The sequence below is a fragment of the Microtus oregoni genome, unplaced genomic scaffold (assembly GCF_018167655.1).
Source record: "Microtus oregoni isolate MIOR12 unplaced genomic scaffold, Mior012 000012F_ref0000307, whole genome shotgun sequence".
Lineage (NCBI taxonomy): Eukaryota > Metazoa > Chordata > Mammalia > Rodentia > Cricetidae > Microtus > Microtus oregoni.
Window position 1 is genome coordinate 8,293,401 of NW_024543071.1, and position 143,677 is coordinate 8,437,077.

Here is a 143,677-nt window from a genome sequence, read left to right on the forward strand (position 1 = left end):
ATTCATTCCACTTGTAAACTTTGAGCTTTCTGGTTGGGTTATTGAGTTTTTCAGCTACGTCTTCATTTTAGTCTGAGTCCTCTTCAGTATTTCTATCTCCTTATTGAATTCCATTTTTAAGTTCTTGATTGTCTCTGCCATTTCCATCAGCCCTAGAAGAAATCCAAGTAGATGATGCTGACAGTCACTATAGTCAATGAGGAGCTTGGATGATTGGTAAACACACACTTCCAGTCCACATTCCCAGTGGGCTGGACTTTACCAGTGTAAGAATTGCGTGGCTAAAAGGTAACCCGTCTAATTCAACACTCATTTTAAAGGTGTTACTGTTTAAGATGTTTGCTTTGGGAATAAAGAGTGGACGTTTGACCTCTGGTTCTGACACCTCATTAGAGATTTTCTCAATGTTTTTTTTAAATATTTATTTATTCATTATGTATACAATATTCTGTCTGTGTATATGCCTGCAGGCCAGAAGAGGGCACAAGATCCCATTACAGATGGTTGTGAGCCACCATGTGGTTGCTGGGAATTGAACTCAGGACCTTTGGAAGAGCAGGCAATGCTCTTAACCTCTGAGCCATCTCTCCAGCCCCGAGATTTTCTCAATGTTAAGAGCCAACACAGAGGCCTCTCACACGTTTCTCACGAGACATTGCCCTTCCGAAGGTGAGGAGGCCTGCTCTGCAAAGACACAGCCCATGCTTCCAGAGGTGGAAAACAAGACCACACTAAGTTGGATACTTTTGACTTCTTCACTTTTACAGGACCACAGAGATGGTAGAAGGAAGTATGTTTCATCAACTGGATTTAGAGACAGGGAAATTGAAATAAGACTCAACTTCACGGGTAGGCTTCAGAGTTGCCTACCATCGTGGCATGATTTGAGGTGTGTCATGGACCTTTTTATTCCTGAAGGCCTCTAAAATAAGCATCTGCTGACATTGGGGTGCTTCTTGAATGGATGTAGTTTAGCTACTGACATTGGGGTGCTTCCTGAATGGATGTAGTTCAGCTAGATGGTGGAGCTTCACTACACAGAACAGCTGCAAAGCTAAAAATCTTTTAGGGCTGAGTTTACTTCAACAAATAGTTACTCAGGACCCTACTAGTGAATGTATCATCAAGGGTGACTTTGGTTCCAAGTAATAACTCCAATTCCGACAGTATTAAAACCATAAAAGGTTTATTTATTTTTTATTTACTTATTTACGTATTTATTTTTATTTACTTTATATATACTTATTAAATTAAAATTTCTAGGAATCCAACTCAAGCCCTTATGTAGGTGTTTTGTTGCCAGCCACTTAGACCTGAAATAACCACACAGAAACTATATTAATTGAAATAATTTTTGGCCAATGACTCTAGCAAGCTCTTACTAGACTGAGACAGACAGAGATGGCAGAGAGAGAGAGAGAGAGAGAGAGAGAGAGAGAGAGAGAGATTTTAGGGGTTGCGTTTTTGTTAATGAGTAGGCTTATACCAAATATTTGAAAATGCAACAAGGGAATGGTGTCTCAAGAAAAGAGGAGAGGGGAATTTGTGTTTTGGATCTATTGTATTTGAAATGCCTGAATGTATGGACAATGCTCTTGAGGAGAAAGAGGGAAGGAACCAGGCCTCAGAAATCCAGATGGGCTGGGGATACAGATGTGGACATTGCAAAGTGGTGGAGGTGAGTGGGTACAAGGTAAAGCCTAGGGTGGTGTGTGCTGAGTGAGAAAAGGTCCCCATACCTACAAAGACGGGAGGAACAAGAGGAGACTCGGGACCCCAAAAGTGTTCCAGGAAGGCTTCATGAGAATACCAGTCCTTGAAAGAGGTCTCAGAAGTGAGATGGGCCCTTAGTGGGTTCAGTGTTGTTTGGCATCTAAGGGTTGAGGGTCACCAACATCAGTGGACCTACAGATAAGGGGATCATGTGACTGAAGCAGAACCTGGAGGTGAAGGAGAGAAGAGAGGAGAAGTCGGGAAAGAGGAAGGGTCCTGCTTGTCTCCTGGAAGGGCCTTACAGTGCCTTTCTCACAGGACATTTTACCTCAGAAGGCTTCTCTTTTTGGCTTTGTGTGCGTGCGTGTGCGTGCATGTGTGTGTGTGTGCGTGTGTGTGTATGTGTATGTGTGTGTGTGTGTGTGTGTGTGTGTGTGTGTGTGCGTGTGTGTGTGTGTGTGCGTGCATGTGTGTGTGTGTGTGCGTGTGGAGGGGCAGTTGTGGGGTCTACTTTACATGCTAGATGCAGCATATGGACCCCGGACACTTCCTCCTCCTCTACAGGAAGGCTGAAGTCATGTCAAGGTGTCATCTCTGCTCAGGCATCCAGCTAACTTCCTGCTTTTCCTGTCCACTCTAACCCAGCCTAGGGACGTCTTCCCTGAGCAGACGGACATCCGGTGTGATAGAGGCTATCTTTCTTTATCTCTCTCCCTTACCTTACCCTAAAGAAAGGAGCCAGAGTCTCTCCAAAGTCCATACAGGCACCTCCCAGATTACCTAATGTATAGACAGATCACGGAGCGTAATGCCCAGACCCCTCAATCTCTAGTTTACTGCTAACTTTATCTCCCAACGTGACTGTCATCTGAGATTCGCTATTAGACCTGGGGTTTGAGAAGACCTGATGACCATTCTTTCAGAGTTCTCTTAGCCTTTTACCACCAGGTCTTCTTGCCTCAAGGTGACCACAGCTCCCTTTGTCTGTTGCTCGTAGTGCCCCAGTTGACACTGCCCTCCCTCAACTCCTGACTCATGGAGACAGCCTAGACCTCTGTGCAGGCACTAGGGGATGAGCTTCCATGATAGGGCACGGGTCAAAGGTGTTCCCAGCTCAGCTTCTTCTCTTTCACCTCCTGCTAGTCTGCCATAATTTCAGGGGAAATTTCTGCAACTGTGCTTGTCGGGCTGGGCTACTGGAAAGCAGACTCACGACCCTCAGGGAATGCCACACTCAATGCCTATAATTAGCCCCCCCCCCCCCAGGCATGGCTGCGTCCTCTGGCTTGTGGCATTTATCGCCTTTCCAGACCCTGCCTGGGACCCACTGTGGAATCTTGAGCCACCACTGAGCTGCAGAAGATTGTAGGTAATGGCTGAGAGGCCTCGAATATGTAACCAGCACTAATGTCCACCCTCAGCTGGGTCCTAGGTGCTGGCTTCTGTCACAATAAAGCTATTAGCTTCTTCCTGGAATCCATATTCTACCTCCTTGAGAGTGGAACATCTGCTTCTTAGGGTTCCAAACGCCCCAGGCTGTGTTTTCAACTTCTGTTAGTTTGAACCAGAAACTGTTGTTAATAGGAATTCACTGTGATGACTCTCCTCTGTGCTCAGCACTGAACTTGAAGGACCACACAAGTAGACTTTCCCTGTCTTTAATTCTTTTCTTATGCTAATGGCTCACATCCAAAGACAAGACTCCCACAAGTCAAACAAAACCAATCAACCACTGTATTCATTTCTGGAAGAAACCTAATCAAAGCAGTGATTTAATCAGTGTAGCCTAAAGTTGTGCTGTCCAATGTGGTAGCTGCTAGCCACAGGCAGCCATTTTTAGCCATGTTTGTCATAGCAGGTGTCGAAGTCATGTGTGGCTCCGTGGTTACTGTGTTGGACAGGGTAAAATGAACAGTCACTCTGGGGAAAGTCTCATGGAACAGCCTGGGGTAGCAATGCCACCTACTGAGCACAGGTATGGCTCCATCCTGGTCAAATTAAAGAGGAAGGGAAAGGTTCTTGGGTGGGCAGGGCTGTGCTTGGGGGTTGGAATGGGCCAGGTATGTGGGATCCATCGCCCAGAGGACAGGGTCAGTCAGAGTGCAGAGTTGCTTCAGAGTGGCTGTGAAGGCCATCGGTCTAGGGGTGACAGGCTTAGAGAGTGAATCTCGACCCCTCCTTACCCTTAACCTCCCCCCACTCCATTACTTGCTCGTGCTAACCAACCAGGGAAAAAAGGGTTCTAACCGTGATCTCAAGGCAGCAGGGGTGCCATGTGGTTACTCTATGGCGAACATTGCTGGAATCTATGGGGAAAGGAATCTGGAACACAACCAATGACCCCAACCTCAGCCCCTCCCCCATTTGGACTTCTATCCTTCTGTGTACCTGGTGGATGACAAAATCCTGCAAGTCAGACCCTCCTGAGTTTTCTGCTGGCTCTTACTTCCTACTGTGAAATGCCTGCAAGTGGGTAACTGAATTTCCTCAAATAGTAGCTTGCTCATCAGCAAAACAGATGATCATAACATTGTTCCCCAGAGGTAGTCACAAGGGTCCAGGGAACAACATTTACAAAGGGCTTGGGTACAGATCCTGGCAAAAAGAAGGCAGTGGCTTTATGATATCATTTCATCTAATGTTTACGGAGTCTTTGCTGCTGTTGTCTCTGCTTCCTTCTTCACTTAAAATATTTTTCTGGGGCTGGAGAGATGGCTCAGTGGTTAAGAGCAGTGTCTGCTCTTCCAGAGGTCCTGAGTTCAATTCCCAGCAACCACATGGTGGCTCCAAACCATCTGTAATGAGATCTGGCGCCCTCCTCTGGCGTATGGGTTTTAATGGAAGCAGAAAGTTGTATACATAATAAATAAATAAATCTTTAAAAATTATATTTTTCTGCAGTTGAATTCTTCAAACATTTAAGGATTTATGTTTTTTGTATCATATAAGGAATAAGGAAAATTCCTCTTTTTGCCATGCTTCCCAAGTGCTAAGATTATAGACGTATGTTGCCATTGTTATAATTAAAATTATGTTGGCCTGCCCAGTTACCTGTGTGCCCTGTCCCTTTAATAGACAAGCTCTGCCCACTCCCAATCTCCCAGCCCCCTCCTGCTGAGGCAAACTGGTCTCTGCTCCCTCCCTTTTTCTTCTCTCTCTCTCTCTCTCTCTCTCTCTCTCTCTCGTCCTTCTGAAGAGGCAGCTTTCTGTCTTTCTCCCCCTTTTCCTTCTTTTCTTTCCTCTTCCCTGCCCCTCTGTCCCTTTATTTCTCCTCCCCCCCAACCCTGTTCTCCTAATACTCTCCCAATACCCATTAAATAATCTCTCTGGCCGGGCGGTGGTGGCACACGCCTTTAATCCCAGCACTCGGGAGGCAGAGGCAGGCGGATCTCTGTGAGTTCGAGGCCAGCCTGGTCTACAGAGCTAGTTCCAGGACAGGCTCCAAAGCCACAGAAAAACCCTGTCTCCAAAAACAAAAACAAACAAACAAACAAAAAAAAAGATAAATAATTTCTCTGTACCGTATCCAGCTCTCTCTGCACAGCATATCTCTCTGTCCCTTACCCGCCACAGTCTTCCAACTGCCGTGGGATCCCCCAGAGTCACTCACATTGTAAATCATAACAACCATACCTGGGTTACTGGTAATGAGAATCAAATCCAGGACTTTCTGCATGAGAAGGCACACATCCTACCAACTGAGCTATATTCCAAGCCCAGATCCAACAATCCTTTCAACTGGGCCCAGTAGTGGAGACTGTGATCCCAGCTAGTTGGGAGGTCAAGGCAGGGAGATTCTAAGTTCAAGGCAGCATGGGCAACTTGGTGAGATCCTATCTTGAAAATAAAAATGAAAATAAATCCTCATCTGAGGATGTCGTGCAATGGTAGAATTCTTGTTTGGTATTCATAAGACCTGATGTTCAATTAATCCCTAGTATTTCAAACAAGAAAAAAAAAAAAGAAAAGAAAAACCCCGGAAATATAGAGGAGAAGAAAAAAAAGAAAGAACAGGAGTCAGTCTATGATCTCCTCTTGTATTTTCTTCTAAAAGCGTCTTAAAGAATTTCCCCTCTGAAATATAGCTACAGGAAATGGCACAGGTTGTGAGTTTTTTACCCAGTTGACACATTCTTGTAACAAGGCCAGATCAAGAAAGAATGCCATTAGAAGTCAGGGGCCCTCATGCATTGGTAAGATTAATAAAAATGACCGGCTGGGCGGTGGTGGCGCACGCCTTTAATCCCAGCACTCGGGAGGCAGAAGCAGGCAGATCTTTATGCGTTCAAGGCCAGCCTGGTCTACAAGAGCTAGTTCCAGGACAGGCACCAAAGCTACAGAGAAACCCTGTCTCAAAAAACCAAAAAAAAAAAAAAAAAAAAAAAAAAAGACCATCCTACCAAAACCAATCTACAGATTCGATGCAAAATCCCCCATCAAAATTCTAACACAATTCCTCACAGATTTTGAAAGACCAGTGATGTGGGAGTGTCATATATCAACCTGTTGATTTCATTGATTAAGCAATAAAGAAACTGCTAGGCCCATTTGATAGGCCCACCCTTAGGTGGGTGGAGTAAACAGAACAGAATGCTGGGAGAAAGAAGCTGAGTCAGGGAGTCGCCATGGTTCTCCCACTCCAGACAGATGCAGGTTAAGATCATTCCTGATAAGCCAGCTCGTGGGCTACATACATTATTAGAAATGGGCTAGTCCAGGTGCGAGAGTTAGCCGAGAAAAGGCTAGATATAATGGGCCAAGCAGTGTTTAAAAGAATACAGTTTCCGTGTAATTATTTCGGGTAAAGCTAGCAGTGGGGGCGGCCGGGTGCCGGGGATGCAGCCCGCCGCCCTTGTTTCAACAGCACAGTTTTCAGCTTCATGTAGAAACAAAACACTCAGGACAGCCAAAACATTCCTGAACGAAAAAGAAACTGCTGGAGACATCGCCATCCTTGATCTCAAAATTGTATGAGAGCTATCGGAATAGAAACAGGATGGTACTGGCACAAAAACAGACATGTTGATCAATGGAATAGAATTGAAGGCCCAGAAATAGTCCACTCAGCCATGGACACTCAAATTTTGATAAAGAAGCCAGAAATAGTCACTGGGAAAAAAGACAGCATCTTTAACAAATGCTGCTGGCCAAATTGGATGGCCCCATGTAGAAGAATGCAAACAGTTGCATACTTATTACCCAGCCCAAAACTCCAAAGACCTCAACATAAAACCAGGTACACTGAACCTGACAGGAGAGAAAGTGGGGAATAGCCTTGAATGCATTGGCACTGGAAAAGACTTTCTGAGCAGAACACTGATAACACAGGCATCATGAAACCGAAAAGCTTCCGTATGGCAAAGGATGCCACAAGCAGGACAAAACAACAGTCTACAGAATGGGAAAAGATTTTTACAAGCTCTGCGTCCAATAGAGGGCTAATATCCAAAGCACATAGAATAAAACTGGACATAAAGGAAACAAATAACCCTATTAAAAATGGGGCACAGATCTAATCATGAATTCTCAAAAGAGGAAAGTCAAATGTCCAAGAAACCTTAAGTAAATGTTTAATGTCCTTAGTCACTGGGGAAATGCAACTTGAAACTACTTTGAGATTTCATCTCACACTCATCGGAATGGCCAAGATCAATAAAACAAAGGGCAGTTCTTGCTGGCAAGGATGTGGAAGAAGGGGAACACTCATCCATTTGCTGGGCAAAGCTGTACAGCTATTGTAGAAAACAGTGTGGTTGTTCCTCAGGAAGATAGGCATTGATATAACCTAAAACCTAGCTATGCTACTCTTGAGAATATATCCAAAAAATGCTTCATCTTACTACAGAGACACTTGGCCAACCATGTTCATTGCTGCTCTATTCATAATAATCACAAACTGGAAACAACCTAGATATCCACCCATGAATGAATGGACAGAGAAAGCATGGTACATTTGCACAATGAAGTATTACTTGTGGAGGTCCAAAAATGTGAGCCTTGTCTGGAGGTCAGAGAGTTTCAGCTTGCTCAAAGTTGTTAACAAGTGTGGCTACACACCCTGACCTAGGGTGTGGTTACTTGGCGTTTTGGATATTGAGATGGCCCATAGAGGTGTATCCTGTCCACCCTGACCAAAGGTCAGAGAATTTAAGCATACATCTGCTCCTTCTTTTGAATTAGGAGGTTTGACCTAGAGAGTGACTCTCTTTGGGATACTTTGTCTAGGTGGGTTCATTGCCTAAACAACAGAATGCTTTTCTCATGAATTAATGGCTTGATGTCTCAAAGTATTGAAGCAAGTAACTGTTCTAGTTGTCCTTTGTATCACGCTAAAGCAGTCTTTTGCTTCTCCCCCACCTTGCTGTATTTGGGGTATAGAAGTATATGGAAAATTAGACACAGGACAAACTCAGTACTCAGAATTCAGTATGCAGGCGAGACTGAGCTGCCCTCCTGGTACTATTCTGTGTCGCTGTGATTCTTTCTTGTCTCCGTTCCTCCTACCTAGCATTTCTAACCCTCACACCCCTGAATGATCATTAGCTAGGAACAAAGAGGTTAAGTAGGACTTCTGGGGACAGAGAGCTCTGGGAAGAAGAAAGGAGGAGTCGCCAGCAGATGTAGAGAAAGAACAGACATGCAGGAAGAGAGGTAAAAGCCACGAGTCATGTGGCAACATGCAGGTGAATGGAGATGGATTAACTTATAAGAACTAGAGGAACAAGTCTAAGCTATAAACAGCCTTCATAATTACTAGTAAGACTGCATTGCTGGGCAGTGATGATGCACACCTGTAATCCTAATACTCCAGAGGCAGAGGCAGGTGGATCTCTGTGAGTTCGAGGCCAGTCTGGTCTACAGAGCAAACTCCAGGACAGGTTCTAAAGCTACAGAGAAATCCTGTCTCACAAAACAAAAAACAAAACAAAACAAAAAGTTGGAAAGACTCCATGTCATCTTTTGTGAGTTGGTGGCCCAAAGAAAAATCTGCCTGCATATGGTGCCCAACGCCCAACCACATATATCTACATAAGGCCCGAGAAAGCTAAAATAAAAAAGCTCAAAACACAGTGTCAAACGTGACTTTCTGGCACGGTTTCCTGGTGAGCGAGGTCTCTTGGGTAGGCCTGGTGTTAAGAGACGACTGTGGGCTGGAGCCAGCTGCCAGCACCATGCATTAAGATGAGCCGCTGGTGACTGACATAGCAACTTAAGATTTGTCTCATGTGATCAGAGAATATTGCAGATGCTCAATAAAGACAGATCCAGACTGGGAAAAGCCTCTAAACAGGATATAGTGTCTTTAAAACATGTACGTAGGCTTATAAAAGAAAAGAAAATAGGTATAGACAGTCATAGAAAAATAGTTCAAACATAATATAAAGCCTTTAAAAAAATAAAATAATATAAAAAGGATAAGCTTCAAGAAGATGAAAAGGACCCCTGGGAACCATACTAGTCCCTGTGAATTCAGAACAAGGAATAGAGGGATGTGGCCCACCGACCTTTCTGTGTAAGAACGTACAGGCATGGTATGTTGGCACAAAAGGCAATGTCACTGGGATGGCAGGGACATTTCACCTGAATGCTAAAGAAGTGAAGTCACACAAGGGTTGGGATGGAAGTGCCACTGTGGGTTCATTACGAGGAGAGTGTGCACAAATGAAGGTGAGGCTAGAGCCTAGAGAGGGCGCATGGTTGGGCGGGAGGTGGGACAGAGCCTTGTCCTGCACAGCAGTGTAAGGTGGGCCATGGTTTAAATGGGTATTTCCCAAAGGTCTCTGTGTAAGAGCTCGGTTCCTGGGTTGTCAAAATGGGTATGTGTATACCTCTGTGTGTGTGTGTGTGTGTGTGTGTGTGTGTGTGTGTGTGTGCGCGCGCGCGCGCGCGCACGCACACACGTGCATGCTGTGGGCCTTTCAGACGTGGTATTTACAAGACCGAGACCTTCAACATTCCATCATGGATTAGGGAGGAGCTCATAAGGCCCCATGAAGTGCTGCTTCCACGGAACCCCAAATCCATGAGGTCACCCAATTTTGTACTTGAGCCCCTGGAACTAGAGCCAAAATAAAGCTCTTTTTATTTCCTGAGTGTCCTCTAGCAGGTTTGTTGTTACGGTGGTAGAAAGCTGACTGAAATAAGGTTTTAGGCACCAAAATTCTGTCTCCAGATTTACTTAACTGTATATATTTCAAATAAATGACCAAAAATTATTATTATTGTTGTTGTTGTTATTATTATATTATTGTTAGTATGTAATTCTGGGGGCTCGATGTGTGGTCGTTAGCTCCGTGGTGCATGTGCCATGGTACGTGTGTGGAGGTCAGAGGACAATGTTGTAGGATCAGCTTTTCCCTTGTAGGTTTTTCTGGGTTCTAAGGATAAAATTTAAATTTCCAGGCTTTTGAGGTAAGTACCTTTCCCACTGAGCTATCTTGCTGTCTCACATGATTTAAAAAAATTATTTTATATGTATGGGTATTGCCTAGATGTGTGTCTGCACAGCACATGCATGCCTGGTTCCCGTAGAGGCCAGAAGAGAAGGTCAGATCTGGAACTGGAGCTACAAAGCTTGTGAGCTGCCGTGTGGGTGCTGGAACTCAAAACTGGGTCCCCTGGAAGAGCAACAGGTGCTCTTAGCCATGAAACCATCTCCCCAGCGCCACCCCCAATGATGTCTTGCTATAACTGAGCAGATAACACACCTGTTGTTTCACCTAGTCACCCTTTATGTCTAAAGCAAGTCGGCTGGTGACACACACCTTTAATCCCGGCACTCAGGCAGAGGCAGGCGGAATTTGTTTCTGTACCCCGATAAGCCTCTCTGCTGACACAACAATGCAAATCAGATTGAATCAAACTGAATTAGAAAAAGCTAAGTTTTAATGGACACAACGCTCTCGGATGATTTTCCAGCTCCCCCCATCCCCGAGGAAATGGGAAAAGAATACTAGAAAACCATGTGTCTGTTTTCTGGGGGGCAGTTTAAGTACCCTGTGGGAGTGGTCTTGCGCATCTCTGGGAGAAGGATCAGGTGGACTTTCTGTTATACATCAGGGTTTGGAGAGAGGTGGGGGAGGGGTCTTGGAATGGAGCTCCTACCCAAATAGATTTCTGTGGTCTACAGAGCGAGTTCCAGGATAGACTACAAAGCTACGGAGAAAACCTATCTTGAAAAAAGAAAAAAACCCAAAAAACAAAAACGAACAAAGAAACAAACAAACACCAAATCAAATCGATTCATTCAGAAAATTTATAGTAGGCAGTTCATTGTATGTATCGTCCTTGTGGTTGGGGAGGCTTTGGGGGTGTGACCTTGCTAGAGGAAGTAAGTCACTGGGGGTGGGCTTTGGGGTTTCAGAACCTCACATCAATCCCAGGGTGCTCTCCCTGGGTGTGGTTGAAGGTGTGAGTTCTCAGCCGTCCTGCTGCCGTGCCTAGTGCCGCCCCACTTCCTGGCTGCACCAGAAGGCCCAAACGAACGCTTCCTTCCGTAACCTACCTTGGTCATGGTATTTTATCACAGCAATAGAAATGTCCCGAAGACAGTCCCCAGGCTGCAAATTGCATCTTTGATTTACTCATCCCAGAGACCTGCTTTGCAATACCTTTGACATACATTTCCCTATTTTCCTTCCTACCTGCTCCCCACCCTGCCCCCACAACTGCCATTTTATTGCTTCTATGCATCTTTTTCTTCCAGATTCTGGACATTAAGGAGTATGTAGTATTTTTCTTTCATGTCTGGTCATGTCCTCTGAGTTCATCTATGTCACAGCAAATGGAAAAATGCCCTTTAAAAAGACTGAATGATATTATACTATGTGTGTACATAGTGCCACAATTTCTTTTTCCATTTATCTGTCAGTATTTCCTTAACTTATATTGAAAGTTTAAGACCAGTTTCAGTTGCCGGGTGGATGAGAAACCATTTCTTACATGTGTATGTGTGCGTGTGCATATGCACATTCATGTGTGCGTATACCTGTGTCTGTGCATGTTCACATGTGGGTGTGCCTGTGTGCGCACTTGTGTGCACATTCACGTGAAGGTGCACTTGTTTGTCCACATGTGTGTGCATGTTCACATGTGGGTGCGCCGTGTGTGCACATGTGTGCACATTCACGTGAAGGTGCACTTGTTTGTCCACATGTGTGTGTAGTTCACATGTGTGTGTGTGCACATTCACGTGAAGGTGCACTTGTTTGTCCACATGTGTGTGCAGTTCACATGTGTGTGCACCTGTGTGTGGCGGCGGGAACTGATGTGGAGAGTCTTTCTTGCTCACTCTCCATCTTATTTATTGAGTCCGTGGCTTTCATTTGGACCCAGAATGCATCCCTATGACTAGTCTAGCTTGCTCTAGGGCTCCCTCATCTCTCTCTCTCTCTATAGCACTGGGATTATAGGTCCGTCACCATGAGCACCCGTGGGTTCTGGGCATTTGAACTCTGGTTCTCAGGCTTTGGTAGCAAATGTGTTATCCACGGAATCATCTGCCCAGTCCCAAGGAAAATCTTCCCCACATTACTTTACAGCCACGTGTTTTCTATTCCACTTAACTTCAAAGGCAGGAGCGATGACCTGGCTAGGCCGAGGTCACACACAACAGCCGCTGCGTTTGTTTTGCTCTCTGTTTAGGCTGGGAGTTCCTCCCTGGCGAGAAGCCGCTGGAGCCTCTCTGTGACAGAGCTGGGTGAAGCCTGGGACAGGTTGTTTTCACAGCTGTCCTGCGCTCCAAGCCCAGAGCTGTGGGTCCTGTGCCTCACATACGCAGCTTCCTGGTGAAGAGAAAGAGTGTAGAGTGTAGGTCTCGCTTTGCTCTCCCACGTGTTGTGTGTTCCGATCTCATGCGCCCCCCGTCTCACCCAGGGGCCTCTGAAGCTGGTTGGAATAGTGAGCCCACACTGCAGGAAAGGTGACTGCTTACTGCTTAGGGTAATAGCAGGGCCTCCCGCCCCGGGGTGAGGGGCACATCTACTCTGCTGTGTGCAGGTGTGCCTTGCTTTCTACAATGAGGGCATTGACAGAGCCTCAGACTGATGGGACCACACACTGATCAGGGCCATCACCTCATGTCATGGGAGAGCAAACTGCTTGCCTCATAAGTTCAGTGAAATAGATGGTCTCCAAAGACTCTTCCTGCTGTGACAGCATTTGATTTACAGAGATGTAAAGACTTGAGATTTTTAAAATGCCTTGTGGGAACAGAGTTCTTTCTGTAGCTAGTACAAAGCGATTTTCTTTCTTTTTCTTTTTTCTTTTTTTCTTTTGGTTTTTCAAGACAGGGTTTCTCTGTAGTTTTGGATCCTGTCCTGGAACTAGGTCTTGTAGGCCAGGCTGGTCTCGAACTCATGCGCCTCCACCGAATTCTTTCCCTTGCTTCCCAGAGAGAGTAAACGAAGTTACCAAAGCATCCACAGACAGTAAGAAGCTGTTCCCGCATTCTGGTGCTCTGAACTCTTCTCAGTGCGTGTGACCCCCACCGAAGGCCGAGCGTTGGTCACTTCCTAGGACCAAAAGAAAGCTGAAGATGGGCAGCTTCCCTTTCGCACTCCCAGCCAGCAGCAGTCTGGTGCGCGCACTGCCCACAGCACTCTGCCCACGGCACTCTGCCGGCGGCGCTCCACAGGATCCGGCATTCTCAGGGGCTGTGGGCTAGCGTGGCCTAGGTCACCCGCTAGCGATGGTGAGAGCTGATGCGCTTACTGCACAGCAGAGCACGTTCTGGAAACACGGCCAGCTTCTCGCAGGAGAGGAGGCGAAGGGTTTCTGTTCAAAGAATGCACACTGTTCCCAGACCTTCCCTTGAGGGAACTTGGGCAACACGTTGTCTTTATTCTCTGCCTAAGTCTTGCTCTGTCTGCTGCTCGGTCTGGGAATGTAGGCCGAAAGGAGACCCCTCCCCCACTGTTTCTCTGACAGGCCTGCAACCCAGGCAGAGATCTGTTGCCCATGGTGTTTGTCCAAATCTTTCTTCTTTCTGTCTCCCTTTCTCTTGCTTTCCTCCCTTCTCTCGGTCTCCCCCTCTCTCCCTAAGCTCTGTATGGTAGAGTACTGCAGTCGACACGTGTCCCAGTCATCTGGGATAACTGTCCTGAGTTCAGATCCTTTCAGGCAACGGTGGGCATAGAGGACAATGCACGATCCATCGGGCAAACACTGGATTGAACTGCTCGTCTCTAGCTGACTTTTCCTTCTGAAACAGAATCTCACAAAGCCCAGATCAGCCTCAAGCTCACTGTGCAGCCAGGGATGACCTTGACCTCACGACTGTTCTGCCTCCAACCTCTAAGGATAGAGCTGCAGAAATGCACCATCTTGTCTGGGCGCTGCCAAATTTGAGCACTAGCCGTAGGCTTGATGTCAGTGGATGTGTGTATGAAATCTCTGTTCTATGAATTGGCAAGCTATATTAGCCAAATTTCCATTTCTATGACGAAATACACAAAGCTGTGTTTTTCAATAAAGAATAAGAGTTTTATTTTTCTTAGAGTCCCAGAGGCTGGAGGACATGGTGACCTCTTCTCAGCTATCGTGAAGGCCTGTGGGTGATGGGTCACATCAACAGGAAGGTGTGCAAGATTTGACTGTGCAGTGAGACAGGAAGCAAGAAAGTACAGACAGGCAGGCTCCCTCTTATAGAAACTGGCTGTTATAAGAACTCCCCAGGGTCCTGGAGAGTCATCAGCCCTATGAACACAGGTATATCCATTGAGTTATCAAATTTCTAAAGGTCACACAACCTCTTAACACTTAAAGAATAGCACTCAATCTCTGAGCACCTTTGGGGAATAAATTATACTCAAACCATAGCAGCAACTATTTAAGCAAAGTCCTTTTAAAGAATGAGTTTTAAATTATGTGTATGTATCTGTGTATATGTTCCTGTGGCTGCAGCTCCAGAGGTGGCCAGAAGAGGGCAATGGTTTTCCTGGAGCTGATTTTACAGACCATGGTTTGTGGCCATGTGGGTGCTGGGAATTGAACTCAGGTCCTCTGCAAGAGAGGTGAGTGTTCCTAAATACGGAGCTAACTCTCTATCCCCCAAGCAAAATCTTAAAATGCATTAGATACAACAATTGGCTAGAATCAGCTTCCAGCTTTCCTTTTGGGTTTTAGAATATGTTACGCCCAGATATTTATGAACTTTGTTGTGTGTGGGTATGTACACTACCTTTGCTCTGGAGATTATAACTGCTCCTGTGTTTGCTGAGTCGAGCTGTCTGGGACTTCAGTGTGGACTGATAAGATCAGGTTTCAGTCTTATTCTATAATAAATAGCTGCGTAGCCTTGCTCACACGAGTCTCTTGGTTTGATTTAAGAATCTTCATCTATGGAAGGAAATTGTTGGCGAATGAATCCTTAGGACTTCTACTTCTAAAATTCCGCATCCTTGGCTTGAGTTTAGCTCTATTTTTTTGTATTTAACATGCCCAGACTAGGTGCTTAGAATTGCAGGCTTACTCTGCACTGTGGAAACATAATTGGTTGTAAATTGTCCCTGGAGGCCTTTTTTCTCCGATAGATTTCCTAGAAGAAGAGGCTAAATAAGGGTCATCCTAAAATTAGACGCCACTATGATTTCCCAATGTCAAATGCCACGAGGAATTTCATCTGAACCCCGGAAGGCTGGAATCCATATTGACAAAGCTTGACAAGAGCTGCAATGATGCTGAGGACACTGGACCCTGGGCCATTGCACTGGGAATGCAAAGCGGAGCCGTCACTTTAAAAAAATGCTTGTCAGTTCCTCAAAATATTAAGCACGGCACTACAGCACAACCCCTACAGCACAACCCAACAAGTCTATCCCTAGTGAGATATGTGGTTTTCGGATGTGTTATGCCCAAATGTTTATAGCAGCATTATTCATGGTTCCCCCAAAGTAGAAAATCCCTAAGGTTTGTTTGAATGAATAGATAAATGTAAACGGAGACTGCACTTTCGTTTCCCCGGCCGCCCAGACCCCAGTAATCACACAAAACTATATTAATTACAACATTGTTTGTCTAGCGGATCAGGTGGATTCCCAGCTAGCTCTTACATCTTAAATTAACCCATCTCTATTATTTTACATTTTACCACAAGGCTTGTGGTTTACTACCTCGCATCTTGCTTCTTGGGTGGCTACATGGCGTCTGCCTAACTGTGTCTTCTTTCTCCCTGCATTCAGTTTAGTTTTCCTGCCTAGCTATATTCTGCCATAGGCCAAAGTAGCTTCTTTATTAACCAATGGTAACAAAACATATTCACAGTTTACAGAGGGAAATCCCCCATCAGATAAAATGTAGCGTGGTGTGGTGGTGTACATCTGTAATCCCAGCATGTGGGAGGCTGAGGCAGGATTGTGAGTTTGAGGTTAGTCTGAGGTGTACAGTGATTCTGAGGCTAGCTTCAGCTGCACAGCAAGATTCTGTCTTCAAAAACACGATCAAATGAGGACGGCTGAGGTGACTTGGTGGGTAAAAACACTTGCTGCACACTCTTGAAGACCAATTTCCATACCCAGCACCCACCACAGGAGAATAAAATTGACTCTAAAAGTTGTCCTCTGCCTTTCATACACGAGCTCTGCCATGTGCACACCAGTGCATGCACAGAGCACACACAACTGATGTGTGCTGTGAATACCATTGGTTAATGAAGAAACTGCTTTGGGCCTAGAGCAGAGCTATAGGGGAACAGAGCTAGGTGGGGAAAACTAAGCTGAATTCTGGGAGGAAGGAGGCAGAGTCAGGGAGAAGCCATGTAGCCCTGCTGGAGCCAGACACTGGAACCTTAGCCAGTAAGAGTGATGGAACAAGACATTCAACATCCTCCTCTGGCTTCCATGTATATGTATGGGTGTACCCTGCCATGTATCATGTGGCGATACACAGATTAATAGAAATGGGTTAAATTAATATGTAAGAGTTAGCCAATAAGAAGCTAGAGCTAATGGGCCAAGCAGTGATTTAATTAATACAGTTTCTGTGTGATTATTTCAGGGTTAAGCAGCAAGGAATCAACAAATGGTCCCCCTCCTTATTGTATATGATAAAACGAAACCTCACAAAAAAAGTGGCATTCTTATTTAATGGAGTATTCTACAATAAAAGAAGTTCTGGCCCATGCTACACCATTCATTGATCCTGAGAACACTGTGCCAAGTGAAAGAAGCTGGCCAGAGCGGCATATGATGTGATTCTGTTCATGATGTGGTCAAGGTAGCAACAAAGAAAGAGAACACAGTACGGGAGGGCACTCAAGGCAATGAGTTATGCTACCAATACGACGTTTCTTTTCATGCTGATAAAATAGCCAAAGTGGGCTGTGGTGATGAGTGTGCAGCTCTGCACACCCACAAACCCCTACTGAAGTGCAATCTTTTAGTGAACACATTGTAAGGCATCTGAACTATATCCTATATTTAAGAGAAGCAAGAGAGAAATAAAAAGATAAAGGCTAGTGAGAAACAGGAATAGGAATGGTACTCATAAGGAACCTGGGCAGAGGTTCAGGGATGAGAGTGTTTGATGTTCAAATTCCCAGCACCCAAATACAGAACTGGGCATCACTGTAACCCAATGCTGTGAGCAGCAGAGACAGGAGATCGTGTGGGTTTGTAGCTGTCAGTTTAGATCTAGGTTCAGGGAGACTCTGTCTCTAGGGGATAAGGGGGAGAGTGATGGGACAAGACGCTCAACATGTATGTGTATGGGTGTTTCCTGCCATGTGCTCACCCTCACATGCTCACATACCACACACACTCACAACCATTTCAATAACATATATTTAGGGGTACCTAGCTTATTTCAAGAGGGACTTTTGTCAGGCAAACTGTGACCAGGACAAGTGATGGTTAATAATGAGAAATAGTGGTTTTCATCCTTGGATGTGGGCCTAAGCACTAAACTCTTTTATTTTTTTTTTCTGAGTATTTCAATGTAGTTCTGACGCCCAGGCAACCCGTTGGTCTGTTTTCTCAGCTTCATTTGTTTGTTTGGCTGGTTTGAGTTAGTAATGAGAATGCATATGGCCGGGGACACTCATGACATCAGTACTAGCAGAACAGCCAAAATTCTGCCAAGTTCCAGTGTCTTGCCCTAGGACTTGAAAAACCAAAATTGCAAAATAGCAGGAGTGGAGGACTTGCTAGCTGTTGTGAAGTGGGGAGGAAGTTTGTTCGGGTGCCAAAGGTGACAACATTCTGGCAAGGAGCTGTTTACTTCAATTGCAAGGATGATTTCAGTGGGGTTGAAACCCAGGCCACGCTTTGTTAGGTTCTCTGGGAAGAGGGGTCACAAATCAGATGTTGGACAGGTAAAGAATGGGAGATGGAGGGTTGCCGGCCTCATCCTTGGGGGGAGGGGCTGCTCCCTGGGAGCTGCCTGGTACTGAACAGAAGGAAGGGCAAAGTCTCCAAAGCAGCATGAGTTTTCAGAGGAAACCCAACATAACAATGCTTACATACGGAAGGCTTCCTTTTAAAGCGCTGCCATTTAATCAGAATTTCAAGATTTATTAATTTTATTTTATGTATGTGTGCTCCGTGTGTGTGCAGGTATCTGTGAGGCCTGAAGGGGGGCATTAGATTCCCCGGAACTGGTGTCATAGGTAGCTGTGCAGGAGCCATCTCAGGTGGGTGCTAGGAGCCAAATCTAGGTTTTCTGCAAGGATAGCAAGTGCTCTTAACCACTGAGTCATCTTTGGCTCCTCTAATCTGAATTTGAAGTGCAATGACCTACAGCAATTTATGGGAGCTAATTATTTGCAAATCACACACTTGATAAGAGACTTGCATCTAGAATATATGAAGAGTGCTTGTAATTCAACAATACTGACGACAATAACAACTATAAAGAAACCGAATTTAAAATTGGAAAAGGGTCTGAACAGACACATCACCCTGCAGAGACACGCAAATGTCATTAGTGTCAGGAAAAGAGAAACACAGTGAGACGCGACTTCACACTCACTAGGATGACTAGAAAAGAAAGACAATGCGTGTGCTGAGGACAGGGACAGGAGCCCTCACGGCGATGCTGGCAACATGAGATGACTTAGTCTTCTTGAAAACAGAGTAGCAGTTTTGCAAAGGGATAAATGAAACGGCATGTGATTAACACTTTACCTCCTAGCTGTCTACTCAAAACAATCAAAACATATGTGTAAATAAGAAGCCCTAAATGAATTTCAGTACCAGCCTTGCTCATTGTAGTAGTTCCTTTTCTATTGCTGTGTTAAAGCACCACGACCAAAGCAACTGAGAGAAGAAAGAGTTTATTTGGGGTAAGGGTATCAGATGGATTGGAGTCCATCGTAGTAGGGAAGTGCAGCCATGGTGGCTGGAGCAGGAAGCTGAGAGCTCACATCTTAAACTGCAAGCAGGAAGCAGAGGAGAGGGGAAGCACTGGAAATGGTGTGAGGCTTTGAGATCCTAAAGCTTGCTCCCCCACCCCCACCCAGTGACATTTTCTCTGGCAAGGCCACACCTCCCTTACCTATCTAAACAGCTCCACCAACTGGGTGCTGAAGCATTCAAACACCTGAGCTTATGGGGAAGCATGCTCATCCAAACCACTACATTTGTGTACCCTGAAGTGGGAACACCACAGACGTCCATTCAGTGAAAGATAATCCCTATTAAATGGGATGTTATTTAGTGCATTTGGGAATAAGAAGGAATCAAGTACTGGTCCATGCTGCAGCGTGGATAAATTTTAAAATGCCATTTTAGGGTGTTCCCAGGCACCTGAAAGTCCAGCTTCATGGGATCTGATGCCCTCTTCTGGCTTTCAAGGGCACTTGCACTCATATGTACATACCCCGCCACAGACTCACAACACAAGCAATTAAAAATAAAAACCTAGCTGTACCTGGTGGCGCACACCTTTAATCCCAGCACCCAGGAGGCAGAGGCAGAGGCAGAGGCAGGCGGAGGTCTGAGTTTGAGGCCAGCCTGGTCAATAGAGTGAGTTCCAAGATAGTTAGAGCTACATAGAGAAACCCTGTCATGAAAAACCAAACAACAGGGGGCTGGAGAGATGGCTCAGCGGTTAAGAGCATTGCCTGCTCTTCCAAAGGTCCTGAGTTCAATTCCCAGCAACCACATGGTGGCTCACAACCATCTGTAATGAGGTCTGGTGCCCTCTTCTGGCCTGTAGGAATACACGTAGACAAAATATTGTATACATAATAAATAAATAAATATTAAAAAAACCAAACAACAAACAAAATCCCAAAACAAAACAAAAAAACCAAACAACAACAACAAAACCCAGACAAAACAAAACAAAACCCCAAAGTCTTAAAAATAACATATTAAATGAAAAGGGCCAGTCAAAAACTCTATCAAATATTATTTATCTACAGCTCCTAGATAAGACAAATTTACTCAGATAGATTAGCAGTTCCTTAGGGTGTGAAAGATGCGAGTATAGAGTGGAGAGTGAGTACAAAGGGTATGGATTTCTTTCTGAGATGAAGAAAATTGCCTAAAATTGATGGTGGTGATGGCTGTGAATATCCCAGACCCACCAAGCTGCACACTGTAAACAGGCTAACTGCATGGTATGTGACTATTTCCTCAGTGGAACGGTTACAAAAGAATCCAGTGATGGCCACACATAGCCTTTCTCCCAACTCCAGATTCTCTGCACAGAAGATCTAGAAGGGTTCCAGGAACAGACAGCTTAGGGAATCGGGGAAGAGAAGGGCTATTCCTGCTTCAAAGCTCGCCTTCCGTTTAGCGGCAGAACCAGGGCTGGAGATCATCTCCCGACCTCTGCTCTTGCCGTACTAACTGTGCACAGCCATGTGTTTAAGGGTAACCAGGAAGGGACTGTGAGAATTCAGCATCATGAACAGATGGACATGCTCGATTCCCTCTCTTTTTGGCAAAGGCTTTCCTCCCTCCACTCGAAGGACTCTTGAGGAGAGGATAAAATATTGTAAAGAAGGATACCCCTTAAAGGGAAGAGACGGGCAACATACCTCCCCCAGCCTTATCCCCCCAGCAGCATAGGAGGGTCTGCGTGCTCCAGAAAACACTTACTCTGTATGTTTGGGATTCAATCACACTTAGCTCATCAAAATGCTGTTTTCACAACAGCCATTTGATGTCCAAGAAACCCTGTGGGCCTCATAAGGTTTAAGAGATTTTTTTTATTTGAACCAGAGAATTGAACTTTGCCAAGAGCAAATGGAACTCAGATATCAAAAGGTCCGAGTTCAGCTTTCACGGAAGACCAAGGGTGAGCGGATTGCGCACTGAGCCAAGTGTGCTCCCCCACCCTTAATTTACAGTGCATTGTGTTGGCAGACTCTACCATTCTGAAAGTTGGCTTTCTTCTCCCATTCCTCTCTAGGGTGTAACCATAAGCCTATCTTTTAGTTCAGTTTCCAACAAAAGAGAGCATATTATATCAATTTGTGAGGGCCTTGCTCATCCCGTCCTATGACTATCAATTTCACTAGGGCACATAGAAACATTTGGAAAAGTTGAAAAGCTTCTCAGCAGCTGTACTTTCATTTCATCTACTGCAAGGATTTCATTTTCAGAGTGAGAGTTTATTGAAGGAATTTTGCTGTAGCCCCCATCAGCATGCAGTAAGGATACCGACCTCTTAGCAACTCCTGGAGAATCACTAATGGAATGCTTAAGTTTGAAAGATGCAAACCTCTCCCACTTTGCCTTCCAAAGAGAAAGGTAGATGAGGAGGAGTTCTTCTATTTTCTTCTCTCTTCTTCTTCTTCTTCTTCTTCTTCTTCTTCTTCTTCTTCTTCTTCTATTTTCTTCTCTCTTCTTCTTTTTTTGGCATCACTGGAGATTGAACACAGGATCACCAATGAGATAAATTCCCAACCTTTTACTTTCCAAAAGAAAAAAAAAGAAAATAAAAAAAGTCTATGTACGTGTGAGCATGTGCATTTGCCACTGGGTGTGCGCAGGGGTCAGAGAAACAGTTAAGAAGGGGTCATTTTTTTCCTTCCATCAGGTTGGGCCTTGGGATCAAACACAAGCATCTGGCTTTAAAGTAGATTTCTTCACTCCATAAACTCTCTCTCTAGCCAGATATAAGGGGAAGAAAGAGGAAACAAAAGAGACAAAAAAACAACAAAACAAACAAAAAAGGAAGAAAACAGGGAAAACAGAAACTGCTTCAGTGCTGTCCCCCCAAGACAAGCTCCAAGATGCTATCGATCACTCTGCGTTGATTCTGAAAAAGCATTAACACTATAGCAGCTTGAACCTAAATCTACAGCTATGTATTGTAAAAATGGGACACCATGTTTTGTAATCTTTTTTAATTTGTTAGTTCGCCATTATTAATAAAGTTGAAACCACTCATGCATAAAATCCAACTGTGCAAGTGATTATTTAAATGATTCAGTAAGGAGTCTTAATTAAAAGTGACAGAAAACCCATGTCAAAATGACTTAAGATCAAAAGAAAATTTTTTGGCTGACATCTGAAAGGTGAATTGGGAGACGTGGTCCAAGGCCCAGCAAGAAGCAGGGCTCAGGTGCTGTTATGAAGTCTGTTTCTCTCCTCTGTCCTTGCTTCCTTCTGCTGCCTTTGTACCTTTGGAAGGTGGCTTGCAGAGCCAGCAGCTCAGGAGTATAGCCTCTGCTGTTGCCTGGCAGAGGAGAGCATGTTCCCATTCCAGCCTTATCATGCAAACCTTACTAGATTGCTCTGGGCCCTTAGCAATCTCTGCGCCTATTATTGTGGGTTCTGGGTCTGGGTTACACATGTTCCCTGGGATTCAGTGTCTCACCTGGACCACACAGACTGAAAACAAGAGGGAGGCAGGGGTGACAGATGGGCCCCAAGAATGGCATGGTTACAGAGTGAATGCTGGGCTGCCAAAACAGCATACAAAACACATACTAGGATTTTTAGAACTTGCGTTATGTTAGTTTTCTAGAACTTTTACAACAGACTACCATAAACGGGTGGCTCAACACCCAGAAACTTATTGTCTCAAAGTTTTGGAATCTGGACGTGTAAGATCAAGGTATCACCAGGTGGTGGTGCACACCTTTAATCCTGCACTTGGGGCAAAGAGGCAGGTGGATATCTGTGAGTTCAAGGCCAGCCAAAGGGAGTCTACAGAGGAAGTTCCCGGACAGCCAAGGCTACATTGAGAAACTCTGTGTTGAAAAACAAAAACAAACACAAACAAACAAGCCAAAAAGATCAAGGTATCTATGGGGTCACTGAATTTTTTCTTAGGGAAGAATCTGGTCGCACGTCTCTCTTGGTTCTGTGCAGCTCCTGGCAATCTCTGTGCTTGGCTTTCAGTGCGTGAATCTGACTCCCCCTCTTCATTCACACGGCATTCTTCCCGCAGGAACCATGTGTCCAGATTCCTTTTTTAATCAGTCCTATCAGAGTAGGAACCTGTCTGTTCTGAAAGGATTCATTTTAATTAATTACAGGCCCAAAGAAGAACAGAAGAACTGGAAATAATCTATGATTTCTTTTGGGGTGGGGGTGGGCACAATTCAGTTGGCAATGTTTCCACGCCCTTATTGTTTCTGCTTGCATTTAAGGCCCATCTGATCTTTACTCAAATGCTACAACCAGTGGCTTCCCTCTTTCCACTGAGTACATTAGCAGTTTCGATGAGGTCACCTCAAGGCCCCCCCTTACCTAGAAACTGTTGGTTTTGTGTGTGGGAGCTAAGAACATCCTACTGCCAGAAAGTACACTGTGATTTTCATCATGTATGAGCTCAAGGGCTTTAGGCAATGAACTTGACCGATGAAAACCTTCGTCTTTGAAAACAGTAAAAGGAACACAGAGAGTCCTCCTGGTTCAGAGGGTTGCGTGGGCCAGACAGATAGCGATCAGTTCGTGGTCACGTCGCGTGTCTACCTACAAAGACGTAAGGTCTACAGACCCAAGCCATGCTTAACCCTTCCTGCTCTCATCCTCTGGCAATTATTCTCAGAGTCTTCTTCCTGGGATTTCCCTGGAGAACTTCAAGATCACGAAGGTGGCTTTGCTGTCTTACAAACAAGAATTCAAGTCTAGTTCAGGGAATAGTGCTTCTTTCTCTTGCCCAGAAAGCCAATGGCGTAAATTCTGAGCCAGCTCCTTTCTCCTTGGCAATAAGACTATGAAACTGCTCACCGCCTTGGGGTTTCACTTACAACCCCTACCGGTACCTCTGGTTTTCTTTCTAGCTATTATTTTGGGTGTGGGCAGGAGCCAGTCACTTTGTTTACAATCTTTTCTGGCTTGTCCAGGCGCTCTCTCAGCCTGGACTGGAACCTTCAGTACTGGAGGAGAGCAGAACTTATTCGACACAGATGTATTAGGACTTGGGGGTACTGATCAGCTTTGAAAAAAATGTGGCAAATTTCATTTAGCACCAAGTGTTGTTATAAGCACTAGATATGTAACAACTAAGAAGAGAGCCACTGTCCCTGATCCTGAGAAGTGTGCAATCCGGGCACATTCATTTCTGCAGAAAACATGAGAATTTACTCAATGCCAGCTATTGCTCATTTTTAAAGAACAGAAACAGCTCCTGCGTTGATGGATATGGCATGTGTGTAGGGTGGGGAGAAAGGGGCAGAATATACTTTTAAAAGATAAAGTCATGTGAGCTGGGCGGTGGTGGCACACACCTTTAATCCCAGCCCTCGGAGACAGAGGCAGGTAGATCTCTGTGAGTTTGAGACCAGCCTGGTCTACACGAGCTAGTTCCAGGATAGGCTCCAAAGCTACAGAGCCACCCTGTCTCGAAAAACCAAAAAAAAAAAAAAAAAAAAAAAAGAAAAAGAAAAAAGTCATGGGAACAATGGTGAAAGCTGTGGGAAAAATAGCAGGCGTTGGGAGACGATGTGTCAGAGGACTTTACAGCTTTCCATAGGTTTCATTGAGGAGGTGACGCTTGGAGGAAGAGATCCTGATTGTGCTCAGCCCTTCCAGGGATGGCGAAGGCCAGCAGTGAGACAGGTGTGAGCTGTGATTTCATCCTGAATGGAATGGGGGAATGTCTTAGTTTCTTGCTGCTGCGAGAAAAATATTCTAGAAAGGAATTTGAGGGATAGTGGGTTTATTTGGCTTTCCGTTCCAGGTTATAGTTCATCGTGGCAGGGACATCACAGTGGACAGAAGCAAGAGAGCACGGGTGCCATTACATCCATAGTCAAGAGCAGAGAGCTGTTTCCACCCATTTATAGTGTCTGGGATCCCTTGCCTAGAGAGTGGTTCTGCCCACAATTAAGATGGGTCTTCACTTATTAATTAGCACATTAATTAACAACTCAAAACAATTCTCATAGATAGGCTTAGAGGTGTTTCTCCCAGGAAATTCTAGTTGACTACAGTAAACACAGCAAGGAACCTCGGGATAGGATCGTTCTGGCTGCTGTGTGGTGTCATACAGGTGCGCTGGAAGTGACATCATCAGATAGGGGACAGGAAGAGATGATGAAAAGTGGGTGGGTTCGGGATCTAATTTTGAAGCCAGGACCAAGCGGATTTTGGGCAAATGGGACATAGGCTGGGTAGAAGGCAGACATCACTTCAAGATTTTAGCCCTTTGAGGGCATGCAATAGCTACTGATTGAGATGAAAAAGCTCTTTGGAGAATGCTTTTGTATATGGGGTTAGGGGCTAGGTTTGAACGCTTTAACCTTGAAGGGCTCAGTAGTTATCCAAGTGAAGTGAGCAGCAGGACTTTAAGTTGTCTGAAAAAAATCATTTGGGTGACATCTCTAGGATCTCAGCAAGTTATATCCTGATCCAGTGTCTTCAGGACCCCGCTCGTCTTAGCTGACCTGAGGGCTGGAACACACCCGGGAAGCACTGCAGCCTCATTAGCGGGAAAACTCTTCTCCTTCCTCTTAGGGGAAGGATTGCAACTCGCCGGAGAACGGCGCCCTCTTCCCAACTGGTTGCCCAGGGCACCACCCTCTCTAAGCAACAGCCTGCCTGCAGGGGTTCTGACTTCTGAAATGTGGCCACGCCTCTTCCCGCAAATGGGTGGAGCCTACAGCTGGGCGGGGTCCTGCGTGAGCACGCCACAGAGGGGGCGTGGCTTTTCCGGTGCGCGCGCCTGGCCGCCGGTGATCAGCTGGTCTGCGCTCCCCTGACGTGGGCTGGGGCACGTCACCGCCGAATGGCAGCCTCCAGAAAGGCACCGCGAGTAAGGTGAGGGGACTGTGCCGGCTGGCCGGGCGCGCGAGCTGCACACCCGGGAGGGTAGGGAAGAGAGGGCGAGGAGCGGCGGGCCCGCGGCCGTCGGGGGATGGCCGAGACTGGCAGGAGCTTTCCGAACTGGAGCCGGGGATCGATCCGTGCAGCCCGGCTGGACTCAGCTCGCTTCCGGCGGGCCGCGGGCACGTCCGGGGGCCGGAGTCCGTCCCGGGACCAGTGTGCAGGAGGAACTGCCTCGCCCGGCCCGGGTCGCGATCTTCACCAACCCCGACGGGGGAAAGGCCGTGCTGTTGCAGGAAGTTGGTCCCTCTTGAATCTAAGCCGGGTACCCAGAGGTGGTTCTGTCCCTGTTCATATCTTTCCTCCCCAGCAGCAATCTAAAGTTACAATCCTGACCATTCTGATGTCTGCATTTTTACCTCTCGATTTAATCCCATCACAGAGACAGGCAGCCGTGGGGCCCTCCCCACACAAATGTTCTCTGGGGCTATATCAGGAAATAGATTAGCATAACCTTCCGTAAAATCCCACCAGGAACCTGCTCTGGGTTCTCCTTGGACATAGGAAGTGCGAAGATGTTCCTCAGCCTCCTCATGTTGAACATGTTGCAGTTTATACTCCCCCAGACCAGGCACACTTAGCTATTAAAAGTGGGAAATGCTAAGTACACAAAGGCCAGAATGAAAACTGTGGCGATCCACATAGGGTTACCCATCCTCTCAGACCAGCCGAGGCTAGACTGAACTCACGAGACCCCGCAGCCTGACTTATTCGTGGAATCCTGACCATATTATGCTTGTTTTTTTGTGAGTGGACAGATCTCAATCCTACCTTGAGTTGGACCTGGTCTTGTGGCAGTATGCTAAGTGTGACCAGAAGTTCACATGTGTCCTGTGGGTAACTGTCAACATGGATAGACCTTCTGGAAGTTTTCTGCTGGAAATAACGTCAGGCAGGTGGATAATGATGTGATTCCAGAGGCTGAGAGGAGCCACTGAGGACCAGACCATAGTCTTTGCTCGATCCATAGAGAGACAGTGTTGGGGGGGGGGGGAGTGGCCTTTGAACCTCATTTGGCATACTGAGAGAAGGAGGCCTTTTGTTCCAGGGTGCTTTCCTAAAGTGGTAGCATTCCAGTGCCATCCAGTGTACAAACGAGGACTCCTTTCAGTTTAGAAGGTAAAACTGAACTCGTAGAAGGAGGTGAATAGAGCTGGGCTGGTGTTAGTGAAGCTAAGGTCAGAAGAGCCGACACTGGCGTCACACTTAGCCAGAAGAGCCGACACTGGCGTCACACTTAGCCAGAAGAGCCGACACTGGCGTCACACTTAGCCAGAAGAGCCAACACTGGCGTCACACTTAGCCAGAAGAGCCGACACTGGCGTCACACTTAGCCAGAAGAGCCGATACTGGTGTCACACTTAGCCAGAAGAGCCGACACTGGTGTCACACTTAGCCAGAAGAGCCGACACTGGTGTCACACTTAGCCAGAAGAGCCGACACTGGTGTCACACTTAGCCAGAAGAGCCGATACTGGCGTCACACTTAGCCAGAAGAGCCGACACTGGCGTCACACTTAGCCAGAAGAGCCGACACTGGCGTCACACTTAGCCAGAAGAGCCGACACTGGCGTCACACTTAGCCAGAAGAGCCGACACTGGTGTCACACTTAGCCAGAAGAGCCGACACTGGTGTCACACTTAGCCAGAAGAGCCGATACTGGCGTCACACTTAGCCGACACTGGCGTCACACTTAGCCAGAAGAGCCGACACTGGTGTCACACTTAGCCAGAAGAGCCGATATTGGCGTCACACTTAGCCAACACTGGCGTCACACTTAGCCAGAAGAGCCGACACTGGCGTCACACTTGTCTTCCCCTTTTCACTTCCAGCTCCAGTTTGCCCAGCTCTTGCCTGGGCAGACTTTTTCCTTATTGCAGGCGATGAGGCTTATAGGCTGACCATCACACAGAGATGTCTAGGCTGACTGTCACGTAGAAGCAGTCTTATTTCGGCATGGTTGGAGCGGGACTCTTAGGTCTTATCCTTCCCGGATTCACTTGATTTTCACTGTTATCTGAACGAGCCGTCATGACCAGAGAACTGTACTGACCAAGCCTGCATCCAGGATATGGCGCATTAGTGAACTATTCCAAACGTTGGACCGGAATGGAGAAGGCGGTCCTCAAATCAGGAGGGTGGGCTGTGTGTGGCGGAGGACAGCGTTGTCCCGTTTGTTTCATTTCACTGGGTAAACTGAGCACTTGGTTATCTGGCCTCAGCGCCAGCTTTAGAACTGTGTGATTCTTCCCACAGACTGGGAATGGAGTTTGGATGCACCCTTAGAACTCTGTTGTGAGTTCTTTTTAGTAAGAGAGGGAGAAAGGGAGGCAAATGTATGGTTTTAAGTGGTCCTGGCCATAACCACCGTCTACGAAGGTGCAGCCGGGAGAGCTCTGCACACTGTTTCCCATGGAGGTCCTTTTTAGCTCGTGATCTGTAGAAGGTGTGGGCTTCACGAGTTCTTAGCCGGGTAGAACACCAAGGAAGGAGGCGTTGAGAGCCTGGACTCTTTTTTTTTTTAAAATTATTTATTTATTTATTAAAGATTTCTGTCTCTTCCCTGCCACTGCCTCCCATTTCCCTCCCCCTCCCCCAACCAAGTCCCCCTCCCTCGTCAGCCCAAAGAGCAATCAGGGTTCTCTGACCTGTGGGAAGTCCAAGGACCACCCACCTCCATCCAGGTCTAGTAAGGTGAGCATTCAAACTGCCTAGGCTCCCACAAAGCCAGTATGTGCAGTAGGATCAAAAACCCATTGCCATTGTTCTTGAGTTCTCAGTAGTCCTCATTGTCCGCTATGTTCAGTGAGTCCGGTTTTATCCCAGGCTTTTTCAGACCCAGGCCAGCTGGCCTTGGTGAGTTCCCGATAGAACATCCCCATTGTCTCAGTGTGTGGGTGCACCCCTCGTGGTCCTGAGTTCCTTGCTCGTGCTCTCTCTCCTTCTGAGAGCCTGGACTCTTGATTCTGTACCACTGTGACCGAATAGTTGGACAGCTTTAATAATCACTGAGTTGTGTAACTGCCACTGATGTTTGGGACACTTTTACCCCCAAATAAATTTTTTTAGGTTTACTTTTTTTTTTTTTTTAAATTTTGTGTATGTGTGTGCATGCATGAGTTTTCTGTGCACCGCATGTGTGCAGGAGCCCTTGGAGGCCAGGAGAAGGCGCCAGATCCCCTGGAACTGAATAACAGTTGTGAGCTGCCATGTGGGTGCAGAGAATCCATTCCAGGTCCTCTGCAAAGAGCAGTCAGTGGCTCCCACTCTAATCATGTCCTCAGGACTCAGTCCTCATTTCCCCCCAACTTGCCATTCCCTTCAGCCCTTGGCAACTAAAAGCTCACTTTGTCTTTGTAGGTTGCCCATTCTCTCATTCATACAAATAGAGTCATACGTTTATTTATTTATTTATTTTTGGGTACCTGTGACAGCTTTTCCCTTAGCATAATTTTGTCCTCATTTTTTTTTTTTCAACAGCACTGGGGGTTGAATCCAGTGTCTTACGTATACTGCATGCAGGATAAGTGCTCTACCCCTGAGCTATACATATAGTTTTGTGAACAAGTTTTTATGACGCTGTGTTTTCAGTTTGCTTGAGTATATGCCTACCAGTGGAATTGCATGGGTTGGATATTTAATTTTAATTCTTTACTTTTTTTTCTGAGACAGTTTTATTTATTTATTTATTTATTTATTTATTTTTCTGTATAGCTCTGGCTGTTCTGGAACTCACTCTGTAGTCCAGGCTGGCCTTGAACTCACAGAGACCCATCCGCCTCTCCTTCCTTAATGCTGGGATCAAAGGCATGTGCCACCATTATCCGGTTCATATTTAATTTTAAAAGGAGCTAGCAAATTGTTTCCAAAGCCACGGCACCAGTTTACATGTCCACTAGCGATGCCTGGTGGGTCCAATTTTCTATATCCACACCCATACTTGTTCTTGTTGGTGTTTTTTAGTGGTCCGTCCTTTGATACCATCCTGGTACTCAGGACACGCAGACAGGTGGATCCTGGGAATTTGATATCAGCCCGGTCTATGCAGTGAGTTCCAGGCCAATCAGCTACCTAGGGAAACCCTGCCTCAGGCAAAGTATATATATATATATATATATTTTTTTTTTTTTTTGGTTTTTTCGAGGCAGGGTTTCTCTGTGGCTTTGGAGCCTGTCCTGGAACTAGCTCTTGTAGACCAGGCTGGCCTCGAACTCACAGAGATCCGCCTGTCTCTGCCTCCCGAGTGCTGGGATTAAAGGCGTGCGCCACCATCGCCCGGCTAGGCAAAGTATATTTTATGTGTGTGTGCATGTGTGCAAAGTATATTTTGGTGTGTGTGTGCGTGTGTGTGTGTGTGTGTGTGTGTGTGAGAGAGAGAGAGAGTGAGTGTGTATATGTGCAGGAGCTGGCAGAGACCAAAAGAGGCTGTTGAACCCTCTGGAACTGGAATTACAGGCAGTTGTGAGCCACTGTGTGGGTGCTGGGATTGAACCTCGGTCCTCTGCAAGAGTAGTAAGCACTCTGCACTTTGTGGGTGAGAAGTGATATCCTGTGGCCTCTTTTTCCCTTCTTTCTCCAGTGCTAGGGCTGAAACCAGGCCCTCAAGCATGCTGGGAGAGTCACTTACTTTTCCTGAGTTACAGCCCCACCCATCATTGTTCTTCAGACTTTTGGTGCTGAATGATGTTGAGCATCTTTTCTTCTCCCTCTGCCCTCGATTTTTGAGGTTGAGTTGCACACTCAAGTCTAGGCTGGCCTCAAATTCATGGTGGTCCTCTCCCTCACTCCTGAGTGTTGGGACCTCCTGTGTGATCCACCACATTCAGTAGTGTTGAACATTGTGTGTATCTTTGACCATTTGAAGAAAAGTCTGTTCATATTCTTTGACTTTTCAAATTATGACTATTTTTTTATTGGTGAGTTGAGATAATTGGGGCCCTTTTGTCTAATCTCGGTCCCTTGTATTCCTATATTTTAGGATATGCTTATGAGCTTATGCGTAGAAGCCAGCTGAGATTTTGATAGAGAATGTTCAATCTTATATTAACGTTTTTTTTTTTTTTTCTTTTTGAGACAGGGATTCTGCGTATAGCCCTGACTGTCCTGGGACTTGCTGTGTAGACAAGGCTGGCCTCTAGCTCACGGAGATTGACTGGGCTCTGCCTCTGAGCGTATCACTACACCCAGCGAGTATTATCTTAATGATAAGTAAGTCTTCAAATCCATAAATCTATATATTCAGATTTTATTTAACTCATGTCACCAATCTTTTGTATGTTTTACACTATACATTGTACACTTCATTTGCTAAGTGCATTAAATATTTTATTGTTCTTGATGCTATTGAGCATGGATTTTTCTTTATCATGTTGAGAGCAAGGGTATGGAAGTATAATTAATTTTTACGTAGTATGTCTTTAGTTACTCATAGTATGAGTTTAGTTACTCTTTTTTTTTTGTGAATTCATTAGGATTTTCTATTCAAAGCAGTGGCATTGCAAATAGAATTTTGCTTGTTTTCTGATCTGGAGACATTTGTTTCACTTTCTTGCCTAATTGCTTGGGCCAGAATCACAAATGCGCATAGAGAGCAGTAATTTCTAGTTGTTAGGTTGGGAAATTTTCACTTATTTGTCTGTGTGTGTGTATATATGGAGGTCAGAGAACAACTTGGGGAGCCATGCCTGTCCTTCCACTGAGTGAGCTGTGGAGAGCTAGCTGTGGGCTCCTTGACCTGCCGAGCCAGCTTGTCTCCAGCTCATGGAATTTCTTTCTAGTTTCATTGGGCGTTGCAGTTGTCTTGAGATGTTGATTTTGCTCTTTATTCTATTGATCTGGTGTCTTCCATTACATTTCCTATGTTGACCAACCTTATATTTCTGGAATGAAACCTGTGTTTGCTCTTTTCTGGCGTTTTGTTGGGCCATACATTCTAACACCTATGAGATCTCTGGCATGGTTTACTTTGGACAGCAAATTCAAGGCCTCATTCTGTCCCAGTAGAGGCTTCATGGCCTTTGTATTTGCTAGACTCCCTTTCTGGCATGTTCTTCCTCTATAATTGCATGTGGCTAGCTTTGCCACTTTTTCTTTTTAAACTCGTCCTTGTCTAAAATGGCGAGTGTTATCAGAAAGACCTCCTGAGCGGTCTTACATGGACGCGGCCTTCCTCCTACCTCTGGGAGGCCATTTCTCCCTTGCCTGACTTTCCTTTTCCCGCTTTGCAAAACAGCGTCTGTTGCTTTCTCTCCCCTGTCAGTCTCCCTTGCCCCACCTCACAAGTCAGATGATTCATCCCCGCAGGGTCTACACCAACATCTAGGTACTGGAAGCTTCTCAGCCAATGCCCGAGCAAACGTGATAGAGAATTCTTAGGTGCCATAGATTTAGAGGGACTTAAAGCTTGCCTGGGATGCTGGCGGGCAAAGTATCAGATTCAGATGGAGGTGTTTATGCCTGAGATCCAGGGTCCCCAGGGAGGATTTGCCTAAGAAGTTAATGTAAAAATTGGCAAACTGTGGCAGAAGTGCTTGTACGAACCAGGACCGAGTTTTTCATAGACAGTTTCTGGTCAAGAAAAGTTTACATCCCCTCCTTTTTTTTGAGATAGGTGTTCACTTTGTAGGCCTGGGTATACTTGAACTCTCCCTCATGCTGCTTCAGCCTCCTAAGGAGAGCTGGGATCACAGGATCAGCTGGGTACCACATGCCTGGCTGAAGATAAATTTCAGTTCCTTCAGACAGATGCTCACATATTCCAGGCTGACCTTGAACTAAGTAGTGTAGGGTAACTTTGAAGTTCCAGTTTTGAGCATGTTCTTCCGTGCCTGGTTTGTGCAATGCTGGGGACTGAGATCATGACTTCTTGCATGCTTGGCAAGGATTCTGCCAACTCAGCTGCATCCCCAGCCCATGAAGGTAAACTCCCCGTGGGGCACCAACAGGGAGGGAGAAGCAGCACAGCCAGCAAAGGAACAAGAGTCGCTTTCCAAGGTGGGAAATGAAGTAAATGCCTGAAATGATCACAGAAAAGGGGAATGGAGCTAAGTAGAACCTTGTCCAAGTGAGAAATCGTCATTGAGGGCCTAGTTATGGGAAAGAAATCTTCGTCTAGTATGGGATTAGATGGAATTGAAGAGAATGCACAAATTGGTGGTGAGCTGAGGAGGTCAGGCTGCAGTGGGTGTTTGACATTAGCAATCTGACATGCCCCATGGGGAAGTGCTCCCTGCTCTGGGGTGCACAGAGCGGAGGATGGTTTATCTGATACTGGTGTGCCATCACTGATACCAGGGTAAGAGTTGTGACTCACGCGGGAAGACTGCTCAACCTAGCTGACGCCGCCTTTGACTGAGCCTTGCCACGTTTCCTGGGGCCAAAGTCTGCAGCATTCTGCTTTTTCTCTTTAAGGGCGAATCACCAGGATTTCCAGCAGAGAAATTTAAGAATAATTGAACCTAACGAGGTGACACCCTCAGGAGACAAGAGTGTGGAAAGAGGTAACAACAATTTTGCTTATAAATTAGATGGAATATCACAAGAGTGCCTGTCCCAGCCTCAGGTTGACTGGGAAGAGAGGTCAAGGGATTTGTCACTGAGTGAGGCTAAGATGAGGGTCTAGAAATTGAAAATCACGGTGCCCTCTGGCTTTCTGGGTGATCAGTTACTGTTTCTATATACTTACCACTTAAATTATCGTACTGTATTTGTTTATTGTTTATATGTAAGAGTGTGAATGCCATGGCACATGTATGGGGGTCAAGCGACAACTTAGTGGAGTTGATTTTTCTCCTTCTACTATGTGGATCCTGGGACTGGAACTCGTCAGGCTTGGTGGCAAGCACCCACCCACTGGGCCATCTTGCTGGCCCCAATTTTTTTTTTTTTTTAAACTTGGTAAACCAGAAAATGATGGTGATAGATGGGGGAGCGTGCTTTTGAAATGTCTTTTGCTTTTTCTAGTATCAACCTTTATCTCTAATACAGTCCCTATTGATGATCTTAGAAATCAGCTTTTAACATTTTGTCAGATTCTAAGATGAGAAAATATATTACTGTGCTGTATAAATTGAGTATGCAATTAGGAAAAGTGTTTTTTTTCTTTGAAAATTTCCAAGGTTAGCCCTTTTCTCTTAGAACTTGTTAGTTCCTCATCCAGTGGTTGCTAGGAAGCTGAATTCTGACAAGGAGTTTCTCGCCGAACCCATCTAGGGCAGGCCTCGCTCTGCTGTGGCCGCCCGAGCAGCATTGCAGTGTGCCCTCCACCCTGAAGTGGCTGTGGGAATCGTGTGGTTTTACATCTAAAAATACAGATTGTCCAGCTCCTTTTGAGCTCTATTAGGAAGAAGAGAGGAAAGAAGACGACAAGAAAGGAGGACATACGGGGCTCAAATGATCAAATTTCCAACTGTATGAGGGTAGCTCCTGGGAGCTAAGGAGGTAGATGCCAGCTGGAGATCAGCCCAGGTATGGGTTCTACTACTCAGAGGCTCATTTAGTCCTCCAGTAAGTCCCCTAGCAATGTTGGTAATGGAGCATGAACTAGAGAATCGCGCAGACCTTGGATTCTGGCTCTGGATGGTTCAGCTGACTTGGGCAACTCCTTAACTGCTTCTCACCCTGTTTCTTTAAATGTGAATAATGGAATCTTCCTTGGAGGAATGGTTGTGAGAAATAAGCATTAGCGCATACAAAGCCCTCAGCTGTCTCAGCCATGCAGGCAGAAACACAGACTGCTGTTTCTAGATGTTTGTAGGAACATCTGGGCATGTTCTAGGATGCTGAAGTTGGAGGGTGTCAGGCGTGTGTGTGTGTGTGTGTGTGTGTGTGTGTGTCCCATTGTTCCAGCAGGATGGGTGGGAGTCGCAGTCGGAGCCCAGGTTCAGGTTCATGTGTTTGGTGAGCTCCTTCATGCGGCCCTTTCACATTTGTTCTTGTGTTCTGTGTTCGCCACCCCCTGAGGGAAATGTACTGTGCCTTCAGTGTGAGCAGGGAAAGCTTTTGTGATAAAGGCTTCAGGTCTAAGAACTGATTTCATATGCAGGAGACTTTTCAGTGAGTCATTCTCTTTAAGGCATGATTTAAAAATACCTGGCAGTGTAGGCTAATGTTACATCATGGCCTGGTCTGTTGCTCTTGGCTTTCCACTTCCCTGCACACTGCTCAGCTCTTGGCAGCTGCTAACATTTCTAAAAATTAAAAGGATGTGGAGTGAGATGCTATAATATGGCATCTTCACGTTCTTAGCTTTTTCTGAGAAGATCATAGACACAACATTGTGATATTCAGCCGTCTAAATGTGCATAGTTATGCACGGATGCAGAAATGATCTGGCGTCTGCTTTAGAGAAAATCAGGATACATACCCGTTACACGATTCAGCCCATTGCATTTCTTCTTAATTTATTCTGCATTAGACTCTAATACTTGCAGATTTTCATAATGCTTCTAGAATAACTGGTTTCATCAGAACTATCCTTTGAGGCTTTCCAGTCATGAGTGTCACGTCCTTGCTGCCTGTCCTGCTGCTTCACCTTAGTGGCGGGGGTACACGTTGTGCCAATCTTGTCCTTGAGCGTCACCTCTTCAGCCATCAGTCACTTCCATAGGCTGTTGTTTTACATGGCTAAGGCTATCCAGCCATTTTCCTGGTGTCCTTATCCCAGTCTAAGTAGTCTTTGACTGAGTTGACTGATGTTGTGGTCTCTACCTTTCCTGCCTTCACCTTATCTCTTGGTTGTACTGTTGGGAGTTTTTTCCATCATGTTCAAAGACGCAGATGACAAAGAAGTGGCTGCATTTGGCCCAAAACAGCCACCGGTGTTATGAGGCTGAAGGATAAGAAGGCAGAAAGAAGGGGAATGTTGAGAATAGGGCTGAGGTCAGGGTGGGTGGAAGGAAATTCACCTTTGTAATAAACTGTGATGCTTATGGTTCTAAGAAGGCCTGATGTGACGGTCAAAGAGAGAGACTGCACTGGTGAGGCAGGAAATAGTGTCGAAGTCCAGGGTGTGGCGCTGAGGAGGTGGAAGCCGAAGGTGACTTTGACCACACCCACTTGGTCTTGATGTTTGCTGCTGTCCAAGAGGCTCGTAGTAGCCAGTGCTGCTCCATCTGGTGCTGTGCTGTAAACTCCCAGGTGGGGCCAACAAAAGCCTTACACTGGAATGTGCCCGAATTAGCTAAACTCTGCAAGAAAGTTAATGGTCTCGAAAGAAAGTGCGGTGGACTCTTTCAGGGTTTGCTTTTCAAAGTTTCATATGCCCAGGCTGCACTGCAGGCCAGTGAAATCCCAAGTTCCCAAGGTAGTTCTAGTGTACAGCCAAGGGTGAGTCAGTGCTTCAGAAGAAGTCTTTTTGTTGGCCTGGTGTGAAAATGTTAACATAGGCCGGGGATGGGAGGGTCCGGGAGTTGGGGAATGGTGGTGGGTAGGTGTAGGCCAGGGGTGGAGGGGTGGAGGGGTGGGTGGGGATGGTGCCTGCCTGCAGTCCCAACTGTCAGAAAGCTGCACTGGGTGGTGCTCTGGAGTTCAACGAGTTGGACTAGCATAGGCAACAGAGAGAGACACTCCTCCCCTGACCACATGGGATGGGGTTTAGTTTGCTCCAGAATATAGTTTAGAAGCATAATAATCTGTTCTGAGACTCAGGAAAGTGTCACAGCCAAGTTTTCAGATATTCTGAATCCACGGTGGGTTTTACTGTGGCTCCAGGAGAGGTGCTAGCACAGGGAGTTTGACTTCTAGGGAGTGGAGCAATGCTGGGGATTGAACCTAGTGCTCCATGGTGCTATGCAGTGCCTAATACTGAGCGACTCTCCTAGTTCTAGACAAATCCATAGCAGTTCAGATGCTTCCTGTGGGTGTCTGCGGTACTGGGCATCGAATCCAGAGCCTAGCGCATTCTAGGCATGCTTGCCCACCACTGCACTGTGCCCCCACCTCGAGCTGCACCCCCCTGAGCCACACCCCCTGAGCGCATCTAGAGCCTTCTTTTTTTTTTTTTTTTTTTTCGAGACAGGGTTTCTCTGTGGCTTTGGGGCCTGTCCTGGAACTAGCTCTGTAGACCAGGCTGGTCTCGAACTCACAGAGATCCTCCTGCCTCTGCCTCCCGAGTGCTGGGATTAAAGGCGTGCGCCACCACCGCTAGAGCCTTCTTTTTATGTTGAAGCTGTGTATCATATCACTAATTTACCCAGACTGGCCAAGAGCTCGTGGTCCTTTTTTGCCTTATTCTCCTTTAGACTTACAGGTCTGGGCCTCCAGCCTTGGCTTCAGACCAGATATTCTGATCACTCTTTCTCTGAGATGAGCTGATATCGGCTAAGCAGATTTGAGAACAGGAAGGGAAGGCCCTTGGAAGACAGTGTTTGGAAGCAGCTGTAACGTAAGGAGCAAGGACATGAGTGACGAGTAGGACAGTCTCCGGCAAGTCTTCTGTGTGTCTGCTCTGAGACTCCTCTGAGTTGGAAGTGCAGCTGGAAAAGGTGTCCTTGTGCAGATGATGAACTGCTCAGTTTCTCAGTGACTCATACAACTGGTGTAAGCTTGTAGGGAAGTCTGTTGAGAGCGCCGTAAGAACTGAAGTGTGAGAACCCAAGGTGCTGGTGGGGATGAAGAGAAAGACACACAGGGACAAGATAGAGTGTAATCAGATGTTTCTCTCCCACCCACCTGTTCCCTAATATACAGAGGCCGGATGCTTAATATTACTTATAAATGCTCCACTAATAGCTCAGGCTTGTTACTAGCTAACTCTTATATTTGAAGTTAACCCATATTCCTCATTTACGCACTGCCACGTGGTGGTACCTTTATTAGCGTGACACATTTATCTCCTGCTCCCTCTGTGTCTGGCTGGTGACTCCTGACTCTGGCCTTCTCCTTCCCAGCATTCCCAGTTTGACCCTCCTGCCTAATCTTTTTCTGTTCAGCTATTGGCCAGTCAGCTCCTTTATCAAACTAATCACAATGACAAATCTTCGGCATGTACAAGGGATTAGTTCACAGAATCAGAGTGTGGGTAGGCTGCAGCAATCATGTCGGTCCTTGAAAAGCCCCCAATAAAGCGGCCTCATTGGAACACCCCCCTTGTCGATAAATAGATCTTTCATTACTTGCTTAAAATGAGTTGCAAAATCCCAAGCACCAACAATGTCTAATGCTGTCAAGGATATGGAGCAACAGGAAATCTTGTTCATTGCTGGTGAACCATGGCCAAGCCACTTTGGAACGCAGTCTGACAGTTATTTACATGCTGATAAATGCCTGTCGTGTAACTGAACTGTCACATCCCTTGGTATTTACCCACATAAGCTGAAGTAGTATATCCACACAAGAGCCCTGCACATGATTGTTTAGGCAGCTTCATTACCAAACTTGGAAGCCACCTAGATGTCTTTCAACAGGTGAATGACAGCTAGTTACTAGAATATCACTCAAAACTAAAGGGTTGAGATAGCACCCCTTAAAAAAAGATATGGGGGTACTTCTTCATCTTGCTATGTGTGAGAGGCCAATTGGCTACCTACCATATAACTCTGGCTGAATAATATTCTGAGAAAGTCTAAACTGGAGATGGTGAGAAAGATCAGAGATTGCCAGGGCCTGGGGGAGAGCGAGGGATGGGTAGGTTGAGCACAGATGTTTGGCGGGGGGGAGGGGGTCAGTGAAAATACTGTGTGTACAGACATGGTGGGACTTGCCTGCAATCGCAGCTCTCGGGATTGAGGGAGGAGGGTTGTGAATGCGAGCCAGCCTGAGTTACATAGTGAATGCTGGATCAGCCTGAGATCCAGAGAGATCCTGTCCCCAAAGCCAAGCGCTGGTGCTCTAGTTCTCTTATCAGTTGCTGGGGAAACTCTGCACCAAACACAACTTGGGGAAAAAAGGATTCATTTCTGTTTACACTTCCAGGTCACAATCAGTCATCCAGGGAAGTCAGGGGGGACTGAAGCGGGAACTTGGAGGAGCACTGCTTACTGTCTTGCTCCTATTAGCACTTGCTCAGCCAGCCAGCTTACACACATGCACGTGCATGCACACACAAACACACAAACAAATGTAATTTAGAAATTAAAAGGACGATTTTGAACTGGGTATGGTGGTACTTGTTGTTCCCAGCACTCAGAAGGCTGAGCAGAGTTGTAAGTTCCAGGCCATTCATTAAGTGTATGAGACCTTGTCTTCAATAGCAGCAGCAGCAGCAACTCCAAGAAACGAATCCTCTCTCATTCCACTTTGACTTTTATCATTCTAGGCATGTTTTACGCTAGTAATGCATGGGCTGAGGACCGTGCTCAACCACAACTCTGCTGGCTTTTTGTGACGTCATTGGTTAGGTTGCCATAGGACTCTGACTAACTTAAGGCTTATCTAGTGGATGATGTCAGCATCTGTCGAGTAAAGATCTTTTTGAAGAACCTACTAAGCAGGGCCTGGAGAGATGGTTTAGCAGTTAAGAGCTCGGGCTGCTCTTTCAGAGGACCTATGTTTGATTCCCAGTATGCACATGGTCTCTTACAGCTGACTTAAGTCCCATTCCAGGGGTTCTGCCACCTTCTTTTGACTTCCAAGAGCACCAGGCATGTTTATGGTACACATACATACATGTAGGCAAAACATTCATATACATAAATAAATCTAAAAAATTGACAGTTTTATACATTTATAAAATGAATTTTGGTTATTATTACCACCATTACCCCCCCCCTTTCGCACTGAAACCTTTCTTCTCATTAAGTCACCTCCTACTTTGTACTTATGTGTGGTCTACTTAGCTTAATTAGGAGTTGATTGCACAAGTATGGTTGAGTTACTTATCGAAGCATAGGCAGCTATCAGTGGCTGCATCATTGAAGAAAACTACAGCCCCTCCTGGAAACTGGCGGTCCCCCCTCGGAGACGGGTGGGGCCTTGTTGGGGACGAACTGCTGGCAGGCCCAGCCCTGAGCGGCTCTTATGTGGATAACCACAGCCACAGCGAGTGTCTGAGTGTGACAGTGACGTCGGCTGTCACGCTGCTCTCCATCCTCTGGCTCTTATGTGCTTTAGGTTTCCTATTGTACGATGCTCTCTGAGCTTCGGAGTGGGTGACACAGTTGTCCCATTTAGAGCTGAGCACTTGCCATCATGGTTCTTGGCACTTTGGCATCTCGCAGAGCAAGCTATGAGGAGCCTACCAGTAAGCATCATCCTCCATGGCCTCTGCACCAGCTCCCACTTCCAGGTTCCTGCCCTGACTTCCTTCAGTGATGGACTGTGATGTGAAACTCTAAGCTGAAATAAACCTCTACCCCAGGTTGCTTTTGGTAACGGTATTTTATCACAACAATGGAAACCTCTAAATTAAGTCTCCAAATTAAGACACTTCAAAGCAAAAACTCTTAGCACGTGTACATTTTAAAATACAGTTTTAAAGTAGGCCTAGATATCTTCCAATATACATTGCATATGTACACCTGTGTATGTAACAATTTCCTAGGTCTACATAGTTCGTCGCGGTTGCTTAGTGTTCTATGCATTATTGTTTATCTAACCAATAATTACTGTTTCTTCCACAGCTATAAACAAAGGTTGACACCTATACTTTGATATACCTGTTAATTATCTTCTTGGAATAATGTCCTAGAAGTGCAAGATAATCAGGAAATGTGTCTTAGTGGCACACTTTTTCTTGCCACCTAATGGCTGTTTAGAAGTAATATTTAATAACTATAAACATAAGTGTCTCTGGCTGCTTCAGTCTTGGTCTGATGGTGGAGTCGTCAGTTTGACGATGAAGTCGCGGGAGGATGGGATGTGGGAGGTACCCTCATTTAGCTTGCTTTGAACTACTAGTCAGTTCAGTTGCGGGGGCACAGACTGGTTTTGGAACAAATTCTCTTGTTTCAGTCCACAGGATGGCTCCAAAGGTGACATCAGAGCTGCTGCGGCAGCTGCGACAAGCTATGAGGAACGCCGAGTATGTGGCAGAACCAATCCAGGCCTATATCATCCCGTCAGGAGATGCCCACCAGGTACCAAGTGGAGATGGCTGAAGAAAGGGCCAATTGACCCTTGCCTTTTCATCTTCCCTCGGCTCTATCATGTTTATAGAATTCTAGTTGTGAGCCATAGTAAGTGTGTCATCTGGGGCCTGACATAGGACCTGACACACACCTGATTAAGTCTCACTGAATACACTGACCCTTGCTTCCTTGTTCTCAGGGAATTTAGCTCTTTCAGTAAATTGTGAAGAAATCAGCGGGCAAATTAAGGCTATCCATTCAGGATCTTTCCGTTGCTGATGTCTTCTGTCTACTGCTTCTGCTGTGCTCTGACCCCATCAGAATTGTCTCTTGCCTCCCCGTGTCTAAGGAGATGGTCCTGCTAGCTTCTGGCATTGCTAGAAGATAGGTAGAAAGCCGTCCTGAGCTCCATCCTAGTGGTAATGAGTGAAGTCTGGGTCTAACTCGATGTAGGCAAGCCAGCAGGTGTGATGTCCACCCTGTGACGTGTGACTTAAAGGCTACAAAGATGGGAGGTTGGTCCCCTGCCGTCACCGTGGTTTTGGTTTTAATGAGAGAAGAATCGGTGTACAAAGTGCTTTAGTTTCCCAGTGAAGCCTCTGTGCGTTTGTTTTTTCCAGCCTCTGCTTGTGTGCAAGGCAACTACTTCAGTGGTTGTGCTACATGCCAAGAGGAGAATTGTTCTCTGCCTTGAGAATCAGTTAGCTGGGTGGTGGAGGCACAAACCTTTAATCCCCACACTTGAGGCAGAGGCAGAGGCGGAGGCGGAGGCAGAGGCGGAGGCAGAGGGGCAGAGGGGCAGAGGGGCAGAGGGGCAGAGGGGCAGAGGGGCAGAGGGGCAGAGGGGCAGAGGGGCAGAGGCGCAGAGGGGCAGAGGGGCAGAGGCGCAGAGGGGCAGAGGCAGAGACAGTCAGCCTGGTCTACAGAGTGATTCCAGGACAGCCAGGCTACACGGAGAAAGCCAAAGGAAAAGAATCATTTTAGTAGTGGGGTCAAGATGTCTATGTATGGGGCAGGGGCGGTGCCTCAGTGGTTAGGAACAGTAGCCGATCTTCTGGCAGAGTTAAGCTCCATCCCAGCTCCATACTAGGTGGCTCCTAACTGCCTGTAACTCTAGCTCTAGGTTATCTATTGCCTCTGCAGGTACCCATGCATGTGTGCATAATTACCCACAGACACAGACACATACACACACACACACAGACACACACGCACAGACACACACACACACACGCACACACAGACACACACACACAGACACACACACACACATACACACACACACACACGCACACACAGACACACACACACACGCACACACAGACACAGACACACACACACGCACACACAGACACACACACATGCACACGCACACACAGACACACACACGCGCGCGCATGTCTCTCGTAAGACCGAGAGTGGGTAACTCCTGTGAGGAAAGCTAGATGAGGCTGTGGCCGCGGGATGAGGAGAGGAGGATCGTGGGGGATCTATGAGATGAAGGGTACATACAGTGTGGGTTGTGGAAATAGGGAGGAGAAGGGTCCAGGCAGGAGGGCTACTAGGAGCACGTCCAGGGAGGCAGACAGCTTCCCTGGTGAAGTTTTAGGGAAGTAAAAACCAAGCATCCGTGTGCGTTAAGGCTCGGTTGAGGATTCCTCACGTGCAAGTGGCAGAAGCTGTTCTGAGACACCACGGACACTGAAGTGCTTTGTGAGAGTTTACACTAGTGGTTCTTGACGTGCGGGTCACAACCCCTTTGCTCTACATCGTTGTTCTGGGCCAACGGCAGGCTATGGAGTAGGGAGTATAAACTGCTAGTCCCTCATTTCCTTATCCCTCACTTCCAAGACTGAGCTGCAGCCTTCATCCCAGGTCAGAGTCCCAAGTGAGAGCGCCAATGCTGTGACTCCTTGGTCCCCCTCTCCCCGTCGTGTGATTGCTGTGACTCCTTTGGTCTTTCTCTCCTTGTCATGTGATTGCTGTGACTCCCTTGGTTCCCCTCTCCCCGTCATGTGATTGCTGTGACTCCCTTGGTCCCCCTCTCCCCGTCATGTGATTGCTGTGACTCCTTGGTCCCCCCTCCTCGTCATGTGGAACAAGCAGTGATGGGGTCTACCGTGAGGGAGCGGGTGGCAAGCGAGGCTGTGGTTGTAAGCTGCTGAGACCCAGCACATACAGGGGTGCGCGCTCTTTAGACGTGCTCTCCACACGTGTTCTGAGACCCAGCACATACGGAGGTGCGCGCTCTTTAGACGTGCTCTCCACACGTGTTCTGAGGCGTGTGTCAGATGTGCCACAGACGCGTGTTATGCGATCTAAACTGATCACACAGAATCTACAGCACACTCACTTAGAATGCATGCTGTCGTGTTAGCAACACGCACATGTTGCTTACATAGCAGATTGCTACAAGTTTTTCATCAAACTCTGTCCATCAGAGGACCTCTCGGTTCTGTTTCCCTTCTTCCCTGCTCCTATACTCCACCGTTATTCTTCAGGCTCTAGGAGTCTGATTGCTTCAGATGCTTCCTGCCCGTGTTCTTGCCATTTGTGACTAGACTGCTTTCCCTAAGTCCTCAGGGCCCCACTGAATATGGCAGGAGGTGACCAGTGATAAGGGCTTTCCTTCTCCCCTCTTGCTCTCATCCCCTTCTTTCCTTTTCCATTTGCTCTCCTCCCCTTTTCTCTCTTCCTAGCACTTCTACTTTATTTGTGACCCATTACCTCCAAGGGTGGCCTAGTGCAGAAAGATTTGAGCCTCAGTACGCCTCCAGTTAAAAGTCGAAGGGCCTGGCTCAGGCTGTGTGTGCAGCCGTGTGCCTGTCTGGGCCTGGCTCAGGCTGTGTGTGCAGCCGTGTGCCTGTCTGGGCCTGGCTCAGGCTGTGTGTGCAGCCGTGTGCCTGTCTGGGCCTGGCTCAGGCTGTGCGTGCAGCCATGTGCCTGTCTGGGCCTGGCTCAGGCTGTGTGTTCAGCCGTGTGTCTGTCTGGGTTTCTGTTTCTTTAGCCCAGTGTTAGACTATACTCTGTTCTATCTGTAGAGAGCACTCTTGCAGCTAAGCCAACCCAAGTTTTTCTTGCTGTTTTCAGTCCTGGGTGGGTGCTGTTCACAAGAAACTATCACAAAGCTGGTCTTTCCCAAAACCCATTGAATTTTAGATGCCTTTGCCTCTGACTTTAGATGTAGCCTAATATGCCCTCCGGGAATGGTAGTAAAACTGCCCAGAGGACAGGCTGGTGCAGGTTTACTCAGCCTTCAGCTTTTACTGGAATGTCATTATTGAGGGCTGAGGCTCAAATCCCAGGAAAACACATCACATAGTGGCAACTCAAAACAATAAGTCAGGTCAGTGACAATTACTCAGTGCTAGTCACTAATTGAGGAAGTTGCTGTCTAGAATTCATAAACTTAAATACTTATATTCCTTTTTTTCTCTTTTTATTGAGTCAGGTCTCATTGTACAGCCTTAACTGGTCTGGAACTCACTATGTAGCCCAGGCTAGCCTTGATTGGGTCTCGAACCCACGACCCTGAGATTAAGAGTCTCATGCTCTACCGACTGAGCTAGCCTTTTCATTATTTTTCAGTGTGTGTGTGTGTGTGTGTGTGTGTGTGTGTGTGTTTGTATGTGTGTGATGTATGGTACAAGAGTGCAGGTACCCACAAAGGCCAGAGGTGTCGGACCCCGCCCCTGGAGCTCAAGTTACAAGTAGTTATGGTTGTGATCTGCCCAACGTGGATGCTGGGATTGAACTCAGGTCCTTTGCAAGGAGCAGCAAGCACTTTCAACTGCTGAGCTGTCTGCCTAGTCCCTGGCCTTGAACTCTGATCCTCAACTCTTGGCTTAGCCTCTGGACTGCTGGGATCATAGGGTGCGGTGCTATGCCAGCTGTTTCCCTGGCTCTTGCTGTCCTCCCACCCCTCTGCCGCTGCCATTTTCCCTTTGCACTGGCTGTTTTTCTGTTGCTGTAGCTTAGCTACCTGTCAGGAATTTGTAGGGGAGGCTGAGCTGTCTGCCGTTTCTGCCTGCCTGCCCAGGGACTGATACTGGACAAATGCAGAGGTAGGTGACTCCCATGTGGGCCTGAGGGACTATCTGTTCAAGTGCTTGGATGTCAGATTTGCCACTGAACCAATCACTAGTGTTAGACTTGGGTCAGCTGAAGAAAAGGGACCTTTCTTGCCTGCAGAAAGGGGACTGTGACATGTGAGTCACAGGGCCATTGTCAGTAAATGCTTAAAGCAGGTTTGTTCTTCAGGTTTCGTTGTGTGAACCGCTTATGTTTTGGTCATCAGCATTGTAGAAGCTAACGAGAGTCCCCTTGAGTAAAGAAATAGACGAGCCGCAATTAGAGATGGGAAATCAAATAAAATCCCATATGTCGTGGGGAAGGGTTTAGCCAGCACCACCCAGGAGAAATTTGTGAGGTGTGTGTAATTTTAACTCTGTAGACACACTGTAAGGTAATGAAATATTAATAAATTATTTATTCCGGTGTATTGGAAGAATTAACATTTTCATATATCAGTATAAAGAGTATAGATTACTTTTTATAGGAACCATTCAAATATGGTAGTTTATAAAACACCTCAATTTGAATACATAGTTTTGAGTATTTGGTCTGTACTTACCTTTCTTTAAATTTATAGTTGACAAAGTAGACTCACAGATCCAAGTTGTTCTAAGCATATCTAAAGGTTTTCTAATAATTGAATCTAACAATTGAATATCTGTTTAAAAATTCATTGCAATTTGCCTGATAGTGGTACATTTAATCCAAGCACTCGGGAGGCAGAGACAGGCGGATCTTTGTGAGTTTGAGGCCAGCCTGGTCTACAGAGTGAGTTCCAGGACAGCCAAGACCATGAAGAGAAACTGTCTCAGAAAAAAAAAAAATGACATTGCAATTGATAAAAGCGAAATAAAATTAAATACTTAAATTTTTAGTCAAATTTTTTAAGTGCTTAGTAGCCACATGACGCTGGAAGCTGCTGCCATTCGCGGCATAAGCTTGTGTAAGTATGGAACACATTCCGGGTGTGAGAGACCTTTAAGACTAGGATGCAGGAAGGCGTCCTTGAAGAAGAACATTTGATTGGACTGTGGGCAGTTAGAATTTGGATGCAAGGAGAGAGGTAGAGAGGGAAAAGAGTGAGAGAGACAGAGACATTCACCATGGGCACATTTAGGTCAGTCATTCATTCCTGTTCATAACTTTGATTCCCATAGTCAGGAGTGTTACCTTTTTTTTTTGAGATTCTCGTATAGCCCAGGCTGGTCTCAAACTGGGTGTTGCAGTGGAGGGTAGCTTTGAGTGCTTGATGCTGTTGCCTGCAAGGGTTACAGTGTGCCACCATGTCTGGCTGTTAGCGCTCAGGAAGAATTTATCTATCTATCTATCTATCTATCTATTTATTTATTTTTAGGAAGAATTTTGGAACTAGAAAGTAACATGACCAGTAGGGGAGTTATTGAGTATGGGTTAGAGGAGGAAGACCCAGGTAGAATCCCAGAGTCCGGGTAGAGAGCACAGAGATTGGGAGGAGAAACAACAGGGTATGCTTTAAGGGTGAGCAGGAGGCGGGTGGCAGAGAGAATTTGCAGGTGTTGGGCTCCATGGGTGATGAAGATGGTGGCAGCAGAGCCAGGCTCCTCGCTTCAGTTCCTGCGAGAGGCTGTACACTTGGGGTCACTCCACTGAATGGGGCTCTGGGTCCTTGCCAGGACTTTGAGGACAGGAAGGGAGGACTGTGACTTGTTCAGCGGCCTCCTCAGCAATAGAGAGCCTTTGTTCTCTATGGCTCTTGATCCTGATTGTTTCACTTCAGCCTGATTCAAGGTTGATGGAATCTCCTAGGGTGGAGACGGGAGGGCCTTCGAACTCTGAAGGGCCATCTTGAATTCTGTCCTTTGTGTACTTTGTGTACTCCCCCATCAGAGATGAAGTAGATAACACCAATGATTGTTCAAGGATTTGGCACTATGGTGGCCAGCCTCTGTCCTATGTCGGCGTAGGGGTTCTCTGTAGTCCTGGAACAAGGCCCAGGAGACCTTTCACAGTGGTAATCTGGATGCTCTCATGCACTGTCTCAGGCAGACGCTGGGATTCCCGGGCGTCCCCTGCTTCAAGCCAGGGCAGTCTCTGAATGGGGCCAGGGCTTTCTTTCAGAAATCCCAATTCCTTATCCTTTTCATCTGAAAGGTCCTGAGTTCTGCTTTTTGGTGTGGCTTGGTCAGAAGGCCATGTTTTGCCAGGGCGAATCTGCTAATGTGAGTGTTTGGCCATGTGTGGTTCTCCTGGAAGACACGAATCAGATTTTCCTAAACTCTGTATTTTTTCCATCCCTCCTGAAATCAGCCTCCTGTTTTGTTCTGTTTCTTAATTTAATCCTGGGACAGAGTAGTGATTTTCCCCACTAGTTTATTTGAGCCCATGCCTGTGGTGGTTAGCGCATCATGTAGCTTCAGGGGCCTGGTGCCGCTACGTTCTGTAGTAGAGAGTTCCTGGTTGATGAGGGACTTGACTGGGCTCCTTCCTCTGAGGAAGAGTGTGGAGAGAGCATATCTTTAGCTCTTGACCCAGCCATCCCTTCCTATCATGTGACAGTAGCAGGGGCACCTGGGAGATGAAGTTCTAGAACCCATCTACACTGCGGCTGGAGTGCTAGTCTCTAGGCAGCTCTACATCTTCCTCATGTTCACTTTGTTCCATTTAGGAGAGAAGGCCAATGGCAGGGCATTGAGTACTTCAGTGTTTGGGTGTAGGGAGCTTATGTCTCTGTTCTCAACAACGTGTGGTTTTTTCTGTGTATAGACATCCAGACACTCAGTTTCACTTCTCTTGAGAATTTCATGTTGTCTGAGGCATGTTCCAGATACGATGCTTATAGGAAGGCCTGCAGGGTGGGGCTGGGGGAGATGCTTCAATGTGGGCTCCAGTAACTTTAGTCTTGATGTCTTGGCATTTGGGCATTAGTTGTCCTTGCCCTGGTGTTGTAGGAGCTGCGGTGGGCTGCGTTCCGCCCAGCTCCGCACGGCTAGCTTTACTCGAAATAATTACACAGAAACTGTATTCTTTTGAACATTGCCTGGCCCATTAGTTCCAGCCTCTTATTGGCTAACTCTCACATCTCGATTAACCCATTTTTAATAATCTGTATAGCCCCACGAGGTATGGCTTACCAGGAAAGATCTTAACCTCTGTCTGTGTCGGGTGGGAGAATCATGGCGACTGACTGACTCGTTCTTTCTCCCAGCATTCTGTCTGTCTACTCCGCCTACCTAATTTTCTGTGCTATTAAAGGGCCAAGGCAGTTTCTTTCTTTCTTTTTTTTTTTTTTGGTTTTTCGAGACAGGGTTTCTCTGTGGTTTTGGAGCCTGTCCTGGAACTAGCTCTTGTAGACCAGGCTGGTCTCGAACTCACAGAGATCCGCCTGCCTCTGCCTCCCAAGTGCTGGGATTAAAGGCGTGTGCCACCACCGCCCGGTGGCAGTTTCTTTATTAACCAATGAAAGCAACACAAAACAGAAGACTCTCTTGGTCAAAGGCTTGAGTTGTCGTTTGTGTGGTTATTGAAGATGGAGGTCTCTGGGGCATATCTGTAGTCCTTGTTCCTTCTGAGTTTATGACCCATTTGTACTGTACATATTATACGTAGTTCAGAATTGGAGAGGGCTTTTGAGTCAGGCTGGAGTTCAAATCTTTCCTCCCCCATCTGTAATCGCAATTCCTCTGGTGGAAGGGAGCAATTGGCTTCTGTGAGCTTCAGTTTGCTTTTTCCCTCTGTAGCTGGGGGAGGTGGTTCCTTCTGGACCTGCCGTGGTATTTGGAGGAAATTAATACAGTCATTGGCAGCAAATAGGGATTGAGCCAAATTCTCAGCCAGTGTTCTCTATCTCCATCCTTCAGGATCCGCAGATGGGGGAGATTGCTGCAAGCTGGAGTCGGGAAGGAAGCGCTGTGTCAGAGGCTTCTGGAGCTGGGTTTTGAGAGATGACTAAGGTTCTGTCTGTGGTTTGTAGGTGTGCTTTGTTTATGTTGTTGGAGTTAGTCGCCAGCGTCTAGAAATTGGGGGGTTCTCATGAACTCTCGTGGTTCTAGCTTCCCCGAATACTGAAGGCGGGCGTTGTGTGGCCTGCAGCCCAGTGTGGTGGCAACGTGAGTGAGCAGCTGCTCTGTGTAGAAGATACCCATCCTGCCTACCTGCTGGCCTCCTGCGGTGCTATAAGCACATGGATTGGAAGCCTCAGCTGTGAGAAGTCCCTCCAGCCCTCTTCCTGTTTCCTGCCCCTGCTAGGACACATCAAAAGCACAGATGCATTCCCTCAGCGCTCCGGAGGGCTCCAGGTCTCCAGTGAACTGCAGGGCTGTTACTTCTGGAGGCTTCAGGAGGACCCACTTCCTTGGTTTTTAGCTCCTCTGGTGACCTTTGTTTCCTGGCTCACGGTCTCGTCCTCCTTGTTGTAGAGCTGGCTAAGGTTCCCTGGGCAGAGGGAGAAAGCTCCTCCGTTCATTCTGCACTGTTGGTTGGGGACCCACTGCATGGTACCTGTTCTGTGCGCAGGGACAGCTGTGAGCACTCTGGTCTTGAGGGGCAGTCTGGGGGAGGCACGAAGGACCAGTGCAGCATAAGTATAGAGTTTCCCTGAGAAGAAGCTGCTTCTGCGCAGAGCGTTCAGAGTGACCGGGTGGCTGTGTTGTTTCGTGGTTCAGGCAGTCTCGCTGTGGAGATGACATTCAGCCCAAATGCACTGATGAGAAGGCACTGGCTGGGGTGGTTAGGGAGCCCAGGGGACAGCAGGGCTTGGTCAGGTGGTAACCTGGGGACTGGACTAGGATTTGCATTTGATCTTAAACATGGCAGGCAGCCATTAGAGAATTTGAAGGAGAATGGTAATAAGGTGTGTTAATATTAAAAATGTACATGTGCTTGAAACGCTCAGAGTGTTTGAAGTGTGGGTTTTGGGGCAGTGGTCAGGTGGAAATGATGAGGCTTGGGCCTGAGTCCTGTTATGAGAAATGCAGAGCAGTGGGAAATTCCGGAGGAAAAGCCAGCGGCTGTGTCTGCTTCTGTGCGTCTTTTCCTTAGCCTGTTCTGGGAAGAATGTGCCTGGGCTCTGCCAGCTTCATGACGGGGAAGAGCACACGCCAGGACTCTGCTCTCTGGCCTCCTAAGCCTTCATTGTGAGGTAATGCTGCTGCCAGCCCCGCTAGCCGTGTCCTTCTGGCTTGTTGACCACTTAGGTCATGTCTGGGTCCCAGACGAGACATCTGCTGGAGAAATCTGCCCCCCACCTTTCTGGTGGGGACTGGATGGGACTTGTGGTCTCCTGCGCACTCCCTCACCCCCAGGCTTGCCCACAGAGTAATGGGGTCACATTGGATCCCTATGTCTCTGAGCGAGATCTAGAGTCATTAGCATTGTCAGGGCCAGGGAGGGCTCCATCCAGGGAGCTATGATGTCAGCGGAGAGCATCCTTGCTGAGAGGATGAGTTATTTGTTAGTTTTGTTGCCCTGGTTCCTCAGATGCTTCCTAAGATGGGCTAGCAGTTCTTCTGTGCACATGCGTAGGTTCCAGGGGCTGCTGAGGCTAACCCGGTATTCTGTCTGTCCTTCCCAGTGGGCCTAGGAAAGATGTTGTTTTTGTCCTCTCCGGTGCCACTTTCTCCGTAACTGTTTTTTACAGGCTTTTTTTAATTAATTTTTTTTTTTAAATTAAGATGCCACTGCTATCCTTGGACTTGCTCTGTAGTCCAGGCAGGCCTTGAACTTAAGATCTTCCTGCCTCGACCTCCTGAGATCTGATGGAGGCCTGTGTCACGAGGCCGGGTGCTCCCATGCCTCTCTTCTAACAGCCTTTTACCCCGCAGTCACGGGGTTAATGAATAAGGATTCTGCCATGTCTTCTGTCTCTGCAGGTCTAGTGATGGTCTTTATGCTTTGTCGGCTGTGTGTACTCTTTTGAGTTTGATAGGGGAATGACACACTTCAGAGATGAGGAGTTGGGTGAGACACAGAGCTTGGACCTGGGCTGGGCCGGGTGTGGTCTGTGGCTCCTGCTTCCCGTCTCACAGCAGGTCCTTTGAGCAGCTCCCTGAGTCCCAGAAAATGTGACAGCAGCTTTGGTGAGAGGGCAGACAGCAGGAGAGGAACAGGGTAATTTCTCTGAAGTTGTCCTGACTGTCCCCAAAGACTCTGGGCTCTGGCCAGAGGCCCCGTTCTCTATCCTAAAGTCCTTCCCTCCCTCTGGGGTCTGCCATTCATGTAAGCCTGACTGTTTCTTGACTCATAATTCTCCTGCCTCAGCCTCTTCAGTCTGACATTGCAAGCTAGCATGCCCAACATTGTTTACCGTGCTAAGTCCTTCAGCATGGGAAAAATCAGCTGCTGGTGGAAGGAGACTCAGTTCTGGACACAAGCGGAGCTGATCTTGGATCCTGGTCTACTCACTACCAGCCAGCCAGAGGGCAAGCTACTGACAGATTGTCGTTTTGAACCTTAGTATATTAGTTGTCTTGCTGCCAAAAATACCTGACAAAAGCTACTTACGGAAGGAAGGGCTTGATACACTCCTTCATGGCAGGAAAGATGTGGCCATAGGAACACAGTTTATAGAGAGATACAGCTGCTTAAGGAAGGACTTGAGAATACACTCTACCGTGGCAGGAAGGGCGTGGCCACTGGAGCATGAGGCGGCTGCTCACATTGCATCTGCAGCTGGAGGCAGAGAGAGATGAATGTGGATGTTGAGCACACTTGCCCCTTTTTATTCAGCCTGGGACTCCAGTCTATGGAATGGTGCGGCCAACAGTTCGGGTGGGTGGGTCAGTCTACCGTAATTAGCCTACCCTTAGTCCTCCCTCACACACATGCCCAGGTTTGTCTGCTAGGTGGTTCTAGAGCCTATCAGGTGACAGGATCAGCCATCATGCTCTGTTTTCTTGCTTGTCTTTGCTCTGGTCCTAGAGAGTCCTGAGGATGAGAGATACTGTGTGGTAGAAGGTAGCCTAGCATAGGCTTCAAAGTTGAGGTTCTGGGGCTGACTGCCCAGGTTCAAATCCTGCCTCTGTTATTTACTTTGTGCCAGTTACATGAACACTGCTTCTCTGGCTGCCACATGGTGGTTTCTCACACCCCGGGACCTTCCATCCCCTTTCCTCACAGAGGCAGGGGGATTCTCAGCAGAGGGGCCTGGTTTTTCTGGAGCCCCTTGGATCAGAGGAAGTGCTTCCTCTGATTGCCTGACAGGAAGGGGCAGGCCTGTGTGGGAGACTGATACCACCGCAGAGGGGACACAGACAGGATGTTCAAGGAGTGACTTATTAAAACAGAAATGCAGCTCCACTTTCCAGAAAAATAACAGATGCCCAAATGTCAGAGGCAAGGGAGGGAGAAAGCGATCATTGTTTGTAAGATCTTATTGAGGGAAGCAGTTTTGAGCCAGTTCTCTGTACTTGCTTTGTTCCTCAAAGGGCGCTGTGCAGTCAAAGGCTACAACTCTGTAGCCTTCAGTCCGTCTCTCACAGTGTGTGCGTTAACTTTTATTGTTTTGGGTTTTGAGACAGGAGTTTGCTGTGTAACCCAGGCTGGCATCAAACTTGAGATCCTTTTGCATCAGTGTTGGCATTACAAGTATGCGCCACCATGCCTGGCTAGTTTTGAAAAGATGCTTGGTTTGGGTTTCTATGTGTACCTTTGGTTCTACAAGCAGTAGTACCGAGAACCCTCCCACTTTGTGATACCCACAAGCTTTAGCACACGGCATGAGCAGCCAAGGTCCATCTTTCACCTTTTTTTTTTCCAGAGTGAGTACATTGCGCCCTGTGACTGCCGGAGGGCTTTTGTCTCTGGATTCGATGGCTCTGCAGGTGAGTTCCTGAATTTTCTGTTTTTACTTTGTCTTTTTTTTGCTTTTGTTCCCCTCCCAAAGTAACTGAATTGTGTTTCAGCCTATGCTATAGAACCAAAAATAAGATAGGAATTGGACATTCCCCAACTGAGCCAGTGCAGGATGGCATAGGTTCCAATTTCCCTGCTCTTCAGTGTCACCTTTTAGTGACCGTCTGTTCTTTTCTGTGTCTTTGCCTTTCAAACAAAGCAAAACAACCTTCTACTATAAGGAGCGGTTTTGAACTTTGTACTGCTTCTGACAATACACACAGAAAAGAGTATTAATTAAACTGAGCATGGCTGCCTAGGTAGTGCCCCAAACATGAACTGCGAGCTTCTAGCTTCCTGGCCCTGTGAAGTTCTTTGAGTAAGTCCTCCACTGCTGAGTCTCCGTGTTCAGCGGCGTTAGATCGCAGTGGATAATGTCGAGCTCCCTTGGTGTTAGGCCTTAACTTTCCCAAAGCTGTTTCACTCTTGACTTTTTGGGTGATTTCCCCTTTGGGCTCCTATCCCTTAAACTAGATGAGGTGGGAGCCCCTCTCAACTTGTGGTTCACCTCTGCTTCCTTTGGCTTAAGTGCTTGTGTTGGTTGGCACATCTGGGTTGGTTTTGGCCGTCACCTCTGCTGAAAGCTCCCAGGGCTGCCAGGTCTGTGGGAACTGAGGGTGAAGAGGTGGAAGGCATGGACTTTCTGCTGCTGCCTGCTGAGTCACCGTGGACATGTACGGTCCGGGTTGCTGCTTCTGGGGGAAGTGCAGCAGCTCTCTGAGGGTTTCCATTGGAGCAGAACCTTTCCCACCCAGTCTTGTTGGTTATGAGATTGGCTGCATGGTCCTCTATTCCAGCCTTGACTCAGGCCACAGTGTGCAGAGACCAGCATCCTGGTAGTCCCGGCCTCATGACTGCTCCCACAGAGCCTGACCCGCATTCGCCATGGCATCATTGTCTTACCTGGATGTTGCCTTGGGGTCTAGGACTCCTCTGCCCCAGTGAGAGCAGGTGTTCCTCGCTTTCCTGGCTGTCTACCGCCATGTTCTGTACAGATTCTCAGCGGTCAGAGCTGGTCTTTCTTGCTGCTTTTCTCTAGGCACCGCCATTATCACAGAAGAGCATGCGGCCATGTGGACCGACGGGCGCTACTTTCTCCAAGCGGCCAAGCAGATGGACAACAACTGGACTCTTATGAAGATGGGTAGGTAGACGCATAGACTGACTAACCTGCCTTTTGTGATTGGCCCGGTCTGGGCAGGGGTGGAGTGCTTCCGGCATCTAGGATCTTAATGTTTTTTTTCTGACATTTCCAATCCTTTGAAAAGCCAAGGAAAACCAAAAAGTGGTGTGCCTCTGTGTGCATGGGTGTGTGCCTCTGTGTGCATGTGTGCGTGTGCCTCTGTGTGCATGTGTGCATGTGCCTCTGTGTGCATGTGTGCGTGTGCCTCTGTGTGCATGGGTGTGTGCCTCTGTGTGCATGGGTGTGTGCCTCTGTGTGCATGTGTGCATGTGCCTCTGTGTGCATGTGTGCGTGTGCCTCTGTGTACATGTGCCTCTGTGTGCATGGGTGTGTGCCTCTGTGTGCGTGTGCCTCTGTGTGCATGGGTGTGTGCCTCTGTGTGCATGTGTGCGTGTGCCTCTGTGTGCATGTGTGCGTGTGCCTCTGTGTGCATGTGTGCATGTGCCTCTGTGTGCATGTGTGCGTGTGCCTCTGTGTGCATGTGTGCGTGTGCCTCTGTGTGCATGTGTACATGTGCCTCTGTGTGCATGGGTGTGTGCCTCTGTGTGCATGTGTGCATGTGCCTCTGTGTGCATGGGTGTGTGCCTCTGTGTGCGTGTGCCTCTGTGTGCATGGGTGTGTGCCTCTGTGTGCATGGGTGTGTGCCTCTGTGTGCATGTGTGCATGTGCCTCTGTGTGCATGGGTGCATGTGCCTCTGTGTGCATGGGTGCATGTGCCTCTGTGTGCATGTGTGCATGTGCCTCTGTGTGCATGTGTGTGTGCCTCTGTGTGCATGTGCCTCTGTGTGCATGGGTGTGTGCCTCTGTGTGCATGTGTGCATGTGCCTCTGTGTGCATGTGTGCATGTGCCTCTGTGTGCATGTGCCTCTGTGTGCATGGGTGTGTGCCTCTGTGTGCATGTGTGCATGTGCCTCTGTGTGCATGTGTGCATGTGCCTCTGTGTGCATGTGTGTGTGCCTCTGTGTGCATGTGCCTCTGTGTGCATGGGTGTGTGCCTCTGTGTGCATGTGTGTGTGCCTCTGTGTGCGTGTGTACATGTGCCTCTGTGTGCATGTGCCTCTGTGTGCATGGGTGTGTGCCTCTGTGTGCGTGTGTACATGTGCCTCTGTGTACATGTGCCTCTGTGTGCATGTGTGTGCCTCTGTGTGCATGTGTGCGTGTGCCTCTGTGTGCATGTGTGCATGTGCCTCTGTGTGCATGGGTGTGTGCCTCTGTGTGCATGGGTGTGTGCCTCTGTGTGCATGTGTGCATGTGCCTCTGTGTGCATGGGTGCATGTGCCTCTGTGTGCATGGGTGCATGTGCCTCTGTGTGCATGTGTGCATGTGCCTCTGTGTGCATGTGTGCATGTGCCTCTGTGTGCATGTGCCTCTGTGTGCATGGGTGTGTGCCTCTGTGTGCATGTGTGCATGTGCCTCTGTGTGCATGTGTGCATGTGCCTCTGTGTGCATGTGTGTGTGCCTCTGTGTGCATGTGCCTCTGTGTGCATGGGTGTGTAGTAATATGGGGGCAGCGGCGGGTCTGCGTCCCCAACACCCCAGCCGCGTGCTAGCTTATGCCCGAAATAACAACACACAAACTGTATTCATTTAATCACTGCTTGGCCCTTCTGCCCTAGCCCTTACTGGCTAATTCTGATATCCCGATCAACCCATCTCTAATAATCTGTGAGAACCGGTCTTACCGGGAAGATTCTAGCCTAGTCCATCCTGGGTCGGAGCTTCATAGCGTGCGTCTGCCCAGGAGCCAGGAGCATGGCATCTCTCTCAGGTGTCTGCTCCCCAGAGGAGAGCTGTGGAGACTCTGACCTCACTTCCTCTTCCTCCCAGCGTTCTGATCTGTTTACTCCACCTACCTATGTCCTAACCAATAAAATGGGCCAGGGCAGTTCCTTTATTAGCCAATGACCTTCCTCCATCATGGGTGTGTGCCTCTGTGTGCATGTGTGTGTGCCTCTGTGTGCGTGTGTACATGTGCCTCTGTGTGCATGTGCCTCTGTGTGCATGGGTGTGTGCCTCTGTGTGCGTGTGTACATGTGCCTCTGTGTACATGTGCCTCTGTGTGCATGTGTGTGCCTCTGTGTGCATGTGTGCGTGTGCCTCTGTGTGCATGTGTGCGTGTGCCTCTGTGTGCATGGGTGTGTGCCTCTGTGTGCATGTGTGTGTGCCTCTGTGTGCGTGTGTACATGTGCCTCTGTGTGCATGTGCCTCTGTGTGCATGGGTGTGTGCCTCTGTGTGCGTGTGTACATGTGCCTCTGTGTACATGTGCCTCTGTGTGCATGTGTGTGTGCCTCTGTGTGCATGTGTGCGTGTGCCTCTGTGTGCATGGGTGTGTGCCTCTGTGTGCATGTGCCTCTGTGTGCATGTGTGTGTGCCTCTGTGTGCGTGTGTACATGTGCCTCTGTGTACATGTGCCTCTGTGTGCATGGGTGTGTGCCTCTGTGTGCATGGGTGTGTGCCTCTGTGTACATGTGCCTCTGTGTGCATGGGTGTGTGCCTCTGTGTGCATGGGTGTGTGCCTCTGTGTGCATGTGCCTCTGTGTGCATGTGTGTGTGCCTCTGTGTGCGTGTGTACATGTGCCTCTGTGTGCATGTGTGCATGTGCCTCTGTGTGCATGTGTGCGTGTGCCTCTGTGTGCATGTGTACATGTGCTTCTGTGTGCATGTGTGCGTGTTCCTCTGTGTGCATGGGTGTGTGCCTCTGTGTGCGTGTGTACATGTGCCTCTGTGTACATGTGCCTCTGTGTGCATGTGCCTCTGTGTGCATGTGTACATGTGCCTCTGTGTGCATGTGTGCGTGTGCCTCTGTGTGCATGGGTGTGTGCCTCTGTGTGCGTGTGTGCGTGTGCCTCTGTGTGCGTGTGTGCATGTGCCTCTGTGTGCATGTGTGCGTGTGCCTCTGTGTACATGTGCCTCTGTGTGCATGGGTGTGTGCCTCTGTGTGCATGTGCCTCTGTGTGCATGTGCCTCTGTGTGCATGGGTGTGTGCCTCTGTGTGCGTGTGTACATGTGCCTCTGTGTGCATGTGTGCGTGTGCCTCTGTGTGCATGTGTGCGTGTGCCTCTGTGTGCATGTGTGCATGTGCCTCTGTGTGCATGTGTGCGTGTGCCTCTGTGTGCATGGGTGTGTGCCTCTGTGTGCGTGTGTGCATGTGCCTCTGTGTACATGTGCCTCTGTGTGCATGTGCCTCTGTGTGCATGTGTACATGTGCCTCTGTGTGCATGTGTGCGTGTGCCTCTGTGTGCATGGGTGTGTGCCTCTGTGTGCGTGTGTGCGTGTGCCTCTGTGTGCGTGTGTGCATGTGCCTCTGTGTGCATGTGTGCGTGTGCCTCTGTGTGCATGTGTGCGTGTGCCTCTGTGTACATGTGCCTCTGTGTGCATGGGTGTGTGCCTCTGTGTGCATGTGCCTCTGTGTGCATGTGCCTCTGTGTGCATGGGTGTGTGCCTCTGTGTGCACGTGCCTCTGTGTGCATTGGTGTACATGTGCCTCTGTGTGCATGTGTGCGTGTGCCTCTGTGTGCATGTGCCTCTGTGTGCATGGGTGTGTGCCTCTGTGTGCATGTGCCTCTGTGTGCATGTGCCTCTGTGTGCACACTAGTGCATGCTCACTGTTGAGGGATCCCAGGTTCATTTTGCTGACAGCAAACTGACTCTGGGCTCCCTGAGCTCCGGCTGTAAGGTGTGGTAGCACTGAGGGGTCAGAGCAGCAGAAGAGCGAGTCCTGTCTGCCTGTTAAAGTGGTACTATATCAGCTGCATGGCACAGAGGGATCCTTATCCCTCCTGGGCGCTCAAAAAACTGTATCCCCAGATATTGTTTGATTACAGAAACACTGGCTTATTGAAATAATTCTGTTTCTTTCTGGAATGGTTTAGTTCCTTATCACAGTGTTGTAGAAGTGAGAGGCCGTCCACTGTTGTGCTTGGGAGTTCCAGGGCTGCAGCGGGCTCCTGTGTGCCCATCCCTCTTAGGATCTTCCCTCAGAAAGATTTCTTTGTGGCCAAGACTTAGGCTCGGTCCTTTCATCAGAGGCTGTCTGTGGGCAGGGGCTTTGCTCTTTGGTCTTGGCCTTGGAGGTGAAGAGAGGCACTTAGCAGTTCTGTCCTCCTAGGTTTGAAGGACACACCAACTCAGGAGGACTGGCTGGTGAGTGTGCTTCCAGAAGGATCCAGGGTTGGTGTAGACCCACTCATTATTCCCACAGGTGAGTGATCTGGTTCTAGACTTCTCTGTGTCCTCCTTTTTGCATTGAATCTGGGGCATTTGGGGCTCAATATGACTTGTTGTTACAACCGAGACTCAGCTGGCAGACGTTTCTGGGACAGAGGCAGGGGAGGCCAGGGTGGCAAAGTTCTTCATTTTGCGTGCCTGGCACTCAGGAATGTCTTCCAGAAGGGCCTGGCCAAGGCCCTGCTGTTTGCCTTAGAAGAGACAGGTGCTTGTTTCATGGCTGGCTATGTGTTTTTCTTCAGATTACTGGAAGAAGATGGCCAAGGTACTTCGAAGTGCTGGTCACCACCTAGTACCTGTGAAGGAGAACCTTGTGGACAAAATCTGGACAGACCGGCCAGAGCGCCCTTGCAAGCCCCTGCTCACACTGGGCCTGGATTATACAGGTCAGAGCTATAACTGTGACCCTGAGACCCTGGCTTGCCAACCCATCTTGTCAAAGGTCATATTAAGACCCTGTCATCATGGAGTTGGTAGGCCACATGTATGTAGTCATGTCTCTCGCACGGGCCTTTAGCGTGAGCACAGTATTGTGCCTCACCCGGTGGAGAGGGCCATTGACAAGGCTGGGGCTTTGCTGCCTGCCGCATGTGCACCTGCTTGTCTGGTTAGCCTGCCTTTGCAGTGCTCCTCTGGGCGTCTTTGTAGGACCCGGGAGGTGACTGAAGCTTTTCCATGGCTGCCCACTGCCACTCTTCTGGGTCTGGTACCGGGAGCAGCATCTAGTGACGCCAGCTGCTTTTCCTCCATGCTGGCGTTCGCAGGGTGGCCTTGCGGCCTCACTATCTGTACCTATGCTGTGAAGCTTAGATGTGCTTGTTTCCTTGGCCAGTGGCAGTGGGGAGCCGTGTAGTCTGTGAACCTGTTTAGGGGAAGGGAGTGTGGATTGGTTGGGACATGAAGGACAGAGGGAGAAGGCTGGAGGTGGGGCTGCAGGGGAGGGAGCCCTGCAGTAGAAACAGGGAGGTGGACGGGGGACATCTGGAATGTAGGCAGATTGCCAGAGGGGTCCTGGGAAGAAAGTATCACTGCTCAGACACCGGGCCAAGTTTTAAACAGCATTCCTGGGCTAATCTTCAAAGCAGCCGTTGGTTCTGGGCAGGCCCAGGCTTGCTTTCCTGCGGGACACCCTCACTGGGTGTGGTTTATTGGGGAGGATGGGTACAGTGAGTGACCCACGGTCAGCTTAATATTTTCCATCAGCACGGTTAAAATTGTTTATTAACTGAAACAGAGCCTCTGACCTATTACTGTAGGAGAAGAGATCTCAGATATGCTGCCAAAGTTTCTGTTTTGCAAACAATTGCGTGCCTGCTATGGGCAGGACACTGCTAGGTACCACACAGGTGTGTCCATGCTCTTCATAGGGAGCTAGTGAGGAGCCAAGTTAGAGATGCTACCATGCTGACGTCCTCTGGTGCCACATTGCATTCTGGGGGCAGCAGGAAGGCCTTGGCTGTGCCTAACTGGGCCAGTATAATTTGGAAGTTATATCCACAGTGAGTTAGGTTGCAGGAGGCTCTTTGGTCATAGCACCAAGTCTCAGGGCTGAAGAAATGTAAAGTGAGTTCCACAGGCAAGATCTCAGTGCCGGAGAGATTTGTATGTATTCCTATAGCTCAGTAGACCAGCATTGAAAAGTAGAGCACTTAATTGTTGATCTACCTGCATGCATCACCTTGTAGCTCCTAAGTCCAAAGAGAGTAAGGCCTGGGTCTTTTCAGAGCCATAACTGCATTGAGCAGCAGGACCCCCGGTAGATACCTTTGCTTGGCAAGTGTAGGTGCTTCACAGATGCCGTGGGACACACACTGTACCGGGGAGGCAGTCAGGGCTCACGATAGGCAAGGCGCTTTGCAGAGGCATTTATTTCTCTTCTGTGGATTCAATCTCGGCTGCCTGCTGTGCAGGTCGCATGCTCCTCCGTCTTCACGGGATCCTAGCTGGAGCCACAGCGTATTTGTTTCTTGCAGGCATCTCCTGGAAGGAGAAGGTTGCAGACCTTCGGTTGAAAATGGCCGAGAGGAACATCGTGTGGTTTGTGGTCACTGCCCTAGATGAGATTGCGTGTGAGTTCTCTGGTTTCAGTGCTTGGGAGTTACCTGATCTCGTCCCTGGGCCTCTGGGAATCTGTGTGCTTTCTGAATGGTGAGGAAATTTGTAAGAGACCGTGTCTCCAAACGAGAGAGCAGATGCCAGTTAGCCAGTGGAGAATGCATCACCGTGAGGTGGGCAGGGGATCACAGACGCCACAACCAGCAGTCCACAGCCAGGGGCTGTGGTGAATCCAGGTGTGTGCCTACCTCTGGCCCATCTCTTAGGATTGTGGTCTCTGAGGAAGAATTTCTTCTGAATGTTTCCTGTGTTGTTCTTTCTTTATGCTTAGGTAGTTTCCTAATGTATTCAGAGAAAGAAACTTCTAGTAAAGTTTTTACCTCAGAAAACTCAAGAACTGAAAATTCTTCTCAAGGCCCTTTCCCTTAGTCTTCAGAGCTTCCCCCCTCCTGTCCCGGGTAATTGTTCAGAATCTGAAGGAATCTGATGGAAATGCTCCCTCCTGTCTCATTTTGACTGGATTTGATTCAGGGAAGCTTGGAAGAGGCCCCTGTGTGTCTTCCCACTGGAGGAAGAAAGCCCACTCCACATGCCCTGCCTCTTCAGTCTGTCAGACTTTGTCAGATGTCAGTGATTGCTGTCTCTAATTAACCCAGCACCAGAGGAAATGCACGCACACACACACACACACACACACACACACACACACGGTTTCTCCCCTTCAATTTTAGAAAAACACATCCCATTATGGAAACCTGCAAACTACAGAGGGTAGAAGAAAGCCAAAATCACTCATGATCCTGTTACCTAGTGACAACCATTGTTGATGTTTCTGTGTGTCTGTCATTCAGCCTGGTGTTCTAAATGTGTCAGTATGCTAGGAACAAATATAATCGTAATTTAAGCTTTAAAAATTCCATCAAATGGTTATACGACAGTCTGCCTAACAGTTTCCATATGGAGGGCCTTTGGGCTATTTCCAGTTTCTCTGTAATTTATTACGATCCTTCCATCACGATCGTGGCTCATACGTTATGTCTTAGTTTTTGATCATTTCGCCTTGTATTTCTGGTTACTTTTTAGGGATAGTCTTGTGAGTTTAAGGGTGACTGTGTGGGAGGACTTTCGACCCATCCATCCTCTCACACCTCAGCAGCTCCAAGTACCTTCATTTAAAAAGGAGCTGGTAAGCCCAGTTTGGTGGTGCGCTTGGGAGGTAGAGGCAAGTGAACCTCTGTGAGATTGAGGCCAGCCTGGTCTACATAGCAAGTTCCACGTCAGCCAGGGCTGTACAGAGAGACCTTGTCTCCAAAAACTAAAAAAACAAAAAGGAGTCAGTATGAGAGGTAAATAGATGCCTTTCTACTTTGCTTTGAGAAATGGTTTTTTTATTTTTTATTTTATTTTATTTTTTGAGAAAGGGTTTCTCTGTAGCTTTGGAGCGTTTTCTGGAACTAGCTCTTGTAGACTAGATTGGCCTCGAACTCACAGAGATCCACCTGCCTGTGCCTCCCAAGTGCTGGGATTAAAGGTGTGCACCACCATCGCCCGGCTGAGAAATGATTATTTTAAAATGGAGGTAGCAACATTTTGTACTTGGCCCTTTTTGCTCTCTTATCTTCCTGAGAGCAAGCATTAGAGCTGTCAGCCAGGACCAGAGCTGTACTGTGTACTTGTCTATCAGGCTTCTCAAATGTGCTGTGACCTCATCAGACTCTGGCCCCTGGCTCAAGGCAGGTCCTCCACCCAGCCTGGGAACAGCTCGCTGTAGCTAAGCTACAGGCTTGTGACTCACTGCTTTTCCTCTGCCTCTAATGAGAAGCTCTACATCCCTGGGTCCTCTGCTCAGTGGAGCACCCCCTTCCCTCCCATTTCAGTTTTCTGTTCTAGGTCATTTGCCTTGGAATAGAGAGAATGCTTGTATCCTGGTTTTATTTTGGGAGGGGGGAGTTGCCAGAGTTTGTATGCAGCAGAGCTGAGCTTGGCAGGTCCCAACAACTCGGTTAGCTATTTCGGTGCTTTGGGAGAACACTGCTCATGGTTTTTGATCCTACTTTCTCCTCTGTCTTGCAATGTGGCCAACTAGAGAACAGTTCTGGTGCCATCAGGTGGCAGGCTCCAGCAGTTGCAGCCCAGTCTTGTTGAGAGATGTGGGATCCTTTGATAGCTACATTCTAAGCAGAAACTCTTCCTTTCCCCAAAAGCTACCTGCTAAGCTTGACCTGGGAGCTAGACAGCTGACCCAAACCATTCTTAAGAAAATGCTTTCCTTTTTAGGGCTGTTCAATCTCCGAGGGTCAGATGTGGAGCACAATCCAGTCTTTTTCTCCTATGCGATTGTAGGACTAGAGACCATCATGTAAGTGTCTGACTCCCACCTGACCATCCTCCCCAGGCTCCGCTTTCTGTTCGTCACCCCACTGTCATGGCAGTGCGATTCCTTTCTCTGGAGCTCCCTTCACCCTGGCCTGCCTTAACAGGTGTTTGTTTTTATCCTGCCTTCCCTCTGAACCTCCAAATGTCTTGGAATCCACAAAGTATTTATAGTGAAGGAGACTGAGAAGTGAGTAGATGAGGCTGCAGAACAAAGCCGCATGAGGCTCTTTGAGAGGTTCCTGTTGCACAATCTCCCCAGGCCATGTTTGATCTCAGGTTTTCTGGAAGGCAGAGGGAGCTGTGTAGACTCAGCTGTGCAGTTCTTGACCCCAGTTATTCTGAGTCAGCGAGGATACGGGAAACCCTTGTGCTTTACTCTGTTGACTTGTCAGTCTATCTCTTCAGAGCACTGCTTGTAGGCTTCCTGGCATTGCTTTTCTACTGTATGGGGTTCTAGTTCTTCTCTCTTGTGCTGAAGCACTGGCCCAAAGTTACTTGGGAGGAAAGGATTTACTGCCTTCTACTTGGATGCCACAGCCCATCATTGAGGGGAGTCAGGGCAGGGACTCAGGAAGGAGCTTGAGGTAGGCTCTTGCTTAGCTGGCTTTCTTACACTGCACAGGACCACTGCCCAGGGAGTGGTGCCTCCTGCAGAGGGCTGGGCCCCCAGAGACTTGCCACCGGCAATCGGCAGTCCTTGTGTACAGTAGTCCCTCAGGTTAGATGCATGTCTCAGATAGTGGTAGGCTGTGTCAGGTGAGAGCTAAAACAGCTAGGGCAGGACCAGGCATGCTGGCCCACATCTTTAATTCCAGTTCTTGGGAGGCAGAGGCTCTGAGTTTGAGGTCATCGTTGTTTACATATTCCCAGGACTGCCCAGGCTACAAAGTGAGACCCTGTCCCAAAAAACCCACCCACCAACCAACTAACCAGCCAGCAACAATAGCAACCAACAACCACAAAACCGTACTTACCTATTTTCTTTTTTACTTAATTGTTTAAAATAGTGGGCTTCATTAAAACATTCTTACACATGTATCATTGTACCTTGCTCAGATTTGGGCATCCCATTTATTGGATGCAAACTGTGTTAGGGGCTGGTGTGAGTGGCAGGGTCCTGGGTTATAGTTGAGAAGGTGAGCTCTCCTTTTCTTGAAGGACTCAGGTGCATAAATGGGACCGGCCCTTTAGGAGCCGATAGAAATGCATATGAAGAACCCAGCTTAGACGTGTAAGAGGGGATGGTTGGCAAAAATGATATTGAACTGAAAATGAAGGGTAGGTGAGCTGTCTTGGTGAATGTTGGGGTGAGGAGGATTGGACAATAAGAGGGACACAGAGGGAGCGGTATTGAGAGGCCGTGGCAAGGAGCAGTGTGTGGGGACATGGAGTCGTTCAGCTGGTCCCTGTGTAAAGTAAGGCCAGAAGATGAGCAGGAAGCACAGGAAAGGAAGTTACTCAGTGACCTGATGAGAAGGGACCTCACAGTCATGAAGCTAAATTGGAAAACAGGGTAGCTGTAGAATAGGATGGAATCTGGAGGCTGAGAGGTGGTGGCGGCCCATTTCTGGGTGGTGATGGGCAAGGCTGCAGACAGCTGTGCAGATGTGATGCGGAGGCTGGAGGTCTCAGGACGTTAACGCAGGTGGAGAGTGCGGAGAAGGGACATCAAAGCTGTGGACCAGCTGCTGGCCTAGAGAGCTGGATGGATGATGACAGCATTTACAGGGACAGGAAAGGCAGATGGGATAGCAGGGTTTGGGGAGGCAGCGGAGAAAGAGGAGAAGCTGTTTGGTGTTGAGTACAGAGATGTGAGCCTAGTGTCTGTTCACCTTCTCATGTGTGGCCCTTGTCTGTGGTCTGCCCCTGGCCCCGGCAGGCTGTTCATTGATGGGGACCGCATCGATGCGCCTGCTGTGAAGCATCACCTGCTCCTTGACGTGGGCCTGGAGGCCGAATATAAAATCCAGGTGCTTCCTTACAAGTCCATCCTGAGTGAGCTCAGGACCCTGTGTTCTGATCTCTCCCCACGGGAGAAAGTGTGGCTCAGTGACAAAGCCAGCTATGCTGTCAGCGACGCCATCCCCAAGGTAAGTGGCCTTGTTCAGGCCCGGCTCAACATGGTGGCCCCTTTGTGGTTCTGATGTCATACACAGCTGGAGCCCAGAGCTGGAGCCTAGAGTGGAGTGTGCAAGGCCCTTTAAACTCGTCCAGGGTGTGGCGTGAAAGGTGATCTTAGGTACTTAGGCACACATTGGTACTTAGGCTTACTTAAATATAGCTGTGTTCTCAGCAGTAACTGTAACCGTGGAAAAGCTCTAAGTAGTGCAGACGATGCTATCATGAAAATTCTTTCACATAAAGTACAGAACGAGTGAGGTGTGCAGGTGGTAAGTGGCCAGGGTGAAGGCAGCATAGGAACCTGAATTTTGGGGTACACTTCCCAGCACACACCTCTTTTCTTTCCCTATGTTTTAGATACAGATTCAAGGCCCAGAGAGGCTGGGGAGTGGAGGATTTGTCTTAAGAACAACACATGGTCTTGGCAGCCCTGCCCTTCACTGAGCCCCTGCTGGGGACCGATCAGGACCTGTTGTTTCACTTTGTTTAGAATCTGGAGCAGGACTGGCACCCACACCCCTTCAACTGCTCGTTCTCCTGTTGGGCCCTGGACCCTTGATAGATAAGAGGGCTTGGGCAAGCTCAGCTGTGGGCTCTCTTGGCAGATCTGTCATCAGGAGGCCTGCCACTGTGCCACGGTGTCTCTGTCCTGCCACTCACCTCCTCAGAGCTGAACGTCCGTTTCCTGAGGTGTGCGTGAGGACGGTGGTATGGGCAGAATGTGCAAGCTGAGAGTAGGCATAGTGATGAGCGGGAGAGCAGGAGTCCTTTTGCAGATGCCCTCTCCACCCCCAAAACAACATGGGTCCTTTCCCCAGCTCTGAGAGGACGGTGAGCTCCAGCCAGAGCTACGAGGCTTGGACAGCAGTCCTCTGCTGTGACAGGCTGGCAGCCGCAAAGAGCCCGGAGTGGAGGAAGATGCCCCATTTGATGTATTTAACTTATTTTGGGTGAGCTCAAGCTGTGTTGAGCATGCTCAGGGCATCAACCAAAGTGGCAGGCCTCCAGGATCCAGAGGACAGCTGCCGGGTCCCGAGTGGAGCTCTTCAGATGATTTGCCTCCAAGTGTGTGCTGTTCTGGCTGTTGAGCAGACTGTTTCTCATCTTCCTGTGCTGTGCCCTAGGATCGTCGCTGCTGTATGCCTTATACACCCATTTGCATTGCCAAAGCTGTGAAGAACCCCACTGAGTTGGAAGGCATGAGGCGGGCTCATGTGAGTAGAGCAGCTGGTCCAGGAAATAGGATGGGGTGGTCAGAAGGGTCCTGCTCCCTCCTCATCTGTGAGGCCCCCGGCCTGGCACAGGTTCAGAATCTCTCTGAACCTCTGTCCTTCTGGTCTTCCAGAGTCAGTGGGAGAATGAAATAAACTATTATGTTGGGCATGCAGGCCTGTAATGAGGATTATGAATTTGGCGCCAGTATCAGGTGTACGGTGGACTCTGTCTCAAAAAACAAAAACAATAAAATTGGATGTGTTAACTTTTTATGAAGTGTAATACATAATGCAAAGGAAGGAGGATGAAGAGATGGTTCAGTGGCTAAGAGCACTGACTGCTCTTTTGGAGGGCCTAGGATTGATTCCTACATGTCATCCCCATAACTGTCAGTAATTGCATTTCCAGGGGTTCCGACACTCTCTTTTCGACTCTGGGCACTAGGCACACATGGTGCATAGCCATACATGAAGCAAAAAATCTATAAATGTTAAACACACAATGCATACACGCGCGCGCACACACACACACACACACACACACTGTGAGGAGTCCTTGATGATAGTATGGGTAGTGAGGCTGTGGTGTATTGAGAAAGGAACAGTTTATGTGAAGCCAGGTCAAGGAAGCGAGATCTGAGGTTGGTGGAGGCTGGCCACAGCTCATCGCTCCTGGCCCATGCAGGGTGAAATTCACTGGTTAGAGGAGCTGCCTGTGTGCTCAGGTATGGCCACATCTGACTGTGCCTCAGTTTTTCTCTCCCAGTAGTGGGAAAGGCTTCCTGTAGAGGGCTTCTGGGAACCTGAGTGCCTCTGGATTGTTTGGCTCTGGGACGCAGTCCTGGGAGGGTGGCCACAGGACTGGGCTCTGAGTCTGATCACTGACTCTCTGTTGTTCACGCAGATTAAGGATGCCGTTGCCCTCTGTGAACTCTTCAACTGGCTGGAGAAAGAGGTTGGTTTTTGTCCTTGTTGAACACGTGGTTCTAGAACACTCCTAGATATCAACACTCCTTGATAACAACCGTTACCTCCCTTGGCTCTTGTGGCTGAAGGCTTTAGTTGGCTTTAGTGTTCTCCTCGGCACTGTGTTCTGTAACTTTGTGCATGCACATGTTGACAAATTCTGTGAAAAAGAAAGAATTCCACCACTGTGGTGTTGTAGAGAGCAGCTCCTTTGTGTAGAGAGTGATAATTAAGTGGAATTTCACTGGGAGGAAAAGTGGCCTTTCCTGAATTACAGGCCATCTACTTATACTGGGCGTAAGCTGTCTTAGTGTGTACATTTTGAACTTTAAGCCATGAAACTTTTTATATTAAGTTGACTCCTGCCATTAATTTCTTGCCCAACCATTCATGGAGCTGAGAAAAGGTTGGTTTCTTAGCGCTGTTGCTAAACAGCACCATGCTCCAGTGAATGACAAGAGCCAGTAGACCTGCAACAGGGACTGTACTGAGTTCTAGTGTGACTGTTTTCCTCTGTACGGCCCCTAGTCATCAGCAGGGACTCTACTGAGTTCTAGTGTGACCGTTTTCCTCTGTACGGCCCCTAGTCATCAACAGGGACTCTACTGAGTTCTTCCATGCTGCCAGCTAGTCTTCTTTGGAAATCCTTTTTTTGTTTTTCTTGTAGTATACAGATAGATTTTTGTGTTTTGTATATTTTCCTCTTAGAACCATGTAGTGTGAGCATCGTTTGTGTGCTTTGCTGTCTTAAGAAAAACTCCACGTGGCGCCTGCTTGGATCCAGTGCTAGATTGTTTTACTTATGTATTCTTCTTGGTTTTATTGTTATAACCTATAGTATCTTTGCATTTATCCTTTTTCTTCCTCTGGGATAATTGGCTTTAGGATAGTTGCTTAGTAGGTGATGCTTTTGAGATTTTAAATTTAGATGTATGGCATTTTGGGAGATTTGGGGATATAATGCTGTGACAAAATAGTTCAGGGGGAAGTTAACTAGGAACCCTTCTTTAGATAGCTTTCTCAAGAGCCTGCCAATGTTTTCTCCTTATTAGAGAGGAGACACAGTATATCCTGAAGTGTGGGCCTTTGGGGCGTGGGAATTGAGGAAAAGCCAAGCATCGAATGTATGCTCTTCCCATGACTGAAGCACGGGCTCCCTCAGTGATGAGTCATAAGCACGCTTTCTTGTAGGTTCCCAAAGGTGGTGTAACTGAGATCTCAGCTGCTGACAAAGCCGAGGAATTTCGAAGGTGAGTATTTGTGGAGAAGACCCGTGGACCATGTGCTGGACGAGCACCGTGAAAGCCTTGAGTGACCCTGCTCTGTGTCTGCTCCAGGCAACAGGCTGACTTTGTGGACCTGAGCTTCCCAACCATCTCCAGTACGGGACCCAACGGCGCCATCATTCACTATGCGTAAGGCATGCAGACGGGCAGGAGCACAGGCCTGGCTTTGTACAGCAGCCTGAGCAGGGGAAGCTCGTGCCCACCGCGTTTCTGGAGGCTGAAGGAGGGGAGATAAGATCCCAGAGGCCATGTTTCCCGAGTCCTCAAGCCTCTGCCTTTTCTTGTTTCCTCTTACTTGTTTGCTGTTATTGTTAACAGTTTCTGAGATAGGTTCTCACCCTATAGCTCAGGCTGGTCTAGAACTTTTCTGGTAACAGCAGGCTTCTTGATGTTCTTGTCTATCCTCTGTGAGCACCACAGTCAACGTCCAAGTGCACTGCTAACTGTGGGGCCAGCCTGTTGTGGGTCGTGAGATGCTGGGGAGCAGAGCCATCTTTCCCTGACTCTGGCCTTGAAGCCAACATCCCAGGCTTGTTTTCTCTCTCTCTCTCTCTCTCTCTCTCTCTCTCTCTCTCTTTCTTTCTTTCTTTTGCCTTTCCTCTCTAGCATATGATCTGTGAGAGTCCATGGACCCACAGAGCTGAGCCTCCCTGAACTCTTGAGACAGGGGCATTGCTGTACTCCAGATCTGGGCCCTGCTGGTGATGTAGGAAATGTAGTTAGGTGTGGACATCAGCTTACCCAGCTCAGTGCTTTCGCTCTGTGTAGGGCATTTGGCACCCGTTCTCCTCTGTCTTCATATGCAGTAAAGGAAGGGCTCTCAGTCTGGCTCTGGGCTCTAGCTGGGTTAGACTCTTCTCCCTTTTAAATGATTGTTTTAGAGCTGTTAGTCTTGGGATAGAGTTCAAAGCTGTGTGTGGGAGTATGGGAGATCCTCGCAGATGTGACGACCACTCTCTCACCGAACGCTCCAGCTCCATATACCAAAGGGATTTCACTTTGACTGAAATGATGAATTTCATGGTAGATTTTTTCCCCCATATGATTAGAGCAATACAAATTTCAAAACCATTTGCTCCTATTCCAGTGTTTCTTCATTGCAGGCTGTTAAATGTCTGCCTAGAGACTGGGCTGGTGTCTGCTTATCTTGTTATTGCTGGAAAGGGATTGGTGCTGCCTGCAGAGTGGGAGCCCAGAATGCTGTCTTCTCTTTGGACGTTTCCCAGCACAGTGGTCCTGTCTGGATCACTTTTCACAAAGAACCTCCTGATCTTTGAAGAGTGTAGAAGTTTCCCCACCCTCTTCTTTCCCCTCAGGGGAAGGTAGGGTCTCTTAGCAAAGAGATTCCTGGGCAGGGTATGGAGTCCTAAGAGTAAGTAGTGAGCCCCTCATGGACCTTGGCTCTTGCTTCCCATCCCTGGAACCCAAGCTTAAACTCATTGCTTCCTCTGTCAGGTTTTGTATGTTGTCTGTTTGTTTGTTGTTTGAGGTAGGGCCTCACTGTAGCTCAGGCTTGTCTTAATTTATAGTCCTCCTGCCTCATCCTTCTTAGGATTGCAGTCACATGGGTTCTATTGATTGTTCTTTTAAAGTCATCTCTCACTTACTGTTCTAGACATAAATACAACTGTTTCTTCTTCTGTTCCTCTTTAAACACCAAAAAAAAAAAGAGAGAGAGAGAGAAAAAAAAAGAAAAAGAAAGAAAGAGTAGCTTACAATGTTCATACCCTCTCAGATTTACCAAGTGATTAGGTTTTTGGAATAACTAATTTTTTGATTATTAGGCCTGTTCCTGAGACAAACAGGACCCTGTCCCTGGATGAGGTGTATCTCATTGACTCGGGTGCTCAATACAAGTAAGTAAACCAAGGCTGCTGTCAAACTTGAGACTCAGTTCCTCAGTTCAAGGCCAGATTTTGAGGAGGTGGACAAGGTGTGCTCTAACCTAGCGCACCCAGCTGCTCCCCCATCCCTTGCTGGTCACGATGGATGGCTTCTGTTGTGTTTATTTGTTTTGTGACCTCTCATTGAGAAAGCCCAGTTGTGGCCGTTTCTATGAAGGATGATTATACTATGCAGTCCTTGGCTAAAACTTGGTAGATTATGAAATCAGCACATGGACTAACATGAGCCTTGGGAGCGATTGTGGAGTTTTCTGCTCCACTCCAGAGAGCGGCCTGCCAGCTCCTGCTCGGAGTAGTCTTGGAAGGGCCTGAGGAAGGAAGGCTAATTCTGAATGTAAGACTGTGAAAAGGGGACCTGCCCCTCCAACTCTAAACTTGTCTGGCCACCTTTACAGCCATCCTCTTCAGCATTTTTTCTTTTTCCCAGAAGAAAGCTGAGCTTTGCTCGCCTCTCATTGCTGAAACCCGAGAGAGAGCAGCCAGAGTAGACACTGCACTGTGTGCTTAGAAAGGCCTTTCCCCACCGCAGCTGCAAGCCAGTTCTGGGGGACTGCGACTGGTCTTGGGACATGTTCGGATCCTTTGGTCATAGCAGAAATTCCTTTTTTGAATTTTATGAGAAGATTCTGGAAATTATGTTTTTGGTGTGATTAATGTGAGCTAGTGTGTGCTAAGAGATGCCTCTGGGCAGTTTTAGGGTCTCGGTTCAATAATCCCTTCATTCTCCAGTAGCAGGAAATGGATTTTGGCTTTCTTGCTTCAAGCGTCTGTATACTTGGTCTCTTCTCTCTTTGTCATAACCCGGTGATGGCTGTCTCATGGAGTGCCTCACTGTATGACCAAGAATAGTGTCTGTCAGGGTCCATTTGCTTCCTACTCTAGCAAGCCAATTTTGCCTTCACACTTTGTCTTATTTTTTATAACAATTTTATTGAGATGTAATTCACCCACTCAAAGTATAGCCTCAGCTTTTTATGTATCTGTAAGGTTGTTCAGCCATTGCGCAGACAACCCGTGTATGAGTGTTTGTACAGGCACACCTTTCCAGTCCTCCTGGGGTATGTCTAGGAGTCGGGCTGTGATTCAGATGGTGCCTGCTTAACCTTTCAGGCTAAGCGGTTTTTCAAGGTGGGTTTTTCCTGTGCTGTTCTTGCCAGTGCTGTATGTATGGTTTCTCCATGTGCCCATCTGTTTCACGGTTGAGAAAAGCTTGCTTTGACTGAAAAAACTTTCTTTTTCCTTCTACTTTTGAAAGGGACGGAACCACAGATGTGACCCGGACCATGCACTTTGGGACCCCTACGGCCTATGAGAAGGTGATGTGAAGGAGAAGCTCCAGGCCTCCACCTTCCTAAAAACACATCGCATTTATCAAATGGACTGCATAAATAAATGAAAATTATAAGTGGGTAGTGAAGCGCTCATATTTGTGGAGTCAGGCTTATTGGCTTTATGAGATCTGTGTAATTAATTATTGGCAGGTAAGACATTTGGAGGGAATTTAAAAGCATGCTGCTAAGGTCAAAGCAGTCAAGTACAGCTTCAGACAGCTCTGGCCTTCTCTTCTGGGGAGGGGTATCAGCAAAGTCAGGATTCTGAAAGCCACCTCTTATTTTCTCAAGGTCAGCATTCCTGTTTACAGCTCCCCTCTCAAGGGCTTTGTGGAACGGTGGGGTGGACACTGTTCCATTTCTGCTTTGACCGGTTAGGAAGGCAGCATAGAACTGAGGTGGAGAGATCCCTGCCAGGGCTCTGGACCCTGCTTGGACCTGCTGTGTCAGATGCTTCAGGGGAAGGCCAGGTCTTTCTCCTGCTGCTTTAAGTTTGATTTTATGATTTTTCTGGCAGATTGGTCTGAGACTGGGCCATTAAGGTGGTGTTTTTGTTTTTGAAATTACTTTGATGGTCTTTGTAGTATTGCTAGACACTAGCAGGCAAGGGGTTCTGAAGTGCTGGAGGACTTGCAGGGTTTCAACCTGTCTCCTGTAGCTACCTTCTGGGGTTTCAGTTTTTTTTTTCCTCTTTGGTAGGAATGCTTCACATATGTCCTCAAAGGTCACATAGCTGTGAGCGCAGCCGTTTTCCCCACGGGAACCAAAGGTAGGTGGTTTGTTCTCTGACACAGCAGGTGTAGGACTCACACATCTAAATTTGGGTGGAGAGAAATGTATCCTTCATTTTGTTTTGTTAGTGCAGTTCTGGCCCAGCTAGGATATGCAGGATACTACATGGAGTGAGCGCCCCCGCCCCTCGTCCCCAAGAGCCAGGCTTATGGTGATTCCCATGTCACTTCTGACCAGTAACAGAAGCGGTTGACACCTGGGGGCAAGCCGGGCACAGAGGCCTCAGGGTTGGCGTGGGGAGCTGCCTGTCTGTCTTCAGCTTGGGGCCAACGCCTCCTTTGATGGCCCTTGTTGGATTTATGTTGCTAAGATCCTGACTTGAGGTGTATTCTGCTCTAGTTACTGGTGGGTGGGGCCTTGGACTGCAGTTGCAGGACTCAGACCTAGACTCTGGCGGGTGGGCATGCACTTTTCTACCTCCCTTAGACTTGTTCTTCTCACTGTTCATGCCTGCCATGCTTGTAGTCTGGGAAGACTCTCGTGTCTGTAATTCTGACACCCTGAGCTGCCAGAAAGGATTGGCCACGTCACCATTGCAGCCTTAACTTGTAAGAAGGTGTCCATCCCCCAAGCTGCTGGTGCAAATGATCCTCTGGGTTTGGACTGAGCTCTGACTGGCTTGTCAGTATTTTCTGTTGTTAGGAAGTTCTTCCTTGTGCTGAGCTTAAACCTGAACTCTTCAGTAACTTTTGGTTTCTGTTTCACCTTCTTGAAGTCAAACATAGTACATCTAATCTCTAAAGTGCTTTGCGAATATCAGGTGACCCTTTGTCTTCCAGGTCACCTGCTAGACTCCTTTGCCCGGTCAGCTCTGTGGGACTCTGGCCTGGATTACCTGCATGGGACAGGACATGGTGTTGGGTCATTTTTGAACGTTCACGAGGGTCCTTGTGGCATTAGTTATAAAACATTCTCTGATGAGCCCTTGGAAGCCGGCATGATTGTCACTGATGGTAGGTGCCCCTCATGCACAGGGCATATGCATGATTGTCACTGATGGTAGGTGCCCCTTGTGCAGAGGGCTCATGCATGATTGTCACTGATGGTAGGTGCCCCTCGTGCACAGGGCATATGCTTTTCAGTTATTTTAAAGAAAATTGGTAATAGGTTCCCCTTAGCCCCCCACCCCAGATCATCTTGAATTGATACAGTCTTTTTCAATTATCAGAGTAATTTGGGTTCATTTTAGAAAGATTGAGGTCTGGATAAGATTTTAAGAAGTATGGTCTTTATAGGTATAGACATTTTGTTTGCCTTCAAGGTCATACTGGATCTGCCCTATTCTGATATCTCCTATTTCCCAGTGTTTGTAAAGCGAACTCAGGGCTGCATCACTGTGTCCTGTGGATACACAGTGTGTGTCTTGTAGCAGATCCCCATTATTGTGCTCTGTCTGTGGTCACGGTTCAGGACTTGAGAACCCATCTTCTTGTACCTAAATGCCTGTAGGATGGGGCTAAGCGGGAGAAGATGGATGGGATGGGCCCTTCCCCCTCTCTCCTTCAGTGTGCTGGGCTGGGTCCTTGCGTCTCCTGTGGACTGCCTCTCACTGAGTTGTTTGTTCTAGAGCCAGGGTATTATGAAGATGGGGCTTTCGGGATCCGCATTGAGAATGTTGTTCTTGTGGTTCCCGTGAAGACCAAGGTGGGTGTTTATTTATTTGCTTAAAGATTTCCTGCTCTTATTGTGGGGAGATGAATATTTTTGTCTTTGGAACCAAAAATGTACCATAATTGGTCCAAAATGGAGTTTCCTTTCACCCAGACCAGGGGATTTACTGGAAGCTTCTCTCCTCTGTAAAACCTGAAGGGGACAGAGGCTGTAGCTCAGCAGCAGAGCCCTGGTTAGGCACAAATGAGGTCCTAAGTCCACAGCACTGTCAAAGAATAATAATAAAAAATCATATGAATGGGTGTGGGTAGAGGCCCCTGCCACCAAGCCTGGCAACCTGAGTTTGATCCCTGGGACCCACATGGTGGGGAGTTGTCTTCTTATTCACACAGACACAGAATTGGAAAAAAAAAAGCTTATAAATGGACAACATAGGTCACACGGCTAGCTTGTTTGGATGGTTTATATCCCAGTAGAATCTCAAGAACCCAAACCAGAGATTTCCCAAGTCCAGACACTGTCATGTCCTGTCCCTGCCTTCTCCATCAAAACATACAGTAGCTTTTTGGGCCTGCTGAGCAGGAGCGCTCAGTACTGCTGTTTGAAACTCAGAGATGCACCCACGGGCGGGTGGCAAGTGGTGTTATCTGCACTGCGTGTCTTGTGTGAAGGTGGTGCCCTGGTGTTCAGTGTCAGCTCCCACGAACACATTTCTCTGAGGGGCGCTGGGCTCGGTGGGGGAAGCCCAGCCATTCACTGCGCTAAGGGGAGTGTAACCTGCTGTCTCCTCTCTTGTCCTGCAGTATAATTTCAATATCCGAGGAAGCCTGACCTTTGAACCTCTAACTTTGGTTCCCATCCAGACCAAAATGATAGATGTGGATTCTCTTACTGATAAAGAGGTAATGGGGCATTTTGGGGTGCAAGTTTGGGGGAAATGTTAGTAGGAGAAGTGGAGACTGTCCCCTGCTCCGTTTTCCATGGTACCATTTAGAGGTCAAGTACGTGTCAAGTCCCGCCGCTGGGCTAGTAGCTGGTGTGTGCTGGGCTCTTAGCAGCGGTAGTCCCGTTCCATGGACTGTGGGGCCCTAGTGCTCATGGGTAGGCACAGTGGGCTGTTGCCGTTCACGAGAAACAGCTCTACTCGTCCTGCTTAGGTGCACTGAGGCAGGGTACCAGCTACTTTTGTGTCCTCAAGAAAAGACAGAAACAGCTTTTGGAAAAGGTTTGCTTTGGCTCAGTTTCAGGAGATTTCAGGTCATCCTGTGGGGAGGGCACAGAGGAATGGTCCATGAGTGTGAGGAGCGTCATGACGACGGGAATGCCTAGCAGAGGTTTCATTGTCACAGGGGACCAGGAGGCCGTGAGAAAGACTAGATCCAGGGACCAGCCCGTAATGACCTGCTCCTGTCAGTGGACCCCATCTTCTAAAGGGTCCATAGCCTCTGAGAGTAACACCACATACTGGGGAACAGTCACAGCAGGAGCCTGGAAGGGTAGAAACAATTAGCCAGACAGAGACAAACAGGTTTTCATCCAGGAAGTTGGAGAGCAGGACATAAACTCCATGGCAAGGTGGAAGTCCCAGTGAAAATCAGGTGACAGATGGGGACATGAGTCAGGAAAAGCATGAAAAGTTGCTGGAGGAATACAACGGTTGGTTCCTGAGAGAAGCCACCGGCCCCTCCCCAGGGCACTGGTGCCCTTCTGGACGGACGCAGGGCAGCTCTTCAGTGGGGTCTGCTTGGGCATCCTCGGCACTGAAGAGGAGGGAGCCTGAGGGCTGAGGTGCTCGCTCTCCAGGGAGGCTGTAGAGTGGGGCTCACCCAGCTAGAAACCTGTTTTTCATTTAACATGTGCATTACTGAGGAAGTTCATCCGCTTCCTGTTTAGCTTAACTTTCCTGTGGGCTTGGGCTCCTCTCTCTGATCACGGTGCCTGTGGTTCAGCCAGCACTTGTGTTTACAGAACACTGAAGGGGCCTGGCGATCCTGATTTATTCAGACTGTAGCTAGATTTAGAACAGGATGCTCAGCTAAACAGCAGCCTGTCGTCCTGTGCTCTTAGTGGGAAGAGCCCATCTGCAGATCAGGAGCCCTAGCTCCCCAGTGATGCGGTGGGAGCAAGGGAGCATGAGCATGCAGTGGCCTGAGAGCTGCCTGCTTAGAAGCTTTGTGTCCTGTAGGGACCGTGGCTCTTGTAGCATCCTTTGGCTATGTTTCCGCGGCCTTATTAAGGGACTCTTGAAGCCCAAGGCTTTAGTTTATGACCAGGTACGTAGGTTGCACAGTTGCCCTGACCACGTGTGACCAGTATTTGTCCCAGGTGATGCTCCACTTTATCCAGGGAAGTAGTGGATGAGGAAAAGTTAAGCAAGGCTGTTTTTTCCGAAAGAGTTTTACTAATAAGACTCACAACCCACTTCTGGTCACTGGGATCTACCATGTCCAGTGACTATTTATATACCTTGCTTGGCCAAATCGCTGTGGACAATAATTATTGAGGACAGCTACCCTTTCTTTGGATCATAAGCACGTTTCTGTGGATATAGCCAACAGTGTTTGTCATAGCAGGCAGAGGACTGTCTCACTATTTTAGCAAAAGCCCCTTTCTTATATAGCACCTCACAGGCTAGGACACCATTTTTCTGAAGAAATGGTAATAGCTCAAAGCAAGGTTTGTCCTTTGTGCTTTTAAAATACCTGCTCATTGTACTTCGGTATCAGCCTGCCCTCGACTGTCCTTTCGAGGTTCTTCGGAGTAGGTCTACCTTTTTTCACCAGATGGCAGCAGAGGACCATAATCTGATGTGAATTTGGTCACCTGCAGATGGCAGGGCCATGGGGTATTGCCCAGGTCTTGTTGAGTCAGTTTGCATTGTCTTTTTGTCTCTCTCGTCCCTCAACCAAAAGGGCTCTGGAGTGTCCCTTTTTCCCTAAGGTTATAGCAGGTCAGCCCTTCACTACTGAGCTGATCCACTGCCGGCAGCCTATAGCTCTTTGACTCTGCTGCAAACGCAGACACCCTCACTACTACTTCCCCAGCTTGTGGCAGGGCTGGTTTGCTTCTCTCAGTGGACATTATGGCCCTGGCTCTTGAGAGCCTGTTGACAACAGTACCCTATCTGTTCCCTTTGGTTTATATGTCCACCTTGGTCTCTTAGGCAGGTTTTGGTACCTGCTTCAGCCTATTCCTGGAAGCCAGCTCCTTTGTTGTAATAACACAGCCTCCCTGAACATCATGTTTCTTAGTTGCTGCAGCCAGACCAAAGGCAGTGTTAGCCTCACGAGCCTTGGTCCAGTTAGGTGTATGGTCCACTCTGTCCTGTGGACATTGTCCACACTTCCTTTATTTCCTTTTCCTTTTCCCACCAGTCCCAGCAGAGGGGGTTTCACCCTTTGTGCCTGCCACGGACCTTCTGATACAGGTCCGGAGGTAGCAGTTTCCCGGCACCAAGTTCTGTCAGCATCTACTCTTTAATCCTTTAAAAAAAAAAAGAGTTTGGCTATGGTGGCATATTGTACAGGGGCTGAAAGTAAAGTAAAATGTGTTTCCAGCTCCGCTCTGAAGAACCATCGTCCTTGACCACCAAAGGCTTTGTATCCTCTAGACACTGCAGACCAGAGCCACCTGGGCTTAGCTGATGCTCACTTGTTTAGCATTGGAGGGTGTAGGATAGGAAGCTGAGGAGCATCTGGTCTCAGCAGGCATCTTTACAGTTGTCTGTCAGTACCCTGAGGTAGGTCAGGGTTAAGTCCACATGGCTTGGTAAGGAGCTTCTAGCTCAGTGACGCGATCCCATCCCTTGTGAGCATCTGTGGACATGGCTTCTAGCTCAGTGACGCGATCCCATCCCTTGTGAGCATCTGTGGACATGGCTTCTAGCTCAGTGATGCGATCCTATCCCTTGTGAGCGTCTGTGGACATGGCTTCCAGGTGTCCTGACAAGGGGAAGCCCCAGTTATGCATCGCTCTGCCAAGCCCAGTACCTTGGCTTGCTGCCAGGTTATTTTTGGTTCCCTCACAGTCATAGCTAGTTCAAGCTGGCACACTACACTCTTGAGGGATCATTTCACCAGAAGCAATGCAGCCCATCTGTTCCCGGGGAAGCAGATGGACATGGGGAATTTAGGAGCAAAAGGACAAGGTTTTGTGTCTCTCCTCTCAGCTGTGACCATAGCACCTTGGCCTGTTGGCCTGTGTAGCTTCTTAGTGACAGTATGGTGTCCTTCTTCTTCCCCGCAGTGTGACTGGCTCAACAGTTACCACCAGACCTGCAGGGATGTGATCGGGAAGGAGCTGCAGATGCAGGGCCGCCAGGAAGCTCTCGAGTGGCTCCTCAGAGAGACAGAGCCTATCTCCAAGCAGCACTGAGACTGCCCTGCAGTTGTGTCGAGGATGCTCTGGGGGAAGGAGGAAACACGGCAGACCCCGACCTCTTTCTCCTTACCTCTTCCTCCCGACTCCCCTTTTTACTTTTAGACACTAAGAAGAACTGAAACTCTTCTTACCCACTTTGATATTTTCTTGCAAACAGTCTTTTATGAATTTTTAATTGTTGAGATTGAGCCAAGAATAAAATTGCTACACCAGAAGGAGGGGCCCTACAAAGCTGAAGACTTGACAAGGGGGAGGCACCCGAACCCCCGGCCAGTGATGGTGAACACTGATGAGTGCTCCATGATGGTCTCGCTCCAGGTGCTAGTACTTCAGTCATGGTCACCTTGATGTTCTTGAGACCCTCTTCCGGTCAGTGAATAAAAACATCTGATCTCTGCTTGGTTTTGTCCGTCTTTCCCCAAGGTGCTTCTCCCAGTAAGTCAGGCAAGCTGATTTCCACAGCTGCTGGTCAAGATAAACTCACAGACCCCCACTCCACAAAAACACCAAAATGAAAATCAAACAAGCAAAAGATCAATAAGTCAAAAAATGCCCAAACAAGGAACAAGACACTGAAATTCTGTAGAATGCCATTGGATGCCATTGAGTTCACTTTTGTGGGTCTGTGATTTAGGCCTTGGGCAATCTGCAGAACGCCATTGAGTTCACTTTGTGTTGGCCAGTGACTCAGGGCATGGGGCCTGCCCTGAGCTGTGGATACTGTACTCAGGGAGACTTTGGTGGAGAAAGTGGATTTTCCCTTTCCAAGTGGGTATCAATGGCAGATAGCTTCATGGTTAGGGGTGGGATCTCATGTCCACTTTCTGTTTTGGTGCCAAGACTTCATCTGGCTTGACCTTGTGCAAGCCCTCTGCATGCTGCTCTAGTATCCGAGTTCATATGTACAATAGACTGATAATTTATCACAGTCTTCTCACATAGAAAAAATGAAGTCAAGCCATTGTAGACCATTGTTGGAGTAACACCAACTTTTACTGTTGCCCATGCTCTTCGCCGACTCCTTTGGTTTCTTACGTGGCAATCCTGTTTCTGTCTTGTGGCTCATTTTATCTGAAGGACCCCTTAAGCATTTCTTGCCAGGTAGGTGTAGTCTCTTTAAACCTGCGACTCCCTTAATTTCTCCCCTACTTCTCAGGAACAGCTTTGCTTGATAGACGTTTCATGGTTGACTCATTTTTTTGTTTAGCATCTAGGATATGGTGGCCTGCAGCCTTCCCGCTTTGAAAGTTTCTCATGAGAAATGGACAGCTAATCTTAGGAAGGTTCCTCATAGCTGATAGTTCAGCTTTCCACCAATTTCAGGTATTTTTGGAAGATTAGCTTTGGGAAGTTACTAATAATGTGTCATAGTGAGAGTCTCTTAGTTAATCTTACTGAACTTAGTAATTGACTTAGACTGTAATAATGACCTTAGATTTATATTTATGTATTTTGTCAATACAAATAGACACCACTTCTTCAGATATCCCCTCCACTTCTGTTGTCTGGGATGGAGCAGTGTGTCTGTTGGTCTGTTCTAGGGTGTCCTGTAGGTTTCTCTTTGTGTCCCGCAGACTCATAATTCCCACAGTTCCGTTATTTTGCTTTCTGCTTACTCAGATACACCTTTGAGTCCTACCCATCAAGTTTCATTTGGCTACCGTAATTTTCAGCTGTGGAATTTTTTTAGGTTGCTGTTTACATTTTGTCCACTCATGCTCTTGACCTTCCATGCACTCCCCTCAGCTCTCCTGGTGTCTTAAGGCGCTTAGTTTAAAGGCGTCTTGTAGGTCTGCCACCAGGCATTTTGTTCAGGTTTGTTAGTGCATGCAGTGTTTCCCCCCCCTTTGAAAATATCCCACTTTCTGTTCTCTTTGTGTCCTGTGACCTTTTTATTTATAAGTTAAGACTCTTCCTTGGGGCAGCCTTTTTTTTGTTATTGCTGATTACTGTTTACCTTTGTAGCAGGCTTTAGGCCAAGGACCAGCTTGGAACAAACTTACCAGTCTGTTCTGAAGGAACCTGAGCTTTTCCTGAGCATATGAATTTGCTTTCATATTTTCCCCATAGTGCTGCTGTTTTCCAATCTGCTTTTGACACAAATGTATTTCTGTCATTTCAAAATTTCTTACATGTATATCATGTGTTTTGATATTTACACTGTGATATTCCCTGCAAGGTCTCCCAGATTCAACCCCCCTCCCAGGGTTTTAGTTTTTAGTGGATGGTTCCCAAAGGGAAAAAGAAAAACAAAGAAAAAACATTAATGGATCTCCAAATATCATAGAAATTACTTTGAAGGAGGCCGTCTTTCAACTCTTCAGGGACATGTGGCACAGCTGTCCACCTCTGCACTTTTTTCAGAGGCAGCAATTATTACCCATCAGAGCACACCTTCATCTAATCCAAAGTCTATTTGCACACTGAAGCTCCCCCAGGCTCTGCAGTTTGCTTTAGGAACATATATGCACAGCTCTCTGCCAATGGGGAGAGACATCGGTGCATGAGACAGGTCGGGCCGGTAACCGCTGCAGGGCGAAAGGCTGAAATTGGCCAAAATTAACCTCAGTTTACTGTCAAGCCCTCTGCAGGTTCCAAGCTTTCAGTTGACTTCGTAGTTCCCAAGTGGTCATGTCAGGTCCTGCCAGTGTAGGTGTTGTGTAGGTGAGTTGACTCCAACTTTGCCACTGTCCCACAACTTTCGGGACTAAACCGTACCTTTCATCCGAATGGCTTTGACAGGTGAACAAATGTAAGCATACTTGCTGGTCATCAAAGCTTGGCTGACAGTGTCCGTTATTTTTGCCAACTCGGGGAGTGGAAAATAAAAGAACTAATTGATATTACCATTAGAAGCAAGGTGGTACTGAGGACAAGTTTTACTGGAAGCGTGAGCCCAGATCCACAGAGTACTGACAGGCTTGCCAGCATGGCCTGCTTTCTTTTAGAGTTTCAGATTCCAGCCTGCCATGTGGTGGGAACAAGATCTGCTCCTCTGGATATTTTTGTAACAGGATCAGAAAAGCATAGAAGTGGTGCTTGCCAACGAACAGCAGGATACATTTTGATCCCCCGAAGAGTTCTTGACTGTCTCCCTCATACCTGATCATATTTCTAATATGTACCGTAAAGTGAGGCTTAGAGGAAAAGTCTTTTCCCGAAGGATGGAATGGATTAGGCGTGTTTCTCATCCGTCATCCCTCCGGAAGGCAGAAGGCATCCCCTTAGGACTCTGTCTGTCGTCTCCTGATATCCCCGAAAGCTTCCTTGTCTGTAGAAATGGGAACTGTGAATCACAGCTGATTCGGTTTAAACAGACCATAGCTCAAGTGTGACGGCAGCTCCGCCGTTCCCTCGTCAGCCTCTTCAGCCTGCCGCTTCCCAAGGCTGCCTCGGAGCAGTTGGGCTTAATTGGCTCCAGCCAAGCCGACAGGTGCCAGGGCCTGAAGCCTCCGCCGGGCTGTACTGGCTTAGCATTACGCCTCTGAGACCTAAACTAGGTGAGACAGCTCCATAAAAACAGGACCAGATCCGGCTCGAAATGTGCCAGGGCTCGAGGGAAGAGATGAGAGGAAACGGCAGAACCGAAGATCAGTTTAAATAGTGATAGACGCAGAGTGGGAAAACGGCCTTGCTGCGACACTAGAACTCCAGGGGACCCAGCCCCAGTTCTGTTCTGCCTGCTCTGTCCCCTGGATCCAGGAATGGTGCAGATGCACGGCCTCTGCATCGGACACCCCAGGGGGCTGGCTTCCGGGTGCTTTTCAGTCTCTGGTGCTTCAGTGATGCTGGCTCCTGGGAGACAGCCCGCCCCCTCCCCAAGATCTCTAGACTAGGAGGTCGGCTAGTATCTAACTGCCAAGTAACAACCTTCAGTTGTTTCTTGTCCCGCCAACTCTGGATTGTGTTAGTGATTTGGAGGCAGACCCACGACTACTGACCAGCTACGGTGGTTTCTGGGTGGCTGGGAGTTTATCCTGCTGATGACCTAGAGGCTCAGCATAAAGTATCTTGTGTTTCTCAGTGTTCCAAGCACTTCCTTTCTGGGGAGATTAGTAGTGGTTCTGGAGGGCCTCAAGAGAGGAGGTAGTATGTGGCAATTTTCATTCTCTGTGTGTACATGTTCATGCGTATGTGCATGTGTATTATGTGGAGGTCAGAGGTCAGTGTTTTCCACAGCGGTCTTTGAGACAGAGTCTCACTAAGCCTGGAACTAACTTACTGGTTTAGTTAGACTGGTGGCCAGCCAGCCCAAGAGACCCCTGTTCCAGCTTCCTGGCATAGGGATATAGGCATTTGCTGCCATGCCTGTGGTTCTCAGAAATCCAAACTCAGGTCCTCATGCTGGTAATGACAAACTCTTCACCAGTTGAGCTTCCTGCTTTTTCAAGCCCATGCTCTGGCCACTAACTAGTCAGAATACAGATTAAGAACTTCAAGGAGTTCAAGGCCAGCCTGGTCAATAGAGTGAGTTCCAGGACAGCCAGGGCTATATAGAGAGATTGTGTCAAAACCAACTAATAAACAAAACAAAACCACAAAACAAAGACAAGCAACCCCCAAAGTCTGAAAGAGAGAAGTTCACAGGATCCAGAGTTAAAAACGCAGCTTCTGACTTTTGCCATCGTTTTGTCTCCCTCAATCACTCTATAGAACAGAGAAGCTGGGAAAGCAAATGCAGGGGTGAGAGCTACAACAAACAGAGGTGACAGGCTCAACAGGACCAGGACAGCTGTGCTCTCCACTTCTGTGGTGAAGGAGGTGGCCACGTGCTCAACAAGCCTGTGAACAGATCAGGAACACAGTCTTCAAGAGCTGTTTGGAGAGGTGTGATCAAGGAAAGGAACAGTTGTACATTTCGGTGATGAGTGTGGGTTTTGTGGAAGAGAGGCAGGAGCCCCAGCAGACAGAATTCTGGCAATGGGCAGGGCAAAGCCCTGCAGCAAGAAGAAACTGCTGAGGATATACCCAAACAGGAGAAACTGCGGAGGATAGACCCAAACAGGAGATAATCCTGAGGATAGACCCAAACAGGAGAAACTGCGGAGGATAGACCCAGACGAGAGCAACTGCTGAGGATAGACCCAAGCAGGAAATAATCCTGAGGATAGGCCCAAACAGGAGATAATCCTGAGGATAGACCCAAATAGGAGACAGTGCTGAAGATAGACCCAAACAGGAGTGCAGGCAGAGGCTGCTTGTTTGTTTCCTGGCCACTCAGACTCCTGAAATAATCACACAGAAATTTGTATTAATTGCAGTACTGTTTGGTCAGTAGCTTAAGCATATTGCTAGCTAGCTCTTACATTTAGAATCAACCCATTTACATTATTTTATATTTTGCCACAAGGCTCATGGCCTACCAGCAAGGTTCCATCTGCAGCTCGTCTTTCCCTTTTGGTGGCTCCATGGTGTCTCTTTGACTTTGCCTACTCTCTCTCTATATCTCTTCCAGTCTGGCCTTATTCTGTTAAGTCATTGGCCGAAATCAGCTTCTCTGTTAATCAATAAAAACAACACATATACAGAAGGACTTTCCATATTACAAGAGCAACTGCTGAGGAAAGATCCAAAGAGGAGTCAATCCTGAGGATAGACCCAAACAGGATCAGAACAGGCAGAGATGAAGGAGATTTGTCCAGCTGGGGTCAGAGCCCAGGGAGCTCCCAAAGTTTTTTTACCCTATTACTTTTAAATATTTATTATCTTTGCTCCTTTAATATATGACTGTCTGTACTCTTTTATATTACTTTTACTGTCTCTTTAAAGACTTCGTTTTATTTTTAAAAACTATTTACTTCTTTTTATGAGTGTCTATATTCTTTCTCTCTCCCGAGCCTATGTACACACTGTGTCTTGTTTCGAGGTCTTTTATGCCTGAATCTGTCCTATTGTATATCTGAAATCCATTTTTGACAAGGAGCAGTTTTAAAATGGTAAACAGTGTAGTCATGATGGCCATGGATGCTGGCTATGCCTCTCTTGGTCCTTAAACATGGCAGAGGCATGTTCACCACCACCTCTGGGACTGCCAGGTAGGAGCCGTGCTCACCACCTCAGCTCTGGGAAGCAATTGGCCCAGGCCACCATCAAATAGCTTGCCCACAAACCCTATTCAAGCAGGACCTCCCAAAAGAGCCAGAGCCATGGGTGCTGTCAGCATAAACCAGGAAGCACTTTCTTAAAGAAGCTGTGCAGTTTTTCCTGCTAATGCTGAGTCAGGAAGCCTTTCTTAAAAGAGCTGCGCCTCTGCTCGCCTCTAGCAATCAGAGCCCACCTGAGACAATGCTGCCACCAAGAAGCCATGCTTAATTCTGTTCTTTTGTGTCTAGAATTCCTTCCCAAACTCTCTCAACTTTTATGTAGATGTAGTTGCCCGACATTGGGTGCCATTTGTCGATGGAAATTGCACATCAGCTTCCTGGCTGCCCAGACCCGAATAGTCACACAAAACCTATAATAATTACAACTCTGTGTGGCCTATTAGCCCAAGCTTCTTATTAACTAAATATTAAATATAAATTAACCCATTTCTATTAATCTATGTATCACCACAAGACTGGATTACTGGTAAGACTCCTGTGTCTGTCTCTTTCGGCAGCTGCATGGTATCTCTTTGATTCTGCCTACTCTCTTTCTCTCTCTCTCTCTATATATATCTGTTCAGATTTCCTACCTGGCTTTATTCTGCCCTGCCATAGGCCAAAACAGCTTCCTTATTAACAAATGACAAAAAAACATATTCATTGCATACAGAGGGAGTCCCACGTCACACAAATATTTGACAACATTCAAGCAAACATCCCTGAGATTTCAGAATAAAAGTCTGAAATGACACTTTGAAAGGGCAAAAGATACTAGGTTACTTGCTTGAGGGTCTCTCAACTTAGAATGTTCTGTGTTTTAATCATTACAGGGGACTCTAAAGAGTTTTTTGTTTGTTTGTGTTTAGCAAATAAAGGCTGTATGAGGGCCAGATTGAAGGCTGAGACCAATACCATATCAGCTCCTGCTGGGCTTTAGATCAAGGGCTCTTGCACTAGGGCATGCTACCTACCCAACCTGTGCTCTGTAATAGATGGTGAACCACGAGCTTCCTCTTTGCCTGGAGGGCCCTCCATACTTCATCCTTCTACTTGCCTTCTTGAGAACCTAGCTCGAATTCCACATGTCTCTCTGCCGGGGTCCCCATGCCAATTTTCTACAGCATTCAAACACTGTAAGAAATTTCCCTTCGAAAGTTTAGCTTTCCGCATGTCTCTCCCACTAGACTTATGGCTTTCTCACAATCAATACAATCTGTGGCCACAACTAGGAGCATAATCACTAAACATTTTTATTTATTGACATAATGGGTGAAGATCTTTCAAATAGGCTTGCAGATGACAGGCTATGGATGTGGAATAGGCATCTTCCCACTGCTTTCAAAGTCTGGCAATATCTATTATCTCTGACCTCCAGTTCTGCCATTTATAAAATAGAAGCAGTAATGATGTCTTTGATAGCTTATTTTTATGGATGAAGCGAAACAATGTCTACAAATCTTAGCCTACTTTAGGACATGCAGTGCTGCCCAATAAAGCTAAGTATCATGAGAGACACCTGTGTTTTCAGTCAAGAAGGAGAGGAATATATTCTGTGTTGACTTCTCTTACTATTGTTCTTTATCCCTTCCTCTTCATTCCTATATCACTATTTTAAAAACCAAATGTATTTGGGGGCTGGAGAGATGTCTCGGTGGTAGAGAGGGCTTGCCCCTCTTGCAGAGGACCTGAGTTTGGTTCTCAGCACCCATGTTGGTGGTTCACAACTACCTGTGGCTCCAGTGTTGGGGGGATGAGCACCCTCTTCTGGTCTCTGCGAGCACTCGCACTCATGGGCTCATACTTCCAGGTGCAGTATATAGAGATAAAAATATACCTCAAAGGAATCAAATGTGTTTTAGAACAGTCTTAGATTTACTGTAAAACAGTTCAGAGAGATTAATTTTCATCATAACGAACAAATGTTGATGCATTATTAATAACCAGAGACCATTCTTCCTTCAAATTTTCTTGTACTTTTTTTCTGGTCTGAAGATTAGACCAGTAATTGCTGTTGTTCTATTTATTTTATGTTGCTCTTATCTCTGGTCATAGTTCATTGAGGGAAGCCAAGGCAGGAACTTGGAGGTGGGAACTAAAGCAGAAGATCACTTCTTACTGGTCTACTCTTCCCGACTTGCTCAGCTTGCTTTCTTCTATACCCAGGTTCTTCTATGTCCAGGACCACCTGCACAGGGACAGCACCACCCATACTGGTCAAGCAAGGAAACATCACCCAGGCTGCCCACAGGGCAATCTGATGCAGCAGTGCCTTGAGTTCCCGCTCTTCCCATGTGACGCCATCTCATATAGGGGTGACAAAAATCAGCACCCAGCTGTCATGTCCCTGTAGGGTGTGACATCTTCTCTCGTTGTTTTGACGATATTGACAGTTCTGAAGAATACAGACCAGCTATTCTGTGGACCGTACCTATGTTGAGATTTTAATATGATTGACCTGTGGTTCTGTATTTTCCACAAAGATTAAGTACCCATTTTACAATATCAGATCAAAGGGACACACCAGCAAGGCAGCCTGTCACTGTTGGTGTGGACCTTGGCCATCGGACTGAGGAGGGTTTGCTCATTTCTTCACTGTACAGTTAATTCCCTCCTCGGTATTATATTCTTTTGAAATAAGTCACTACGTGTAGACCAGACTTGAATGCAGAGTTACAACTAGCCTTCTTGAAGAGTGAGTATCTACAGAACTTGTTTGAAAATATTCCACATGGGAGATCTCTCTCCCCCGTCTCTCTTTTGGTTTTTCAAAACAGGATTTCTCTGTATAGCCTTGTCTGTCCTGGCACTAGCTCTTAATAGACCAGGATGGCCTTGAATTCACATAGACCAGTCTGCATCTGCCTCCAAGTCCTGGGTTTAAAGGTGTGTGCCACCACCTCTTGGCCTTACCTCTTTTCTTACATTTTTTTTTTCATTTCCACATAGACCTGTTGATAGTTTGTATTTTGGAGGGTAATTTACATTACTTTATTTTATTTCTCAAATTGTTCCATCTTTGGTTATCCTCTTTCCATTGCTTTCTGTGTCCCTTGCCTCATTCCTGGTATTACACCATGCTTTCAGATTTACTTGTATAGTCTATTTCCTGATTAATCATTGAGTCAGCCATTTTCTAAGGAGTTTCTAAGGAGAGTTGTCAACTCTCCCAGCACTTAGTCCCAGTATATTTTTTCTTAAACTCAAAAGAGAAGGCTTTGTTTTTTCCCTTACTAGAGAAAATTTGATCTCAGTTTTTTTGTTCTAGAAGTAACAAAAAACAAGAGAGAATTACAGTGGTTAGGAACACATATTCCAGGGCAGACCTCACTGTATCTGAGCCCTGTCGTGTTGTTGGGCGGCACAAACCTTTGGGTCCCTGTTCCCTATACAGACTGGTGGTCCCACCTCCTGTTTGATTGTGAGGGCCCAAGGAGAAAGCACCTGTAGATCACGTTGCTGCATAGTAAAGTTTTGTGTCACCCCGTCTTTCAGCCCAACCTGAGACATTTACAAAAATCTCACCGCAGCATTGCTGAGATGCAATTCACGTACTGTGCCATCCACCTATTGACCAATACAGTAGTGCTTGCTTGGCGTCTTCAGATGTCAAAGGTTTTCACCCGGCATCATCACGACTGTAAAATACGTTCTGATTATTGACATGCGAAACAAACATAGAAACTCTCATAATGGAGCATCCGACTATGCCCTTCTGGGTGCTGTGACCTGGTGTTAAGTTCTGTAGTGAATCTCGTTGGGAAGAGGTGAGATGTGTGTGTGGGGATCAAGGCGTCTGGCTCTTACCACCGTCATGCTCCCTGATCCCAGGTGGGGTGGTGGAGGAAGCACTTTTCTCAACAAGAGAAGAAGAAGAGAAAAAGCAGGGAAAACCAAAGGGAATAGACAGGGTTTTCCCACAACAGCCGGTAGACCGCCAGGGCTCAGGATACCATCCCAAGAGACAGGCACCGGGAATTTCCAGGACATCCCATAGCATCCCAGGCCCACCTTCCTGTTTTGCCAGCAGGTGGCAGTGTGGTTCTTTGCAGCGAGCAGAGACCACTAGCCTGCCTGGAAAGAGGTGAATTACAGATACTCGGTGGGACCCCGGGAAGACCCCAGGAAATCTCTGACACTGGGCTGCCACATGGCTGCCACTCAGTGTCCCTCGAGAGCTCACTGTGCGCGGCCCGTGACTGTAGGCGGGTTAATAAGCTGGACGGAAGTGCCGGCTCAGAAGGGCCTTTCAGCGAGTGTGATGGAACCGAGCCGCGCACCTCGTTGGGCCTCTCTCATTGTGTGTGAGCTGTAGCACAGGGCTTATGATGTAAATGGTCACTGGGAGGCATGTGCAGAACTTCTCTAGTGTGTCCTGGTTGGGTCTTGGTGCTCTACCACACTGACATTCACTGCACGTGGCTTACTTAGAATTGCCACAGTAACAGGTGCGTCCGTTTAGCTGGGAGGACAGACTGACCACCTCTGACTCTGTATACAATAGTCACCATGATGGAAAGTCAGGGTAGCATTGCTCCCTGTCCTTTTTATTGTCACCACCAACAATATCACCTTTCTCTTTTCCTCTGAGACTCCTTTGTCCCTTTCTGTCTGAACTGGGACACCGGGGCTGGACTCTATTCCCTACAATGGGAAGAGGGCTGAGGGCTCTTTTCTGTTGTGCTCTCTCCTCTTTACATAAAGATGCACAGTACCCTTGGAAGCCAGAAGAGGGCGCTGGGTCACTTGGAGAGGGAGGTACAGGCATCTGTGAGCTGCCAGATAGGTGTGCTGGGACTGAACTCGGCTTCTAGAAGAGCAGCAAGGGCTCTTAGCCCCTGGCCGTCTCTCCAGTGCAGCTAGGGAGCTGCAGAATCATTTTCTGTGTTTTCCTGGTGTGCTTTTTGCTCTGTAGTCTTGGGTAGTCCGGCTAGTTTAGTGTGCTTGTGTTCAGAACCAACAAGGTCACAATCCTTTGCTGGAAACTCAGCAACCCTACGGGTGGTCTGTGTTCTATGGTCAATCACCGGCTTTTTTTTTTTTTTTTGCTTTTTTCGAGACAGGGTTTCTCTGTGGTTTTGGAGCCTGTCCTGGAACTAGCTCTTGTAGACCAGGCTGGTCTCGAACTCACAGAGATCCGCCTGCCTCTGCCTCCCGAGTGCACCGGCATTAACCTTAGTCTTGTTGTCATGACATTCCGGGTCTGTCTGCTTCCCCTATTCCCACCTCTTTAGTCCCCAAATGAGTTTCCTGAGCTGTCTGTCTGTCTTTAGAACTGTTTCCAACCAGGCCCGGGGGTAAATGGGGGTTTCTCTGTCCCTCTCCATCCCGCAGGTACTTCTGAATAATCACTCAGAGACTTAATATTAATTACAAGATACTTGGCCTATAGTTCAAACTTATTACTAACTAGCTCTTACATTTGAGTTAACCCATTTCTATTGATCTATGTCTTGTCATGTGGCCATGACTTTACCGGTCTGTTGGCATCTTGCTTCTTGAGCCGTTGGCTTACATCTCTCCCTACTCTGCCCCTCCGCTTCTGAGTTCTCATTTTGATTGTTCTACCTAACCTTATCCTGTATGGTTATTGGTCAAACAGCTTTTATTGTTAACCAATGAGAGGAATACATATTCACAGCGTACAGAAAGATCATCCCAGGACCATGTCCATCCTTTGTCAGGTTGAATGCTGAGTCAATTCTGAGTTGTTTCTGCCACCCTGGTTCTCCTGATATGGTGTCCATTCTAAGAAACAGCCTGGACATCCAAATTCTTTTTCCTGTGTGACATCGGCCTTGGTCTCCTGCTCAGTACTCCTCAGATGACTGTGGGATTCTGTGGCAGAGGTACCAAGCTTGTGGGTGTTAAGCTGGCTCACCTTCCATGTGGCCTTGGCCTCCTCCCCTGTGCTCTCTACAAAAGTGCGCATACAAAAAGCAGAACCTTAGCAGTCATTTACCTTGCTGAATACCTCCCACGAATCCAGGTCCTTTAAAACACACTCCAGTTTCATCTGATCATTTTAAAACTCCGATGAGGTGAGTGTTAATCACCATCCAATTTCACACAGCGAGAAGTTAGAGGCGAGAGGAAAGACATGACGTGTTCAAGGTTGCACAGCCAGGAAACGATGGAGCCAGGAATTTCAGCTGGCAGTCTGACTCTGGGGACTGGGCTGGAATCCAAGAGGCAGTATATACCCCTCACCCCACATCATGGGTGACAGTCTCACGCAGGCAACTGCCATTTTCAAACTTGGCTGCAAGGCCTGGCAAGCAGAGGTGGCACTCTGGGTGATACTGTTATGAAGGAAATTGGATTTGCCACGGCTGGGTCAAGGGAGAGCAGGTGTTGATATTCTAGTTGTCCCTCGACAGGTCGATGGCAAAGAGTGAGCACAGTGGACTGACAAAGTCCATATGAATAACCCACCTGCGGTATAAGTACAGATTTAGATCATACACACACACATACACACACACACACACACACACACACACACACACACACACACACGACCTAATGCTAATTGGCAGAAATGCTTCTCACCGCCTTGCAAAACATGGCTCATTAATGAAAATGTAAAGTTCCCAGTGACTTTAAAATTGAAGAGCTAAGACATGATATCTTATGAGGCGACTCAAAGGCAAGTTATTTATGTTGTTGGATGACTCTTGTGCCTGTTAAGTGGAAGGCAGAAAGGTGGCAGTAACTCCTTCTGAGTTACTGGGTGCACACTGTTATCTGATCTGGGTGCTTAGTTCTTCACAGAGGAGGCTCTGAGCCCCTGAGAGGGGAATGTGTTGTGGGTTAATCTCTTGTACACTGTAAAGATGTGTCTCTGTCTAAGGTGTCTTCTGATTGGTTTAATAAAGAGCTGAATGGCCAATAGCTGTGCAGAAGAGAATAGGCAGGATTTCTGGAGAGAGAGAGAAACTCTGAGAAGAAGAGAGGCAGGGAGACGCAAGTGAGACATAGAGCAAGTCTGACATAAAGAATGGGAAAGAGGTAAAAGTCACGTGGCAGGATGCAGATTAATGGAAGCAGGGTAATTTAAGTTATAAGGCCAAGCTTTCATAATCAATAAGTCTCCATGTCATTATTAAGGGAGCTGGAGGTCCCAAAAGAAAGTCTTATGAGAAAGCTTGCTTAGGGATGTCCTCTTTCTAAGTCAACATAAGACAGTGGCCAACCTGGAGATAGATCTCACGTCCATGGCTTAGCTCAGGCGCTCCTAGTCTTTGGGTAGACACATAGCTGGAGACTGTTCTAGTAAAGGATTCTCTCCTGGATGCCGTGGGAGAGGGGAGTTCGGGAAGTCACTTGGAAAATTTGGAATGGTTGCTGCTGACACCGTCACCAGCGTGCGGCTCCCCATTCTCTTTCCTCTTCCCATCTGTGAATCCTCTTATGAGTGCTGAGTTTTCACTGTTTCTTTAGGAGGAGAGACTTCTTCCCTTCTTCAAGGAAGGCTCTCCATCCCCTTGCCTTCTTGAGGCTTCCCAACCCTCCTTGTTCTATGAATTACTCTGACATTTGCATCTTTAATCTTTCCTTCCAGGAGAGTCCTTTTTTGAAAAATATTTATTTATTTATTTATTTATTTATTTATTTATTTATTCCGAGACAGGGTTTCTCTGTAGCTTTGGAGCCTGTCCTGTTTGTGTCACTACAAATATGCTTTACATCTTTTCCTTTTGGAAAAAAATAATCCCTTCTCTGGTCCTAGTGAGTGAGTCAGCAGTTATTTGCGAAGCGCCTACACTGGGGTTGGATGGTGTGCAAGATGCTACCTTGTTCAAGTTTAGCAGATCTTGCCCCTCTGAGGTGACTGTTGACATGGACAAGCTTTTCCATGACACTGAGTCCATCTTCATCTTCCCCAACCCTTCTCACTTTCTACCCCATTCACTACCACCTAGCTCTTGTCACCATTACTATTTTATACCACCTTAGGATTTATTTATTTACTTTCAGTAGAATGAAATGGTCCCACCTCCCACCAGCTCTTCTAGCACAGCAGTTCTCAATCTGCGGGTTGCAAACCCCCTGGGGGCTGAAGAACCCTTTCACAGGTGTCACATATCAGATATCCCGAATGCCAGATATTCACATTTTGATTCATAAGAGTAGCAAAATTACACTCATGAAGTAGCAACAAAAATAATTTTATGGTTGCAGTCACCATAGCATGAGGAACTGATGTGGGAGTGTCATTTATCAATCTGTTAATTTCATTGGTTAAGCAATAAAGAAACTGCTAGGCCCACCCTTAGGTGGGTGGAGTAAACAGAACAGAATGCTGGGAAAAAGAAGCTGAGTCGAGGAGTCGCCATGATTCTCCCACTCCAGGCAGACGCAGGTTAAGATCATTCCTGGTAAGCCAGCTCGTGGGCTACACAGATTATAAGAAATGGGCTAGTCCAGGTGCGAGAGTTAGCCGAGAAAAGGCTAGATATAATGGGCCAAGCGGTGTTTAAATGAATACAGTTTGTGTGTTGTTATTTCGGGGCATAAGCTAGCCATGTGGGCAGCCGGGTGCTGGGGATGCAGCCCCGCCGCTCCTATTTCAACAAGGAACTATATTAATGGGTCACATTTAATTGAGGGCTTGCTTATAGTTTCAGAGACTTAATCCATTTTCAGGATTGTGCAAGAGAAGTAGCAGAGAGCTATATCCTGATGAGCAAGCAGAGAGAGAGAGAGAGAGAGAGAGAGAGAGAGAGAGAGAGAGAGAGAGCGAGCCTATGCCTGGCAGAGTTTTGAAACCTCAAAGCCCACCCCCAGTGATACACTTCTTCCAACAAGACTAAATCTCCCAATTCTTCTAATCCTTTCAAATAGTGCCGTTCCCTCATGACTAAGCATTCAAATAGATGAGCCTATTGGGGGGCCATTCTTATTCAACCTCCACAGTTAGTAATAACCTTATAGCCTTCCATTTCATCTTTTTTTTTTTTGTCAGGGTTTCTCTGTAGCTTTGGAGCCTCCTGAAACTAGCTCTTGCAGACCTGGCTGGCCTCAAACTCATAGAGATCTTCCTGCCTCTGCCTCTAGAGTGCTGTGCTGATTTGGATTTTAAGCTTTTTGCTCATCCAGGCAGCCATTCACAGGGTCTCTTCTTTTTCTCATGTGTGCTGATTCCCGTGTTGGATTTATTGGTTAACTGATCAGACTCTGATAGCAGAGATTTGAGTTCAAATCCTTATCTATAGATAAACTCAAGCTCTCTTTCTTTATCTGGAATCCAAGGAACAACACTGCAGCTTTCTGCTAGGGCTGCTTCAGGGTGCCGAGGAAGACTTCAACTGTTTGACTAGGCTCTAGGGGCAGCGAGAGTACTCAGTAAACAGGGTGGTCCCCACTCCTACACCCTTCAGAAGCCCCCTTCTTGATCTTGACCTAAGAGATTTCCACAGATTTGATCTTGTTTTTGGATGCCTTCTAGCCCCCCCCGCTTTGTGTGTGTGTGTGTGTGTGTGCGTGTGCGTGCATGCATGCATGTGTTGGAACACACATGTACCTGTGTGTAATTTGGGTGAACATGTATGAATGTAGAGACTAGGGATCAATATTGTCCTCCCCATCTCTTTATTCTTTATTTGAGACAGAGTCTCTCATTGTACCTGGAACCCACCGCTTCAGCTAGACGGGTTGGTCCGTGAATTGCAGGGATCCCTATGTCCTCACATCCTACTAGCATGTGCAACTTTACTCAGCCTTTTCGCACGGGTCCTAGTGAACTGAATGCAAGTCCTTATGCTTTGCCAACCAACTTATTTCGTCTTGGTCAGCACCTTCATCTTATCAGTCTTCTGCTAACTTAAACTGTGGGGGTCCCTTGGATTTCTGGGCTTGGAGATTTGCTTTGCTTTATGCTAAGGAGGGTGGGCCATGTGACAGGCAGCCTAGCTCAAAGCACTGTAGTGGCAGATACTGTCCTTATCAGTTGACTGTACTTGGGCATGGTGTGTCACCTCTTGAAGTCTTTGCACAACACAATTGGTGTCTTTGTGATGACCCTTGACAGGGGTAGGCTGGCTTCATAGTGTGCTCCTGAGGGTTGCATGGGCTAAGCCAGTGTCTGGTAGAATCCAGTGTGCACCCAATGCTGTTGCTGTTCCTGCTTCTCAGTGCCCTGAATCAACTCCTTCTTTATCCACTCTGTTCTTGAAGAATGTGGGACTCATTTTTTTCTCTTCTGCAGCTGCCCTAGCTGTTCATGCTTTGGTGTCTTCCTTCTGATACACTGAAATGCTCTCACACCGTCATCCCTTCTAGGAACGTCTTCCCTTCTGAATCCATTTTCTGTGTTCCAAGCATCTGGGCTTTTGCGATCATGCCACTCTCTTGCTCTGAAACCCATTGTGGCTCCCTGTTACCCGTAGACCAGAGAGTAAATTCCAGAGCAGACCTTTTAAACTTTCTGTATCTAGATCCCAACAGTGTAGCCGATGTCATTCTGGTTTGCCTCTCTCTGCACCCGGTGATGCAGCTTCGGTGAACTTAAATTTTTTTTTTTATTTTTCCATTCAATTATTTACACTTCCTTCCCTCCTCCCAATCCCCTCCTGCTCCCCCACACCCCCTGTAGGGAGCAGTGAGACCCCAGATCCTGAATTTCTTGTAATCCCCTGATCTGAGTGCCTACAGCTGCTCTGAGCACGAGACCTTCAGGAGTTCCTGATGGCAGGAGAGTGGTTTCTGGTGGGTTTGGCTGGGGCGTGGCTATCTCTATATAATCTGCCCCCGAACACAATAAAGGGGACATTCTTGGGGAATTCAAGGACGACCCCGTGTCGCTGTCTCTCTGTCTGTGTGTGTCTGTGTATTTTAACCTCCAACCCCCTTGCCCGAAGCTCGCGAACTGAGTAATAGCGCACGGAGCGCAGACATGGGGGCGTGGTGCTCGGCACCCCCTCCTCCCTCTCCCACCCTGCTTGAGAGAGGGCAGGGAATCCTGCCCTGTGGGAAGTCCAAGGCCCTCCCCGCTAGCTACATCCAGGCCTAGGGAGCTGTGCATCCATATAGACTAGGGTCCCAAAAAGCCAGAACATGTCGTAAAAACAAGTCCCAGTGTCTTTATCAATGGTTTCTCAGTCAGTCCCCATTGTCAGCCACAATCAGAGAGTTTCGGTGGACTTGTTCCTTTCTCCCCAAATCCTCCATTCATGCTATTATTATTATGATCTCTGATTGAACATGAGGAATGTATTTTCTGAGACCGGAGCGGATGATCTTTCTTTTATTGTCTTGTTATAAAGATAGAACCTCTGCCCACCCAAAGGCTGGTACAGGAGGGGGGTTGCCTGGCACCTTCTCGGAGCTGATTTTAAATGTGGTGATCCTGTTCCCTTAGAGACAGATGAGCCTTTTTAGCAGCGTGAGGGGAACATACAGAGAAAGTACATTGTCATTAACCTTCTGGCTACTATCCCCCTCTCACCAGGCAGCTCTGGTGTCACTCTTCTCCCCCGTATCACTAATTTTTCATAGTGGTTTGGGAACCCAAATCCATTTATATCAAGTCTCTGCTTAAACTCCTACAATGATTCTGTGTCTCGTAAACTGATGCTCTGGAAGGGAGGTAGAGGTCCGTGTGGCCCGAAGCTGGCTTTCCTCTCTAGGCTTTCCTCCATCTGTTCACTGACTCCATACCCATCTTTAAAAACACTTATTATGAATTTTATTTTTTGAGAACTTCCTTTATGAACGCTGTATCTATATCACATCCATCACTTCCCCCTCAAGCTCCCCTTATGTTCCTTCCCACATTCATAATATCTCCTTTATTATTGTTGCATGTCTACACATGTGTGCACATGCATTTACACATATGCGCACATGTATATACAACTGAGTCTGTTTGTCATTGTTTGTATGTTTCGTGTCCAGGGTTGATCACGTGGACCTGGGTAACTCAAGTGGGAACCTGTCCTTAGATCACACTGACTGCCCCTCTCTCAGCAGCTACTGGCCACTCGCAGCTCTTTACATGGGGACAGGACCATGTAGCGTTTTCCTGGTGTACCAGATGGCAGTGTCACTATGCTGGCCTTGTTCAGGCAACCATGTCATTGGGATTTCATGGGTGTATTTTCCCTGTTGTGCCGAGGGGACACTATCTATAACTGTAAGTACTCGGGACCTCTGGCTCTTAGAATCTTTACAGCCCTCCTCCGCAGTTGCTCCTGAGCCTCAGGCTTACTCAGTTCTTGACCTAGGGTAATTCCTGGGTTTCTTCCCACTGTCACCTTCCTGGGCCACCTGTTCTGCCTTGTTTGCTCTTCTCTGTCTCTTGTCACCTCACACTCACGCTTAAAGTCAGCGCTGAAGCTTCACTTGATCAAGGAAGCCCTCCTTTCTAGTCAGCACAGAACCCTGATCATATCTGCCCACTGTAGCAGGCTTTCTTTTAGACCACCAACTAGGTCCCAAATCATGATACGGAGACATTATTAATTATGAATGCTCAGTCTTAGCTTATGCTCATTTCTGGCTAGTTTTTTTTTCCTTTACCTTAACCTGTTTCTCTTCATCTGTGTTTTGCCTCAGGGCTTTCTACCTTTCATTCTGTGCACCCTACTCCGTGTCTCTCTGTCTGGCAGCTACCTGGCTGACCTTGGGAATCCCCCTTCTTTTTCTCCCTCATTTTCCTCTCCTCTCTCTCCTGAGCCTAGATCTCTCCTTTGTATTCTGTCTGCCAGCCCCACCTCTCTGCCTTCTGCCTAGCTATTGACTGTTTAGCTTTTTATTAGACCAATCAGGTGCCTTAGGCAGGCAAAACAACTTATCTTTATATCGTTAAACAAATGCAGCATAAACAAATGTAACACATCTTTACATAGCTAAGGTAATATTTCACCATAGCCCACAACATGAGCTGCTTCTTAGCACTTGCGGCATCCTGGTGTCAGCTCTGTGGTGATTTTAGATGCTTCACCTTCTCCACTAGACCTTTAACCTCAACAGGTCAGAGGTCATGCTTGTTCTCACATTTTTAATCTCTTAACACTCATGGTAGCAAAGTTTCACAAACTTTCTGTTGCTTTAAAAAAATCTTATTGGGCATTCGCTTGCATGCTGGTTACACTACACAAAGTGAGGAAAAAAGCCACACAAAAGGTTAAGGGTGGATCATGGGAGGAAAGACAGAATTGTAGAGGTGACATGGTTTAAAGGGGCAAAGCCAAAAGAAAAAAAAAATAAAGAAGTTAGCGAAGCAGTCCCAGGCTCTGACAAAGGAAGGCTTTTGTCCCACTTAAATCCCGTCCACCACCAAGTACCATGGTTTCCCAAGGCTTCCAAACTTCCTGCTGTAGCCGGTGCTTCCTATGAGACATCGAAACAGCAGCAAGGAGCCGTTCAGAACCCCAGGGAATCTGACTAAGAATTTTTATTTCATTTAGCAAATATGTACTTAGACCTGGCCTTTTATAGGATAATTCTAAATGTTAGGAGCAGTGAGGATAGTCTCCCATGTTCAGGAGTGGTACAGCCGCAAGGCAGAATGTGCTTTGATGGCTGGGGAAAGAGCGCGAGTCTTTATTTATTCATGTTGCTTAAGATATACCTAGAGAACATCATCTTTCAGAATGGGAGTCGAATTCTAGAGATGAGCTGTTTTTAAAGGAAAATCTGTTTGTACCGGCATGATATTTTGAGAGCATCAATTTGAGTCATTGTATCCAGATGTCTCTGATTGTATACTCAATATACAGCACACCGTCTCTCAGGAATTGTATCATAAATATTTCAGGGCCTTAAACATGTGCCATGATTAGGCGTGTGTTATAGTAGTTGACTGAGTAAGGGTTTGATGCATTGACATGAAAAAGACTCCTTCAAGTTTAGCATGTTTTCATCCAGGGTTTAAAATATCCCACTGTGGGAATTCCATAGAGCACAGATAAATTCTGTTTCCAAGATCAAAGCTCTTGCTATGGATTTCAGAACTGAGCAATGGGATCCTGGGTCTCGGTCTTCAGTGTACCCATTTGTTAGAAGAAAATCCCGTTAAAATAGTTACGAGTCCCCAGCCTTTTCACTAATTTGTTTGGGATACTGTCGCCCCACAGCGAATGCAGCATGGAAATGAGTTTTAATGTAGAAGTAGTTTTGAAATAAAAATAGAGAAAGCCTGAATAGGGGCTGGAGAGGTGCTCAGTGGTTAAGAGGACTTGCTGCTCTTTCAGAGGATCTGAGCTGGGTTCTCAACACCCAAGTGGGTGGCTCTATTGGAACCTGATGCCCCTTTCTAGCCTCTGCTTCACAGACACACTAAAATGATGCATCTTAAAAAAAAACTAAATAATTCAATAAGCATTGTTGTGCGTTATGTAATGAGTTACTTAATGCCCAGTTTGAGATGTCAGGAAGATCTTGGCAAGACCAGAATGCAAAAACTAGTTAGGTTCTTTACATCTATGTTTTGTGGAAGTCTACATTAGAAAACCTTGAAAGAAGGTGTCTTAGGATTTCTATTTCTCTGAAGAGATACCATGACCTTGGCAACTCTTATAAAAGATGATATGTAATTGGACTGACTTATATAGTTCAGCAATTTAGTCTATTATCTTCATGGTGGGAAGCATGGCAGCATGCAGGCAGACATGGTGCTGGAGAGGCAGCTGAGAGTTCTACATCTGGATTTGTGGGCAGCAGGAAAAGAGACTAAGCCACTGGGTCTGGCTTGAGCACATGAACCTCAAAACCTGTGATACATTTCCTCCAACCAGGCCACACCTCCTCCGACCAGGCCACACCTCCTCCGACCAGGCCACACCTCCTCCAACCAGACCACACCTACTCCAACCAGGCCACACCTACTCCAACAAGGCCACACCTCCTAATAGTGCTGCACCCTATGAGCCTATGAGGGCCATTTTCATTCAGACCACTATAAAAGGTATCATTTAAGAGGGGAGAGGTCTTCAACCTCTGGGACTCCCATGGCAGAAGGAGAGGACGGACTCACTTATGCTGTTCTCTGACTTCCACAGGCATGCCATGGCATGCACACTCACATACATGTGCACACACATATATACAAATAAATAAATGTGATAAAAATTTTAAAAAGAGAGGAGACAAGGCAAGCCAACAATAACAGAGAAATGGAAAATGCAGGAGAGGGAGAGGAGCATTGCTACTTGGGAGAGGGTGTTTCCTGGAATTGTGGCGATGTGTGGCTATGGAGAAAGAGGCACAAGAATGACTAAGGAAAGGGGCTGAGGAAGTGCACAGCCAGCAAATGGGGTGCAGGGACGACAAGGACTGTCTGTGGTCTGACTGGGCACACAGTGCATGAAAGACGGTGGTGGGCTTTAGCCTGCAGGCCAGATAAGGCAGGTTACTGGGGTCTGAGAAGCTGAAGATTTTAATCCGTTTTTCTGTAGACCATGGAGGAATGATCCAAATGTCTAGCAACATAAAAGCTTGTTCTTGTCTAAGACACTAATGGCATTTATGCCAGTGGCTTGTCTTATGATCTGTTTATTTTAAAATTAATGGAAAAATTTCCACATGTATGTATGTATGTATGTACATGCATGTATTTGTTTGCTTGTCTTTGTGTGTCTATGTGCATAGGATGAAGTGCATGTGCAGCAGTCAGAGGACCACTTGTGGGAGTCAGTTTTCTGCTGTGAACACGTGGGCTCCATGAGTCAAACTCCAGTCAGCAGTCCCGGCAGACAGTGCCTTTCCTGATGGAGCCACCTTGTCAGCCCTTAGCTTTTGAATTCTTTATGGTGCTGTCGTACACGTCATGTAGCATTGCACTTTGCTCATGTCTGCCAGGCTGGCAATCTTCTTGTCACCCTTACCCCTCCCTGCTGGTACCTTTTCCTCTTCCTTAATTATTCCCAATCTACTTTCATTTTTATATAAATAAATACAGGTTTGTATACATATGTGACATTTGTCTGTCTTTTCCCCTCCCATTATCTTCACTTAGTCTCCCTTCCTCCTCCCTTTAGACAATTTCCCTCTTTTTCTACCCACGTGGTCCCCTTTCTTCTTCCTCTCTCTCTCTCTCTCTCTCTCTCTCTCTCCCCCCCCCCCCCCCCGTCTTATTTCAGAATGAGAGTATGGTGCGTATCTATTTTCTTTTTCTTCTTCTCTCAGTACTAGGAACTGAAAGGAAGGTCTTGCCCAAAGAGAAGCACTCTCTCACTCTGTCTTCAACCTTCTCTTTTACTTTTTGTTTTGAGACATAGCTTCACTGAATTTTCCAGGATTCCCTTGGGTTCCTTGTGTGACCCCAGAAAGCCTGTGATCCCCCTGCACTGTCCTTCAGAGTCTTTGGTTACAGGGCCAGCATCACCAGCTCAGCTATCTGTACCTGGCTTATTTCACTCAGCATGATGGCTCTGGTTCCATACATTTTTCTGTAAATGAACAATTTAGTTCTTTTTACAAATTTAGTTGTATATATGTGTGTTTTCCTGATTGTCTACATGTGTTCTATGTGTATGTAGGTTCCTATGTAGTCCAGATTTAGGAGTAAGAACCCCTAAAACTGGAGTTTCAGATGACTGTAAGCTGCACAGTGTGGGTGCTGGAAGCTGAACTGATTCCTCTAAAAGAGCAGTACATGCTCTTAACCTCTGGACCATCTTTCTAGTCTCTTTCGCCCTTCCTCATAGCAGAATAAAATTCCGCTGTATAATACACCAGACCATCTTAGTCCATTCGTCTGTTCACAGATACCTAGGCTGGTTCTGCATCCTGCTAGTTATTGTGAACAGTGTTGTGGTACGCACGGCTGTGCAGCATCTCTGTGGCATGCTGTCTCAGGTTCCTTTCGCTATGCAACCTGAGTGGTAAAACTGGACCATGTGGGAGTTTGAGTTTGTGGAGGGACCTCTAGGATGATTTCCACACAGGCTGTACGAGTTCATACCCCACCGCCAGTGTATAGGAATTCCTTTTCTCCCACATACTTGCCAGTGTTTGTTGTCACTTCCCCTTTGCAATAGCCTAAGATTAAAAACCAAAGACAAGCAGACAAGATCATTTTCTTGCTTAGCTGATTACTTTCTTCAGTACAGATATACCTCAGTTTACTTAACTGTGCTCTGTTCTCCTCTCACGATTAGTTCTAAGACAATTGTGTTTTGAAAAACATTTTCAAATACTCTTGATATTTGCTCTTGATAGGTGTGTACTCAGACCTTACAGTTCTAAGCCAGAGGTAACTTTAGGGATTCATTTGCAAAATGCTTCGTGTTAGATTTGAAGTCTGGGCACATTGAACCCCACTTCTACCACATCTTGTCCTGCTCAGTCAAATCATCCGTCCTTTCTTCCTCTAGTTGAAGACGACAGCAAAAACTGTTACTTGGAGTCATTCCTGAGTCAGCTGAGCTCAGATGCCTCTCCAAGTCTGGAGGCTTTGTGACCTCTTTTGTGTTCGATTCCCTGGGCACGGGAGGGACATCAGTTCTCTCCTAGCCCCACTGTGTATTGTCACTGCGAGTTCTCTGATGTGTTCCTGTCCTGGCCATGGCTAATGCACCCAAGCCTTCATTTAAAGCAATAAGCAGCCTGAGGTTTATGAAATAAAAGATTGATATCGGCTTCATGAAACCCAGGCAAAAGCAATATCTTTTCTATATCTCACTGTGCGTTTAACTCTGGAACCTTCATACACAGCGGCCAATAAAAATGAAATAACAACAATGATGATGATAATAATAAAAAGGGTGCTCGCCGTCTTCCAAGAACCATAGTTTGAGTAAGGATGGCTTTAATTTCTCCATTGATTTAATGACAACTGATGACCATGCTTATTTCTTTCTTCACTCTTAAAGCATATTTTCATTTTTAAAGGAAAGAGTCGTAGAATGTAGTACAACTTCTTGTAACTCCCTGGCTTGTTTACACACCAGGAGCCTGGCTATCCAAATACCTGGTCAAAGCTGTTTTATTCAGTGTAAGGGAGGCAAGTATCCCACGGCGGGAGAGGAATTTGCTTTGATAGCGTGAAACATTCTGCAGAGTAAATCTGCTTTCTCCCTGTCTTCCGAACACGCATCCAATCTCATAGGCTGGGCTATTTATTTGCACACAGAAGGCATAAAAGTACTCATAATAAATACAGGATTTGACAACATGACCCAACATTATTTGGCTCCAGACAAAAGTTACGATCCGTCTCCCAGTACTTAACTTTTCTTACCAGTTACCTTCGTCAAATTAGATATTTGCCATGTACTATGTGATTATTTTCAATTTAATTTCTACCCAGCTGGACAACTTCCTCCATTTAATTAGAATATTTATTCCACTTGCCTTTAATTGGGTTTGAGTCTACTCTCTTGTCATTTTCTTTTCTCTGACCATCAATTCTCTTTTTCTTTTCCTTCTTCCCTCCCACTTTTTCTCCTTCCTTCTCTCTTTCTTTCCACCTTTTCTCCCTCTGTCCTGTCCTTTTTTTTCCTTCTTCTCATTTTATACAGCTAAGTGAGGAATTTTCTATATTTTGTCTCTAACGGTAGCTGTTTTTAAAGCTCTTCCTACTGAACTCACCATCCTGTCCATCTATCTCTGCATCTATTCCAATTCGTCAGTTTCTCTTTTGGCTCCATGTCATAGTTTCTTTTTTACACAATGTGCCTGTCTTGATTGCTTGCTGTGTTCCTTGGTATTAATTACTCAGATTTAGCTGTCTTTCTCGGTAGATCTTATCAGACCATACTAATATCCAGTGGGGTAATCAACTAACACTGCATAAGGACAGGAAAACACCTCCAAAGCTTCCCTCCTGAGCCACCAAGGAAAGCTAGAAAACAGCCGTTCCCCAGATGCCCCCAAAAGCAATGCAAGATACTGAAGTTGCTCCAGTTGCCCCAGGTGGCTGGGATGTTTGGCCTAGCCATGGCATCTTCTAGACTCCTCGCCTTTGAGGGACTAGGCTCTAGTCTGAAGCTTCTCTGTCCAGCCCAATTTGCATTTTCCCTCGGAATCCAGACTCTCGGTCACAGGAGAAAATGTCAGACGCCAATCAAATCTCAAGCTTGACTTGCCTGAAAGGCTCTGGGTGTCAGCTACCCTATCAGCTGCTGTCCTCTATGGGGATTACACTGTTAAACTCACTCTTAGCACAGGGAACTCTTTTCTCTTAGCCTTACAGCCTTGTGGTTTCGGGCACAAGCCTGGACATAAGGTCATTCCTTAAGTTTGGTTTGCATGCCCTTGCACCCTTGTTCAGTGCCAGTGAGATGTGACCGGTGGCTGGCATTACACAGGGGGACCAGGGCTGCCAAGGACAAAATCAGTCATGGAGAAACAATTAGCTTTCAAATGAGTGCTGCGGGATTGGTGCCACTGAGAGTTGAGCTGGGGAAGTTCTCATTGCACCTTGATATGCACATATGATGCCATTTGCAAAGTCTTCTGGCACCCTCCTTCCAGCAAGATTGTTTTCTTGGGGAATGAAAACACTACCTTTTCTACCATAGGGTTGAATGAGATATTTCATGAATAATAGTAAAGAAGCTACTTGGAAGAAATTAAAATTTCTTCAGGGTTAGTGCTTCTTGTATTCAAAATAAATGTTCCAATTTTGAAATCACACTGCCCTGTATTATCTAATCATGCAAAAATATGAGGCCAAGCTCCGAGCACTTAGAGTGAGGCACAGGAACCCTTTGAACTGGAACCAAAACTCAACAGAAGCACTGCTGTGTGTGCTTGCTTGTTCGCTTAAGCATGGTAACATACTCTGATGAAGAAGTAAAACGCTTTGCCTTGCTGACATAGTTTAGATTGTGTGGTGATTTTCTTGAGACCCTAGACCCAAATGACCATCTGACTTGTCTTAGTCACTGTTGTATTTAGGTGAAGACACCATGACCACAACTCTTATGAAAGAAAGCATTTAGCTGAGAACTTGCTTACAGTTTCAGAGGGGCGCTCCATGATCACTGTGGTGTGAAGCAGACATCCATGGCACTGGAGCAGCATCTAAGAGCTTTATAATCTGATCTTCAGGCAGGAGAGGCACCCCCAGTGACATGCCTCCTCCAACAAGACCACATCTTTTCCAACAAGGTTACACCTCCTAATCCTTCCAAAACCATTCTAACTGGGAACTAAACATTTAAATATATGAGCCTATAGGGACCATTCTCATTCAAATCACTACACTACCCAAAACAATTTATAGATTTCAGCCCATCCCAATCAAAATTCCCATGATGTCCTTCACATAGAGAAAAATATCCTAAAATTCATATGGGACTATAATAGTCAAAGAAATCCTGAACAAAAAGAACAGTGTTGGAGGAATTACTCTATCATATTTTAAGTTATATGTATTACAGAGCTATAGTAATAAAACCAGTATGGTACTGGTGCCAAAATAGACATGTAGGTTATTGGAACAAAATAGAAAATGCAAACATGAGTGCACATAATTATGGCCATCTGAGATTTGACAAAGATGCCAAAAACAAACACTGGAAAAACCAGAATCATCAAAAAATGTTGTTGGGAAAACTGCATAGCCACATAGAGAAGAATGCAAGGAGACACATATATAGCACCTGTAAAATGGACTCCAAGCTGACCAAAGACCCAATTGTGAGACCAGAAATGCTGAAACTGCTCAAAGAAAACAGAGGCAGTATCTACAAAAGGTAAGGGTTGGAAAGGACTTTCTGAATAGGATTCCATTCAACAAATAAAACTCATAGAACTAAAAAGCTTCTATGTAGCAAAGGAAATGCACTGTTTCCCTTTAAGAATCTGAGAGCTACCAGAGTAACCAGTTTGAGGCAACCCACAGGGATGAAAGAGAAAGCAGCATGCAGTCAAATCCAGGAAGTTGATAAAGGGGCTGAACTGATTGCTGCATGAAGGTTGTTTGCAAAAGTCCAGTCTGCTTTTGTTAGTAAAGGACAGATCCAATAGAATTATCAATTAGCACATCATGACTTAGCTCTTAGTTTGCTTATGCTCGGTTTACAGCAAGAATGCTGTTTCCTTCCTTCCAAATGGAGGATAAGAACAGGGTAGATAAATTGCCAAACAAAGTGAGATTGTAAAGGCCAGTCTATCATAACAGCTGAGGAGCCATAAAGGGGCATCAATCACAAATGTGCAAAAACTCAAATGCACAACACGGTAGCTGAAGCCTAGCTTAGATGGGATCATTTTTGTTTCAATAGCGTTTGATTATTCTTGTGATGCTATTATGATGATCATAACTACTGCAATTTGCTATTGTGTAGAAATGGTTTGTCCAAAGAGATGCTGTTCAAAATCAAGAATAACAGAGATGATTTGCTGCGAGTATCCATTTGGAAGATCAGGAAGCATTCCATTTAGAAAGGAAGTTCAGTGTGTTTAGGAAAGCCTGGCCACTTCCCATCAGGGAGAGTCATATTATGGAAGGAGAATTGTCCTTTTCCCCTCCCTTCCCTGTTAGAGTAGTAGAGCCTTGGACAGGGTGTTCCCACTCTCTTTGCTATGAAGCTCTGCAAACAAGCTCTTCCACCAACCAACACAGGCAGACTTCTCAGGCTGTGTTCTCTGTAGAGAATTCTGTCTCCCCCCCGCCCCCCCTGAAGTCTGATTGGTTGGCTGTTTTCCTTTGAGTTCCTAACAGATACACTTCGTTAGATGTCTCTCTGGGATCTGCAGAAAGAATGGTGTGATTTCCTCCTTAAAATCGAGGGTGGTGTGAACACAGAATAATACTATGCATATAAATAGGACGATTATTGTGGGGTCATTTGTCACATGGTGTTGATGTAGCCTACCAGGTTTCAGGAGGTGCTTGTGGAAGGGTTCCAGATTCTTCTGTTTCTGGACAAAGAATAGCTCTGAGACAATTTATTAGAGATAGTATATTTCCAGGGATGGGGAACTGGGCTGAGCAAAGAGGGAATGCTTATAAGCTTAATAACTCCCCTGTACAAAGAATTGGGGTTTTAATGTGATGTAACACAGGTTCTTTGGGTCATTTGCATAGCATGGACTTTTGGGTTCATTTGTGTAGCATTTGCCATTCTGAGCATGCCCTGTTACATGCAGTTCTGTGTACAACTTTACACAGTTGTACACACTTGTGTTGTTAGCATTTTAAGTCTCTAGCCAGGGGTGCAACACCTTTACATTATAATGCCCCAGAAGTCACTCTAAGCTGCTCTGGAATGCCTCTGTTCTGTGTGAGCAGCACCAGCCTGCTTAAGTCCACCTCAGTTGCCTTCACTGATTTTTGTGTAAGCCTTCCAGGTCTCGTTCTGCCTTATTATCCTGCCTCAGTATTATGAATACTTGCTTAATTGCTGCCCCCTAGAAGACCATAAATGGTTTTAAAAACAGGTGGTTTGGCTTTCTGGGCTTGGCATAATGATGGCCCTTGGAATAGCAAATACTGGCTGGCTTTTCTCAGCACAGAAGAAACACCACGGAGCTGTTGCAAAAGAGGAGATGAAATGACAAACACCGAAGCACCTGGTGGTGAGTTTACACATATAAAATTCATAATTCTGACCTAATAATTCATAATTCATAAATCTGACAGAGAGAATGTAAGTAAGGAATCACAAAAAATCCTCCTTATGCATGAAGCTTGTGTCTTTCCAGCCAGGTCTCCGAGATCCTAAGCCTCCTATCTGCTTATGGGGGAAAAACCCATCTTATTTGAGTAAAAAAGGAGCAGTTGTTGCCATTTAAATAGAACACAGAAGAGAGAGAGCGATGCCTTGAAATAAAATCTCCCTTTCAAAATGTGTTCTTTCATTCCTAAGCTTTGGTTCTTCTACACCCATACTTCAAACCGCAGAGGAGCACGGAAACAGTGCAGAAGGTCCTTGTGGATGGTCAGGACCTTCTCTGTGGTCCTCTTCACCAGGATTCAGGGAATAAAGAAGTCCTAGGAAGACGAGGGGAAGGGGTTCTGCTGACGAGGGTGTCCAGGGAGAGGACACTGCCTAGTAAAAATAATCAGTACACTTGTGGCTCCTGCGGGTCACCATGGTTATTCAGCACGCATGGACTTAGCTTCCATCCTACTGTTGACACAGACATCACCAACTCATTCCTTTAGTGTAGGGAATCAAAGAGCTAGATGACCCCTGTAACATGAGGGCCTGCTTGTTGTGGTTTCTGTCCTGCCCAGTTCCCACAGCCAGTAAATCCCAAAGAAAATCACACAGAGGTCTCCATAAGTTATAAACTGATTGGCCCATTAGCTCGGGCTTCGTATTAGCTCTTATAACTCATATTAACCCATTTTTCTAGTATACATTAGCCACATGGCTTGGTACCTTTTTTGGCGGGGCAGGTCACATCTTCCTTCTTCAGTGTCTGGACAGGACTGGGAAAAGAGCTTCCTTCTTTCCAGAATACACATGTTCTCATTGCCCCGCCTCTACTTCCTGTCTGGTTGTCCCACCTATACTTTTTGCCTGGCTACTGATCAATCAGCATTTATTTTAATTGACAGAATACAGAATTGTGCCACACCAGACCCCAGAATTCCTTCTGACTCTAAAGGTCATGATTTTTAAATAAAGTTGAAACTGGTTCCTCCCACTTCCTCCACTCCACTTGGTGTGTAGGCTTAAATCCCCTCTCTTTGTTCTGCATAGTCTAGTTGGGATTGTGCTCTTTGTTGAGCATTATGGCACAGCTGAGTTCTATGGAATTCTTTAGTAATAAAACAGCTTTCCTTGTTACACATACTCCTTCTTGGCTGCCTTGTTTCTCAACATTTCTGATAAATTTAAGTCTAAAATGTTCTGGTAAAAATCCTTTCCAGCACTGTATAACCTCTTAGTAGATGCCAGCTAAGCTATTTACCTCTTGATAAGAAGTTAGTGAAAAAAAATTGCAGGCAGAATATTTATTCTATATTTCCTTTTTGATCTTAGTAATTGGTTTTATAATTGCTAGACCTGTGTTGGCACCTATGAGCAACTACCTGCCGTTTAGACGCAAGCCTGGGTTTTAGCAGTTTAATGAATGTTGACAACTGCTAGGCTTATGTGGCAGAATTGCGATGTAACAGCTCTGGGGATGCAGTGTGCAATTTCCTAGCTTTTATTACACAATTCTAATAAATTTAATGATGGGTGCCTCCTCAAGAGATGCCAAAAAGCAGGCCTCCCTGGTTGCAGACATCAGGAAAAGATGCTGGTTATGTTGGCAAGTAAATTACTCACATTTTTATCTTCTCTTTCTTCCCTTCAAGCCCTCCCTTATAACCCCTCCTTGGTCTATAGAATGTTACTTGCATGTGTGTTTTCAGGGCTGAGCATCTGGTGTTGGCCAACCTGTTGGTGTACTATTCCCTGGAGGACACCATCCCTCTCACTTTCTGTGTTCCTTAGTTGTGTGTAGTTCATTGTGCAGGGCTGTGGTCTTATGGTCGTCCCTCTCCATTTGGCATGTCTGTTGGTGTCTTCCTTATTCAGCTCCCGGTTAAGCAGTCATGTTGGTGAGACTTTATTGGGGGTAACACACTGTCTTCAGGGAGGACAACTACCACACAAGAAATGAGAATTAATTTGAAGGTCAGGAGGGTTATGGTGATGCATGCCTGTTATTCCCACACTAAGAAGTCTGAAGCAGGAGGATTGTGGCAAGTTGGATGTTAGCCTTGGCTGGACTATGAGAGTTTGTGTCTAAAAACTAAACAGATAAATGACAAATTGAAGGGGGGAAAAGATTATTGTCCTGGTAGTTGATAATTCATTTATGTGTTTTTTTGGGAATAAAGTCAACTAATATATTTGTAATGAAATGCAGTCACCTTAGAGGTACAGCTTATTGTCTAGTAAACATAGACACTCTTGCATCTACCAGCATAAGAAGGACGCAGATCAGTTGAACACCATCCGAAAGGCTTACAGGGTGCTCTGTGCTGCATCCCTCACGCCCAGCTGTAGTGAGCTTTCACAATGCATGGATTATAAAGGAATGAATAATGCAGCATATTAGTTACTTTCTTATTGCTGCGGCAAAATCCCTGGCCAAGGCAACCATTGAAGGAAGGCTGGTTTTGGCTCATTATTTGACAAGAGGAGCATGAGGTGGCTGGCTGCTCACACTGCACTGATAGGCAGAGAGAGAAGGCTGGCGGTACTCAACTTCCTCTTTCATCTTCTCCAGCCTAGAATCCCAGCCTAGGGCACGATGCTCCCCACAATCAGGGTGGGTCATCCCACCTCAGCTAATCCTTTCTGGGAGCATGCCCACAGACACACCCTCAGGTGTGTTTCTATGGAGATTCAAATCCCATCAAGCTGACAAGATTAGCTATTACATGTGTTGGACACCGTGGATAAACTGGCGAGACAAGTCAACGATGCTCTCCAGACTCAGAATGGCCTGAGTGTCCACATTAAATTTGGACTTTCAAATTTAAATTAAGAGACTGCCCTATTGCAGGAGCAGGTGGACTTATGGCTAGTACAACAAATGTCTAGTTCACATCTGTTAATATTGCTAATGCCTCTTATGTGGTGAAACAACTCAATGGCTACTTGAATAGCCCTTGAAATGTTACAATTAGCACACCAGATTGTAACTGTTTAGCCAAAGGGTTGGTATAATACCATAGCCCAAATGGGAGACTGGGTCCAGTGGCAATTGGGGACCCTATTGCTGGCAATCTTAACGCCTGTTGCCATGGGCATTCATTTCTGAATTCTGTGTAAGATCAGACAACCCATGAGAATGCAGCATATGGTCACTTAGCAAGTCCTTATGAGCCTGTTAGCCAGTAACTTGAACTTACTCCAGGTTTGGTTGCAAATACTGCACCAACAATGAAGACTCCTCCATAGACGGGCAACTTCTGAGTGCCCGCCTAAGACAGGGAAGGGGCCTCCCTAAGACGGGTGACGGTTTACTCTTCTGAGATGACCTAAGACAGGAGGGTCTTCTGTTTTATAAAAAATTTAGAGGGGAGATGTTGGGACTAATTGAGTCCTGGCTTTCAGCTGCTTTTCCCTCCTAGAACCTTCTAATATAAGTTACTAGAAGCTGTGCCTAGTTAGAGGATCAGAGGATGGGATTATCACCTGTTGACCATTGACTGCAGTGTATTTAAGCCTACGTGGTGTTAATTAAAGTGGGCTTTCTGAACCAGCGTTTGGAGGTCCGTGTGTCAGTCTGTCTCTGCGTCTGTAAACTCAATCTCCGGCTCCTTTCCTGAAGCTCGCGAACTGGGGTCTAGCACATAGAGCGCAGACTGCGGCAGTGGTGCGTGGCAGATAGGCTGTGTGCCCTGCATTAGATGCCCAACAGAACATGAACTCAGCGTTACCACTGGAGATCCTCGTCTCATATGTTCTGTTGGGACTTTTTCTCCCCCTTTGGCTTTAATTTTATCTCAATTTTGCTTTTATTTTATATATATGTACATATAAATATACATTTGTATATAACTCATTTTCTCTTACAGGTTTTTTTTGCATATTCATTATGTTTTCCAGTTTAGTGTTTTTAATGATTCTTGAGTGTGCTGTTTTCCTTCTATTTCACTGTATTTCCTATTCTCTGTATTAGTTTTTGTTTTATCTTATTGTATTGCATATTACTTTTATCTCATAGAATATTGTTTGTTTTCTAATGAGAGATAAAAAGTGGGTGGATGGGCAGGGAGGGAAGGAGGAAGTTGAAGGAGCAGAGGGAAAGGAAATGCTAATCAGGCCTTATGTGAGACAGAAAACTATTTTCAATAAAGGAAAAGAAAGTCACATCTGAGTTAGGTTCTCAAGAGAATAATTCCAACAGTACACACTCTCAAACACAGGGACTGGAATTTGTACATATGATGACAGATGATTGAAGGCGGAAATGATCGGATGCTTAACAAAAGAGGAATCTCACACTAGCTCAGAACTAAGAAAACAAATTGGTGTTTATTAAGGGGTAGACTTACATAGTCAGGATGTTCTGCTTGAACAATGGACGAACATCAGATCCAAAGCAAACCGAACAGCCAAAACGGGGCCCAGGGGCAAGCAGAGAGAGGAAGGAAGGGGCCAGACACGCTTTGGCATCTGGGTCAATAGTCCAGGAGGCCACGCCCCAGTAGGCAGTTAGGTTTTAGCTGTAACCTTCCTGCAGCAGATGATATGTTCCTTGATATGCCGTCTGTTTGGTAGAATATCAGGGAAGCTGGCCGTGTAGCTTGTGTGAATTTAGAGGATGACAATTCATGGTACTGCTAGTGTTAAGTCTTGAAATCCAAAAACCTGAAAAACAGTAGCTCTGATGTCCAGGAGGAGAGGATGGGACTCGGGTACCGGCAGCTCTTTAGAGCTCTCCTGTTGACAGGCTGCATTTCTGTGTCAGCTCTTTACTCTTTCCACTTCTACACTCTTGATTTTCTGTCCCCCTTTACCTTCCTCGATCCTTTGCTATCTCAACTACCTCGATTTTCTGCAGTTCTGCTCCCATTTGCCTTCTAGAACCTTTCAGCCCCTTTATTGATGGTTTGCTACTGCCACCAGGTTCATCAACACCATGATTACCAATTTTGCCACAGCCACAGCCACCTCCCCTTTATGTTACCAGCCTAGCCTGCTCTTGCAGTACCTCAGGAGGCAAGAAAAGACCATTTGAGCGTAGCCTTTTGCTGCGATGAACAGCACAATATCAGGAGCATCATGGGAGGTCAGGGCCCTGCTGATCTGAAAATGAGCTGAGTCTATGGCCATATCTGATGGAGGAAGGTCACTGGCTAATAAAGGGACTGCCCTGGCCCATTTTATTGGTTAGAGGATAGGTGGGAGGAGTAAACAGATCAAAATGCTGGGAGGAAGAGGAAGTGAGCTCAGAGACTGACCGCTTTCCTCTCAGGAGCAGACGCCTGAGAGAGACGCCATGCCCCGCTCCCGGGATGAAGCTCCGACCCAGGATGGACATAGGCTAGAATCTTCCCAGTAAGCGCACCTTGGGGTGCTACACACAGATGATTAGAAATGGGCTAAATTAATATGTGAGAATTAGCCTAGAAGAGAATGGGCCCAGCAGTGTTTAAAAGAATACAGTGTCCGTGTAATTATTTCGGGGCATAAGCTAGCCGGGCAGGCGGCTGGGGTGTTGGGGACGCAGCCCCGCCGCCGCCCTTATTACTTCACATATCACTCCTGCATGTACATGTTCTCATTTGAAAATGAGCTGAATATCCTGTGTGGCATGGATGTAACATGCAAAAAGGGATTTTATTCTCCTTGGTCACAGCACAGATCCTAATTTCACTGAACATAGTGGAATTATTGCGTAAGGGACAATTGCACATCTCTTGTCTCACTAATCACCAGCTTCTTGGTGAGTTAAATAGGAGGTGAACCCTCTCATACTAATACATGCAGTAACCACACTACACACACACACACACACACACACACACACACACACACACACATAGTAACAAATCACTTTATCCAGTCTACTATTGGTGGGCATTTATATGAAATAAAGATGAAAAGTGCATTATAAATTTAATTATTATAGAATTTTTAAATTGTAAGGTAAAGCTGATATTATATAAGGTGAATCTGTATTTCAGCATATGTATGTATGGGTATACTGAATACATATGTTTCATATCTCTGTAAATGAGTAAGGCACATTTCAAAATACTATTCCTTTATAACACCTCAAACTGATTTTTAAAATTTCCTTTCTTCCAAGGGTTTATTAGTAACAAAACAACAACAAAAGGTGATGTTTCTTTGAGAGGGAAATGGAATGGGAAGTGGTAGAGGGAGTTTGGGGCAGGTCTTTGTGAGGTGATATGAACAATACAATATTATAAATCTATAAAACTTTCAAAGAATTTTAAGAAATAAAAAGTTGCCTTTCTTTTATGTGTAATTCTAATTTTCTCCAATATCTATTCATAAATAAATATGAATAAAACAGCATTCATAAAATAATAGATTCAAACTAACAGAGAGGGAAATTGTTGGCATTTATAAATACTTGGTGAGTCACTGGGCCATGCCGTGCCACACTGCAGATTTCCTCATAGAGACGGAAGTCAGTAAACAAGAGACATCTGCTGGGCCATTTAAATAAATATTTACAGATAAGTCTGAGAGGAGTTTGCCAAAGAAATTGGACCATCAGCCCAAGGATCTTCCCATCTAATTTTTGAAAAAGGAGACTCTGCACACACTCATCACAGAACAGCATATGGAGAAAGAGGAGAGACGCAGTAAACAGATCAAAACAATTTCTGTTTTAAGTGGTAGAACTTTTGCTTTCTGAACATCACTGTCATGTAATTGCTTTACTTAAGAAATGGTAGCCAGATATTTATTTGGCTTAATTCCCCATGGCATCCTTTTTATTAAGTTAAATTATTTATGAGATCGCTAAAGATATTCTCATAAATATCTCGTTTGTTTCCGAACAGGCAAACAAACCTACCAGAATTAAAACAAAAACAAAACAAAACAAAACCTAAGGAAAAGACACAAGAAACACACACCAAAATGTGCACCCAGAAAAGTACGTCATCAGAAAACAAAGCAATATGAGATAAAAAGTCTGCAAAAATACCATTGGGTTAATTTTGTGTTGGCTAGATACTGCTAGGCATGGAATCTACCTTTAGGTGTAGTTAATATACCCACTGAGATAACATTGGAGAAAACTAAATTTTATCCTTTACAAGTATGTATCAGTTGCAGATAGCTTCTTGGATGGGGATGGGAGACTATGTCTACTTCCCCCTCTCAGCATTGACATCCCATCTGGCTTGAATTTGTATATGCCCTGTGTGTGCTGCCACAGTCTCTGTGAGTTCATATGCATATCAGTCCTATTGTGTCTGGAAGACACTGTTTTCTTGATGCCATACATCTCCTTTGGCTCTTTCAATATTTCTGGCCCCTCATCCCCATCTCACTGAGTGATGTGGGTGTCCTTTCTGTATGCTGTAAATATGTTTTATTGCCATTGGTTAATAAAAATCTGCTTTTGGCCAAGGGCTTAACAGAGTAAAGCCAGGTGGGAACTCCCAACAGAGGTATAGAGAGAAAGTAGGCGGAGTCATAGGGATGCCATGTAGCCATCAGAGGAGACAGATGCTGGAACCTTGCCAATATCTTGAGAGGTCTTCCTGACTCAGCATTACTGGCAAAAAAACCACATGGTTTTGAAACAGTGACTTCCAGGAATAACTCTGGCTCTTTCAAGAGGCTAAGCACTTAAATGGGGTCTGTGAGCAGCATGTGGTATTACAAATTGCTTAATGGAGCTGGGGCAATGTGCTCTCAGAGGTAGTGAACATGCCTCTGCTATGTTGGACTGGGCAGAGCCAACAGGCAGTGCCATGGAGTTGGTCCTAGCCATGCCCACTTAGCATTTTAAGAAGCGGTCCTCCTGCTCCTTGGGCTGACGAGGGAGGGGGACTTGATTGGGGGAGAGGGAAAGAAATGGGAGGCGGTGGCAGGGAAGAGACAGAAATCTTTAATAAATAAATAAAAAATATAAAAAAAAGCTACGGAGAAACTCTGTCTCAAAAATCAAAAAAAAAAAAAAAAGGAAAGAAAGAAAAAAAGAAGCGATCCTGGTCAAAAAAGGATTACAACACATCCAGATGGAAAAGACCTCTAAATGGGTCACAGTTTTGGATAAATGTACAAAGGCTTGGGGGAGAGAAGAAATAGTTATAAAAAGAAGTAAATGGTTTGAGAAAACGTAAAGTCTTTAAAGAGACAGAGTAAAGAAAAATAAGCCACATAGAGATGGGCTATACACAGAGTCTGGATTATGTATATTATTGTGTTTTCTTCGAATTTTTTGGCTGTGAATGAGCTAAGTACAGACAGACATTTCATTGTATGGACTGCTAAGCTTAATCAACATATGTGTTTTTAAAGGTGTCTTGATTTTAAATTTGGGTCTAAGAATATGTTTCTTTAAGAAAGAGGTTCTGCTTTTGTTTTACACAGAGGATGAGAACTTGTGGATTCCTTCTAGACTAATGTGGTTTGATGGACCAAGACCCCCTGAAAGGTCTCTGTGAATCCTCCCAAAAGAAAATACTTTGCCCAACAAAAAACGGGAAGCAATTTGGAGAGAACTATGTCCAAATTTTCTAAATGATTATTTATAAATGTTTATTTACATTCAAAGGGGGATATGCTATAAAGATGAATACCTTGCATTGGTATGGATCTTGGTTTACTAATACAAATTTAAGGTCAATTTGCTATATGTATATTTCTGCTATTGATTAAGGTATTGTGTTTGTGTAGCTCATTTAAAAATGTAATGTGTAATTAAGAAATACAGGTTAATAGATAATCATCTATAATAGTTGAGTTATAGACATGTTAGTTGGGTTTTTTTCAGATGTACAGAGATATATTTCAGGTGGACAGTTATTCTCCAAACCTTTCAAAGACTAACAGAATATGGCACTTAAAATGTTTTAAAAACTTAGGATTTTTTTCATGATAATGGAACACATCTGCTCCTGGCAGCACTAATCTACTTCAAGAAGATGATGGGCATTGAAGAGGCTCCTTATGGAGTTTGTTAGCCATTTGGGAAAGAAACTGACTGCTCTTGTCTGGACTGCTTGATGGCATGCTGTGTGAATTGGACATGCAGGACCCACAGGAAAATGACTGCTGAACTTGCCTAAAGATGAGACAGTCCTTTGGGGTTCCTGCTTCATGAAAGTGTCTGCCAGACATTCTGTATGATACAGAAGAAAGTGACCAACAAACTGCCAATATAGGTAAAACTGTCTTTAAAAATTTCCTGCTTCATAGAAAATTCTGTCAGATACTACAGGCCTGTATGATGAAATGGATGCTCCAATGTTACAGAAGTACTTTGGGTGACTATCCAGGCAGTGAGATGTCTCTGTCAATTCTAGAGTTTTGGAAGTTGCTTATAATGCACTTTCTGTTTACTTAGGTAATATTGTCTCCCTTCTTAGGTCTTTCATGGAGTTGAAGAATAGATAGTTATAGTTTTCTTTAGTTTTGATAAGAGATAAAGTAGATATAAATATTGTAACTGTAATTTTTGCTTGATACCTGTTTCTATTATATGTAATTTTATATGTTTATATGTTATATAAAGGTATAATGTTATAAAGTTAAAATCTTTTTTATTTAGACAGAAAAGGGGAGGTGATGTGGGATTCCCCTCTGTATGCTGTAAATATGTTTTATTGCCATTGGTTAATAAAACATCTGCTTACGGCCAATGGCTTAACAGAGTAAAGCCAGGCAGGAACTCAGAACAGAGATATAGAGAGAAAGTAGGCAGAGCCAGAGGGACAACATGTAGCTGCCAGAGGAGACAGATGCTAGAACCTTGTTGGTAGGCCACAACCTCGTGGTGATGTACAGATTGATAGAGGTGGGTTGATTTAAGATGTAAGCGTTAGCTAGAAATATGCATAAGCTAATAGACCAAGGAGCATTGTAATTAATACAGTTTCTGAGTGATTATTTTGGGTCTGGGCGTCTGGGAAATGAACAAGCAACCTCCACCAACACCTGAGTCCTGAAGAAAGGGGTTTGGTAAAGATCTCATTTAGAACTATTTGTTCCAAAATTTCTCATTCCCTGAACATTGTCCAGTTATGGTTCTTTGGTCTCAGTTCCTCTCTACTGCAGTAGGAAGCTTCTCTGGTAGTGTCTGAGCAGGATACTGACCTATGGGCTCAGTAGAACACTGTTAGGAGTTATTTTATAGCTGTGTTTCTTTATTAGAACAACAACGTTTGGTTGCAGTGTCAGACAGCGGCTTCATCTTGTGGGGTGGGGCTTAGATCCAATCACGGAGTGATTGGTTAGTTCCATGACTTTTGTGCCCTTGTGGGGTGGGACTTAGATCCAATCACAGAGTGATTGGTTAGTTCCATGACTTTTGTGCCCCTGTTGCGCCAGGATATTTGTGGGCAGGATTAGTATCCGGGTTGATGGCTCTCTCTGTCTCTCTGGGAGCATGCAGAGTCACTTCGAGTATAATACACAAGTTCTTTAAAATCTATTCTGATATTTCCCATCTTTCAAAAAACACTCATACAGATAGTGTCATCAAGTCTTTGGAATTTATTTATTTATTTTGCTGTCAAGTATATTTGGGCAACATTTAATTAAAACAGTTTGAACTTGTTTTTCTTTTGTTGCATTTCTAGAATCATGAATAGGTCATTGTATTCTAAGGTGGCTGAGGATTTACTAACACACTTCTGAAACACGTGACTAAGGGGAGACTGTCCCCCCACCCCCCGTGTGTGTGCCTAAAATATGTCAGTGTATTCTGAAAGTGGGGAATCTTATGAGTATCTTTGTTAAGTATAAGTGTTTATCTGAGTTCCCAAACTTCAGAACCTGCAGAAGTCAGACAAAGATCTTACTGGATAGTGCTGGTGGCACAGAGGTTGGGTGGATCTTTCTGAACTTGTTAGATATTACCTGTCTTTGACTTATGCTCCCCTTCTGACATGCAGCCCCATACACTGTCAGATTTTCTGAGTTGTGATAAAAGAAAGAAATACAGACTTTCACATAAAGTATCCTAAGTTTGAAGTTTTGGAAGTTAATTAGGATGTTTAAAAGACTGTTGCTTTTGGACCACACAAACTGTGTTTGCAAAAAGATACCCCACAGGCTGACAACTGCAAATTCTAAAGTCCAGAACTGAAACTTTAGTACCCCTGGGCATCTATGACCATATAGTGTCTTATCCAATATGTTTCAAGATACTAAGCATAGACATATATCATCATGTAGATATTGATAACTACATTAATTCAGTGAATAATAATAATAATAATCAGATTTAGTAGTAAGTACTAAGACTTAGTTGAAACTTTTCTACATAGAAGCATACATGAGCTAAAGTTTATGGTGAAGAGAACGAGGATGCCAAGACGATTCTCTGATGCTCACACGTGGACTTCATGAGTTAGTCAAGTGGTAATAGGTAGGGGAGACAGATATCAATTCTACCTGATTGCCAGACTGTAGTTTGCTGCTAATATGAGGCTCTCCTTTTCTGCCTTCAACTGGCTGGGAAATGTCTAGTAGATATTCAGTAGAATCTTTGTCCTTGTGTTATTGAATGTAAACTCTGAGAATGGGAACAATGCCTTATGTGCCTATCTTATAATTTCTCACACATACAAAGATTAAAGCAATAGGGTATAGCAAATAAATAGTTGAATAGCTGATATTTATTGTATCTACAAAAAGAGCTCATAACTCTGAACTCATGGTCATTTCTCAAAAATCACTAACAGATTATTAATACATTACTGAAGAAACATGGAGTAGTGCAAAAATCACTCATACTTCAAGTCAAGAAATGTGTGACCTTGCTACACAGCTTGCAACCAGTTAGCTTGTCCTTTTATAATCCATTGTAGATGCTAAATTATACAATCCATAAACTAAGTATGTTGGAATAGGAATTCAATGAGCTTTTTCCCAGTATTTAAAAATCCATAACTCTGATTGATCTGTTTTTCTGTGGATATCAAGCTAGTTGAAACTAGACTTATGATCTGAATTTGCCTCTGGCGGTGTATTAGTTATGGAAATTACTGTTGCAACTAATAGAAAATAAAAGACAACCCTACTATTGCTTCAATTATCCCAAGCCCAAAAGAATGTAGTGACTTATAGACTTAAAGTCACTGTTGGTGTGGGCACCACAGGTATCTCAGAACATTTGTCAGAATTTATTGTTTTTCCTTCTTTGAAATAAATACATTTAAAGATCCTAGGTGACTATACGGTGAAGCCAGAAGGCAAAATCGTTGATCAAAAATATCAATACAAGCTGTAGGATTGCTTCAGAGGACAGGATCTCAGCATAGCCTGGACTGTATAAGGAAGGTAGCGAAACAAGCCAGAGAAAGCAAGCCGGTAAGCAGCCTTCCACTACGACCTCTGCATCATTCCTGCCTCCAGGTTCCTGTCTTGAGTTCCTGCTTTGACCCTACTCAATGATGGGCTGTAAGTTATAAGATGAAATGAACCCTTTTCTCCTCAAGATGCTCTTGGTGATAGGTTTATCACAGTGCCAGAAAGCAACCAGAACATTCTCTATTAGGAACACCAGAAACTATAACTTTGGGAACATGTCTGAAACACTTTCTATTAAAACTTTCATCTCATTTGAGTACCCCAAAGTTGAACTTGATGGCTCCCTATGTGACCACAGTGAAAAATATCTCCGTTTCCACTAAAACACTGGATAGACAGACAGATACCCAAGTTAAGTGAGCGTGAGGAAATTGCCTTGGCAAATGAATCCTATGGCCAGTCCTGGTGTTCTGACCCTCTGACTACTGGTCATTGTTTATGCAGTACTATGGAAAGGGAGACTCTGCCAAAAGGGATGGTGGGAAAAGTACTTTTTAATCACAGTCTAGGTCAGTGTGGTCTATAATGGGAGACCCTCTCATTCCCATCTCAGGCTCAGTGGTTTCAGATCCTAAGATTTGCCTAATTCAAAGATTAAAGAACACATAAGTAGCACGAAGTATAGTGTGGCCAGAGGACACTTTGGTTCACTTAGAAATTTGCTTCTGTGTATTAAAGAAGAAGAGAAACCAGTGTGTGTCCAAACCTAATTAGGATGCTGACACCTAATAGAGAATTGTCTGGCAATACGCATATGATATAGGCTCTTGTCATAAAGATAGTAAAATTGGTACAGTAATAATGGCTAAATGAAAGTACTTCAAGTTAGTGAAAATTGATAAAATAATATGCCTAAATGAAAGTATAGTACTTACCTACATTGATTGAAAATTCAAGTTACGCCCTGCCTGTCTTGGATGCAACCCAAGGTGAATACCATGACTGCTGCTTTTCTGCTCGCTCTTCTTTCATGAGTCAAGGCCTTTACAACTCGCTTCTAGTCAAAAGAGCATGGCAAAAACGAAAGGGTTTCTCTTGAGACAGGCGCTCTCTACAGAGACCAGGTGTACTGACTGGTTTTGTGTGTTAACTTGACAAAGGTAGCGTCATCAGAGGAAGGAGCCTCAGTTGAGGAAATGTCTCCTTGAGATCCAGCTGTAAGGCATTTTCTCAATTTGTGATCAATGGGGAAGGGCCCAGCCCTTGGTGGGTGATGCCATCCCCGACCTGTGGTCCTGGGTTCTATAATAAGGTGAGCTAAGCAAGACTGGAGAAGAAAGCCAGTAAGTAGTTCCCTTCCATAGCTTCTACATCAGCCCCTGCCTCCGGAATCCTGCCCTGTTTGAGTCTCCGTTCTGACTGTCTTCAGTGATGAACAGGACACTGAAGTGTAAGCCAAATAAACCCTTTCCTCCTCAATTTACTTTTTGACCATGGTGTTTTCTTTCAGCAATAGAAACCTTAATTGAAATACTGTGCTGTCCTCAAACTGATATTCCTTCTTTCTCAGCTCTCTGAGGGCTGGGATTACACCAACGTGTCTATCTTAGTATGATGGGATTTTTGAAGGTGTAATTAACACACCAAATATATTGATTTTTGAGAAAATCAAAAGGGATCTTGAGGCTATGTTGGTAACATGCTTGCTTAACATGCATGGGGCCCTGGTTTTGTCCCCATGACTACAAACATAGGATAGTGTCACGTGCCTATAATTTAGCACTCAGGAGGATCAGGAGTTCAAGAAGCTCTTAGAATTTATGCAGAGTTAGAGGCCAGATTGGCTTCCAAGAGATTCATCTAAAAAGAACAATAAAATAGAGTTTTGTGTGTAGGATGGGGCCAGGTAGGGATGGGAACAGAGGGATCAAGTGGGGGAGGGAAATGTGGAGGGAGAGAGTACGGTGAGAGATTATTGGAATTGGGAGGATTTTGGGGGGTGATGTGGAAACCTAGTGTAGTAGAAACTTCCTGGAACCTATGAGGGTGACCCTAGCAAGGACTCCTAGTAACGCAGGACACAAAGCCTCAACCAGCCATCTATGTAACCAGGAAAGGCTTCCAGTGGTGGGACTGGGACACCAACCCAACACGAAACCTTCAGCCTACAGTCTGTCCAGCCTGCAAGACATGCTAGGGCAATGGTGGCTTAGAGCTTGTGGTAGTGGTCAATCAATGACAGGACTAACTTAAGGCCCACACTGAATGATATTCTGCTAAATGCATAGATTGGTGCCTAGCACAGTGATAATCACAGAGGCTTCCTCCAGCAACTGATAGGGAACAGATACAGACTCCCCCCCCCCCCCCCCCCAGCTAGAGACTAGGTAGAATCAGGGGAATCCCACAGAAGAGGGAGAAGAAGGATTGTAGGAACCAGCGGGGTTGATGGAATCAACTAAGCAGGGCTCATAGAGGTTCACAGAGACTGAAGCAGCAACCATGGAGTCTGTATGGATCTGAGCTAGGTCCTCTGCATCCATGCTGTGGTTGTTTAGTTTGCTGTATCTGTGGGACTCCTAACAGTGGGAGTGGGAGTTGCTGACTCTTTTGTCAGCTCTTGCAATCCTTTTCCTCCTATTGGGCTGCCCCATCCAGCCTTGAAATGAGCATTTGTCTATGTAGCCCTGGCTGTCCTGGGACTAGCTCTGTAGACCAAGCTGGCCTCGAACTCACAGAGCCTCTGCCTCCTGAGTGATGGGATTAAAGGCATGCAACACCATTGCCTGGAAAATTTCTATTATATTGACAGAAATATTTTTCCCTGTGGTAATAGGACCAAGAGCCAAATCTTTATGGTTCTTGGTTGGACATTGCTTTCAGTGGCCAGAAGCTTTCTGGCTCCTGAAGGCCACTCAGTTCTCAGATGTTACCTTCGGTTTTCTTCCCTTGTGAATTTTTATAACATGGCTTTTTTACTTCACTAAGACCAGGAGAGTTTTATATGATGGGGTCTTCTAGGATGTAACCTACTCCTGGGAATGCTGCCCTTTCTATCACCTGGGCTGAACGCTATTGGTTCAGATACAAGTGTCAGGTACTTCGAAATCTCAAGGTGTCACCAGCAGCTGGCAGAGGGTTTTCATCTGGATAGAAATCACTGGTAGGAAAAGGGGTAGGGACCTTAATATTGCCTTCTAGAGGCTCACAAGCTGGACTCTCAAACCCACTGATTTTAGCTCTGAGTCCTGAGAACTAGAGAGTTACAGTTCCAAGCTTTCAGAGTCCAGGATTATTGCTCCAGATATTCTAGAGTAGAATTCTATTGCCCTGCATAGAGAGTAGATGCTCAGCTGGAATCCTAGCTCCCGCATGGCAGAACCCTCTGCTTTTAAACCTCTGGCCACTCTCTGAAGTTCTTTTGGTGGCAGGTGTTCCAAACCCTGTAGTGCCTCCTCTGCTTCTTCCCAATGTCTCATCATTTGTATTCATAGCTCATTGTACTTCCTGCTCTTTGAACTGTGCCTGCTGTCTGCCTGTCACAGCTTACTGTCTCAGTTGTCAGGGTCCTCAGCTCTTGGTGACTTCCTGGAGGTCTTTATTTGCCCTCTTGCTGCCACTGTTGAGTTTCCAAGTCCCAGGAGCTTGGGTGATTTTGTCTGACTAGTAAAAACCTACTCTTCCATGATAAGACCACAAGTTGGCCCCCAAGTGGGTGTGGCATGTTTGTATTATGGCTGCTCTTCCACCAATTCACAGCCTTGTATATTCTCAATTTCCAATTCTACAGGTCATGCTTTGTGTAAGGGTCAATCACTAGCCTTGCACAGAGACAGTCACTTTGTGTCAATCACAAGCTTTGTTCTGAGTCATAGGGAGGTGTTTCCTTCCTCTCAAATCTTGTTGAGACCTGTTATTAAAGCCGATGAGGTGTGCACGCTCGTATGTATGTATGTGTGTGTGTGTGTGTGTGCATGTGTGTGTGTGTGTGTGTGTGTGTGTGTGTGTGTGAGAGAGAGAGAGAGAGAGAGAGAGAGAGAGAGAGAGAGAGAGAGATGTTCTCTTGGAGCAGCTTCAGAAAGGGTCATTGGAAAGTCATGACTGAAGTTTCTGATACTATTATAGACAAGGTTGATTGGAGGCAGGCCTCATGAAGTAGAAATTAATTATATCTGCAGCAACTTTTATGATAACCTATCAGTGGTTAGAGGATGGCTTTGTCAAGGTGTTTGTAAAATATTCAGGTGAACACCATGATGATATTCTGACTAATTGCTAAAGAAGTGGGCCTCTTGACTGACAGAAAACTCTTAGGCACATGGGCACAAGTGAAGGGTCTAGTAGTTGTCAATTAAAGGCTTCCCATATAGTTTAGTTTATTCAAAGAAAAATAAACATAAAGATTTTTTTCAATAATATTGTTATTCCTAATATTATTTAGGAGTGCTTAACTCTTAGGGAAGCTTGGGTCCTTCTACCTATATCCAGTGGGTGGTGGTGGGTCTTGTTATGTCTTTTATCGAGGCATTCTGTATGAGGTTATTGATTCTTTGCCATTCAGAGTTGGATTTTATACTCCTTATCACACCTAAGGTCACTTTTCTTTGGTTTTTGATGGTTCTTGGGTCTGGCAATGAGAACTTGTCATCTGCAGGAGTCAGAGAGCCCAGGGTGCTTCTAGAATGTGCTGCTCCCTCTTTCTGTTAAATAAAGCAAACCTGAGATCGCAATCTCCCAGGCACCACCTTCTGAAAGCCCAGGGCAGCATCTTAGGTGCTTTGGGTTGCTGAAGCCAATGGAGTCAGACATGGAGGCCAGGGAAAGAGCATTCTACAGAAAGAGCAGGAAGAATGGACTCAGATTTTGGGTGATCTGGTGAATGCTTAATTCCTTCAACCCAGGGAAATAAAGTCCAAATTAATTTTCTTGATTGCTTTCCGGTGGATGAAAAATGCTTGGGAGTAGACATGAAGCTGTTTCATCTGGGCTCATTAAAGTTCTGCTTTTATCAATCCATTGTCTTTCCTTGAGTGTGTAGTTCTCTCCCCCCCCCCCCCCGACATTTTAGAGATGCCTTCAGCATGCAAAACTTGAAAGCCCCAAGGAGGGAAGGTTGTTAGAAATGAAGAATCTGGGGTTTGGAGACAGATCTTGTATCCTGCTCTGCTACCTGACCAACTGTGTGCAGCTGAGACAACTTTCCTGTCTTTGAGCTTCAGAGTCTCTGTAAAGTGCACTTAATCATGCCCCAACTGAAGAGAAAAACTGTGGATAACTGTGACAGAGCTTCTGAAGTTCAAGAGCTCTGTGAATGAGGTCCAACTGGTGGGTTCCCACTGGCATGTCGAGTAAGGTCAAGCATTTGTTGATCTGACAGTGTGGAACACCACAAGGCTATTCCTTAGACCCTGTAGCTTGTGGCAGTAAAGACAGAGATTTGCCCCATGTGACAGTGCTTATGTAGTATGAACTTTGAGTCTGATGAGACTTCTGCAACAATCTGCAAGGCTGTCCATAAAATATAATAAATAGACTAAGAAAAATTGACAATACATTTATAATATAAAAACAGGTGCTGTTTGGGGGCTAAACCTTTAGTTGTTAGGTAAAATTATATGCGATCACTGCAGGAATCTGTGTATAAAAATTACGTTTTTTTTTTTTACCATGTACTGATAATAAATCTCTTCTTTATTTCCAGAGAATCTCCCTTTGATTCTAGGTTGAAGAACATGCCTAGAACAGAAGATGAGAGATGGACCCTAATGTTTTCCCACCAGACCAGAGTACTTTAAACATTTTCTCTTTGAGAGAGAATCTCACCATGTAGCCCTGGCTGGTCTGGAACTTGCTATGTTGATCAGGCTGGCCTTGAACTCACAGACATCTATCTGACTCTGCCTCCCGGGTGCTGGCATTAAAGGCATGTGCCATCATGCCTGGCCAAGGATATTTCTTGACAGCTGAAGGAAATATGCTATAATAGCCCTTTCCCTTGGTTCTACTTTCTGATGGATTTGGACACAGAAAAGCAATGAATCTTGGTGTGATTTCATAGCTGATTTCATCACAAGTTAAAGAATTCAGTTTGGAGAGAGGAGTGAGATGAGGTGAGGGAAAAACGGTCATAGGATATAATAGCAAAGGGTCATTTCCTCCTCTAACATGTCTGAGTTTGTGGCTTTGCAGCCAGTCCATCCTTGGCGACTTGTCCAGCTGGTTTTCAAATAACTTGAACGATTGTCCTCCCTTATTTCTCTTGAGAATTCATTCTTCCGTGTAATGGAGTTGCCTTGTAGGATGTTCTCCTTGAGATAATAATATTATAGTGTGTAATTTCTTCATAAATTTTCATTTTATTCAATTTTCCTTCCATAAAGGAATCAATAAAAATGAAAGAAATAGAGAAGGGAAAAATAGGTGATGGGCCAGGGAAAAGCAGTTTCTGGCTGGTGGGAGCAGGCAGCGGGAGCAGGCAGCACCAGGGTATGCATCTTGGCTACTTTTCAGCTGCTATGAAGAGACACCACGACCAAGGCAACTTATGAAAAAAAAGTATTTAATTTGGGAGCTTATGGTTCCAGATGGTAGAGTTCATGACCAGCATGGCAGTGAGCATGGCAACACCTAGGCAGGCATGATGCTGGAGCAGTAGTGAAAGCTTACATCTGGTCCACAAGCAGAAGGCATGTGTGTGTATGCATGTGTACACACACACACACACACACACACACACACACAGGAATCAGAAGAAGGGAGAACGGAAGGGAGGGAGAGGGAGAGACAGGGGAGGAAAAGATAGAGAGGAGGAGAGCCGAGAAAGTTAACTGGGAATGGCAGGGGCCTTAAAGCCCAGCCCTAGTGACACACCTCCACCAACAAGGCCACATCTCTGTATCCTTCCAAGTAGCTTCACTAACTTCAGACCAAGCTTTCAAATATGTGAGTCTTTGGAGACTGTTCTCATTCAAACCACCACAAAATATTGACAGCTGAGGAAACCCACTCCTCATGATGGATCTGAGGAGATAGCAGGGGCCAAGGGTCAAAACTAGGCACGTACTGGCTTTGTGGGAGCCTAGGCAGTTTGAATGCTCACCTTACGAGACCTGGATAGAGGTGGGCAGTCCTTGGGCTTCCCACAGGTCAGGGAACCCTGATTGCTCTTCGAGCAGATGAGGGGGGGGGACTTGATTGGGGGAGGGGGAGGGAAATGGGAAGCGGTTGTGGGGACGAGGCAGAAATCCTTAATAAATAAATAAATTAAAAAAAGAATAACAAAAAATAAACAAAAAAAAAAAACTAGGCTTATCTCCAAGTTGACGTGGCCCTCAAGATGCTGAGGAATCTCTATGGGTTTGGGCATTGCTCAGTTTGAAAACTTCACACTGTCATTCGGAAAACTCCATGTCGGCCTGCATAATCTAATTTTGAATGACTTGAGGTTTTTGAACAGTGGTGAGGTGGATAGATACAATCGTCCACACTGGGGCTTAGCTGTTGTCTTCTCCACAGACCAACCTACCTCTTCTCTTGCTCATGCCGTGGTGTTCATTCTGTTGAATTCTGGCTTGCACCGTCATGGCTATCTGAAGGAAGTAGCAGAGACCAGGCATGCAGCACACAGAGGACTCTATACATCCAGATCCAGCCACACATTGCCTCTGCCAGCAGAGAAGACTGCTGAGGTTTCGGATAGGCAGTAAAAGGGTAAAGGCATCATGTGATAGTTTTAGAATTCTTTTGTAAGAAGACATTCATGAATTAAAAATATATTCAAAGAAGACTATCTATTACCAGCCGTAGATGAGCATGTTTTAAAAATACAGGCTTTTCTCTATTTTTCATTATTAGTGAACCCCCAAGGTCAATTATTTAACATTCCTAATCTGATATGCTATTGATCCTGCAACAAAGTTAGAATTGTCCACATGAGACATACAACCCTGTTCCTTGCTTGGCTATATCCAGTTTGGTCAGTTTTGCTTGCATTATGGCCGTAGTAAGCATGAGTACGTCCTCACGTGTGTCAACCTCCCCATGCTATGGGACCTCCATAGCCCACAGGCTACCAACCTGTAAGCATCCCATCTCTAAGCTTCTATCATCTCGGACACCATTGTTTAATTACCTCATTTTCAGAAGAAGCTTCTCTGGTGATTTCTGCCTACAGTCTAGGTCAAGTCCCTGCCATACATTTCACAGGATTTTGTTTCCAGAGCAAATCTAATTACACACGCAATCACGCTGTACATGTATAAGGGTGCCCACTCCACTGACTGTAAACTCCGGCAAGAAAGAGAAGTCTGTTGTGCTCAACCCTGTTATGCCACGGTCTTCTGGTGTTGCTGTGCACACAATGAAGACTCTGCCTTTCCTGCAGGAAAAATACCTGTGTAGTTCCATGCTGTGGAACAGGTCAGTTCATAGCAGGGGTGATCCTTCCGGGACTAGCTCTGCGATGCTATTTCTTTTTTTCTTTCTTCTTTCTTTCTTTCTTTTTTTTTTTTTTTCGAGACAGGGTTTCTTTGTGGTTTTGGAGCCTGTCCTGGAACTAGCTCTTGTAGACCAGGCTGGTCTCGAACTCACAGACATCCGCCTGCCTCTGCCTCCCGAGCGCTGGGATTAAAGGCGTGTGCCACCACCGCCCGGCCTGCGATGCTATTTCAAACACTTAGAATAATTAACAGCTACCGTATACACAAGCATAGGAAGCCTCTGCCACCTAGGCAACTGGTTCCTTTTGAGCTAAAGCCATCAAAGCAACAAGCCAAAGGACTCACAAGTGTTTTCTGGTTGGTCCTAGGTTGTTTGTAGACACATGATCAGAGGCACAAGCCCCTCTGTGCCAGTTAAAGCATGCTTACAAAGTAATTGCCCATCTCCTGGGTTTTTAAAGTGCTTCCCCTAATTTCTTAGGGAAATATACAAGTGTTTTCCATCTTACTTAAGTTGTCATGTAAACTTATCTTTGTTTCTTCTAGTTTCTTCGTAGCAGCCAGTGCTGTTAAATAGTGCTTATAATAATACTTAAGGATAACAACCATAGACTGTCTTGGGGAAATTCAGAGGCTCTTAGAGAACCCTTTTGTTTTTCTTAGATGGTGAGGGGCTCTCTGGGATAGTTAAGTGTAAGTTAAACACGCGTAGGAAGAATGAAGCGCCTCATTGGTATTCTACAGATAAAACACAAACCAACTATCCAGAAGCTGAATCAAGCAAAGCCAACAGGAAAGAAAGGGAAGTGGTGAGCGGAAGACTCAGAGTTTTACCATCCCTGAGACACATGCGCACACTAGCCCTGTTGGTAGAAGGTAGACTATTTCAGGGCTCTGTTGGGGAAAGAGGCCTTGAAGATACGGGACAATGGCAGTGATTGGTGCATAGGACCATGATGATGTCACTACTGTATCTGTGCTGATACTGGGGATGCAAGGAGGTCATACAGAAACCATAGCTCATCTTTCTAACGTTTTAAACAATTCCTGGATAGGAAGATGAAGAAGCACAACATGACCAATGATGGCTAAGGGTATAGTGGTCCAAACTGAGCTGACAAGATCAAGATATGACTCTTGAACCCAATATGACAATCAGGCAAAACAGAAGTCCTTCTTAATGCCATCCTGGGCTTCTCTTAAGCTGGATGCTAGCTGATATTTCTGCTTGGTTCACTTACCCAGTGTTGAGTTTTGATATTGCTGTGGTCAGTATGATTGTGTCTTTGCTGTCAGATTAAGGAGTTGGTGGCCGATCTCCTGACACTACTTTGGCCACTTCTATTTATGGTACAGTGATGCTGCTGGCAAGTCTTACTTCTGATAGTGACCTTGCCCTGCAATCAGGTCACACTTGCAGAGAACATTGGGCTTACCTTACACAGCCTCTCACGTTAACATTTCATCCCAATATCGACTTCCCAAATTAATGACTCTATATCTTGCTTATTGTTACAACCCTCAGACATCATAATATTCCTCTTTTGGAATAATTGTGGAATTGACTTTACTTTTTATTCTTTCATCCATGTTAAAAAAATGGCATAATTTCTGGAATATATGTATTCTACTGGTGCAGAAGTCAAGTGCCTTTGTCTGTTTTGTGTTTTTATAACCACTGAGTAATCTATTCCTGGCAATTCAGTGGGATGGAAAGACCAGCACCAAGGAGCCACTGCCTGTCGAGGGCCTTCCTGTTGTGTCATTCTGTCCCAGAAGGTAAGAGGGTGGCAGGAACTGAGGGAGAAGGGGAGGTGAACACACTTTTAAACACATCCTCCCCAGTGACAACAGCGTCAATCCTTTTTACAAGGGTTCAGCTTTCATGACGTATTTACTTCTTAAAGGGAGGTAAGCATCCCCACTTTACCCTGCTGCTTTGAGAGGTACATTTCTAGCTTATGACGTTGGGAGGTGAGAGATACACATTCAAACCACAACACCCATTTTCATTTCCTGCTGTGTGCACTCCCGCGCTTCCCTTGGGTGTCCCTGCAGGCTGGGTCTCATGGTGGTCAAGGATGGGACCAGACTCGACAGCAATTGCAGATGTTTGTCTTACTTTTGAAAAATTGGTTAAAATGTTAATTACACCGTTTCCCCCACTCGCCTCCCCCTCCTCCCCTTCCATGTCTGTCCCCTCCTGATTTTGGCTTTGTCTCTTGAATTATTATTACATATACATATAAATGAATTGACATAGAAATACAACATACTGGGTCTGGTCAGTGTTTTCTGTTTGTATGTTCCTGGCACTGGATAACTGAGGGTTACTGATTTTTAAAGACTTTATGTTCCATGAAATTTCTTTATTTTTCTGACTGCTTAAAATAAATCCACAATCATGCCTGATCGAAAACATTCAGATATAAAAACCTAGGTGTGCAACACAGAGCCAATATGGAGTGGGAACAAAATCAGATTCTTTCCTTATTTTTAAATTGATAGTTTGGGAGAGAATAAGCCAAGCTACTGTAGTAGTATTTTCATTTTCAGCCATTGGGTAGGATTACAGAGTAGGAAATGCAAAGAAAGAGATTTGATCTCTGCTTTGCTTCCATGTCAAATCATCATGAACTAATATTTTAGCTTCTGTGGCCATCGTTTTTCCATCTGTCAAATGAAAGAATTATATTGAATTGGCCTAGTCTAAGGTTAGCTGTTACTAACATTCTAGGAAAGCAGTACACAAGCTTCAAATGCTTGTAGCTGGATGGAACTGCCCTCTTTCAGTAGGGGTTTTGGACCCAAATAAAACAGAGTGGTAGAAATCTGAGTAATTACAAACCCATGTTCTTCAGCTTCCCCTGAGAGAGAGCGTCTCTGGGTTCCTATGTGCAAAGATAATCTGTTCTACAAGGCAAGGAACAGAGGAAACAGCAGGAGCACAGAGGAGTGCCCCTCTAGAGACTAAGCATGCTGGAAGACTAAGCACTGAGCACAAATCACCCCTTTCCAACTCTGTAATACGGATGCCGCACCCTCCCCCTAAAGATAAGGAAGCTGAGGCCTAGGAAAATTAATTAAGGTTAAGTAAATTGCTTAAGATTAGGGATCCAAGTTCATCTCTTTCTGCTTCCAAAGTTACTGCTGGAAAACTTTTGAGAAACAGAACCAAATACTGCAAAGTGATGGCAGGCTTGTGGTGCTACAGAGTGACTGGCAAGAGGTGAGAAATGCTGCCTTATTTTTACTGTCAGAGAAATTCCTGGAGGAAAAGCTGTTTTGGGAGGGTTTACCCTGTCATTGTGGTGCATCTGTCTCATCACTGTTGAGAGACAGAGCTTCCTTACGGCACTGCCTCATCATCATGAAGATTACCGTCCATCATTTGCTCTCCGTGGATGGGAGCAGGCTCCAAAGTGGTGGTGTTGGGAGACAGTCCCAAATGTTTCAGGGGTAGGGCCTTCTGGGAGGTCCTTAGGTCATTGGCTGATGACTTTGGCAGGGGTTGTAGAAGTCCTGTCAGCTCTCCAGCTCCTTTTCTGGGAGACGACATCTCCTTATTCACATGATCACTGCTGTGAATCCTTCCTCTAGGCTCCCACCAGAGACCAATCCAGTGAGGACCCATCCAGTCTTGACTTTGATCGTCCAGAACTGTGAGCTAAATAAACCTTTTCATAAAGTTAGCTTGCTTGAAATATTTATTATAGTAATGGGAAATAGACTAGTCAGTCCTTCTCAACCTCTCGGATTAAGGGGGATATATAAATGTAACTCTCCAAGCTCTATGGTAAAACTTATCCTGTATTGTAGCTCAGGAGACTGCAGATAACTGGTCTTCAGGCTGTGAGAGGAGTCGTAATGAATGATGCAATGATCTTCCTTCTGCAGAAGGAAGAGTTGGAAAAATATGACCTGTCTTTTGCCTGCCTGTTGTAACTGTGTGTGTTGCAGTTGGAGCGGCGGGCAGCGTCCCCGGCACCCGGCCGCCCCCACGGCTAACTTTACCCAAAATAATTACACGGACACTGTATTCTTTTAAGCACTGCTTGGCCCATTTCTATCTAGCCTCTTCTAGGCTAATTCTCACATATTAATTTAGCCCATTTCTAATCATCTGTGTTGCACCCCAAGGTGCGCTTACCGGGAAGATTCTAGCCTACATTCATCCTGGGTCGGAGCTGAATCCGGGAGAGCGGAGCATGGCGTCTCTCTGAGGCGTCTGCTCCTGAGAGGAGAGCTGTCGAGTCTGAGCTCACTTCCTCTTCCTCCCAGCATTCTGTTCTGTTTACTCCTCCCACCTATGTTTTAACCTATGAGGGCCAGCCAAGCAGTTTCTTTATTTCTTAACCAATGAAATCAACAGATTGATATATGACACTCCCACATCACTTCCCCTTTTTCTGTTTAAACAAAAAAAAAAAAAGGAAAGGCTTTAACTTTAACATAGCAAAATTACATATAACAAAACAGTTATCAAGCAAGAATTACAGTTACAATATTTATATCTATTTTATCTTTTATCATAACAATGGAAAACTATAACTATAACTATCTATCTATTCTGCAACTCTATCAAAGACTCCAGAAGGATATAATATTACCTAAGCAAACAAGAAATAAGAAAACTCTAGAAATGACAGAGACATCTCGCTGCCTGGACAGTCACCCAAAGTTCCTCTGTACCGTTGGGGCATCCATCTTCAGCCTTCAGACCCATAGTATCCAGCAGACATTTCCATGAAGCAGGAAATTTCAAAGACAGTTCAGTCACTATCTGCTGTGTCCTGAAGAATGTCTCGCAGTCTCTTTCATGAATCAGGAACCCTGAAAGGCCATCTCACCTTTAGGCAAGTTTAGCAGTCCTCTCTCTGCGGGTTCTTTGTGTCCAGTTTATGCATCAGTCCAGGCAAGAGCAGTTTCTTGCCCAAATGGCTATCAAACTCCATAAGGATCCTCTTTGATGCCCATCTTCCTCTCGAAGTAGATTGGTGCTGCCAGGAGCAGACGTGTCTCATTGTCATGAAAAGTCCTAAGTTATTAAAATATTTTAAATGGCATATTCTGTAGCCTTTGAGAGAGATGAAGAATGCCTATCTGAAATATATCTCTATATATCTAGAAAATCTAAGTAACATGACTACAAACTTGACTATTATTTATGATTATCCATCAACAACCTATATTTCCTAATTATACATTACATTTTAAAAATGAACTACACAATCACACCTTATTCAAGATCAAAAATACATATACATATAACAAAATTGACCTTAAAATCCATACCAATGCAAATTATTCATACCTATATCATTTCCCCATTTAAATGTAAAAGAACATTTATAAACAATATTTTGGGAACATGGGCGCAGTTTTTTCTCTCCAAACTGCTTCCTGCTGAATGGGGGCATCGTTAATTAGGTCTTTCATGGTATAACCTGTGTGCTAGTTTCATCTCAGTTGGCAGTTGAGCGGAGCAATTTTCTGAAGATGTTCACAGCGACTTTTCGGGAGGTCGTGGTCTATCATACCATATCGGGATAGATGCAATCCACAGGGTCTGGTCCTCTGTGAAAACAAAAGAAGACCCTCTCCAAAGCATCATATCCTTAGACCCAAATTTTGAAATCGTAATACCCTTATATCCATTCTGGTTTAGGTTGGCGGCCCATGTAATGAAATGTCTCTCTGTACTTAGCTCCTTCACAGTCAAAAATTTTAAAGAAAACACAATGTACATAATCCAGACTCTCTGTGAATTTTCCATTTTTACGTGGCTTATTTTTCTTTATTTCTTTTAATCTCTTAACTATCTGTACTGTCTCTTTAAAGACTTTACCTTTTTTTTTTAAGGCATTAACTTTATTCTCTCTCTATTTTTTTTTCTCTCTCTCTCAAGCCTATGTACATTCATCCAACAGTGTGGTCTGTTCGCCTCGGGCTAATGTTTGCCTATAAATTTGGCGAGCGTGCTCCCAGTCGCTTGTTCTGCTTTCCTGGTCTCCGCGGGAATGGTGGTTCTGTAAGTCTATTTCGCCATTAAAGCTGTATATATATTTTTTTACAATCTGTCTGCATTCGTTTACGCCGTTACATGTGTGGAGGGCAGAGTCCCTGTCAAGCTCCCTGGGAAGTATTCTCTAGCTGAAGGGGACTTCTGCCTTCTGCCTTGGCTAGAGAACACATGCTGGGCTCTCTGCAGGATGTACAGGACGAGCAGCATATCCCCAGAGACACACCTTTGGGGACACCTTGGGCATGAAGTGTGGTATGATGCAGAATTTCACAACCTTCAGGGAGCTTCACCACTCCCCAGAGGACTCATTAGAACAGGCTGTGTGCCCCATCCCCAACATTTCTTATTCACCAGGTCTGAGGTGGAACTTTGCATTTCTCAGAATTCTCAGATAGCATTGAGGCCCACGGGCATGTTAGCTAGAGGACTATTTGGCTCACCTGTGTGAAGAGGATTAAGAAAATTCTACGTGTTTTGTGAAGAGAATTGGAGGCATCTTCCTCCACCGCAGACTCTCTGACTGAGTAGGAAACAATCATGGCATCCCTGCTGAGGCGTGCTCCCTTCCAAGGTTAGGTGCCTTTGCTGTATGCCTCAGAATTGCCCCCAAGTTCCTCAAGTCCATTCAGTAAAAAAATAAGTTATTATTACTTTTAAAATTTGTGTGTGTGTGTGTGTGTGTGTGTGTGTGTGTCTGCCTACAGAAGCCAGAAGAAAGTGTCACATCTCAGATGTGAGCTGCCTGATGTGGGTCCTGGGAACTGAACCTGGGTCCTCTGTGAGAGCCGCAAGAGTTCTTAACCATTGAGCCTCCTTCCAGCTGCCTCACTTGTATGTTTCACTCATGTTCTGTTCCCCTACTGGAGGAAGCTGAAAACGAGTAAAGATGGCTGACTGGCGAGTCTGGTATGAAAAATCCAACAATTTTATACCACCTCCATTAAGATATTTTCTCATTGTGTACATACAAAACTTTGATTTCTTAAAAATACACACAAAAATCTTAAAGGTGCGGTTTGCTCTTTCTAGCTCAGTGTCTGTGCTTAGATGGTCAATGTTATCTACAAGCTCACTTCAATCTATGAAGTAAATTCTCTCTCTCGTACCTGCACACATGCATGTATCAACAGCCCTAAGTCAAAGCGCTCATTTTGGACCCAATGAAAAAGATGAAATTAATTAATACCTAACTAATCATTCAAAGTAGAGTGTGTTGTCTGTCCCGCAGCTGTTTGAATCAGATCCACAGAGGTGGTGTTTATTCTGCATCCTCATGAAAAGCATTCTTAAGGGTCCAGATTGGGCCATGGACTGTTAGTGGTCTTGAATCCTGGCTACCATTTCCAAGAATTCTATGTCTATAATCTTTGTGTGGTTTCTTGGTGGACAAATGACATGAGGAATCTCACAGGATGTTGAGAGAATAGAAACTCATTTTATTAATGGACTAAAGTGTGTAAAATGATTGCCTGTGGAATCTGGGAAACAGTGTTTTTAATGAGCCTGAGCACAGGGCTAGTCAGTCTGCATGGGTGCACTAAGTGTCATCAACTACATTTGACAAAATAGTTCAAGGTGGAGGTCAGCTTCAAGAAAGAAGGATTGAAGACAGTTTCAGACAGATATAGAGATCCCAATGATTCAGACACCTTCAGGGTTGCAAAGTCAAATTGCTTTTGATTTTCCAAAGGCATGGCCATTAACCACAGCCTTAGTTGGGGCCATATTTGGAGCACTGCCATGAAGACATCTCAGAGCAAATGACCCTCGCAAAAAACCAACCAAACAAGGGAGTACCAAGTAGATGCCGGTGTCTAGACAAAAGCATTGTTAGAAGTGCCAGGGATGTGGTTCCTAAGTGCCCCACCCTTTCCCTTGACCAGATCAGTGCATACTTATTCCAGCAGCGGCAGGTGCTGGCTGATAATAGCTCAGCCTACATCTTTCCCAAATGCTTCCTCTTAGTTGATTAGACCTGTCCTGAACCTTCCACCCATGTTTGATCATCTGTGGGCTTCCCAGAAACAGTTCCCAGTGGTTTTAAAACTGGATGAAGGAGGCAGAATTTTGTGCGGCGTGCTAAAGCAGTCCTTAACATAGAGTGGCCCGTGAAGCATGGAGGTGTGGCTGCGCTCCGTGTTGATACATATGACACCAGAAAGACAGTGCCACAGAATTTAAGCAACTTTCTTCCTGGAATGCACAGAAAAAGGACGCAGCCTGCAGGCGTAGTCCTTTCTCCTATTTTTCCTGATACTTTTGCTGGTTTGAATGAGAAAAGGAAAAGGGTTGAACATTGCATTATCCAGGAGGCTTACTCTAAAGCTGCCTCACAAAGCTTTAGTGACTGAACAAAAGAGAACTGATAGGAATAGCCAGAGAGGGAGTCTTTACTGCCCAGAATATCTTGGCAGGTGAATGTGGCTGACCTTCTGAGGCAGAATTCTGAAAACCATAAAAGCAGATGCAGCATCATTGTATGGCCCCATTCAGTCAAAAGCTGTAGGTATTTCTAGTTCTGGCCATCCCACAGCCTCTGTGGCTTGACTTTTCTCTTAGCAATCAGTATGGAAAATGCAATTTTTGCAAGAGATGTCTGAGCAAAGCCTTCCAGGGTCTTCTCATCGTGGCCTTGGCTGATGCATCTCTCCAGCCTTCTATCTCATGAAACATCCCATTCCCTTGTGTACTGGTGCATCACCTCCATGCCTGTTTTTACTTCCCAACTGGCCAGCGATGCACAAACCATGATGTGCATGGCCATCCATCTTCTCTGGGGTTACAAGACCCCTGTCCTCCCAATTTGGTTCTTTGGGAACAAAAGTGATCTGAGTTATCTTTGAATGTTTCACATTCAGTTTTGAAAGTGGGCTTTGCATTTTATAAAAGATAAAGTCGGGGATTCTTCCCATGTGCAGTGCTCTGAATAACCTGCCTTGGTTTCCTTCCCCTGTTCTGCACACATTTCCTTCTGTGTTGCATGAATCTCTGGCACCATTGGCTTCTTCTGTTCTCTACACACGGAAACCCCAGGCCCTCTCTCCATCCCTCTCTTGCAGCTCAGAGTAAGTTTCTTCCTAATCCTTTTGTTAATTTTCTATCTACTTTCCCAAGGGCTTGACCGTCTTTCAGTATAGCCTTGCAGAGCTCTTGGTAATATCTGCTTCATAGGCAAAGAGCTTGGATTTGTATCCGGTTGCTGCTTATGATGTTTGAGCCTAGGAAACTCAGCATTCTCTCGAGGTGTTAGTTTCTTCATCCATGTAATGGGAATATCTCAGAGGGTTGTTAAAAGGCCAGGGGGATCTGAGAAGATAGCTATGCTGGCATAAAATTTAATTTCTCTAAGCACTCAGATAAAATTAAATAGAGCCACTAGATAGAGCAAAACCCCAAACCTGCTCACTCCCAATCTATGGTGAACATTTGCAATAAAATTAGTGGACAAATTAGTCTCATGATCTCTTAAGTATGTGAGGAAAAAGAGAGGGGGAACCTGTGACCAGAATGCATTGTAAACCTGTCTTAAATTGCAAAGAATAAATTTACTACTACTGCTACTACTACTAACTAAATCTACAATGATGGGGAAAAAAACTAAAATGGAAATTATTCAAACCAATTGTATTTGAAGTTAGTTCCCTAATTAGATAAAAAATGTTTAAACCTGACTAGGAAGCGAGGTAAGGACGAATCGCCCGCATGTTAAGCTCTTAATTGTAACAACAGCTGTGCTGAGCGGAGAAGGCGAAGGAAAGCAACCGACGCCCAATGTGCATCTTAACCCCTTGGAGAAGGGACAGGTGTTCCCTGCAAATTTCATCTGAGAACAGTGTTCCCCTCTTTGCAGACTCCGCTAGTAGTGAGTGGCCAGATCTAAGGAACCTGGGAGTTTGGACCACACGGATGTTCAAAACCCACTAGACAAAAGTGCGTTTTAAGACAAAGCCCCACAGCAGCGGAACTGCTGGGAATAAGATCCAAAGCCAGTGGCAGGAGGTCATTAGGGGCAAAGAAGAAAGAAAAGCCCATGAAAGCAGGCGTGAGGAGATGGTGGGAAGACAAGGTACCGTGAACGTTCTGCAGAGTCAGCAGAAGAGGGCGCTCCTGAGCCACGGAAACCACCCCATTTCATGTAAAAAAAAAAAAAACAACGCACAATGTAAGATTAAGATCTGATTCCATAAAAAGATGTTAGATATAGAAAGGAGGGATAAGAAACATAATAACATTTCTGCGAACAATTATAGCAAGCCGGAAATAACATGTTTACAAAGTTGAAGGAACATCCTCTCAGGAGCAGGCTGAGGAATTCTCTAGTGTGGCTCTGGAAGGGATCCTGAAGGTAATAGCGGTGTTTTTTAAAATCCTCTCCCCTAGGAAAAGCCATGTGAGGTGTCAGGTGAGCACGAAGTTTGGTTTTAAGGAGCTGACTGAGCCTTAACGACCATCCGGAGCAGGAGGCAGGATCTTGTATGGATAATAGGGCCAAGAATCTAAACGACACCAGAATACTAGAGCCAAGAGGAGTGCAGCCAGGCCAGAACTCAAGCAGAAAACAGCACTGAGAAGTGCTCTGGGAAGGTGTTTATAGATTCTGTTGGAGCTCTTTCAATCCCTCTTAATGGCTTATGCATGGATAGCCCCCAGCAACATTAAAATGCTCTAAGTCACAGCGTATGTGACAACATGCGTGGATTGGCGCCTAAAAGGGGGAGTGGGTTTTGGAAGAGGGTACCGCCGAGAGCATGACGGAGGCTGGGGGTCTAGAATCTGTAGGCTAGCTTTATCAGACAGACCTGCAGTGGGTGTCTCTGTCTGCTTAAACCCACCCTGGGCTGTAGTACTCATCCTTCCCTTGGACCCCGTGTTGTCTTACGCTTGAGCAACTGCACATCTGCAGGGTGACTCCCAATCCTCCACCCTCCATTCCACTACTGTCTCTGTATTCACAGGGCTCTTGGGCCCTTCTCATGGGGTTGGGCTCCATGGGTGTATTCTCACACATGCAAAGGTCACGGATATCAGTCTCCCTTCACCGGACCCCTGTAGCAACACAGACTCTGAGAACCTACCTATAGGTCAACAATTGCCCATTATGTTTTCCTAGCTCTGACCTTTCTAAGGAATTCCTCCTGCCTTCTTGACATTTCTAGTCAGATATCGAAAAGACACTTTCTATTTAACTTACCAACAGCCACACACTGGATTCTTCTCCTCCTCCTCCCCCCAATGTTTTCCTCCGTATTTACTAGCGATCACCCCAAAGCTAGCTTTCTTCCCCTCAAATACAGCACTAGGTCTGTCAGGATGCTGTGGCGTCTTCCCCCTGAACTGACACCGTGCTCCTTGGTGGCTCTGCATTTCTGCTAAGGAACGTCCCTGCATGACGGTCGTCTGAACTTTCCCGTCCCTCAGTCTGTGTCCTCACAGTAGCTGGCGTAACTGTAACAGACCAACCACGATGTACTTAACACGGCGAGTGGTTTTTGACTACACTCGGAAGAGAAACTTTTGTGATAGTGACCTACGGCGCCCGGGCGCCCATTAGGTAGCTGGGAACAGTAACAGGTTTTTAGGATGAAAAGAGATGAAGATGTGGGGGCGTGGTGCTTGGTGCTGAGGAGACTTGTGCGAGGAGCCTGACCCTGTCTAGAGAAACGGGGGTCAAGCTGAGCTGTTTATTAGGGGTACGTCCACGGAGGAGACTTATTTCTAAGCAGGGACGCTTGTGCAGACTGCTGATGCCAGATGCGATGGTGGTGTGTTTGAGGGGCCAGAGGAGGGTCGCAAGCAGTAGGATGTAAGCCAGAGAGGTATGAACAGAGGCCACTTCCTTTAGGGGTTCAAATGCCATATGAAGCGTGATTTTACTGGTTCTACTCATTAGACTGGTTTTCAAGCTATAATAATTCTTTTTTTAAAACATAAATTGGTTTATTATAGCATTATTTATAATTATAAAAGGCACATGATTGCTTGGGAACAAGTGAAAGCTCATGTTTGTGAGTGAAATTGATCTATTTAAGGGATAGTTGATGCTCCTGTTGAATGGAGCAGGTTTGCAAAAGTATATCCCAAGGGGAGAATAGCTACTTAATAGGGCTTGGCATTTAACTATAATAATTCTTAATAATTCCTTTGTTTAGATTTAGGGTTTGATCATAATCAAAATGAAGAAGCAGAGAAGGGAGAAAATTCATCTGTAATGATGTCTCTGGGGATGGGGTGGGATGGGGAATAGTTTCTCTTAGGAGAGGTCCTTGGTGAAATAAGAAAAACACCAGGGATTTTTCTCTTGAGCCTGTTAGGCCAAGGTTTCTGCATGCATGAGAGCCAAGTATCTCCTAGTTGCCCCTATTGATCCAAGCCTTCTTCCAGTCTGGATGGTCAGAAACTCATGGATAGCCCTTCAGTTTAGGAAGTGAGGACCACAAAGCTGCCTACATTGGAAGAGTGAGGGGGAACTCAGAGTAGGGCAGCAAGGAAGGTATGAATTTTTCTATATCCATCTGTTGTGGTTTGAAGTAGAATGTTCCCCTACCTCCAAACCCAATGGCAGAGAGAGGCTTTCCCAGCGGTCCTTTGCCTAGAAACTCCAGTTTAGCAGAGTGGAATGAGAGGAAGCCAAGGACTCAGTTTGGTAGGCAGGATGTCTTTTTTAGTCATTGATCATTCATAAATGATGGGCATGCACTTTTGGTGAGGCCAGGTTATGTGAAAGCCATTAACCAGCAGAGCTCCCCCTCCCTAGTCTTCACATGGGGTGGTACTGTTCAGGTCTCTGAGGAATACAGGGATGCTCTTTGCATGATGATACATTCCTTGGAAGCAGAGTTTCACTTGCTGAAGTATCATTATGGGAGGCTTTGAGGAGGCCCTGATATGCTGCCAGTCTGGATAGCCTTGCTGTCTTCTGCTCTCAAGTAGCATGGATGCCTGGCTGGGATTGGCAGCAGCTCTCATGGAATGAACTGTACAAACCAAAGTGGGAAGGGAAGGAATGCTCTTAGCCATTCCTGCCCCTTCCACCCCTTGGTCTGACTTTTTTGGTCACTGGATGGAGAGATAGGGGAGACAGTAAGACAGCTGGATGGAGAGATGTGAAGAGACAGTGGGGACTCCGTGAGGATGCGGGCTCAAAGCCTTCTACTTGGGAACAAGGAGAGCAAAAGCCGAGTTGACTGAGGATGTAACATTCTTTGTATTCTGTCAGGAACAGCTTTAGCAGCTCCAGCACTGGACACTTAAGGCACTGATTCTCAGGTGTAGACCTTGGGATTTTCATAAGCACAGGGCATATAATGAGAAAGACCAGTCCAAGTGTCCCACAGAACAGCCTAGGATGTATTTGCTCTCATTTCCCGATAACCAAGGCAATATGGAGGACTTGAGCAGTAGTAGGCAACCATTGAAAACCTGCAGGCCATGGGATGGAGGTCTAATGTTTTGGCCTGGTGCTTTTTCAAACCACAGGGTAGATTTGGAAAACTCCTCTTTTCTGTGTTTCTTATTTCTCATCTCTGGACTGAGGAATCTGGGGCTAAGGGACCTGCTTGATTCCTTCTATGTCTAATATTTCATGTCATCTTTGTTTGCCACAGGCGTTACTTACAATTCTAAGGTCGTGATTTTAGATTAGATCAGCCCCTAACTTCAAACTGCTTCCCACTACGCATTCGAATGCTGTGCCCCTAAGCTCTGCGTTCCTCCTAGTCTCCCATTGCCCAGCCTCTGACCTCCCAGCCATCTCTCCATGAAATCTCTCTGCTTCTTCTCCTTCTGTATTCATTCTCACCTCAAGACCCTTGCGTATGTCAATCCCTAAAGCTGGAACCAACCTCTCAACGTCTTTACAAAGATGGATTCTACCGCACAACCGCAGCTTCGAGGCTTCTTTCTCAGACAGGCCCTCCCATGCCACAGGGAACACACCGTCCCTCACTTTACCGCACAGCCTTTGTGGCTGTCTAAAAAAGATCAATATTTGATATTTTATATGGGGTGAACTCCAGAACAGGACTCTTGTTTGTTGTATTTACCACTATGCTCCTGGTGTCTGTCTCACATCAGATGCATGTAAACCTTTATTGATGGAAAAATACACAAATGCTTCTTCAGCAATAGAATGTGCACAGTTCAGAGTCTTTGAACAGAAATGGCAAAGGAATCAGCTGTAGGAACTTTATTTGCTTTTTCTTAGTCTGAACTCTGGATTAGAAAGAGACTTTCTCCATGTCAGTTCCAGCTAAAGATGAGTCAAGAAACAACATAATGCCTAGTAAAATCAAGAGAAGGAAGTGTCAGGCACCAAGTAATTAATTTGTGCCAGGCACACGCTAGGCACTGTGGAATGCAAAATCTTTTACTTCATACAGCTTTATGGTAGGCACAATAACCCTAATTTTGAAATGAAGGAACTGGATCACAGTGGAATTCAGTTACTTGTCTGTGGTCACAATTTTAGAACTTGTTAGGTTGAAATGTAAGTAACAAGTCCGTGCTAATTGTCTCTACCTCATTGTGTCTGTAACGGGCATCTCCAAGGCAACCATCAAGATTTGATTCCTTTCTTGAATGACAGAGAAAAGCTGCTCTACTCATGATTAGACTTTATTACAGTGAAGGTTTCCAATTTCCAATTAGCAAAGGCAAAGAAAGCATAGAGGCAAGTCTGGGAAAGATGAGACGACATGCATCTTGCTTTTTTTCCAGCGTGTCAAGTGGATGGCCTCTCTGACTGGTGCAGTGCTTTGCATATTTGCAATAGGTGTTAAAGTATCTCCAGCCAGAGATGCTCATTAGATTAGGCTTTTTACTGGAGAAGAACTAGATAGTCTTGCCAAGCCCTGCCCATCCTGCACCATGCCATCTCCAGCCAGACATGGACACGGCATTGGAATAAAGATGCCTGGGGGGGGGGGTAGAACAGACCTGGGTGCTAGTCAGCTTGAGGATCTGAGACTCAGTGGGAAAGGGCTTGATGACATTTCCATGAGCTATGGTCTAAGGCAGAAGACTACAAAAGAGGAAGCTGAGGTTGGCCTTGTCCTTTCACGTTGTTCCCTGCGACCCAAGAGCAAGGTGAAAAGTACACTGGGAAGAACGTGACTCACACCTCTAGTTGTTGTAATTATCTTGATTTGCCTTTTAACAACCACAAGTTGGTTCTGACTGTGAATGGAAGCGAAGGGCAAGAGTCTTAGCAGGGTGGCACAGCCCAGCACTGAGTCTGCTCACCAATCATTGCTAGGCCATTTACTGTAGTATTGTTACCATAGTGGCTCCTTTTGGTGACAGGATACCTCGGTGTACTGTTTTTTTCCACAGTTTCTGCCACCATTTTTGTTAGTAGATGTTTAATACAAAATTTAAGGTGAAATATTACACCAAGCCTACTTGTATAAATTTAAATTGAAATAAAATCCAAATTATTTTCTAAAGTTATTTATTTATTTATTTTTTTTTTTTACTGAGCCAGGAAAAGTTAATCACCCTTAATGATAGGAAGTTTGGTTTGTTTTGTTGAATGGGAACATTTTTTCAAGGGGGAGTTTCAAGTCTCAAATGGCAAATCATTTTGTGATTTAATATACACAGCTGTCCAGATGGGTGCTCAGGTGTTTGAATGGGATAAGTGTAGGTGTGGATTGCCTGTTTTGAGATTACAGATGTAGGGAAGACAAGCAGGCTCTTCTATTTCAGCATAATAATAGGAAACATTTCTCAAAGACATTAAAATGATGATTTTTCTGGGCCAACGAGGCAGCTCAGTGGGTGAAGACATTTGTCACCAAGCTTGAGGACCTGAGAATGGGCTGATATAATGTGTGATACATTCAGATTATACTGGCTGAAAAAGCATGTATTTGAAAGGATTATTTCCTATTTCTTGCTCATCCATTCTGAGATGACAAAGAAGCCTCTCCACTTCAACACTTCCCTCTTCATCTCTGGTCTCACAGAATGGATACTT

The 143,677-nt window shown here is 45.9% G+C and overlaps 1 protein-coding gene across 3 annotated transcripts; it reads left to right on the forward strand.

Annotated features, from left to right (window-relative positions):
• The first annotated feature begins 25,753 nt into the window (after positions 1-25,753).
• Positions 25,754-78,729, forward strand: Xpnpep1 (X-prolyl aminopeptidase 1). 3 transcript variants are annotated; one of them, XM_041661889.1, is made up of 22 exons: positions 25,754-25,874; positions 31,018-31,148; positions 33,351-33,439; positions 40,830-40,954; positions 52,752-52,815; positions 53,925-54,029; positions 58,178-58,270; positions 58,539-58,682; positions 60,270-60,365; positions 62,629-62,710; positions 64,607-64,817; positions 65,973-66,062; positions 66,967-67,017; positions 68,220-68,278; positions 68,366-68,443; positions 70,099-70,170; positions 71,474-71,534; positions 72,249-72,318; positions 73,121-73,294; positions 73,909-73,985; positions 74,756-74,854; positions 78,198-78,729. In XM_041661889.1, the coding sequence occupies exons 4-22, from the start codon at positions 40,838-40,840 to the stop codon at positions 78,324-78,326; spliced, it is 1,872 nt and encodes a 623-aa protein (XP_041517823.1). In that variant the 5' UTR covers positions 25,754-25,874; positions 31,018-31,148; positions 33,351-33,439; positions 40,830-40,837; the 3' UTR covers positions 78,327-78,729. The 3 variants fall into 3 exon arrangements, with proteins under 3 accessions (XP_041517823.1, XP_041517822.1, XP_041517824.1); XM_041661890.1 differs by having other exon boundaries at positions 25,790-25,874; positions 31,014-31,148; XM_041661888.1 differs by lacking the exon at positions 31,018-31,148 and having other exon boundaries at positions 25,766-25,874.
• Positions 78,730-143,677: the final 64,948 nt, after the last annotated feature.

What these genes read in the sequence shown, in the direction of transcription:
- Xpnpep1 (XM_041661888.1), top strand. Translation starts at nt 25,843, where the DNA reads ATGGCAGCCTCCAGAAAGGCACCGCGAGTAAG. An exon ending in GTAGGACTAGAGACCATCAT is followed by an intron (nt 62,711 to 64,606) that starts GTAAGTGTCTGA and finishes TGGCCCCGGCAG; the next exon opens with GCTGTTCATTGATGGGGACC. An exon ending in CCCCTACGGCCTATGAGAAG is followed by an intron (nt 71,535 to 72,248) that starts GTGATGTGAAGG and finishes CCTCTTTGGTAG; the next exon opens with GAATGCTTCACATATGTCCT.